We start from the raw sequence: 127,190 nt of genomic DNA, 5'->3' as shown, positions 1-127,190 counted from the left end.
TGGCCAGAGTATTCTGCACACAATATGCTCTTGAGGAATGTTAACTAATGGATTAAAAGCAATAGCTAGGAACTCCCACCAGCCAAATCTGGGATAAATCGAGCAAAAAATATTTAAGGACAGTAATGAGTTACAAACCATTGAACAAAAAACAGGAATCCATAAGTCCACACCAATACTAAGTAGATGAATAAAGAAATAAATGAGATAAAAAGGAGGACTTTTGCTTAAAGTAGAATACCTTGGGCTGACTGGTGAATGTGGAGAGTGTGCTGGTGTTGGAAAATGATTATTTTGAAGACTGGTTCAGGCAAGCATTATCAATAGATGCTAAATCTAGGGGTGAATTTTGATAAGGAGTAGGATATTTGCATGGACTTATAGTTTCTCCCCACAGAAACTGTTTATTAATAGCAAGCAGGGGAAAAATAGTAATTATATACTGGAGAAATAGAGCAACAACTTGACCCAAAATAAGAACATTCTATTTTTCAAATGGGACTTCAAAAATATCAATCTCATAAAACACAAAGGCTAGTCCAGGTTAAAGAAGACTAAAGAGACAGGATGCAATATGTGATACAAAACTGGATCCTATACTGCAAGATAAAAATGCTCTAACAGTTATTATTCAATAGATTAAAATACTGTAACAATGTTAGGTTTCCTGAAGTAGATAACTGTTTGTGGTTGTGTAAGAGAATATCCTTATTGTTAGGAAATACAGGGTGTAATATTAGGGGGTGGCAAATGGGAGAAAATGTTAACAATTGTTGAATCTGGGTCAAGAGCATATCGGTATATTTTGTACTGTTCTTGTAACTTGTAACAGAATTTCAAAATTAAAACTTTGAAAAGCACAATAGCTCCCTACATTGGTAAAGATCAATCTAGTTACCTCTTGATCACTTTTTGTTATGTATCCAGCACTTTACTAGGCCTTCTATAAATGGGGATGTTCCTACCCTTAGGAAGCTTAACATCTCTTGAAAAGGAAAGTCCCTCCAATAAGCAGCAGAGGTTATAAATGTCCAAGTAGGAAATTTGAAAATGGAGACGAGATCAGGATAGGTGAATGGCATCAGGAAAGGCTGCTAGGAGAAAGTAGGACCTGAGCCTTGAAGGCAGGATTTAAATCGATAGGGGATATTTCAAAGTGAACAAATATTTGGGTGACTCAGGTAGCTGACTGTGCAGAGATCAAGCAGACTGGAACACAGAATGGGGATTAGGAAGTATTGGAAAATATGGTTGAGTAGATAAGACGAGGCCTGTCTGTAAGTTCCTCAAGTGCAGGGTCTAACTAGATGTCATGCAAAAGTATCCCCCATAGCATAGGGCACTGGGCCAAACCCAAGGAGGGGCTCACTACTCCCTTATCACTTTGATTAAGGAGGGCCCCAAACCAAGATAAGGAGTTTGTCCCCAATCCTCTATGTAATAGAGAGTTGCTAATATTTTCTACATCCATTGAGCCCTGAGCAGAGACTTTCTAAAGCCCAATGCATCAAGCTAAGAGGTAGTACTGGACTTGGATCAACACCAGTCGAAGGTCCAGGTGGTATCTCTTTCAACAGGTGCATGCATTTTCAAAGATGGCCTCGAAAGAAATCTGTCCTCTTAGCAAAAGGATGACTGTCCCTTAGAGGGGGCATTGCAGACACTGTCACATTTGGCAGGGGCTTTTGTTTGGGACTGGAGGTTTTATCCAGGACCTTTCAAAATATACCATGTAGGGAAGGTCTAATAATAATACTTACCTCATAGGATTGTTACAAAGATTAAATGAGTTAATCAAACAAGTCCCTTGTTCACCTGATAAACTCCTAGCCATCCTTCCAGATTCAGCTTCAATGTTGCCTCCCCCGTGAAGCCTCCTTGACACCTTCTTCCCTATTCTCACTAAAACCAGAAGTGATGGCTCCCTCCTCTGTGCTACCACTGTGCCTTGCACATGCCTCATTCATTCATTCACTCATTTATTCATTCTTCATTCCACAGTCACTGGGTGGCTACTATGTATCATCCCTACATCAGGAATATGACAAACATCACAGAAACCCTGCTCTTAAAAAGCAGTCGACTAAACCTGCTTATAATTGTGCCTAAGAGTCTCCCCCTGAGTGCCTCTTTGTTGCTCAGATGTGGCCCTCTCTCTCTAATATGCTACCTTGGCAGGTGAAATCACTGCCCTCCCCCCTACGTGGGACCTGACTCCCAGGGATGTAAATCTCCCTGGCAACATAGGATATGACTCCCGGGGATGAATCTGGACCTGGCATCGTGGGATTGAGAACATCTTCCTGACCAAAAGAGGGATGCAAAATGAGACAAAATAGTTTCAGTGGCTGAGAGATTTCAAATGGAGTTGAGAGGTCACTCTGGTGGACATTCTTATGCACTATATAGATAACACTTTTTAGGTTTAATTTATTGGAATGGCTAGAGATAAATACCTGAAACTACCAAACTCCAACCCAGTAGCCTTGACTCTTGAAGATGATTGTAAAACAATGTAGCTTACAAGGTGTAACAGTACAATTGTGAAAACCTTGTGGATCACACACCCTTTATCCAGTGTATGGATGGATAAGTAGAAAAATGGGGACAAAAACTAAATGAAATATAGGGTGGGATGGGGGGATGATTGGGAGTTCTTTTTTATTTTTATTTTTTATTCTGATTCTGATTCTTTCTGGTATAGTGAAAATGTTCAAAAATAGATTGGGGTGATGAATGCATAACTATATGATGGTACTGTGAACAGTTGATTGTACACTATGGATGATTGTATGGTATGTGAACATATCTCAATAAAACTGAATTTTAAAAAAAAACCATAATGTAAAAAAAAAAAAGCAGTCGAGAAGGAAGCAGATATAGAAGCCAAACAGCATAGTAAAGTTAAAGACTTTGACAGAAATATGTCCTGGGAACTATAGTGGGGCCACAAGGAAGGGAATGCAGTTCTTCCTAAAAAAGGCAAGAAAACCTGATCACTCTATGTTAATAATGTTTCCTTGCCTTTCTCCCCATTTGACTATGAGATCCTTGGAGGCAAGGCCAACGAATCCAGTAGGCACAGCATGCACAATTCCTAGGGCTCATGGTACTTCTAGGGGATGATGAAAATGTTCTCATTTTTATTTATTTTAAAATCCAAAGAAAATATGACTATAATAACAACAATATATAATAATGAATTCAGCTGGGATTATATCTGTCTTTATAACCAGACTGTCATAAAATATAATTTTAAATATATATCTTTTATCTAATGGTGGAATGGCCCAAAGAAGTCAAAGTGCCTAAGGCCCATGGAAGTTAGAGTGCCGCCCTACTTAGAGAGCCAAGATCATATTTTACTTGTCTTGGAATCCCCCATGACTTGAACAGTAAGTGATGGATGGATGGATGGACGGATGGATGGGTGGTGTGCCAATTTGGATATATTATGTCCCCCAAGAAAAGGCCATGATCTTTTAATCCAATCTCATGGGATATTTGGATTAGGTTGTTTCCATGGAGATATGACTCACCCAACTGCAGGTGATAATTTTGATTAGATTATTTCCATGGAGGTGTGGCCCCACCCATTCAGTGTGGGTCTTGATTAGTTTACTGGAGTACTTTAAAAAGAGCCACATAGGCCCAGACGCTTGCTGGCTTGGCTCAGAGATGCTTGGAGTTGCAGACCCCTGATGTTGGCTGACACTTAGACATTTTGGAGAACGCCATTTTGAAACGCAACTTGGGAGGCAAGCAGACGCCAGCCACGTGACTTCCCAGCTAACAGAGTTTTTCCAGATGCCAATCACCTTTCTCCAGTGAAGGTATACTCATGTTTACGCCTTGGTTTGGACACTTTTATGGCTGTAGAACTGTAAATTTGTAACCTAATAAATCTCCTTTATAAAAGCCAGTCCATTTCTAGTATTTTGCATAACGGCAGCATTAGCAAACTGGAACAGGTAGAGAAGGTTTGTATTCTGAAGGTTCCGCTTTTATGTGCTTAATTGATGCCCAGCATTTCAGCCAGACAGGAGAGGATACTGCTTCACCTTAGTGTTTACACTGAAGTCCAGGTTGCTTGGGCTTTTTAGAAGCCTGGTTCTCTACCTAGGAGCAGTTGGAATTCTCACCAGCTCACAACCTTCGATGCTTTAGCAAACTGTGTGCAAATGTTAATAAACCCAAACCCATTTTCCCCACTTCTTGCACTAAGACGTCATTCATGTCTGATTTCTTTCGAGAAGTCAGTAGCTTCTAAAACCTTTAGGCTTAACAATGCGTAAACAAGCACTGGGAAGCATTAGAAGTTGGGTTGGCAAACTACGGCCACAGGCCAAATCTGGTCCAATCACCTGTATTTGTACATCCCCCGTGCTTAGAATGTTTTTACATTTTTTAACAGTTGAAAAAAAATCAAAAGAAGTATATTTCAGGACATGTGAAAACGATATGAAATTCAAATTTCAGTGACCAGAAATGAAGTTTTATGAAAACACAGCTATGCTCATCCTTTCACACATTATCTACGGCTGCTTTTGCACCCCAACAGCAGTTACAGAGACCGTGTGGCTGGCAAAGCCTGAAATATTTACCAGATGGCACTTTACAGAAAAAATTTGCTGACCCCTGGTCTAGAGCAATGGTTCTCAACATGGGGCAATTTCTTCCTCCAGGGGACATTTGGCAGTATCTGGAGTCATTTCGGACTGTCACAACAGGGAGTGGGAGTGGGGGGGGTGCCACTGACACTTAGTGGGTCGGGGCCATGGATGCTGCTAAAACATTCTACGAGGCACAGGACAGCACTTCACCACAAATAATTATCTTGTCCTAAACATCAATAGTGCCTTAGAGGTGACTATTTCTGGTAAAGGGAAACCCCATCCTTAATAAGGGCTACCATTTAATGAACGCCCAGGTCTCTAAATTACATCAGCTCGTGTAGCCTTCACAATGACCCTACAAGGAAGTTACTGATATTCTCTTACAGAGACGTTTTAACATAACAGGTCCCACTGCACACAGCTAGCTAGTCTTTCTGGCTTCAGAGCATGTATTTTCCCACAACTCCCCAGTGCCCATTTCTGTTCAGTGATGTAACAGGCAATTATTTTCTTGCTCTGCTGACCCCTAGTGTGCAAGCTGTGCAAAGGCAGGCCAATGTCTCCTCTGGTACTCTTTCAGAAGTCCTCTTACGTAGATGTGGACCACTGGTCCATTCCTCAGCATCTGGCCAACAGGGAAACAAAGCTGAGGAAAGGAAACCTCACCTCGACCACAAACAGAATTATGAAAACCAACCACTCTCCCCATAGCCAGCTGATGTTTTCAAGGTGGCTGCTGGGGACAGAGCCAAATAGGCTGTCCCTCCCGTAGAGCGCCCTGAGAGGTGGAACTTGAAGGATATTCTGGGAAAGCGAGTAGGGGGAAGGGGGCTGTGGCTAAAAACAAAGTGGATATTCAGCCTAGGCCAACTCCGCCCTCTCGAGTAGACTATTCGGGTGACAGGAGAGATCAGGAAGGAACTGGAGTGGGGGGCCACTAGAGAATTTTCAAGAATCGACACAGTCTTCTCTTCCATCTGGGAAACGTCATTTCCCAGCTCACGCAGTCACCATTTGGTGAGAAGTGGAATGTGCAAAGAAATAGGGAAAAGGCCCTCACCACTATACACACACACACCAAAACTAACCACTCTCCCTCTTGTCCACCCTAATGCTTAGGGGGGCAGGGGGCTTCCCTCCCCGGTGGGCCCAGTACACAAAATAGTACTTGCTACCTGTAGAATGCTTTTTGGGTCATCAAGAATGGTCATATCCATGGCTTCTCAGGATGTTCAAAGTACAGGTTTAAGAGAAAAGACAGCACCGAGCTAGTCCTTCTCCTTCTGGAATTAAAACTCACCTGAATCCCATTCTGCAGGACCTGGCACTCCACTGCCTCCTAGATGACAGCCAGCTCATCTGATCAGTTATATACATGCCGATGGAAGGAAAAGTAGGGGACTTCCTGCCCACCCTCACCCCACCGCTGTAGGGAATTTCAGGCCCTGCTGGAAGAATGGGTGGGGCCGCAGCAACCCACCCAGAAAGATTTCGTGAGCTGATGTATCCTCCCTGAGCCCGTGGAATCACCCACTTGGGAGGCAGCCACACACCCCTCCTAAGACAAACCGGGGTGGGCCGCATCGCATTTAGGATCAGATCACACAGCCATTTAGCATTTCTTTGAATTTTATTGAAAATTGGACATGGACATTAGAAAGGCATCAAGCTAAACAGTGCTGGTTCTAGGATGTTTCTCCTGTCGAATGAAGGCCCCAGAGGGGCAGTGACTGGTCACACCTTTGAGCAAAAAGAACAAAGGAGAAGAAAGGAAAAAAACAAACACAGATTCTGGAAAACATGCAAAGAGGCTCTCTCAAGAGACACTGGACAGCGGGAATGGTGACAATGGTAGGGATACATGGGGATGAACACTCTCACATGGTATTTTGATGCAAGTTCAACCAACGAATTCAAGGCAGATGTGTCAACATCAAAGCTCTCCCTCCCTGGTTGAGTGGAGACCTCTCTCAAATTCCCCACTGGCCTTGGGAGGGTGAATGAAGTAATTTTGTTCTTACTAAGCTTAAGCCCTTCTTGTCTCTCCCTTCTCCACCTGAGTGTTAGATAGTGGATCCATCTTTCCCCCTTGCTGGGGTCTGCAGCTCTGTGAATGCTGAAGATACAAATGTCACTTGGTTTTCTCTTCCACATTGAGGAATGTTTAATAGTGCCTGTCGACAGCAAACCCCTTGTACCAGAGAATTGTTGTTGCAAAAGAAAAACATAAAACTCAAACAAAAATTTGTGAACAGCACTTCCACACCCACAGCTGGGGTCTCCTGCCCCAGTCACTTACACTTGGGTGAGGTGCCCTGTAGTTGTCTCTCTGAGGTTACATTTAGTCTGTTCTCCAGCTCTGATGGTCCTTTTCCTGCCTTGTTAGGTTAGGACAAGACACTTCCATTTAAAATACCATGTAAGTCAGAAGAGAGCTTCTTGCTTGGACACAGGGACATATGAACACTTGTTGACTCTGTGTGTTTTTGTGTGTGTATATATATGTGTGTGTGCAATCTGAGGGGAGAGGGAATTGGTTGATTTCTGGTTTGAGGCAATATGGAACCCTAACTCTTCTATAATGGCAGTCTTCTCCTTTAGACTTAGTGCAGCTGCTGAAGACAAGATTAAAAAAAGCTGGAGAGGAAGAGAGAAAGAGAAAGAAAACATGAAATTAGCCAAAGAGAAAGGACATTCAAAGTAAGATGGGGAAGGGGAGGGGGCAGTGTGAGGTAGCACAGATTATACTTCAAGACGACAGGTTAGAAATGGGGGCACTGATGGACCGTCACCACTGGAAAATCCACGGAGGTTTTAAGAACACCACACACCGGTTTAAAGCTTCTTGTTTTAATTAAAAACAAGCACATATTAACAGCCACATGTAAATGCCAAATGATTAAAACAAAACAAAACAACCAACCAAAAAAAAAAAAAAAAATGATCTGCACTGCAGCTAGGGGCAAGCAAACTTTTTGGCTTAAGAGAAATGAGGAGTCTATGTGTGTGTAGGGTAGGGGTCTTTTCAGGAAAATCATTCCATTCCAGACTGGAAAAATAAAAGCCCAGACCATTTCTAATGACTGGTTTTGTTTCATCAGAAGTAATCAGAGTACTTAGGGTATTTTTTTTAAAGTAACAATCATACTAATTAAAAAGTCTTTTCACTGTTAGGGGGAAAAAAACTTTCTCTCTACAGTGAGAAAAGCAATAAAATAAGCATTTTAATTCTTTTAATAGCCTGGATTGACTTTCTAAAGGCCTGATCTTCACTCACGAGTTAGTTTTGTGTATCAAACTTCCCTGATTACAAGGATTCCCCAAGGCACCTGTTAAATCTACACGCCCCAGCTAACAGATGCCCCCCTGACTCCTATCATCAGCAGCAGCACTCAGTTAGGGACCTAGCCTTGAATCTTCTGCTTGGCTCCCAACCCCACCTACCCCATCCTCTGATGTTTTTCTGTGGAGGGAAAAAAGAAAACCTGAAGGGCCCGCTAATACTGACTATTTGGTGTCTCCAAACATCAAACGACCTTGTCTCCAGGAACATATATGAACAGACTGAATTCCTTTGTGAAATGGGTTGGGAGTCAGAAGACATTGAATTTAGCCTGGCTTCTGCCACGGAATAGCAGTGGGACCTCAAGCAAGTCTCTTAACTTCCCCAGGCCTCAATTTCCTCTTACAGAAAAAAGCGAATCATATCTGTCCTACCTACAAAAACTTCTCCCTTAATATAAAACTCCTGCTTTAGCTTAAGTCTCTGAAGGTCTCTCAAAGATTGTGTGGCTCTAACACTTCTAAAGTACTCAGAGCTCCTCCAACAATTAATCTTAAACAAATGCTAACGTAGGGGGAAGGTCTACTATTTGCAATACAAATATCCCTGGGGATAGAGATCACTTGGTTTGTTTAAGTCGGAGATCCTTTGGAAGTAGCTCCGGTTTGGATGTGAAAACAGCAAAGCTGCAAATAAGATGCCTTTCCCAAGGAGATCTCACAGCCCTAACTCAGCATCTCTCTGAGCTTCTTCCCTCCAAGCATAGAATCTCATCGTGCTCCACTGTGACTCGGATTTTCCCCAGACGCTAGTTTATGCTCTGGCAGCATCACCTTCATACCTGCTGCTGGCCACTAACCAATCAATGAATCAAGATGAGAGTATCTTTCCTAACACCAAAAAATACATATGTCAACACTGCACTCTGGCTTTGCCAACAAGAGAAGACAAAGTGTGTGCAAACATTTGCTTTTCACTTTATCTACCTTTTGCTTATTTTTTGCTTCCTATTATTGAAGAGAGAACTCACACACACCTCCGCTCCAAATCCTCAACACTTCAAAAAGGCCTGAAAATTTGGCATTGCCTTGTTTGACTTTGTGTTTTAAAGAAGTGGTCCAAAAAAAAAAAAAAAACCCTGAAAAATTTTTAAAAAAGAGGAAGGTGATCATTGTCAGTGCCCGTGGGCCTGGGAGGCAGGAACAAGGTGTGGAACTCAGAAAGAAGAGATGGGGGCTTGAAGTGATAGCACATGGTGGAGGTGGGGGGCCCGGCTGCCTGGCACCCCAAGGAAAGCTGTCAGTTAAAATAGGAACCTTGGCTTAAAAGGCTAAATGGAGTCCAGTCCAGCTGTAGCAGGGAATACTATTCAGTACACAGCCATGGGTTACTGTAAAGGAAGGGTAGAGAGACGGCATGTTAGCCACAGATCATTGCCAGATCACCTCCAGCTCTTATTTCGTCACTGGCCAAACAACCCAACACCAAAGTGACAATGGAAGGCTCCTTACTTCAAAGGGGTTCCCAAAGCCACTATTGGACAGGACCCATTACAAAAAATAGGGCTGGAATACTTTTAAAATAGCAAATGCTTAGACTGGAGATAAAGTTTAGGACCTTCCAAAGCGCAATGCCTCTTTTCTTCTCTCAAGCTGTTAAGTGCAGAATGCATATTAAAAATCATCACTGCGCTTGCCAAAGAAACAGAGAGATTGGAAGACTCATCAGAGCAAACTCAAAAATATTGATTTTTTTGACCCCTCAGTTTGCCTGTTTATGAAATGGGGTTATTATACCTGCTGTTAGCCCCATCTTATTGGGATGGTATGGAGACCTGTGGGAAATGACAGCGGAGATGCCAATACACCTCAAATGTATTTGGTAAGTCTGTAATTCAAGACACTAGGCTAGTGATAATATTCAAGTTTATTCTCCCTTCTGCATCTGCGGGGTATCCAGAGTTACAGAGAGGAGAAATGTATGCTATTTTCTCCAGCAATTGTGTTTTAGGGGAAGGGCTTTGTGTAAATAAATTCATCCTCGGTTTTTAATAAAACCTGAGGGCAATCTGAGTGAATCAAAACTGGAAAGGGCTGGGCAAAGAGGCCAGAAGACAAAGGTATCATAGGATCTCCTTTTGAAGCCCTCTGAGAGAGGGCTGTGGCTCCTGGGGTGGGGGGAAAACCAGTGTCTAGGATGCAGGAGACAAGGGGGAAAGCCATGCTGACTAGTGCTTACCCAGCCAAGGTGGATGCAAATACCTCAGGGAAACAAGCAGCAATCAGGGTTCCAAGAGGGAAGCCAGTGGTGAATAGAAGCAGATGGGACCCCTCAACCTGTTACAGACCAGTAAAGATGTGGGGGTGGGGATGACAGCTAGGGGCACTGGGAGAGGGACTGGGATGCAGGTTGCATCTCCAAGCCACGTTACTGCTGGCTTCTTGACCAGAGGCCAGGCAGCATCCTCAGACTCTCAGGCTTCTATAAACTTTGGCAGAAAGAGAGGGGAGGGCACGGATTGTATGCCCCCCCCCCCCCGCCGCCTCCAGACGCATTAAGGGCAAATTAGAGAAGGGGAGGCCCAGCTCTGTTGTGCAGGGGAAGGGCGGCTACAGGAAGCCCAAACTGAAAATGAAAAGAGAAGTTGGGTTAATAAATGGATGGATTAATGAACAAAAAATAAAATAACATAAAATAAAAAAGTCAGAAGGGAACTGTTTAAGTCATGATGACTAATGGATAAACCAGAATGTAGCTATGTTAGATGGTCTTAAGGTTTTAAGGCATTGGCTCCTGGGAACATGCGTTCTCTCACATACACCCACACATACCCCTGAGTGGCAGTAGTAGTGGCATTAGCTAGCAAAATATTTATCAACAACCACAGAAATACTTTTTCTCTCATCTTAATTACTAGGTTCTGATTAATCTAACTCCTCCCCACCCAGACCCCTTTTGCAGGGATACCTTTAGCAAATCTCCAGATCACCTAAGGCCACTGAATCTAGTGCCAGGCTCTCAGCCACTGCATTTCCTTGTCCCATAGGGAAAGCAAAAGAGGTTGAGATTTCACCTCAGGAAGCCTCTGCAGCAGTCAGCTCCAACCTCCTAGTCTGCTAACTTCCTAGTCAGCTAACTGTACCCCGGGGGAAAGACCTGTTCAAGAAGTGTCTGGGGATAATGGCTGGGCTCGGGCCTAGGGTCCAGAACACAACTACCTGAAAATCTGAGCTATGGAAACACATTATGGTTTGTGTTCACATAGCACTTTGGGTTTTATCCCATTTAAACTTTATCTTTCTGACATAAACAGGGCAAGTAGTATCGATTCCCACTTGACATATGAGGAAACTGAGAAATACAGAGGTTGACTGACTTGCCCACGGACGCAAAGAAAGTTGGAGTCCCAGCTGGGGTCAGAGCCTAAATCCCTTGGTCGTTTAATTAATACTCTTTGCAACACACCACGTGTCCCTGAGAACTCCATGGCTGTGTATCTATGCCCCTGTTTATTAGCTGAAGAATATGTTTATCCCATTAAATAAAGACTATTAGATACTGGAGGGAATAGTTAAAAGTACATACACTTCCCCTAAGTGCATACACCCACACCCCCCCCACACACACAATATTATCAGGTGAATGGCAATTTATATCAGGAATTAGGAATCTTGTGTTATTGTTCCAGTTCTGCCACTAAATCACTGTATGATCCTTGGTGGGTCCCTTAATTTCTCTGATCCTCCATTCACCCATCGTGTAAAGTGAAGATGATTCCTTCCTTCTCTACCTCACAGGACTGTTGTAAGGGTAAAATGAGATATCATTTGGAAAACCACTCTGAGAAGCATTAAAATACTATACAATGCTCACCTTGTGTTTTATTCTTTATCTATTTCCTTGGGGGAAGAGTAGCCTAAAAAACACTGCAATGTTTGGATGGATTGTATGTTGTGTGTATAAAACTGTTAAACACACACACACACACACACACACACACACACACAAAACACTGCAATGGCCTATATTCTGGGCTTCATGGGAAGTCTGACATTATTTTGTTGTGTGTATCCTATGCACCCCCTATGGTCCAATACCCACTGAGCTAGAATATCTGCAACTATGCATGGGTCTCAACGGAACTTCTCTTAATTGCAGACAGCTACAAGTAGTCCCTCAAGCAATTTCAAAATCAATGAGGAACAGTAAGCTTCACTCAGCCTACATTCTAGGTGGCTTTTGTGTTTCATGCTTAGAATTAGGGCTTTGGGTACAGGGTGGATTGCCTTGGCTGCTTTCAGATCCCAGGGAGCCAAAGCCTCCTTCTCCTAGTTGGTCTGCAACTGCTTTTGTAGCCTACCGTGGAGAAGCCTGCTAGGAAAAACCAACCTACTCGGGTTTGGAGTTGGCAGTACCAGCTATTTACCAACTGCCTCCCACTTGCAAAGTATGGCTTTAATTATAGTTTTGCCAGAATTCATTTTAGTAATGGCCATGAACAATGATTTACTCAGGGAAACCTGAATGGAAATGTATCAGACCACGTGTAATGAAACCCAAATTAACTGAACTCCAACTTACAGGATATATCTTTCCAGCTCTCCTCAATGAAAATGGGGGAAGAAAGAAAATAAGCATGAACCGAGCTCCTACTGTGTGTCAGACATTTTGCCAGCCACTGGCCTACAGCAGTGAACAAGACACACTAAGAATGTATAGTCTTCCTTTAAGCCAGACAGTAAATCCTTTGATTGTTCTTTCAGTATTGTTTCAGTTGGCTCAGTTTCATGGGCCTTATGTTCCAGAAGCCTCTATGGACTTCTTCTTTGGGATCTGCTTTAGAGTAAGATGCTTTGCCGCCTGCCCGAAGTCTCCAGTGCAATAGCTGGGGCAATCAGTTTGGTGACTAACAGCAGGCTCTCTCTCCATTTAAGTCATAAACTACATTGGTGAGAGAAGTCTTCCCAATATTTTATTTTTCCCAATCCAAACAAACTAAAAAGACACTGATGAGACAACTGGGGAATTCTGAACTTGAGACTAGAAATTTTTGTTATTTGTGATATTCGTGGCGTTGTGGTTTTTTTTAAGAGATACAAAGTAAAGTAAAATGAAATGCTATCTGTTTTGCTTTACAATTAATTCAGCAGGTTGGGGTAGTAGATGAAAAAGGACTGGCCATATGTTAACAGCCGTTTGGGGGCTGGGTTGTAGGTACACGGTACTTCACTGTACTATCCTGTCTTCTTTTGTGCATATTTGAAAGTTTCCATGGAAAAATTAAAAAAAATAGTAATAAGCCTAATTATGTTAAATTAAAAACTATTTACACCTGCCCCCCATCCACTACCTGAGTCTTTGTAGAGTAATAGAAGGTTCTTCATCGTTGCTTTCAGTCTCCCTGAAAGCTACATGATGCAGGGACTGTTCTATTCACTGCTATAGGAACAACACCTAGCCCTCAGGAATCCTTCTTCCCAAGGGTTACCTGCTTACCTCTTTACCAAAGGTTTTAATGTACTTGGTACTTGCAGAACTGAAGATAAGGAATTCTCTATAACACCTGAAATCGCTTCAATTTCTTCTGCTTTCACTCTGTTTTGTGTTGTTTTGTTTTTTTTTTGGGGGGGGGGGCTAGTCAAAGGAAATTTGAGAACTTGAACCCCTCAGATAAGAAACAGCCACCAGAGGGAAACAGAAGCAAGTTTTCATTGCCTCTGAACATTCCCAAACTTGAGGTCAATGACTGTGTCATTGTAAGGCAGGGCTTGTGAGCTCAACAGCTTAGATCATTTTAGAAGTAATAATTAAGGATTGGGGGGCTCTTTAAGAAAAAATTGCCAAAATTGAAACCTCAAATCTGATCACAGGTTCCACCTATGCCACCCAGTTGTTCTAGCAGCAAGTCTGAAAATTTCCCCATTTTAATCAGGCAGGCAAGCATTCCACATGTACACTTCAAACCACACGAGCCTACTTCTCAATGTTGTAAGTAGCAAGAGGAAACCAGCTGGACCAATTAAGCAGCTTGTTTTAAGATTAGATATGTGTGTGGGGTGGGGGTGGGGTTTGGGAAGATGTGTTCTAGAAGCCACTGCCAGTTCCATTTAGAGTTAATAAAGCTTACCAGGACCCTGGGTCTCATGCAGCATGCAGCAAACAGCAGAGTTAACTGTAAAACAGTAAGAGCTGATGAAGATGGAGTGAGCATGAGGAGAAATCAAATTATCATGAGTTGACACAAACCATGAGGAGTCAGAGGTCAAAGGAGAAGATCAGGAGGAGTGGGGAGAGGAAACACTGCTACTCTTTCTTAGTCTCTTTGCCTTCTTTAAGGGCAACCAAAGGAAATTCTGAACTTGTGACTCTATTATATACAACCACTATCTCTCAGGAAGAAACGCTACTACCATCACTTCTACCCCACCCCCTCCAAACCCACCACCATTACCATTAGTACCGGAGCAGAGTGGCACAAGCCTAATGAAGGGCCTTCCAGAAGTTAATCAGCTGGTTTGTGGAATTATATAAGAAGCCAGAGCTAGGGCCATTTATACATCTGGAAGTAAGGGAGAGGATTCTATTTTGTTAGGCCCTTGTTGCTAATATGAGGTGTCACATGCCAGCAAGGTTTTCAGCCATCTCAAAGAGTTGAAAAGGGCACTGTCATCAACTCCAAATATTCCGTGAGACTGGAGAGAGGTGTCTCCCTACATAGGGTCTTCTGCCTGGGTGTCAGTCAATTTGAAGCTAGGGGAAAGCCTGGAGGTCTGTAAGGAACTTTCACCAAACATCTGAATAGGGAATATTTATACTTTAGTGTCATAGAAGTCAGAACAAACTAATCTCCTAATTCCTGCAAGCAGGCTGGGAAAATGCCCCAGGAATTGAGTTCACAAATACCATAGGGCTATAAAGACAGCAGGTTAGAGCTGGAAGACAAATTTAGACTTTTCTGATCTTAAAAATAGGAATCCATTCCTGCTGGTATAATAACTAATACACCATGACAAATAATTTAATATATGGTGTGTCCTAAGAGATTTTTTTTGGGCTTGTTGAACTTTATCCACTAGATAATACCAAAAACATTAGTCAATGAATTTGACATACAGTGTTATGATTCAGTACAAAAATCTCTGGAAAAATTGGTGAAAATGTTCAAATTATGCCTTTGAATAAAGAGTAATTGGACTGTAAAACCGAGTGCCTTCAAATATAAGTTACTTTCTGTTGTACCAAAGTCACTGTTGTATTCCCAAGTGATAAGCCAGGCACAAAGGAAGGGAAGATGTTTCTTCCTTCTGCCAAATATTAGATAGCTCAATCCAGGAACAAGTGGCTGAAAACAGAAAGCAATGACCATGGACATCTTTCAGATCCTCAGGCCCCTTTAGTAAGGACATTGCTAAACACTCCATCTGGGGACTTCTCAAGTCACATTGCATAAACAACTAAAGAGCACAAGGGGACTGCAGGATATTTTCTTGGTGCTGTATACGTCCATTGGAATTGCCTTTCTCTTCTCTGGTTCTGGGTTGAGGAAAGGGTAATTCCAGCAAGTAAAGACTGGGGTCGGGTCAGGATTATTGACCCTCATGGTAACCAGGAGCCCATGCTCTCCTGCCTTACCAAATGCCAGGGGATGTGGGTTGATTTTAAAATCATTTCCCAAATTGAGGATGGGGTGTATGGAATATACTGGCTTCTGAGCCTCCCCACCAAGTTCTCAGTAAGCAGCCAGGAGGAAGGAATGGCAAAGGGGTAGGAAATCAGGGCTGGACTATGGCCATCAACAGCCACAGTTTATGTTTCTTGGCTGCAGCTATGGAGAACCAAAGCAGGGTGAGGGTCGGACTACAGGCATGGAGAGATGAACAACCTCAGATACAGAATGATCAAGCAGGTCTGTTAAGCCAGATCAGCTCCAACCTCTCCAGGACAGAGAGACAGTGCCCAGAGGCTTATACTAAAAGCTCTCTCTTTCTTCCACTTTCCTCTATCTGCCCTTCTTTTTTGTTCCTCTCTCTTATAACTTTGCAGCTTTCATTGTCTCCACCCTTTTTCTACTCTCTCATTCCATTTGCTTTTCCTCTCCATTCCCCTATCTACTTCCTACCTTGAGTTTGCAGGGCTTTCCCAAGAGGGCCCTAACAGAGGGTTGGGCCTCTGGGGCCACACCCCTCCCCCACCCTCAGCTCCGAAACATGGGGAATCCCAAGGGCTCCCGGGTACACTAAGACCAGTTATAGGTTCCTAAACTAGCCTAACAGTCTATAGCTCACCTCCTGTCCCTAGCCCCCAGCCTCCTCAGCCTCCTGTCTTGAGGGGACAAGCAGGAGGAGAAAGAAGCCATTACCCAGACCAGCCTACCACTTACTTTTTCTTCTCTTTGTCTCTTTTCAGAGTCTGTGATCCTCCAGCCTGGGACCCCTGGGACTGGAGCAGCTCGGCAGCCGTCTTTCTCTGTTTGAAAGCATTCACTTCATCATCCAGGGATTTCTTCTTGTCCTCCAGCTTCTTCTTCTCATTCTGGTGTAGCTTCTTCAGACGGTCAAACTTCTCATGCACCTGGCAGGGAAGCACAGAGAGTTTGGGGAGAATTCCCCCCATGAGCAGCTCACAGCCCAGCCAAGCCCAGGATGGGTGGGGAATAGCAGGTTGAAGACATTTCTGCCCAGGACTACCAAGAAGGCACCAAAGGTCACCATGCCCTGGATAGCTCTCTCCTCCTCCATTTTACCTCAGAGTCTCTGCTATTGAATATAGTCAGGGAACCCACAATTTGCTTAATTAAACATTTTGTTTAAAAGGAGTCCTCATGGCTAGCACACGATTATATCAATTATAATAATCTAACATTGACTGAAGGCTTATCAAAGGCCAGGTACTGACTTTTATAAGCACTTTATAGGCATTAACTCATTTAATTATCACAAAAATCCTATGAAGTATGTTCTGTTACTATCTCCATTTTATGAGGAAACCGAGGGTAAGAGGGGTTAAGGAATTTCCCCAAGTTCAAACAGCTAGGAAGTGGCAAACCCAATCATTTATAGAGGATTGCATAATGGGACCTCCCAATATAAAAGGGCCCCCTTGCCTTTTCTTATCCCCTGCAATTGGGATCACCATGGCTCAAAGGGAAAACTCCAACAACGTCAAAGTCAGTCAAAGCATGGGACACAATTCTCAGGAATGAGCCAAATGCCTACTTGACAAAAAAGGGGAAAAGAAAGGTAACAAAATAAGGTTACAGGGGCTAAGAGATCTCAAATAGAGAGTCAAGAGGCTATCCTGGAGGTTACTCTTATGCAAGCTCCAGGTAGATTTCCCAAATGGCCACAGTATGCCAAACTCTAACCAAGAGCAGTCCCGAAAATACTAAAGAATACCTAGGTCCCTATGTGAGACTCTATAAAAGTTTCACCCACTACATTTATTTCTCAGAAAGTTAAATCCTCCAGAGTGTTCCAGAGGCAAAAGCCTCTTCAAGAACATTCACCAGATGCATCCCTCTTCCCCATAAATGTGACAACATGGATGAACCTTGAGGACACCATGTTGAATGAAACAACTCAGACATAGAAAGACACATACTATATGTTAGCACTAAAATAAACTCCCTGAATAATGTAAAATCAGCATCTTAAAATGTAGAATATAGGGGACCTAGAGATAGACAGAACCTAGAGAAGGGGTAATGATTACCTAATATATATATAGATCTGTTAAAAAGGTTGAACTTAAAGGTATGGGAATGGATAGGGGTCATGATGGTTTGTTAATGGGATTAAAAGTATCAGTGCCACATTGAAGGTGAACATGACTGAAAATGGTTATTTAAAGGCATGTATCCCACAGACTAGCACTACAAATATAAGTAAGTGCTTGCATGATATTCTAAGGTATGACACTGGTACAGAGTTAACAACAGAGTGGTATTTGGAAAAACTACCTACTGCATACTAGGGACTATACTTAACAGGAATACCTTACTTGTATCACACAAATACTAGGGACAAATAATTAGGGGCTGATAAGAGTTTTGGGGTGTTTTATATTATGATAATTGTTTAAAATTGAGAGTGGTGATGAATGTACAACTAAGTAAAGGTAATGTGAGAACCATTTATCTTGGGACAGACTATATATTAAGTGAAGTCAGGAACCCACTACTTAATAAATCAAGCCCTCAATTTGAGGCTTGCTCTTGTGAAACTTACGGCTGTAAATGGGAGGCTAAGCCTTCCTATAATTATGCCTAAGAGGCACCTCCACAGAACCTCTTTTGTTGCTCAGATGCGGCCTTTCTCTCTCTAAGCCCAACTCGGCAAATAATTTCATTAACCTCCCTCCTGGCGGGACATGACTCCCAGGGGAGTGAGTCTCCCTGGTGACATGGGATGTAACTCCCAGGAATGAGCCTGGTACTGGCATCAAGAGATTGAAAATGTCTTCTTGGCCAAAAGGGGGAAAAGAAAGTAACAAAATAAGGTTACGGTGGCTAAGAGATTTCAAATAAGAGTTGAGAGGCTATCCTGGAGGTTTCTCTTAAGCAAGCTCCTGCTAGATATCCCAAATGGCCATAGTATCCCAAGCCCTAACCAACAGTAGTTCTGAAAATACTAAAGAATACCTAGATCCCTATCTGAGACTCTGTAAAAGTTTCACTCACTGTTTATCTCTCAGAAACTTAAACCCACCAGCATGTTCCTATGCAGACAAGTCCTAAAACCCAGAGGCAACAGCCTCTTTAAGAACAACAATCAGACGCAGCCACCTTCCCCATAATGTCAGCCCCTCACAATATGAACAAGTTAGGGTAGTCACTGCCTAGGAATCCAGCTGTTGCCCCACGTGGAGATTTAACCTAACATGGAACCCAACCGCCATTTCAGTACAAGCCAAGATTGGAAATGGAGTTACCCAGAAAGGATTTGTGGGAAGTCCTATTGTCTGATGGCTTTGACACCTGTGTGCTTCATGCAAAGCCAACAGAATTTTTGCAAGATCTTTATAGATGGAGCCACTGCCAATCTGGACTGGAGGAGACAGACAAGGGAAAAAGTGAAGGAAAAGGTTCTTCAAAAACAGAGCCATGGAGGTTGAGGTCTGGAGTCAAGAGGTCTTGGGCTGGGAGAGCAGAGTAGCCCACATGCATGGAAAGGGTGAGTTTGCCCTGGAGGTCGAGAGTGGGTCTTCCACCTCAGTGTTCAGGAAAAGTGTTGCCACTTCAGGCCTCAGAGAGAGTGGAGCACATTCCCAGGGGACTGGTGAGAGCCTGGCCGCCACCCCACTGTTCTGAAGGGGTTGAGCGTGTGCCCCAGACATGGAAGGGAATCTGGGTGCTGCCCCAATGTTTGAGGAGGGTGGGGCCAAAAAGGTGGTCTCCCCAATGTATGGATATGTTGGAGCACTCAACCCAGCTTTTGGAGACAAAAGGGCTGCCGCAAAGACCCTTAGGAAGGGCTAGACTCCCGCTCTCTCAAGCCCCAAGGATGAAAGCTCTCTCAAGCCCCAAGGGTGAAACATCGTTCTGTTAATGACTCTCAGACTTTGAAATCTAATGCAATTTGCCCTGTGGGTTTTAGGAACTGTTTTGGTCCTTTGAACCCTGTTTTCCTTTCAGTTTCTCCTAATGGCAATGGGAATGTTTATCCTATGAATGCCCCTCCTTTGTATATTGGAAACACACAACTTCTTTTAAGTTTTACAGGTCAACAGTCAGAGGGGGAATTTTGCTTTTGGACAGACCACACCTGTAACTGATTTAATGGGATCTTGTACTTACCCCTAGTTACTGAAATGATTTAAGTTTTTGCGATATTGTGATGGGATGAATGTATTTTATATATGGAAAAATCATGTCATTTTGGGATCTGGGAGTGGAATGTGCCAATTTGAATGTATTATGTCCCCCAAAACACCATTATCTTTGATGTAATCTTGTGTGGGCAGATGTATTAGGGTTTAGATTGTAATTCTTTGACTGAGTGTTTCCATGGAGATGCGACCCACCCAACTGTGATGATAACTCTAATTGGATAATTTCCATGGAGGTGTGGCCCAACCCATTCAGCATGGGCCTTGATTAGTTCACTAGAGCACTATATAAGCTCAGACAGACGGAGCAAGCTTGCTACAGCCAAGAAGGACACTTTGAAGAAAGCACAGGAGTTGAGAGTGGAACTGCAGTTTACAGAGACATTTTGGAGACGGTCTTTGAAAGCAGACTTTTGCTCCGGAGAAGCTAAGAGGGGATAAACACCCCAAGAGCAACTGAGAGTGACATTTTGGAGAGAAGCTGAAGCCTAGAGAGGAATGTCCTGGGAGAAAGCCATTTTGAAACCAGAACTTTGAGCAGATGTCAGTCAGGTGCCTTCCCAGCTAACAGAGGTTTTCCAGATGCCATTGGCCATCCTCCAGTGAAGGTACCCGATTGTTGATGTGACCCTGGACACTTTATGGCCTTAAGACTGTAACTGTGTAACCAAATAAACCTCCTTTATAAAAGCTAATCAATTTCTGGTATTTCGCATTTTGGCAGCATTAGCAAACTAGAACCACCCCTTGAAGATTGAGAAAGTAATTAAAGGAGAGGAAGGGGTAGCAACAGACAAGATAGGATTTAACAAAGGATCACTAGTACTGAAACTTTATATAAATATATATATATATACATATATATATTTAGATGCTAGGGTATTAGAATAGCTAGAAGGAAATAACTGAAATGGTGGATCTGTAACCTCTAATGTTCTTTGAAATTTGCTCTACAGCTATTTGTTGAATTGTGCTTTGAAAGTTTTCACCTTTCTGTATATACCCTGTATTTCACAATAAGGAAAGAATGGAAACTGTGGAACTGTAACCCATAACATTTTTTGAAATTACCTAATAACTGCTTGTTGAGCTGTACTTTGAATGTTAACACTTTTCTATATGTATGCTATATTTTACAACAATGGAAATAACTGAAATTGTGGAATTGTAACCCATAACTTTCTTTGAAATTTGCTAAGTACTTGTTAAATCGTACTTTGAAAGTCTTCATGGTTATGTATAGATGTTAAAGTTCACAATAAAAAATGCATTAAAAAAAAGTCGGTCAAAGAAAACACTTGGCCTGGACATGGAAGCAGATAAAAGGATCTTATATAGAAACAGTAAGCTTCATGTCAATGTTAAATTTCTTGAACTTGATAACTGTACTTAAGGTGGTTACATAAGTGAATTCCTTGTTTGTAGGAAATGTACCTGGCAGTATTATGTGTTCAAGGAGCACTATGTATATAAACTATGCTCAAATGTTTAGAAGATAGAGAGATGACAGATATATAGACAGACAGAATGATAGGGCAAATGTGACCAAATGTTAAAATTGATGGAGCTGGGTATCTACAGAGGGGGTATGCTGAGGTTCTCTGTATGGGGTTTGTATTAATTTTGCAATTGTCCTATAAATTTGAAATTATTTCAAAATAAAAAGTTAAAACTATAGGATTTTTGTAAAACAGAATGATAGCGGAGGCCTCAGCCTTTACCAAGCAGAGGCTTAACTAGCCCTGAATAGAACCAGGGACCCAAAGAAGAACACCAAGAATATCCTGGCAGGCAATTGTGGATCGGAGAGCAAGAGGTACAGGCAGTAAGAAACAAGAATGCAATCAACTCCCTGATTGCATTCAACTCCACTTTCTTTTGAGGATTCAGGAGAGAATTTAGGATTCTCTAGCACTTTCAGCATACCACAAAGAAGGTCAGTTCTGAAAGTTCTGGGACTGTCACTTAGTAAGTGTGGTGGATGACAGCATTTGTTATATAAACCAGCTTTTACCAGTCACTTGGGGTGGAGAGGTGGAAGTGCTACTCATCAGTTGCTTTAACCTGGCTTTTGTTCATTTGACTTTTATTCATTTATCTTTGAGTTCCTCTCCTCTCCTCCTAAAAGTGCTGGGTGACATTTTTCGTTTTAAAAGTGAAACTGAAAGAGCATCAATACTCTTGCCACAGGCTACAGTGACAACCCTTGAGAGTCACAGCACCTTAAAGGGAGAAGTGACTCCAGAAGTAATCAAGCGCTTCCCTTCTTTACGGTTGAGGGTTTTGAGGTCCAGAGAGGTGACACAATTGCTGACATGACTAACCTTAGGCCAACTGATCTGGCAGCTGTGGGGGATTTGGTAAAGGAGGCCTTGGAGGCAAGGCAACCAGTTAGAGGACTAGCTGTACCAATTCAGCATGGCTTAAGTAGTGAAAACCCCAGTAAGACCATAGTTCAAAAACTCACTAGATCCTATATTTTATGCTTGATTGTTTTGTAAACACACAACTTCTCTAATTAAAAAAAAAAAAAAACCTCTCTAGAGCTGCGGAGGTGCTTTGTTTTTTTTTATTTTTTACAAAACAATCACACATAAAATACAGGATTCCCATACATTGCACCATGCCCAAAACCTTACACTGGTGTGGAACATTTGTTACAGTGATGACAGCACTTTTTCATAATTGTACTATTTTTTTAACAGTAGCTACCTTTGTTACAGTTGATGAAAGATTATTAAAATCGTACTATTATCTATCATTCATAATTTATATTAGGTGTAGTTTTTCCCATGTACTACCTTATAATTAACACCTTGTATTAGTATTGTACATTTGTCATAATCCATGAAAGAACATTCTAATACTTGTACTGTTAACTATAGTCCACTGTCTACAATAGGATTTGCTGTGTTGTACAGCAGAAGTGTTTCTTTAACTCCAAAATGAAATGGAATCAAGCAGCCAAATGAACATGGAAATGCCCCAGCTGTCACTGTTTCAGGTTTCAGTAAGGTACCCAGGACTTCCCAGGACCTCTTTCTCCATAGCTATTGGAACCCACACCAGAGAAGGTAGGATGAGGCCGACAGCCAAGAAAGTGATCAACTTTCACTACAGAGCTCAGAACTCCCAGGAAGAGGGAAAAGAGCCAGCCTACATCTGACCTCAAACAGGGGTGTCAGGACTTGACTCTTTAGCAGTGCTGTCCAATAGAACTTTCTACAATGATGGAAACCTTCTCTATCTGTGCTGTCCAATACAGTAGCCACTAGTTGCATGAAGATCGAGCATTTGAAATGTGGCTAATGCAACTGAGGAACCAAATTTAAAATTCTACTTAATTCAATTAATTTAAATAGCCACATGTGGCTAGTGGCTACCATACAGGACAGTGCATCTCTAGAGAATTAAATAACACAGATGAGAAAACATCCCAGCCTTGGGGGAATGAGGGGGTGAGACACAAATCTCAGAGCCCACTCTGCCAGCCAAAGCAGGACTACAAATTCTGCGCCCCTTCCTGCCCAGCAGCTGCAAATTGAGCCTCCTTTCCCTTCTTCCTGGCACCTAGCCGCACATTTACCTCTTTCTCTGCCTCTTTGAGCTCCACTTCTTTCTCTTTCACTCTCTGGACGAACATCTGCCTAATCTCCTCATCTTCTCTTCTTTTTTCTGGAGCTCCCCTAGGAACTCATTCCTTTTGGCTTCATACGTCTCCTGTAAACTGCGAACCTGATCAGGTTAATTCTTCTGCCTTCAGAATGGCTCCTATTTGGTGAAAACTGCCCCCACTGTTCTTCCATGGATTCTTCCATCCTCCCCACCCCAATGCTGGGAGAGGTGAGAAAACAGAACCACAAAATTGTGAACAGCTAGATTGGCATGTGATGTCATGATCACAGGGCTGCTAGGGTTGGTGAGCATTTGGAGACACATTTGGAACAGGGAGTGACTTAGAACATGGGGTTCTAGACCCTTGTTTTACAGATGAGAAAACTGAGATGAGGTGACTTGCTCAAGATCACACAGCTAGTGACAGGCAGAGCTGGGACCAGAAGCTAGGTCTCCTGTCTCTTCATCTAGGTCGTTCCATTCTGAAGGACCTAGATGATGCCAGGTCCCAGCTCTGAAACTGACTACATTAATTATTTCAACAAACAGTTGCTGAGACTCCACCATGTGCTAGACAGTGAGAATTGACACCATGTTGGTGACAGAGTATGTAGAGCCAACGAATACAGTGCCAGTCATCAAGGAGCTCATAGTTCAGTGGGAGATGACTGGGCCAAGAGCCCCACCCCTGGCCGGGACTTCTTTTTCAAGAAATAGGGGTTAGCTTAGTAAAGAAGAAGAGGAACTGTACTCCAAAGAGGGCAATGTGTGTAAAGGCATGTGTGGAGAGAGAATGGCACAGCTGGGGGGCCATAAAATACAGCTAGAGAGAATTGTGTGAGCTGTGGACAGGTGGGAGATGAGGTTACTGAGTCCCACAGGAGAGAACAGACTTTGGATGCCATATGAAAGAACTGGACATTCATCCACTGCAGGGTTTTAAGTAGGGGGACTGATTTAATCCGGTTTGCAAATTAGAAAGATCACTCTGGCTGTCATGTGTAGGACAGACTTTCCAAGAGTCCAAGTAAGAAATGACAGGATCTTAATGCTAAGAGCTGGTACAGAATGGAGAACAAGGGTTAAAGAAATTTGAGGAGCAGTAAGGGAAGCAGAGATCCTAGGTCTTGGGAGGAGTCCAAGATGATTCCTGGGATTTTGGCTTGGGTAACAAGGTGGATGATGGGACCATGAACTGCAACAGGGGAACAATGGAGAAGGAATACGTTTAACAGGGAAGAAGATGGATTACATTTTTGACAGGTTGAGTTCCAGGTACCTATGGGACATCTGAGTGGAAATGTCCAGTATGCACTTCGATCACTGGGATTAGGGTTCAAAAGCAAGAGTTTAGCTTGGAAATCATCTCCTCCTAGGTGATAATTAGGGCTGTGAGAGGAGAAAGACCCAGCCACAAAGAGAACAGAAAGTGAAAGGGAGCAGAGGCCCTAGGAAAGAATTCTGAGGAGTACCAACAAGTAAAGGAGTAAGCTGAAGAAAATGAGCCTGCAAAAAGAAGCTGAGAAGGAGTAGTTTGAGAGAGAGAGAGGGATAAAAACAGCCAGGCCAATACCATAAAATTCAAAGACAGAGAGTATTTCAAGAAGGTGGCAGTGGGGAATAGAATCAAATGTGTTGAGCTCCAATAAGATGGGACGCAAAGGGCACAATGAATTTGGCTAAGAGTCTGTGCCTGCTGACACTGGAGTGAGGTATTTGGGTGGGAAGTGATGGGGGCAGAAGCTAGACTGCACTGGGTTGAGGAGTGAATGAGAGATGAGGAAGCAGAGAGAGGAAATACAGAACAACTCTCTCCTTCTGGTCAGACCCAAAGGTCCTGATAGTGCAGAGGTTGGAGAGGAAGAGCAGGGTTAAGGGAGAGTTTCTTCAGGATGAGGAGGTTTATCCGCAACATGGAAAGGAGCCATCAGAGAAGGAGGGAAGAGTGAAGACATGGGAAAGAGAGAGGTATTCAGGATGGAGGAAAGGAGGAGGGAGGGGGCTAAATGAAAGGTAAAGGGATTAGTCTTGAACAGGATGAGGCACACAGCTTCCTCCACAGATGAAGATAAAGCTGTTGGAGAGGAAGGAGAGAACAAGCTAAGGGAGCTCCCACCAGATAGAGACAGGCACACCTTCTTTGACTCTCCAAAACTCCTGTGGCCCTGATCCCTGCCTATCCGTTCAGGGGAGTGAGTCTGTCCCTTCTGATCCCTAGGCATCCCCAAAGGACTGGCTATGTTTGCCCCCAGGCCAGATTTCCACTGTGAATGGTACTGCTGGGTTTTCAGAGGTCATTTGAAAGCCTTCCGACCCCCTCAAACATCTTTCTCACTTACCTATCGATGCCTGGCATTTCCTGAATGGAGACCAATCCTTTCCTTCCATGACAAAGGGCACCACATGGTAATTTAAAATGTGGGGCTTATGTCACACACCTGACATGCAGATCAAACACTTACACTTGGTATATTTCTCCCAAACTGCAAGTGTAATGAACCGCTTTTGAAAACCTGCCTTTTCTCAGGAAGCATCTTAGATTCTGATTTGAGAGTTATACCCATGATTATTAACATGTTGTGGTCAAAACAAAACCTACTCTTGAATGTAAATATTAAGGGCAGTGAACAAAGAGCCTGTAGTTCATCAATGAGTGTGCAATGACCTCTACCTAATGCTATCTGGTTTTGATAATGGCAAAGAGGGACAAAAAAAAAAAAAAAAAAGGCAGGGTGGAATTCTGACAGAGCAGCAGGGACCTGATGAAGAAAGTGGGGCAGAGGACAGTTTCAAACTGCCAGCCACATGTACACTTGTGGCAGTAAGACTGTCGGCCTGGCTGCTTCTCTGTGCCTCCACCCTTTCTTTGCTTTCTCTCAGAAGCATGGCAGCCATTGCTTACAGAGTCTGCCCAGTCACTGCTCTCTCTGGCAGGCAGGCAGAGCAGATCAGGAATGCACAAGTGGAACTCACCAGGGAGTTAGCCCTGCTCTTCTAGGCTTCATCACCCAGGTCTTGCCTCCCCTGCGAATTCTCCAGGGCCAGGCTTCCATGCCACCTGGTTGGGCTGGGCTGTGCTGGTTCGGGCTGGCGGGAGAGGTACCTGAAGGGCTTGCTGTCAGGGTCGGTGTCCTTGAAGCCCATCTCCTCCAGCTTACAGCGGCGGTACAGCTCATAGTGCCAGGTGTAGGTCTGCTCCCGCAGATCCTCCATGTTGACCCGAATCAGGATCTCCCGCAGCTTCACAAAGTCGCAGTGAACCTCGTTTTCAACTGCACAGCAGGGGTTGGGTTATTGAAAGTACATTGAAAGGAAGGCCGGCAGAAGCAGGAATGGACAGAGTGAGAGGTGCAATGTCTAACTGTGACACTGCCTTTCAATCTGTATAACAGAGCTGGTGTATTTACTTCCTAATGTGCTTCTCTACTGAAAATGCAAAGGAAAAGTTACACAACAGACAGTAATGGAAACTGTAAATTGCACATAAATATCTAAGAAGACATTCAGTAGCACCTCGACCCAAATCCACCAATCAGAGCCCTCACAGAAATGTGTGCTTGGCAGAATATTTGTTGAATCTCTGTTCCCAGTATTTACAAGGCATTGGGAATTCAGAAATGAAGTCATGGACTCTTGCCCTCAGGCATTTACAATTTAGTGGAAGAAGAGATGCAAATAGACAAATACAATACAATGCAAAAATTACAAAAATGGACGTAGAGCCAAAGTGCAATGAAAGTCCAGAAAGGGGTGCAGGGGACTCAGATCTCCTGAGAGAGTGAAGTCTTCACTGAAGAAACAACCCCTAAGATGACTCTTGAAGAAAGAATAGGAATGTATCACGCAGATAAGGGACTTGCCCTTGCAAGGTTTCAAAGAGGCTTAGGCAAGGTTCCATAGCTAGTGAGTTGCAGAGCTGGGATTCAAAACCAGGCAATCTAGACTGTAGGGACTAGGGGAGAGACAACGGCTATGACCAGGTGCCAAAGTCTCCAAAGAATAAGGGAGAGAACTGGGATATTGATAGATGACAGTGACAAGGAGGGATGGGGACCACAGGTATGGCCCATCTGGATGGTAGGAGCTTCAAAGGAGGAGCTTTTTTAGAGGGTGAGTGATGACCTGGCAGTATCAATGGTGACCAGGACAAATGGACCCCACTTTCCAGCCTGAGTGAACCCCTCTTCAAGATAGTATGACAAAAGTCTGGATAGTGTGACAAAGGTCTGGATCCGGGGCAGTGCCCAAGAATGACAGAGATGTGGACCGAATCACAGCAAAGTTGATTTCTTGATGGAACATAAAGTCATGAGCTGTTAAGGTGTCCACAGGCATGACTTTGCCATGTTGGAAGTGTGGTGTTGGACCTGACCAGGTAAGGGACAGTGGTGTCTGAGATGCTGAACAGGCATGGTCACTCCAGATTCTGTCTTGCAGTGTCTGGGACAGGGTAGTGGGGGCTGGGATGACAGGGTTTGGGTATAGTTGCAATGAACTTAACTTTTCCAAGTCCAAATTAGCTCACACAACCCCTCTGTTTAAAACCCATTGCCTGTGAGATAAAGGTCGCAGGAACGTAAGCTAGTATTGAAACTTGGATCAGTAAAGCAACTTCTCAGAACCATCCTCTATCTTCTCCTCCATTTCTAGACACTGATTCCTAGTGGACAGTAAGAATGAGTAAATCCAAGCCCCCTGCAGCCTGCTCAGTCAATACACAACTCCTTCCTCTTTCAAACAGAAAAATGAATCCAGTCTTCACAAGAAAAACTTTCCAAGACACTGTTTTTGCTTAAGTGTGGGGTAGTCCAAGTTGAAGGAAGTTGTTGGAGCCATGTCTGCTGGCATCCCCTCACTTTACCTCAGGTTCCTATCAGTCAGGCCACATAGTCATTCCTATGGTAGGACTATTGTTCCAGAAACCATTTGTGAATGTTCCTGGGAGGGCATCTCCAGTCCCCAACAGGAGAGAAGACCAAAACCTAGCACCGCTCTGGTAACTAGTCTTGCCCTATACCTGCAAAATCCAGTTATTACCAGCAGGGTCTCTGATATGAGCTAAAATATGCCAGCCTTTGTATGTGATATGGACAACTCACCATCCACTCTCAGTTGTTGGCCCAGCAGGAGGGATGAGTTAACGCTGAACCAGCCACACTCTCACGCATGGTGCCCCTCATAATCAGTGGTCCAGCTTATAGCTGTAGACTCAAAAGACCAGAGACTTCTTCCACCCATGGCAGTCTCTTAGGCCTTATTTTATCCACTGAATTGACTAGCCCTGAGGGCCACTAAATACATGTCAGGGAGATCACAAAAAGAACTTTCCTGGGCATACATATACTATGCCTGATTGTTTTTAAATTGTGATGTATTCACACATGAGAGTGCATGAAATGTGTACATTCAATTTAAAGAATTAATAAATAACACCTATGTAGCCCCAACCCAGATTAAGATATAGAACATTACCAGTACCATAGAAACCCCCCGTTTGTACCTTCTCAATCTCATGCTCCTCCCTCCCCCCAAAGAGATGTAACCACTATCCTGACTTTTAGGTTTATCATTCCCTTGCTTTTCTTTTTTAGTTTACCACTTAGGTATGAATTCCTAAAAATATACATCTTGTTTAGTTTTCCAGCTTTGGGAAATCATATCAATGGACTCATACACTATGGGTTCTGCTGTAATTTCTTTAGCTCAACATTATGTTTCTGAGACTCACTCATGTAGCTACAACTGAGGCTCATTCATTTTCACTGCTGTATAATATTCTACTATATGAACACATCACATTTATCCCATCTATTCTTTTTTTTTTTAGTTTTTAATTTTTATTGAGCTTGGTGACATACCATTCAATTATCCAAAGATCCAAAGTGGACAATCATTTGCCCCTGGTACCCTCATACAGCTGTGCATCCATCACCACATCTAATTTTTGTTCAATTTTTAGAAACTTTTCATTACTCCAGACAAGAAATAGAGTGAAAGAAGAAAAAAAAAAAAGAAGGAAACTCGAATCTTCCTATATCCCTAACCAACCCCCCTCCATTGTTGACTCATAGTATTGTTACTGTTTATGAATGAACGTTGAAATACGACTAACTGTAGTATACAGTTTGCAATAGGTATATATTGTTTCCCTATATGCCTCTCTATTATTAACTTCTAGTTATAGTGTCATACATTTGTTCTGGTTCATGAAAGAGATTTCTAATATTGTACAGTTAATCATGGACATTGCCCACCACAGAATTCAGTTTTATACATTCCCGTCTTTTGACCTCCAACTTTCCTTCTGGTGACACATGTTACTCTGAGCTTACCCTTTCCACCACCTTCACACACCTTTCAGCACTGTTAATTATTCTCACATCTTGCTACCAACACCTCTGTTCATTTCCAAACATTTAAGTTCATCCTAGTTGAACATTCTGCTCACACTAAGCAATCGCTCCTCATTCTTTAGCATCATTCTATATCTTGGTACCTTATATTTCATGTCTATGAGTTTACATATTATAATTAGTTCCTATCATTGAGACCCTGCAATATTTGTCCTTATGTGTCTGGCTTATTTCATTCAGTATATTGCCCTCAAGGTTTCATCATCAACCCTATTTTCTTTTAAGACGGTTTTGTTCACACACCATACACTCCAACCTAAGTAAACATATCCCATCTATTCTTAATGTGTATTTGGATTGTTTCTATTTATTTGCTTTTAGGAACAAAGCTGCTGTGCAATTCTTGCACAAGTTTCCTACTGCACCTGGACAAGCATACATGTTTTCATGAACATTCCTTCCTACCTTGCTCCCAATACATTTGTTTTTGTTTTAAGAATGCTTTCTTGCAGGGGTGCAAACAGATACTTGCATACCTGTATCTGTATTGGCATTATCCATGATTCCAATAGATGGAAACAGCCCAAGTGTCCATCATCTGATTAACAGACAAACAAACTATGGTATATACATACAACGGAATATTATGCATTTGTAAGAAGGAATGAAGTCCTGATGCATGGAACAATGTGGATGAATCTTCAGAACATTATGTTAAGCAAAATAAGCCAAGACACAAAATGACAAATATTGTATGGTCTCACTAATACGACTAATCATAACGTGCAAACTCTGGGAGTTAAAATCTAGAGTATAGGTTATCAGGAGATAGAAAGAGGGTAGAAAATGGGCAGATTATGCTTAAGGTGTATAGAATATTTAATCAGGTTGACTGTAAATGTTTGGAAATAAATAGAGGTGATGGTAGTATAATACTCTAAGTGTAATTAATAATGCTCAGTGTGAATATAGTCGAAAGGGGAAGTCTAGGGTCGTGTATGTCACCAGAAGGAAAGCTAGAGGATAAAACATGGGACTGTATAACAATATGGATGATGACTGTGGTTAACTGTACTAGTAAGAAAGTTCTTACATGAACTAGAACAAATGTACATCATTATTACAAGGTGTTAATAATAGGGTGGTATATGGGAAAAACACAGTTAATGCAAACTAAGGACTATAGTTAACAGTAACATTGTAATATCCTTTCATCAACTGTGAAAAAGGTACTATACCAAAGCTAAGCATCAATAATAGGGGGCTAGCAACAAAAGAGAAAATAGATAAATGGGAACTCCTCAAGCTTAGAAGATTTTGCACCTCAAAGGAATTTCTCAAAAAGGTAAAGAGGCAGCCAACTCAATGGGAAAAAATTTTTGGAAACCATGTGTCTGACAAAAGACTGATATCTTGCATATATAAAGAAATCCTACAACTCAATGACAATAGTACAGACGGCCCAATTATAAAATGGGCAAAAGATATGAAAGACAGTTCTCTGAAGAGGAAATACAAATGGCCAAGAAACACATGAAAAAATGTTCAGCTTCACTAGCTATTAGAGAGATGCAAATTAAGACCACAATGAGATACCATCTAACACCGGTTAGAATGGCTGCCATTAAACAAACAGGAAAGTACAAATGCTGGAGGGGATGTGGAGAAATTGGAACTCTTATTCATTGTTGGTGGGACTGTATAATGGTTCAGCCACTCTGGAAGTCAGTCTGGCAGTTCCTTAGAAAACTAGATAGAGAGTTACCATTCGATCCAGCGATTGCACTTCTCGGTATATACCCGGAAGATCGGAAAGCAGTGACACGAACAGATATCTGCACGCCAATGTTCATAGCAGCATTAGTCACAATTGCCAAGAGATGGAAACAACCCAAATGTCCTTCAACAGATGAGTGGATAAATAAAATGTGGTATATACACACTATGGAATACTACGCGGCAGTAAGAAGGAACGATCTCGTGAAACATATGACAACATGGATGAACCTTGAAGACATAATGCTGAGCGAAATAAGCCAAGCACAAAAAGAGAAATATTATATGCTACCACTAATGTGAACTTTGAAAAATGTAAAACAAATGGTTTATAATGTAGATTGAAGGGGAACTAGCAATAGAGAGCAATTAAGGGGGAACAATAATCCAAGAAGAACAGATAAGCTATTGATGCCCAGGAATGACTATAGTCTGTTAATTTCTGATGGATATAGTAGGAGCAAGTTCACAGAAATGTTGCTATATTAGGTAACTTTCTTGGGGTAAAGTAGGAACATGTTGGAAGTTAAGCAGTTATCTTAGGTTAGTTGTCTTTTTCTTACTCCCTTGTTATGGTCTCTTTGAAATGTTCTTTTATTGTATGTTTGTTTTCTTTTTAACTTTTTTTTTATACAGTTGATTTAAAAAGAAGGGAAAGTAAAAAAAAAAAAAAAAGAAAAACAAGGAAAAAAAAAGATGTAGTGCCCCCTTGAGGAGCCTGTGGAGAATGCAGGGGTATTCGCCTACCCCACCTCCATGGTTGCTAAGATGACCACAGACATAGGGGACTGGTGGTTTGATGGGTTGAGCCCTCTACCATAAGTTTTATCCTTGGGAAGACGGTTGCTGCAAAGGAGAGGCTAGGCCTCCCTATAATTGTGCCTAAGAGCCTCCTCCCAAACGCCTCTTGCTCAGATGTGGCCCTCTCTCTCTGGCTAAGCCAACTTGAAAGGTGAAATCACTGCCCTCCCCCCTACGTGGGACCAGACACCCAGGGGAGTGAATCTCCCTGGCAACGTGGAATATGACTCCCGGAGAGGAATGTAGACCCGGCATTGTGGGATGGAGAACATCTTCTTGACCAAAAGGGGGATGTGAAAGGAAATGAAATAAGCTTCAGTGGCAGAGAGATTCCAAAACGAGCTGAGAGATCACTCTGGTGGGCACTCTTACGCACACTTTAGACAACCCTTTTTAGCTTCTAAAGAATTGGGGTAGCTGGTGGTGGATACCTGAAACTATCAAACTACAACCCAGAGCCCATGAATCTCGAAGACAGTTGTATAAAAATGTAGCTTATGAGGGGTGACAATGGGATTGGGAAAGCCATAAGGACCACACTCCACTTTGTCTAGTTTATGGATGGATGAGTAGAAAAATAGGGGAAGGAAACAAACAGACAAAGGTACCCAGTGTTCTTTTTTACTTCAATTGCTCTTTTTCACTCTAATTATTATTCTTGTTATTTTTGTGTGTGTGCTAAGGAAGGTGTCAAGGATTGATTTAGATGATGAATGTACAACTATGTAATGGTACTGTAAATAATCGAAAGTACGATTTGTTTTGTATGACTGCGTGGTATGTGAATATATCTCAATAAAATGAAGATTAAAAAAAAAGTATTATATCCAGTTATAGAAAATTTGGAAAATGGAGAAAACTATCGATGATATCATTCTCCTTTCATAACTTTTTATATATCTTCTTCTTTTTTTCAACTTTTTAAACAACTATGTTATTACCACTTCATTTTTTCAAACAAAATTTGTCTCTTATAGTTTGGTCAGCCTTCAGGCTTCTTAAGCCCTTGTCCTTGCAGTCTAACAGTGACAGAGCACCTGATACTGAGGCCCAGCAAGGAGCTGGAAGTCCAACTAGTTTTTGTATGTATGTGTGTTGTTTATTTATGTCCAGCTTCAGGTCCAAGAATGAGATTTGAGTTGGCCGTAAACTGCTGAAGATAGTTTCTCTATATTTATAAATTTCATGTGTCTGTACATCTACATGTCTATTACTGTACATATTTTTAAATTAAAAAAATTATCTGTTAACTATAAAAAAAATAATAGGGGGCTATAAGGTGTATGGGTTTTTTTTTTCAGAGCAATGAGAATGTTCTCAAATTGATTGTGGTGGTGAATGTATAACTATGTGATTATACCAACAGCACATGTTAGATGGACTGTGTGGTATATGAATAAAACTGTTAAAAAATATATAAAGAAAGAATGTTTTCACCATTACAGCCATGGGAGCTTGCACATGTCAGAGAATCCATGTATGGAGCCAGAGTGTGTCTGCTAGTGACCCCAAAGAGACAGACAGAAGGGGCTGCCTGAGCGCAGCCTCTCTCCCAGAGATTCACTCACCCTGCACTGTGCCCCAAGGATACTGCCGCACCTTCATCATCTTATTGCCTATCTTCAGTTCTTCCGTGCTGCCAATGACAGCAAATGGCAGATGGGCCTGAAACAGAAGACAAAGAGAAGCTCAGAGCTTGAGAGGAAAAGCCCTGAGCTCTCCACAATATAACTGCTGCTCGTCTCAGGGGCCCCAGGCCCTCAGACTGCAATGTCCTTCACTGTCATCATCATCAAGAGGCGTTTATTAAGCTCACGAGCTATGTGGAGAAAAGAGGCCCCGTCCAGGCTTCTGCAGTTCAGAAATTCACAATAGAAGACAACAGTGACATGGCTGAATGTATAAGGAACAAAGAGAGGAAATAAGCAGAATAATAAGCTGATACACAGAAAGATTGCTAGCTATTCACTATTCATTGTTGCTGAGGGGAAGAGCTTTTGGAAGGGAGGGTGAGTAGAAAAGGGGGGGTGGTTATACATGGATAGAGGGGATAAAGGAGAACTGAGGAGGCAGAGGACACTGGCCCTCCTGCCTCCCTTGGAGGCTGAGAGCCCCAAATAGCTACATATGGAAAGCACTGTTGGCTGACCTGCACTGTCCTTGTTCTTGTCCTCCCCTGGAGCAAGAGCTCACACTGAACTCTTTGGTACCTTATATTTCATGACTATGAGTTTACATATTATAGTTAGTTCTTATCAGTGAGACCCTGCAATATTTGTCCTTATGTGTCTGGCTTATTTCACTCAGTATATTGCCCTTGAGGTTTTGTCATCTACCCTTTATTTTTTTTAAGACAGTTTTGTTCACACACCATACATTCCATCCTAAGTAAACAATCGATGGTTCTCTGTATGGTCACATATTTATGTGTTCACCACCCTCACCACTACCTATATAAGAGCATCTACATTTCTTCCACAAGACAGGAGGGAGAGTCAAAGAAGGTAGAGAGGCAAAAGAAAGAGGAAAAAAAATGACAGCTAGGAAGTAGCAAAAGGAAATGTAACCTTAAATCAAAGTAGAGTAAAGACTCAGACAACACCACCAATGTCAAGTGTCTAACATGCCTCCCCTATCTCCCCTCTTATCTGCATTTACCATGGTATATCACCTTTGTTACATTAAAGGAAGCATAATACAATGATTCTGTTAGTTACAGTCTCTAGTTTATGTTGATTGCATCTCTCCCCCAATGCCTCCCCATTTTTAACACTTGCAAGTTGACATTTGCTTGTTCTCCCTCATAAAATAATATATTTGTACATTTTATCACAATTGTTGAACACTCGAGATTTCACCAAGTTACACAATCCCATTCTTTATCTTTCCTCCTTTCTTCTGGTGTCTCACATGCTCCCAACCTTCCTCTCTCAACTGTATTCATAGTTATCTTTGTTCAGTGTACTTACATTGTTGTGCTACCATCTCCCAAAATTGTGTTCCAAACCACGCACTCCTGTCTTCTATCACTCTGCAGTGCTCCCTTTAGTATTTCCCGTAGGGCAGGTGTCTTGTTCACAAAGTCTCTCACTGTCTGTTTGTCAGAAAATATTTTGAGCTCTCCCTCATATTTGAAGGACAACTTTGCTGGATATAGGATTCTTGGTTGGTGGTTTTTCTCTTTCAGTATCTTAAATTTATCATACCACTTCCTTCTTGCCTCCATGGTTTCTGCTGAGACATCCACACATAGTCTTATCAAGCTTCCTTTGTATGTGATGGATTGCTTTTCTCTTGCTGCTTTCAGGATTCTCTCTGTCTTTGACATTTGATGATCTGATTATTAAGTGTCTTGGCATAGACCTATTCAGATCTATTCTATTTGGTGTACTTTGCACTTCTTGGATCTGTAATTTTATGTCTTTCATAAGGGATGGGAAATTTTCATTGATTATTACCTCTATTATTGTCTCTGCCCCTTTTCCCTTCTCTTCTCCTTGTGGGACACCAATGATACGTACATTATTGTACTTTGTTTCATCCTTAAGTTCCTAGAGATGCTGCTCGTATTTTTTCATTCTTTTCTCCATCTGCTCCTTTGTGTGTAGGCTTTCAGGTGTTTTGTTCTCCATTTACTGAGTGTTTTCTTCTGCCTCTTGAGATCTGCTGTTGTATGTTTCCATTGTGTCTTTCATCTCCTGTGTTGTGCCTTTCATTCCATAGATTCTACTAGTTGTTTTTTTGAACTTTCAATTTCTGCCTTATGTATGCCCAGTGTTTCCTTTACAGCCTCTCTTTTGTGAAATCTTCTTAAACTTTTTGAATTGATTTAGCATTAGTTGTTTAAATTCCTGTATTGCAGTTGAAGTGTAAGTTTGTTCCTTTGACTGGGCCACAGCTTCATTTTTCTTAGTTTAGGCTGTGGTTTTCTGTTGTCTAGGCATCTGACCTGCTAGGCCACCCCAATCAGGTTTTCCCAGACCAGAACAGGCTCAGGTCACAGAAGGAGGAAATATTCAGTATCTGGTTTCCCTGATGGTTTTTCTTAGAGGACTGATACACCTGTGCTTTTCTGCCCAGAAGGTGCACCTGTCAGCCTGTCACTGGCTGGTGTAAGAGGGTGTGGCCTGTGGCTCTCCTTCCCCAGGCTTTGGGGTCTGGTTCCGGAAAGGCAGGCAGTAGAGCTGGGCCCCTCCCTTTCCTCTTGGGAATCTATGCCCCCTCCAGAGAGGTCACTGCATATCAGTAAGTTCTTTGTTTCTCTGACTCTGCTGATCAAAGTGTTTTGATTTTAAAATGGCTGAGGCTGTCCTGACTGCAAAGTGCTGTGGGCTGAGGTTTTCTCCACAGAGAGAAAGGGACAGAAAAGCTCCCAGGTTGCCCCACCAGCCAGAGATAGCACCTGATCCTCTGGGCTCCCCGTCCTGAGACAAATATGTCCCCCGACTCTCCCAAGATCAGTTGTCAAAAGCCTCTGTCTGCTTGTTGAGGATTCGCTGTCTGTATTGAGCAGTTAACATTAAAACCCCAGTTGCAGGTGGGCTGAGAGAGTACTGTTCTCTAGCACCATGCGGCTTCCATGAGGGGAGGGGCTCTTGGCTCTTGGCTCTCAGAGCAGGTCCGCAGTTTTACTTACAGATTTTATGCTGCAATCTCAGGCACTCCTCCCAATTCAGGTTGGTGGATGATGAGGGGACAGTCATGTTTGTCTCCCCGCAGTTATTCTAGGTTACTTACTAGTTTTTTGGTCATTTATGAATTGTTCCAGGTGGGGACTAACAGTCTTCCACTCCTCTCTATGCTGCCATCTTAGCTCCTCTCACACTGAACTCTTGAGCCTAGAAGTTGAGTCAACAATATTTACCCATAATCCCATTCCTGTGCTGGGTTCTGTTTTAGGGGCCATAAGAAGACAAAAGAATTAGAAGACACATTCCCTCGCCCTCTCAGAGCTTTCAATCTTGTTGGGGTAGCTGGTATTTCACACCCAAAATCATGTAAGACAGTACGTGATCAAGGGCTCAAATGCATGGTCTGGTACTCCGCACATAGTCGGTACTTAATAAATATTCCTTAAATGGCAGTGGCAGGGCCAAGGGAAGGGTAGAGAGGAAAGTACAAGTAAAAGGTATGAACTTGATGCCTGCAAGGGAAACTGAGGAACTAGGCCCGGCTGACACCAAGGCTGTCTGTGTCAGAGGAGAGGAAGTTGCCCCAACTGGTTAGTGTGGGGCCTGGGAAACGCTCAACAGAGCTTTGTTCCACAGGGAGCTGGCCAGGTTATAAATACTGAGTCACTACTGGCCACATGGAACCACTGAATGAATATTGTTTACTAACCAGGTGATACTGGCTCGGCTTTACCCAAAAGGGCTTTAAGCAGACAGGTGAAAAAGCCACCAGAACAAACTTAGCCTGCTTGGAGAAACGGCCCCAGACTCAGATATTTTGGCACATTTACTCATCCGTCATCCATTCTACAATATTTAATGAGCTCCTACTATGTGCTAGACATTAAGAACACAAAATTGAAAAATCACAGAGCCTGCCCCTGGAGAGCGCAGTTTGGTGGGGGGAGAAAGACAAGTCAACAGTGATAATACAGTAAGATAGAGATTATAGAGGCTCAAGGGCTAAAGGAACACAGAGCAGGGAGCAACCAACTTTGTGGAAAATCAAAGAAGGCTTCACGGAGAAGGTGGTAGCAAAGGTGGTAACAGTATTAGTAGCTATAGAACTAGCATTAGCAGCAGCAACCCTTTAGTAAACTCCTACTGTGTACTGGTGCCTTACATCGCAATAGCTCACTGAATCTTGACAACAATGCTGCAAGGCTGATGAGGAAATTGAGGCCTAGAAGGGCTGACTTGCCAGCAGGTACCCAGTAGTAAGTGGCAGAGCTGGGTGTGGAACCCAGGCCTGACTGACGTCAAGCCCACACCTTGCTGGGTTGCTACTCCCATTTAGGGGTTTGAGCCAGCAGACATATTTACAACCCACTATACCCTGGGGTGAACTGGTTGTGCAAAGCCAGATTATAAAATACAGTTCAATTCTGGGAAACCCGCAGCAAATCAGGCATTTATTTTATTTGGTTTATTTAACCTACATGCTGATCTCACAGCCAATCCTTGGTCTCCATTTTCTCCTGGTCCTGCCCCCTAAGAATGTTCTTCAGAGCGGAAAACACAGGACTTAATCAGGAGCTCAACTCCAGACATCCACTAATTCCCCAAGGCATTTGGCTATCCAGCTGAAACTGTTCTTCCTTCACCCTCTCTCAGCTGCTCTCAAATTATTGTCTCAGGCACACCTTCCCCCACCTCCTCCCACTCTCCCTACTGTCCCTGAAATAGGGACACAGGAAAGAGGGAAAGAGGGGATTATGGATATGGAAGTTGGGCATGTGGGGGGTGGGGGTGGAAAATGTTTCATCAGTCCTAGTTGGAGAATGATCAAGAGGGTAATTGGACATGTAATACATAGAGTGTTAAGGTAACACTGAATTCCAGAGAGCCTGAGCATCTCTGACCTTTGTCAGACAGTTTTGTTGGTGCGGGAGGTCACCTGGGCATGGTTCACTCCCATTCAGGGATCTAAGATGTATAGGGAGCCTCAAATCCCAACCCCAACACTTTCTAGGAAAATGTCTCCCCTCCTGCAGAGGCCCCAAAGCTGTGGCCACATGAAACCAAATAGCCAGGGCGGGGAGCAATGATTGCAGTGGGCCAGACTAAGAGGAGGTGAGAAAGAGAAACCATGTGGTATCATCCTCTCTCATCCTTGGCTCTCAGCTGAAAACAATGGAGGAGGAAGGAGAGTGAAGTGGGAGATACCTCTCTGGGCTCAAGAAGAAAGGAGGGGAGGCGGGGCAAGATGGCGGACTGGTGAGCTGTATGTTTTAGTTACTCCTCCAGGAAAGGAGGTAGAAAGCCAGGAACTGCGTGGACTGGACACCACAGAGCAATCTGACTTTGGGCATACTTCATACAACACTCATGAAAACGTGGAACTGCTGACATCAGCGAAATCTGTAAGTTTTTGCAGCCAGGGGACCCACGCCCCTCCCTGCCAGGCTCAGTCCCATGGGAGGAGGGGCTGTCAGCTCCGGGAAGGAGAAGGGAGAACTGCAGTGGCAGCCCTTATTGGAAACTCATTCTACTGATCCAAACTCCAACCATAGATAGACGGAGACCAGACACCAGAGAATCTGAGAGCAGCCAGCCCAGCAGAGAGGAGACAGGCATAGAGAAAAAAAAACAACACGAAAAACTCCAAAATAAAAGCGGAGGATTTTTGGAGTTCTGGTGAACATAGAAAGGGGAAGGGCCCTGAGGCACATATGCAAATCCCGAAGAAAAGCTGATCTCTCTGCCCTGTGGACCTTTCCTTAATGGCCCTGGTTGCTTTGTCTCTTAGCATTTCAATAACCCATTAGATCTCTGAGGAGGGCCCCCTTTTTTTTTTTAATCCTTTTCTTTTTCTAAAACAATTACTCTAAGAAGCCGAATACAGAAAGCTTCAAAGACTTGCAATTTGGGCAGGTCAAGTCAAGAGCAGAACTAAGAGAGCTCTGAGACAAAACACAATAATCCAGTGGCTGAGAAAATTCACTAAACACCACAACTTCCCAAGAAAATGGGGGTGTCTGCTCACAGCCATCATCCTGGTGGACAGGAAACACTCTTGCCCGTCGTCAGCCCCATACCCCAGAGCTGCCCCACACAACCCAGTGTGACGGAAGTGCTTCAAGTAACAGGCACACTCCACAAAACTGGGCGTGGACATTAGCCTTCCCTGCAACCTCAGCTGATTGTCCCAGAGCTGGGAACGTGGAGCACTGTGAATTAACAAAGCCCCATTCAGCCATCATTTCAGCAGACTCGGAGCCTCCCTACACAGCCGAGCAGCGCAGAACCGCCCTGGGAGGTCGGCACTCACCTGTGACATACCAGAGTCATCCCTCAACAGAGGACCAGGGGGTGCACAGCCTGGAAGAGGGACTCACTTGCAAGTCTCAGGAGCCATACACCAATACCAAGGACTTGTGGGTCACAGGCAGAGACAAACTGTGGCAGGACTGACCTGAAGGATCAGACTATTGCAGCAGCTTTAAAACTCCAGGATCACCAGGGAGATTTGATTGTTAGAACCACCTCCCATCCCTGACTGCCCAGAAACCCGCCCCATATACAGGGCGGGCAACACCAACTACACACGCAAGCTTGGTACACCAACTGGACCCCACAAGACTCACTCCCCCACTCACCACAAAGGCAAAGCAGGGGAGAACTGGCTTGTGGAGAACAGGTGGCTTGTGGACGCCACCTGCTGGTTACTTAGAGAAAGTGTACTCCACAAAGCTGTAGATCCGATAAATTAGAGATAAGAACTTCAATTGGTTTACACATCCTAAAAGAACCCTATCAACTTCAGAAATGCCAAGAGGCCAAAAACAACAGAAAATTATAAAGCATATGAGAAAACCAGACGATATCGATAACCCAAGCCCAAGCACCCAAATCAAAAGATCAGAAGAGACACAGCACCTAGAGCAGCTACTCAAAGAACTAAAGATGAACAATGAGACCATAGTACAGGATACAAAGGATATCAAGAAGACCCTAGAAGAGCATAAAGAAGACATTGCAAGACTAAATAAAAAAATGGATGATCTTATGGAAATTAAAGAAACTGTTGACCAAATTAAAAAGATTCTGGACACTCATAGTACAAGACTAGAGGAAGTTCTACAACGAATCAGTGACCTGGAAGATGACACAATGGAAAATGAAAGCATAAAAGAAAGAATGGAGAAAAAAATTGAAAAAATCGAAACGGACCTCAAGGATATGATAGATAATATGAAACGTCCGAATATAAGACTCACTGGTGTTCCAGAAGGGGAAGAAAAGGGTAAAGGTCTAGGAAGAGTATTCAAAGAAATTGTTGGGGAAAACTTCCCAAATCTTCTAAACCACATAAATACACAAATCATAAATGCTCAGCGAACTCCAAATAGAATTAATACAAATAAACCCACTTCGAGACATATTCTGATCACACTGTCAAACACAGAAGAGAAGGAGCAAGTTCTGAAAGCAGCAAGAGAAAAGCAATTCACCACATACAAAGGAAACAGCATAAGACTAAGTAGTGACTACTCAGCAGCCACCATGGAGGCGAGAAGGCAGTGGCACGATATATTTAAAATTCTAAGTGAGAAAAATTTCCAGCCAAGAATACTTTATCCAGCAAAGCTCTCCTTCAAATTTGAGGGAGAGCTTAAATTTTTCACAGACAAACAAATGCTGAGAGAATGTGCTAACAAGAGACCTGCCCTACTGGAGATACTAAAGGGAGCCCTACGGACAGAGAAACAAAGAAAGGACAGAGAGACTTGGAGAAAGGTTCAGTACTAAAGAGATTTGGTATGGGTACAATAAAGGATATTAATAGAGAGAGGGGAAAAATATGACAAACATAAACCAAAGGATTAGATGGCTGGTTCAAGAAATGCCTTCACGGTTATAACGTTGAATGTAAATGGATTAAACTCCCCAATTAAAAGATATAGATTCGCAGATTGGATCAAAAAAAAATGAACCATCAATATGTTGCATACAAGAGACTCATCTTACACACAGGGACACAAAGAAACTGAAAGTGAAAGGATGGAAAAAAATATTTCATGCAAGCTACAGCCAAAAGAAAGCAGGTGTAGCAATATTAATCTCAGATAAAATAGACTTCAAATGCAGGGATGTTTTGAGAGACAAAGAAGGCCACTACATACTAATAAAAGGGGCAATTCAACAAGAAGAAATACCAATCGTAAATGTCTATGCACCCAATCAAGGTGCCACAAAATACATGAGAGAAACACTGGCAAAACTAAAGGAAGCAATTGATGTTTCCACAATAACTGTGGGAGACTTCAACACATCGCTCTCTCCTATAGACAGATCAACCAGACAGAAGACCAATAAGGAAATTGAAAATCTAAACAATCTGATAAATGAATTAGATTTAACAGACATATACAGGACATTACATCCCAAATCACCAAGATACACATACTTTTCTAGTGCTCATGGAACTTTCTCCAAAATAGATCATATGCTGGGACATAAAACAAGCCTCAAAAAATTTAAAAAGATTGAAATTATTCAAAGCACATTCTCTGACCACAATGGAATACAATTAGAAGTCAATAACCATCAGAGACTTAGAAAATTCACAAATACCTGGGGGTTAAACAACACACTCCTAAACAATCAGTGGGTTAACGAAGAAATAGCAAGAGAAATTGCTAAATATATAGAGATGAATGAAAATGAGAACACAACATACCAAAACCTATGGAATGCAGCAAAAGCAGTGCTAAGGGGGAAATTTATAGCACTAAACGCATATATTAAAAAGGAAGAAAGAGCCAAAATCAAAGAACTAATGGATCAACTGAAGAAGCTAGAAAATGAACAGCAAACCAATCCTAAACCAAGTAGAAGAAAAGAAATAAGAAGGATTAAAGCAGAAATAAATGACATAGAGAACAAAAAAGCAATAGAGAGGATAAATATCACCAAAAGTTGGTTCTTTGAGAAGATCAACAAGACTGATAAGTCCCTAGCTACACTGACAAAATCAAAAAGAGAGAAGACCCATATAAACAAAATAATGAATGAAAAAGGTGACATAACTGCAGATCCTGAAGAAATTAAAAAAATTACAAGAGGATACTATGAACAACTGTATGGCAACAAATTGGATAATGTAGAGGAAATGGACAATTTCCTGGAAACATATGAACATCCTAGACTGACCAGAGAAGAAACAGAAGACCTCAACCAACCCATCACAAGCAAAGAGATCCAATCAGTCATCAAAAATCTTCCCACAAATAAATGCCCAGGGCCAGATGGCTTCACAGGGGAATTCTACCAAACTTTCCAGAAAGAACTGACACCAATCTTACTCAAACTCTTTCAAACATTGAAGAAAATGGAACATTACCTAACTCATTTTATGAAGCTAACATCAATCTAATACCAAAACCAGGCAAAGATGTTACAAAAAAGGAAAACTACCGGCCAATCTCCCTAATGAATATAGATGCAAAAATCCTCAACAAAATACTTGCAAATTGAATCCAAAGACACATTAAAATAATCATACACCATGACCAAGTGGGGTTCATTCCAGGCATGCAAGGATGGTTCAACATAAGAAAATCAATCAATGTATTACAACACATTAACAAGTCAAAAGGGAAAAATCAATTGATCATCTCAATAGATGCTGAAAAAGCATTTGACAAAATCCAACATCCCTTTTTGATAAAAACACTTCAAAAGGTAGGAATTGAAGGAAACTTCCTCAACATGATAAAGAGCATATATGAAAAACCCACAGCCAGCATAGTACTCAATGGTGAGAGACTGAAAGCCTTCCCTCTAAGATCAGGAACAAGACAAGGATGCCCGCTGTCACCACTGTTATTCAACATTGTGCTGGAAGTGCTAGCCAGGGCAATCCAGCAAGACAAAGAAATAAAAGGCATCCAAATTGGAAAAGAAGAAGTAAAACTGTCATTGTTTTCAGATGATATGATCTTATATCTAGAAAACCCTAAGAAACTGACAATACAGCTACTAGAGCTAATAAACAAATTTAGCAAAGTAGCGGGATACAAGGTTAATGCACATAAGTCAGTAATGTTTTTATATGCTAGAAATGAACAAACTGAAGAGACACTCAAGGAAAAGATACCATTTTCAATACCAACTAAAAAAATCAAGTACCTAGGAATAAACTTAACCAAAGATGTAAAAGACCTATACAAAGAAAACTACATAACTCTACTAAAAGAAATAGAAGGGGACCTTAAAAGATGGAAAAATATTCCATGTTCATGGATAGGAAGACCAAATGTCATTAAGATGTCAATTCTACCCAAACTCATCTACAGATTCAATGCAATCCCAATCAAATTTCCAACAACCTACTTTGCAGACTTGGAAAAGCTAGTTATCAAATTTATTTGGAAAGGGAAGATGCCTCGAATTGCTAAAGACACTCTAAAAAAGAAAAACGAACTGGGAGGACTTACACTCCCTGACTTTGAAGCTTATTATAAAGCCACAGTTGCCAAAACAGCATGGTACTGGCACAAAGATAGACATATAGATCAATGGAATCAAACTGAGAATTCAGAGATAGACCCTCAGATCTATGGCCGACTGATCTTTGATAAGGCCCCCAAAGTCACTGAACTGAGTCATAATGGTCTATTCAACAAATGGGGCTGGGAGAGTTGGATATCCATATCCAAAAGAATGAAAGAGGACCCCTACCTCACCCCCTACACAAAAATTAACTCAAAATGGACCAAAGATCTCAATATAAAAGAAAGTACCATAAAACTTCTAGAAGCTAATGTAGGAAAACATCTTCAAGACCTTGTATTAGGCGGCCACTTCCTAGACTTTACACCCAAAGCACAAGCAACAAAAGAGAAAATAGAGAAATGGGAACTCCTCAAGCTTAGAAGTTTCTGCACCTCAAAGGAATTTCTCAAAAAGGTAAAGAGGCAGCCAACTCAATGGGAAAACATTTTTGGAAACCATGTATCTGACAAAAGACTGATATCTTGCATATATAAAGAAATCCTACAACTCAATGACAATAGTACAGACAGCCCAATTATAAAATGGGCAAAAGATATGAAAAGACAGTTCTCTGAAGAGGAAATACAAATGGCCAAGAAACACATGAAAAAATGTTCAGCTTCACTAGCTATTAGAGAGATGCAAATTAAGACCACAATGAGATACCATCTAACACCGATTAGAATGGCTGCCATTAAACAAACAGGAAACTACAAATGCTGGAAGGGATGTGGAGAAATTGGAACTCTTATTCATTGTTGGTGGGACTGTATAATGGTTCAGCCACTCTGGCAGTCAGTCTGGCAGTTCCTTAGAAAACTAGAAATAGAATTACCATTCAATCCAGCGATTGCACTTCTCGGTATATACCCAGAAGATCAGAAAGCAGTGACACGAACAGATATCTGCACGCCAATGTTCATAGCAGCATTATTCACAATTGCCAAGAGATGGAAACAACCCAAATGTCCTTCAACAGATGAGTGGATAAATAAAATGTGGTATATACACACAATGGAATACTACACGGCAGTAAGAAGGAACGACCTCATGAAACATATGACAACATGGATGAACCTTGAAGACATAATGCTGAGTGAAATAAGCCAGGCACAGAAAGAGAAATATTATATGCTACCACTAATGTGAACTTTGAAAAATGTAAAACGAATGGTTTATAATGTCGAATGTAGGGGAACTAGCAATAGAGAGCAATTGAGGAAGGGGGAACAGTAATCCAAGAAGAACAGATATGCTATTTAACGTTCTGGGGATGCCCAGGAATGACTATGGTCTGTTAATTTCTGATGGATATAGTAGAAGCAAGTTCACAGAAATGTTGCTATATTAGGTAACTTTCTTGGGGTAAAGTAGGAACAGGTTGGAAGTAAAGCAGTTATCTTAGGTTAGTTGTCTTTTTCTTACTCCCTTGCTACGGTCTCTTTGAAATGTTCTTTTATTGTATGTTTTTTTTTAATTTTTTTTTCCATACAGTTGATTTAAAAAGGAAAAAAAGGTTAAAAAAAAAAAGAACGAAAAAAACAAGGAAAAAAATATGTAGTGCCCCCTTGAGGAGCCTGTGGAGAATGCAGGGGTATTGGCCTACCCCACCTCGATGGTTGCTAATGTGCTCACAGACATAGTGGATGGTGGTTTGATGGGTTGAGCCCCCACCACAGGACTTGCCCTTGGGAAGATGGTTGCTGCAAAGGAGAGGCTAGGCCTCCCTATAATTGTGCCTAAGAGCCTTCTCCTGAATGCCTCTTTGTTGCTCAGATGTGGCCCTCTCTCTCTCGCTAAGCCAACTTGAAAGGTGAAATCACTGCCCTCCCCCCTATGTGGGATCAGACACCCAGGGGAGTGAATTCCTGGCAACGTGGAATATGCCTCCCTGGGAGGAATGTAGACCTGGCATCATGGGATGGAGAACATCTTCTTGACCAAAATGGGGGAAATGAAAGGAAATGAAATAAGCTTTAGTGGCAGAGAGATTCCAAAAGGGGCCGAGAGGTCACTCTGGTGGGCACTCTTATGCACAATATAGACAACCCTTTTTAGGTTCTAAAGAATTGGGGTAGCTGGTGGATACCTGAAACTATCAAACTACAACCCAGAACCCATGAATCTCGAAGACAATTGTATAAAAATGTAGCTTATGAGGGGTGACAATGGGATTGGGAAAACCATAAGGACCACACTCCCCTTTGTCTAGTTTATGGATGGATGAGTAGAAAAATAGGGGAAGGGAACAAACAAACAAACAGACAAAGGTACCCAATGTTCTTTTTTAGTTCAATTGCTCTTTTTCCCTTTAATTATTATTCTTATTATTTTTGTGTGTGTGCTAATGAAGGTGTCAGGGATTGATTTAGGTGATGAATGTGCAACTATGTAATTGTACTGTGAACAATCAAATGTACGATTTGTTTTGTATGACTGTGTGGTATGTGAATATATCTCAATAAAATGAAGATTAAAAAAAAAAGAAGGAGGAAAAAAAAGTCCCAAGAAGAGAAGTGCATGAAATTGTCATTTTTCCCATAGACCCATTATTTTTATCTCCAAGAGATACTGTCAGTTAGGAAGATAGGGTCACTTGCTTCCCCTCCTCTGCAAACTGCTGTCATTTTATTCCCATATCTCCCTCTGTGTTCTAAAACACAGCCCCCACCAAACTGGCTTCCCAGGGTTCCCAAGACCTCCCATAGCACACTCCTTTGCAACTGGTATTGAAGTCTGTTCTGATAAATATATGTAAGAATATCAGTTCTGAGTGCTCGTTGCCAGACTTCATTTCATTTTCACAACAACCTTATAGGGTAGTCATTATAAATCCCATTCGTAAAATGGGGAAATTGGGGTATAGAGAGAATAAATGAATTCCCAGGTCCCTAACTTCCATGCCCAGATTTTCCCAGGGGGCAATGAGGACACTGTGACTGCACGCTGCCTCCTGGCTAAAGGGCATCTGCAGGAAGTCAGCTCACCATGAAGGGCAGGAAATCACGGGGACCTGGCTCTGGCCCTCTTTCACTCTGCTCATGAGAGACAGATGGCTGTGATAATCAGAATGGAATCGAGCAGAGCAGGCAGAGGATAAACCCCTCAACCACACTCCTGGGTTCTACCCACAGGACCCAAATCTGAGGCCAGGAATTCCATTTCTTTTTCAGGACCCTGCAGGAAACTTTGGATGTGTGGGCCTAGAGAAGAGACTGACAGATGTAAGGCAGTGTTGCTGCTGAAACACAGACAGGCTCCTAAGGGGGAGTCTGGGCAACTCTCACCCAGGAGACCTCTGATGTGGTGTCCCCAGATGTCAGATTCTCCAAGTCTCAGAAAACCCCAAGACATCATCTAAAGCCTCCCCTTGGGAGTCTGTTTCCTGATTCACTAACTTTACTGTCTTGCATCTATCACAAATTCCTCTTGGTACACTTTAAAGTTTCTGATGATCCAACTGGCATAAGTGGTTTTGTTCTGGTTCTACCACATATGGTATACTTTTTTAAAAAAAATACTGTTTTATTGAGGTATATCCACACACCCTACAATCATCCACAGTGTACAATAAATTATTCACAGTACCATCATATAGTTGTGCATTCATTACCAGAATCAATTTTTGAACATTTCCTTATTTCAAAAGAAATAAAAATAAAAGTAAAAAAGAACACCTAAAACATTCCATCCCCCTATCCCACCCTAATTTTCATTTAGTTTTTGTCCCCATTTTCTTACTCACCTATCCATACACTGGATACAGGGAGTGTGAGCCACAACATTTTCAAAATCACATGGTCACACCATATAAGATATATGATTATGCAATCATCTTCAAGGATCAAGGCTACTGGGCTGCACTTCGACAGTTTCAGGTACTTCCTTCTAGCTATTCCAATACACTAAAAACTAAAGAGGGATATCTATATATTTCATAAGAATAACCTCCAGAATGATCTCTGACAGTATTTGAAATCTCTCAGCCACTGAAACTTTATTGTTTCATTTCTTTTCCCCCTTTTGGTCAAGAAGGTTTTCTCAAGCCCATGATGCTGGGTCTAGGCTCATCCCCAAGAGTCATGTCCCGTGTTGCCAGGGAGATTTACACGCCCAGGAGTCATATCCCACATAGTGGGGAGGGCAGTGAGTTCACCTGCCAAGTGGGCTTAGAGAGAGAAGCCACATGTGACTAACAAAAGAGACACTCTGGGGTGACTCTTAGGCACAGTTATAAGTAGGATTAGCCTCTCCTTTTCATGCAGTATACTTCTGAGGTGAGAAGATGCTCGTTCTCCTCAGCCTGGTAAAATAGAGACTGTCAGGACCACTGACTCCTCATCCAATGATGCTATCTAGATTGGGCTTGGTTTCCTCCCAGGGTGAATAGTATTTCTCAGTTAGGCTGCCTGTTCTGCCTGCTCCTCTTTTCAGGCAATTGAGCAAGAGCATCACCTGCTCGTCTCTCAAGTCAACCCCTGGTGGTTTCCATCAAAGTAAATGCAAAGTATTAAAGTGCCACTGGTAACTCAGGAGAAGGGTTGGGCTTGTGTCTGTAGGTCTCCCTGTGACTCCATTGGTTACCCATTGTGCTCTCGCTGGGCCTAAATGCCAAATGAACTGGCCTTTGTGGGAACCAAACCCTAGATCTCAGAGGTGGCTAACCAACCAATCTGAGTAACTGGGCCCTGTTCCATGGTCCTTGACCATAGTTTGAGCCACTCAAAGGACAACATTAAATTTAAACAACATAAAAACTTTAGGTATTAAAGCCTACCACCTTGAGAAAAGAGAAGAACCTGAGTTGAAAGTAGCATGCAACAAGACCTCTCACTTTCTTCTCTTGCCCAATCAATCTGAACTAAAACTTTTTTCAGAGCCACATGTAAGTCAAGGGCGAGGCTGAGACTCTCATTTCCTGCCATGAGAATCTCTAGTGCTGAGTGGTGGGGTGGCTGTACAGTCTTCTCCACTTGGGCAAGAGGCTTCTTCCACTTCTTCCAATCTAATCCCCATGACAATTGGCTGGGGTGGCTGAAGCTGTGGGGCTGGAGTCAAATACAGAATTGAAAGGCCAGCACCCATTCCTCCTACCACCCAAGCCCAAGTCTGTGATGATGCACCTTCATACACCAAGGCTCATCTGAAGGCTCTGAGGACTTTCGACACACTTGTTCCAGAGTCAGGCGGGCTAAGCAATCATATTTGCATACTTTGTGGCAGCAACTCCCCACCCCTTCTCCCATCGCAACACATGTAACACACAGCATTCCCATGCATGACCCACTCCCATGAGCATACCCAATCCTAGGCATATGAACTATAAGGCCACCCCTCTCTTTGCCACTCATGAAAGCATGGCAGAATGCAAGGGAGTGAATAGTGAGTGATATTGTTATAGGGTTAACCCCAAATCCACTCAGATTTATTTTTTCAAAGGGAAATACTGGCAAACTGTGGACTATTATGGGTCAACAAGATCCATAACCCCTCAGTGCCTATCAGGATGCACAAGAGCACCCAAACAACATAGTTTGAGAACTGCTGCTTCACAGCAAGGGAGGTCTGCAACCTTCAGGTTGAGCCCGCCTTAGGCTCAAGCAGGAGGCCAGAGCTGAACTGAGAGCAAAGTGCAGGATTATTGTCCCTCTGAATCCCAAATATAGTGAGATGTAGCTTTGAGTGATCCATTGAGATTGTTAAGAACTCTCTTGGTCCCTATTTATTCTTAGAAAAGCAAACCACAAGCCTGAAAGCCACTCAGTGACTTAGGGACTCAGAGTTTAGAAGTTATCTATGAGGGCTGATGTTCTGAGTTAACCAGGCACTTTCAAACATCAGTGCCAGGGACACCCGGACAACACTTTTCTCTAGGCTTCCAATTTTGTGTAAGCTAGGCACTCTTTCAGGTTTTCTCATTATAACAAAGCTTAGTTTCCAACACCCCAACTGCTTAAGAAGGTACGCACTAATTTTTTTTTATATACCCATGACTGGTCAAAGTGGGTATAACTCCACCTACCACAATACAAATAAACTTACCCTTGAGTTAGATTTGACAAAGATGATGATGGATTTCTAATAACAAACATATCTTGGGTGTACTGATGGGCAGGAGGTCAGGCGGAACAATGATTTACTGCCCTGCTATGCTAATTTGTTGGCCAATTCATAGGAGGTGGCAGCTGATGCTATAATGATAATTTAGAGGGCAGCAGGAAAGTTTTCTAAAAATGGCTTTCATTACAAGGCTTTCCTGCGTTTGGCTATACCCAAGCATTATGTCATTAGGAAAAACTGATGCCTCTCAAAAGAGAAAAAGAAATCTGTTCCCAAAGCAAAGGCTCTCTGAAAGCCATTAGCTGTCTCCTTGAAATCACAACATTGAAGATTTCACAGCAACAGCATCAAAACATTGTAAAGAAGCATGAGGAGATGTCTGACTCTCTGCCTTCTTCATTACTCATTCCTCTAGTAGGGGGGAGTAGGGGAGGAAAGGAAAGATGGCAAATTGCTTTGTTTTTTAAAAAATTCATTCACACTTTATAAAGCAAAGTATAACCCTGAAATTTAAAAACAGCATCCCTCTAGTCACCAGCTAATTTGGAAGCTATTTATCATTCCTCCTCCCAGGGGTAGAGAGCTTGATTATCTGAGTACAGATTATCCCTGAGTTCCTGAAGCCAGCCAACTTTTTCAGCCTTTCATTCTTCTGCTGCATCAATTTTGGTCACAAAGTCCACTGGCCTTTCCAGCAGTCCCATGGGGGTTGCCTGGTCTACACTAGAGCAGCGTCAAAGAGGTGAGTGGAAGGAGAGGTCTGAATTTCTTGCTCTACACTGTTCCCTGAGTCAGCCTTTCCCTTTCTTTCCATCTCTTGCTATTAATCTGCATTGCGAAGGCTTGGACACAGCTACTAGGAGAGAGGAGCAGATTTGGTTCTGGATTCTCTCTCACAAATACCTGAGACTCAGATAATCAAGAGTTGACAACATCTAAGATGAATGGTGAAGATGTTTTCCTGCTATTTTGTAAATAATAATAATAATAATAGTGACCAAACTATCAGAAACTTGAACCCCTGTATGCCCACTTACGTTCATGGTTCCATTGATTTCTGCCACTGTTTCGTCATCTGTAGGGAATTGGTAGATCTGGACCCCATTGTTGACAGCTCACTGGCGATTTTGATTTTGAACTTTGTCAGCTCACTCTTCGAAATGGATCTGATTTGGCAATGATGGGGATGATGTTCACCTAGGGAAAGGAAGAGCAAAATAAGATCATTGTTGGTAACCTGCAGCTGATAACGGCATGACCTAGGACTTCCACCAGCATCCAGAGGGCATAGCTCAACCCAATTATCTAGGACTGGACCACCTCCATGGCCAAATAACAGTACAATAAACAAAACTGAGTGCTTACTATGAGCTGGGTGCTGAACTAAGTGCTTCACATGGATTAACAGAATTAATCCTGACAATAACCTTCCCAGGAAGTATTATTTCCACTATTTTAACAAGGAGAAATTAAGGCATAGAGAGGTTTAGTTACTCTGTAGCAAGGCTACAGAGCAGGTAAGTAGCAGAACTGGAATTCAAATCCAAGTTTAGCCTTATTCCTAAACCCATCACCTTAACCACGATGCTCTCTACCAGCTCAGATTCTAATGGGTGCTTGGGTGATATGAAACAGAAAGATGATAGCTGAGAACCTGCAGTTGACCCAGGGAGAGGTGGCTGCTCCTTGCTGTCAACTGTCCCAATTCATCCAGTCCTAGCTGGCCTTAGCCAGTTGTTATATGGACCCACGTGGGAGATGGCAGGGAGGGGAAGCAGTGGCAGAGCTCAGGGAGGGTACACGCCTGGCTCTCCTTCTGGCACCAGACACTGATGAACCAGCTTGACTGGGTAAAGAAGACCCTCTCAGTTACCAATCTGATCTGAGACTATACAAAAAGAGTGACACTGACTGGGTCTTAGTTTATTTCTGGGTAAAGAAAGCAGATATAAACGCCCAATTTCAGAAAGCAGGAGAAAGGCCTAGTGCTGCCCCAAAGTTCCACCCACTTGAACCCTGATCCTTGAAATCTCTCCAAGAGGGAACAAGGCTTTTACTGCCAGAAGGTAAAGAAGTATACAATGCACACATCTTTGTGCAACAGAGAACACCCAAACTCAGGTTCATATGGCAAGCACAGTAGTTCTGCAGCAAATTCTGCCTCCTTCATACTTTGGCTTAGGAGTTCTTCTATAGGATGATGTCACACTGGGCTTCAGGTGCCAGGTCAAGAAAAGACTGGACCTTAGAAGCATCTCTCCTGAAATCTTCCCTGGGGTGGGCATTAGGGGGCCAAAGCCATTGCCAAGGTGGAACAGCCAGCAGAGCCAATTCTCCTAGTCACTTTTCACCACGTCCCCCTGCATGCCATAAACATATGTTAAAGACAGTTTACTAAACCCAGCCTGTCCACCAGGCCACCATTTCAGGAGAAGACTATCACACATGGGCAGTGAGCTCATGGCTGTGAAAAAATGAAAAACTGCTTCTATTTTCATTACTGCTGAAAAGCAGCTTTTATAGTGGCTGTGCCACTAAATACTGGTATGTAATAAATTCAATTTTTTGGTAAATTACAATATGTTAGAGTAGAGAGACTAAGGCCCAACTACAAGTTGTCTGACTTTGAGAAGCTATTTGATCTCTGTGCCTCAGTTTCCCCATATGCAAAATGAGAATAATAATAAGGAATTATATATATATATTTATATATATATTTATATATATATTTATATATATTTATATATATTTATATATAATATATATTATATATATTTATATATATAATATATTTATATATATATCACACTGGATTGGTGGGAAGATGAAATGATGCAAATAAAGTATTCATCACTGTACCTGGCACATACTAAATGTTAGGAAAAAATGTTTGCATACTTACAATTTGGCTTTTTAAAGAATCCAATTCTTTTGTACAGCAAACAATCCTTCTTTAACATGAACAATCATTATCTAATTTATACATGGAGCAGGATTTGCATTTTTCTGTTTCTTTAAAACAGGACATGCCTGAGCCCATAGCCATCTTTCTTGGGCACAGGGGCAACATAATGTGGTACAATGGATCTCGGTTTGAATCTGGGCTCTGCAGTAGCACACACTGTATGACTGTAGGCAAGTCACTTAACTTTCTCAGAGCCTCAGTTTTCTCTTCTGTAAAATGGGGATAATGATAGTGCTTACCTCACAGGGCTGTTGTGAGGATTCAATGAAGTTCCATGAGGTACTTAGCACAGTGGGGATGTATATTAAGGCTTTAACAAATGTTAGCTGCCATTATTAAAAATCATTATTGCAAATAAGAATAATAAGTTTCAAAGTCAAATCTGCATGTTTGATTCCAGCACAAGCCAGTTAATGTCTGGAAAAAGAAAAATAAACACCTTGCTCTTGCCACAGCCTGTATCCCTGGACCTGGATAGCAATCTTGGTTGCATACACCATTATTCCCAACCGGGATCAGAGCAGAAAGCAGCTCAGGGCAAACCCATCCCCAGGGATGGCCAAACAGATGACAAGACATATGCTGCAGGTGCTGGATCAATAGCATCACCTCTATGGAGGTCAGGGAATGAAGTAGAGGATGTGGATGCCACCTAACCTCTCCTGGAGCTTGGCATCTACTTTGCAGAGGATCAGTATGAGTTAAGTCCAGCTTGTCCAGCCTCCCACCCATCCCCACTCCAGCCTCCGTACCTTACTGTCCAGCTTCTTCATCGTTACCAGGTCCAGAGACTTCAGGGAGTGACCTGTGGGGGCAATGAAGTATAAGCAGGTGTGGATGCAAGAGTCGTGGTAGGTGTGCAGCACTCGGCGGATCTTCAGCTCCTCCTGCAGGTAGGCCTCGAACTGGGCGTCGATGAACTCCATGATGGGCTTGTAGCTAAAAGGGAGAGCAAAGAAATGGCCAGACCACTTCAAAAACCTGCTTTTTGACACTGACTTTTTTTAGAAGTTTAAAATGCTCTCTGTAATCTGGCTCTCCCCCGTGCAGCTGTTTCTCCATCTCTCCTCAGCAGACCTCCAGTCCTGCCAGGCTGGCCACAAGTTTGGTCCCCCTTGCAAGCCAAACTTATGCCCGCCTGTGTGTCTTTACTCTGGAATGCCAATTTCTCTCTCCTCATCCCAATCCTGCCCTCCCAAATTTCGGGTTTCAGTTTAATGCCCCTCCTCCATATAGCCTTCCCCAGTTATTCCAGAAACCCTTTCTATGATGTAGGAGCATAAAGAAATATGATATTGGATTGCTTACTGTTGCTTCACGAGGATTAGTGTTCCCTCAAAACATACCGTATCCTTCCTTAAGGTAGGGACTGTGAAGGGCACGTCCCTACCTCCACGGTGCTTCCAACGCAGGGCAGAGCTCACTGGTGGTATCTGTGGATGCTCTGATTTTCCTGTCTCCTTGTTGAATGATAAACTCCTTCAGGCTGGGCCCATATCTTTGCTTCCCGTCTCTCCTACACAGTGGCTAGCATAGGAGCTGGGGATACAGTGATGGGCAAGACCTCTCTTTGACTCCCTACTGCAGAATCTGGGTTTTGCTCATGCTCATCTTGCTGGATTTAGGAGAGCATCCCAGACAGCTTTTAATATTTTCCAATCCTCGTTTCCTCCAAGGTTGTGACTTTAAAATCGTGGCCTCCAGGGCTGGCTGTTTATTTATTTATTTGCGAGGAAAGCTTTTTATTATTGAATACATTAATTAATAACAAAAAAAACCTCTCAAAAACAAATACCACACGGAACAAGCTTTTGAAGCTTTGACATTTCATGTTCTCTTTAAATTGTAAGGGTGTTAGTAAAACAGTAAAGAAATATGACTTTTTGACACTCAACAAGTATTTGCAGTATTTTTAAGCTATATCAATCAAATTTCCCTGTCCCCACATATTTTATTTTAGCTGCTTTATGTTAGCTATAAGACTTTATAATATATTGGAAATGCCTGATAATGGCAGTCGGGAGAGAAGATAAAGAAATACTTACCATTGAACATTTGAATGTATTTATATAATTTCCTAAATTCTGGGTCATCTTGGCAAAAAAAGTGTCCTGAGCTATCACTACACTTATTTAAGGTGTAATGAAGGCAGTGGTATCTAGCAATTATTATTGCTAAAATAGCTACAATTCTTATTAATTTACCAATCTGAGTTACTTTCTAGGAAAAGACTTTTAACTCTTTTCTTGGAAAATTTTATGACTCAAAAGTTGACTTTTTAAAATGTTTTTTAACTTATTATTTTCAAATAATTTCAAACTTACAGTTGCAAAAATACTTTTAAGAAAACTCCATACAGAGAACTCCAACATCCTCCCATCCCACCAGATACTCTGATCCACCAATTTTAACATTTTGCCGCTTTTGCTGTATTATTGTATCTATCCCCACTTCCATCTATCTATCCATCCATCCATCCATTTTCTGAACATTTGAGCATAGGTTGTATACATCATGCTCCTTGAACACTTAATATGTCATGTCCATTTTCTAAGAACAAAAATATTCACTTACATAACAACATTAAGTACAGTTATCAAGTTCAATAAATTTAACATTGATAGAAAGCTTTCAGTCTATATTCTAAATTTTTCGTATGTCCCAATAATGTCCTTTTGAGCCTTTTTTCCTCCCTTACTAAATCCTGTCCAGGATCACATAATCACATACTTCATTTGACTGTTATTGTCTCTTTAGTTGCTTTCTTTTTTAACAGTGAGGACATATAAACTGCATAAACTTTCCCATCTCAACCACTCTCAAGCATACCACTCAAATCACATTCACAAATGGTACGTTACCTTTACCACCGTCCATTACTAGAATTTTCCTATCTCCCTACAGAAACCCTACACCCATTATTCATTAAACTCTCCACCTGCCCCTCCCCCGGCCACATGACTCTGACAACCTGTACTCTGCTTTCTGTCTCTATGAGCTTGCAAATTCTCTGCTATTTTCTTTTCAGTTACCATGGGGCTTAAATTTAACATACTAGGGCTTCTTAAACAATAGCGAGCCCTCTGCTCTTCCCTGTTCTGAGCTCCTCTGGAAGGCTCCCCTCTCTCCCTGCTCCCCTTCCCTTCCTAAGCCATTCCTGATGCCCCTACAGTGTCTTTCTGCTCTAACTAGGTCAGTTTAGCTCAGCTCTGCCTCTGTTCTCATCTCCCTGTCTACCCTCTGCCTCTTGATCTGAGGGGCTTCTGTCCTTTGGGCTAGAGGTTTGTTATCCAGACCTTGGGCAGTGAGTTTTCAGATATTGCTGCCAGAAGGGAATTTGATCAAAGCAGCAGCTGGCCCAGCCAATGTCTCCCACTTGCAGCAGCCCCCAACCTGAGCCTTTTTGAAAGATCCCCCTAGGAGAGAAGGGGGAAATGGCACTTAAAAAATGAATCACAGAATCCTAGATTCTGAGAGCTGCATACAGAGGAGAGATCCAGGTGCAATGTATGGCTGGAGCCCCATAAACTTTATAAATCTAAAATTATAGTCCTTTCTTTCTTCCTTTCATCCCTCTAAGCAAAACATTGTTCTGAAGGGTAATAGCATCAAAGAATATTTTGGTTACAAAAAGCCTTAGAAGGTTCCTGAAGAATTGGGGTGGGGTGGGGGGGGGGTCACATCCCTTAGGCCTATCTAATTAATATTTGGATGATTGGCTGACTTGGATTTTTCCAGTCATGGCACTGATTAATTTCTTTCTCCATTTAATAAATTTTTTGCTTCATTTTCTTGCTCTCCAAAGAGGATCAAAGGAGAAAGAAAGGAGTGTGCATTTAGCTTTTTTCTTTCTGAATCTCTAGTGATGCCCTACCCTTATTTTGCCACCACTTTGGCTCTCATCTCAGGGTCACTGAAGAGAGGCATGAATCAGACCAGCCAATCCAGCCAAGCAACACATGGGATTTGGTTTAGACTAATTCTTAATGGGTACCTTTGTCTTGTTTGTCTTTGTGTTCTTGGTGTCTAGCATGGTGGCTGAAATACAATAAGGGTTCCATCTACCATCTGTGCTTCTCCCCTGCCCTCGATGGGTCATCTTCCCACAGTGGCCATCTCTTCTGCCCCGTGCTGTTGCACACATTAGAAACCCTACTCCATGCTAAACAAAATCCCTCATTTCCACTGGCAACCTCCTCACAAAGATGCTGCTTTCCCTATATCCTTCTCAACTGGAAACTTCTTTATTGTCCATGCCCAAGTTCCATGGAAGAATGGAGAGGGCAGTTTTCTTCCAGCTCATTATACCCCTGGCTCACTGTTATCTCCAACATCTCCTACAAAATCCAACATACTCTATCCCTCCTCAGCATTTCTGTTAGTCTTTTACCTTTCAGGCCAGGAATTCTTAACCTGGGGTCCAAGGACCTCCGAGGGGTCTATGAACAGGATTCAGAGGATCCATGAACTTGGATGGGAAAAAATTACATCTTTATTCATCTTTAACTGAAGTTTAGCAGTATCTTCAATTACAAATGGAGGCAACAGTCTACAGTAATATCAGCAGTACCTGGGGTTTTGTAACCATTAAAAGTTACCGATATTTTCATTTCCTATTATGGTTGTGTAAATATCTCAAAATAGCATATATACTTATCACAACTTCTAAATTATAATTATTGGACTTGCATATAGATCTTGTCACTTCAGGAATTAATAAAGAAGCATATGGATTACTAAATCACCATGTTTAATATTTTGATAACTGTATTTTAGTATAGTTGGCATACTTTAGGCATTTAAAAATGTTATTTTGAGAATGAGCTGATAGGCATTTAGATTGCTAAAGGGGCAAATGGCACAAAACAAGGTTAAGAACCACTGGTCTTGGCACCACTTCTTATTAATTTGTATGTGCTATGAAGACAATAAAATTGGATAGTGGCATAAAAAGGGACTGGGGATTCAGCTACTTTACATACAGTGATTAGGGAAGGCTTCTCTGAGGACACAATAACTGAGAGGTTAGGATGAGAATGGGAGAGATATGGAGAGATCTGGAAGAAGAGCATTCCAGACAGAAGGAATAACAAATGTAATGGTCCTGAGGCAGAAATGAGCATGACAAGTTTGCGCCACAGAAAGAAGGTCAGGGAGTTAGGACTTAGTGAATGAAGGAAGAATAATAAGAGATGGAGTGAGCAAGGTGGCAGGGTCAGATCATGTAGGTTCTTGTGGGAAGGGTATGGTAAGGAGTTTCTACTGTGAATGGGATCTTCTGTACCAGTTTTTTCTAACATGCTATTGTTGATTGATAAAAAGCCTACGGCTTTCTTTGTGTTCATTTTGAAAATGGCCACCTTAGGGAACTATTATTCATTAGAATTGCTTTTCTCCTGAGTACCTTGAGTTTCCTAAATAGCTATATTACAGAAAAATAATCAATTGCCATCTTTCTTGATAATGCTGGCCAGTATCTTGAAACACCACTCTGGCTTCAACGATACCACTATCTCCTACCTGACTGTTTTTTCTCACTCTCCACAGCTACTTTCCTGTCCTGTCCCTTAGGGTCCATCCTGGACCATCTTCTGTTGTCATTCTACACATTACATACACATCGTCCCTGGGTGGTCTCACCCACTCCCATGGCCCCATTCATCAGCCGTTTTCCTATCATACTTCCTAGACATCTGGAAGTCATCCTGGTCTCCTTCCTTTCCCTCATACCAGTCCTCTGTGCAAACCCAGCCATCAGAGTCTCCCCTGCTGGAAAACCACAAGGCCTGGTCATGGAGAATGTACTAGAACACAACCCTCTCAGGCACCAAAATCCAGTCACCATAAGGTCAGGTCTACTAGAGCAATGCCAAAAGTAACAACAGAGTGACAACAGCTAATTTACTCTATCATCGCCCTTCCAGTTATCTCTTCTTTCCTCTACACACATTCCTCCACAGACTCATCCTCTTATCACTCTCCTCCCCCCAAAACACTTCCACTGTGCCCTCTGAAACCCCAGTGCCATGATAAAAAGACTGCCTAAATATTTGCCACTCAAAGTGCTGTCCATGGAGCAGCAACATCAGCATTACCTGAGAGCTTGTTAGAAATGCAGAATCTCCAGTCCCCACCCCAGACCTACAGGATCCTCATTATTACAAGAGCCTCAATGACTTGTATGCACATTAAAGTTTGAGCAGTGCTGGCCTGCATTATCTGCCTCTTCACAAAATGTACCTACTATCACCTCTTTGCCTTAACCAAAACCTAATTCTCTTCTGAGGACACCACTACCCTGAGGAGACCAGCCCTCTTCAATATAGACTTCTCATTCTACCACCTGAGGACCTTGGGGGTCAGGTGAGGTGGACATTCGCCTAGTTCCTCTATGCCACTTCTCAACCATTACTCCTCCATCTCTGTGTAATACCCTTCTGCATTTGACACCTCTTCTTCCATCCTCTCCTGGTGGCACGTGGCTCACAGCCTTTCTCCCCATTCCGGATGACAACAATGTGCTTGTGGACAGCCTATCAACATTCAGTTTCTTGATTTCCTTGACTGTGTCAACATCAGCAACCTTCAGCTCCATCCACTTCAGCTGCCAAAACACCTTATCATTAGCCAGACCAGCTCCACCCAAAAAATCCTAACACCCCACTATCTGGCCATGGCCTTACATCATTCCAGCTCTGTTATGTCTTCAATCCTCCCAAACCTTATCTTTCACTTCATGGAGACCACTGGTGCCTCAAACCCTCCATTATCTCCACAGGATTATCAGCCACCTCCTGGCCTCATCTCCTTCTCTGCCCACGTTAAACCTCATGATTCATCATTGGAACCACTCTTTTATGAACACCCTCATCTCCAGTTGTGCTGGTTTAAAGCTGTTAGGTACTCCAGAAAAGGCCATGTTCTTTTAATCCATTTTTGTGTGTGCAGACCTATTGTGGGTGGGACTTTTTGATTAGGTTGTTTCAATTGAGATGTGACCCACCCAATTCAAGGTGGGTCTTAATTCATTCTATGGGAGTCCTTTTTGAGAGGATAAAGGACAGAGAGAGAAACACCCAGATTGCTTAGAGGAAAAGCCCCCAGAGGAGCTGAGAGAGAAAGCCACTGAAACCAGGAGCTGAAAGCAATGAATCCCGGGAGCGAAGGACCAGCAGATACCAGTCACGTGCCTTCCTATGTGACAGAGAAACCCCAAATGCCAGCACCCTTTCCTCAGAGAATGTATCTACCTCTTGATACCTTAATTTGGACATTTTCATGGACTTCGAGCTGTACATTTGCAAACTAATGAATCTCCATTGTAAAAGCCAACCCATTTCTGGTATATTGCATTCTGGCAGCTTTAACAAACCAAAACACCAATTTAGCAAACCAATCCTTCTACCCTTCTACCCTTCTTGCCCAGTAAAATCCCTCTCTGGGTAAATTTCAGGATCTGCTTTCTCTGTTCCTACATTGCTACTACTGAAGGTGGCTAGAAGCAATCACAAAACTATGGGTCTTAACACCACTACAAATTCACAGCCTCAAACTTCCATAGAGGCCTTTGGATGAACCCTTTATTTGGTCTTAATGGGCTCCCTTTCCACTGCCCTCAATGACCATTCCAAACTCTCACCACTTCCCTCAAGCCTCACGAAAACTTATTCATGACCTCCTCACTCCTGTAAGATGGTCTTACCTCCTACTTTACCAACAAAACTGAGGCCACCTGGTTCATACCACCTCAACATCCTGCTTCACTTCCTGCCTTCTAAAGAACTAACCTGTACCTGTTTCCCACTATTCTCTGAAGATGAGAAGTTCCTCATCCTGTTCAAGGTCCATAGCCCCTTTTGCACTTGATCCCACCATTCCCATGTTCTTTGGAGACCTTGTTTCACCTATCATCTCCTCACCTCCTACTCTTTCCTCTCAACCTATAAGCATGCTTATCTTCCCCTGTCTCAAAAAACAGATCTCTCCTTAACCCAATCCTCCTCAGCCACACATTTCTCCCCAGATACTGCCCTATATTTTCCCTTTTCTTAGCAGTCAGGTTTCTCCTCTGCACCTAGCACAGGGCCTGGCATATAATAGGTACTCAATAAGTAGTTAACGGGTAGATGGAAATTTCTTGAAAGAATAATCCACTCAGGTATTTTTAAATTTCTCATTAGCTCCTCACCCATTGTAGGCTGCTTGCTACCCACACCAGCATCCTAGTTAACACATACAATGAATACTCTTTGTTTTGAATGGTGAAAACTTAGAGGTATTCTATTTTATTTTTCCCACCAATGTACATTTCATTCATTCATTCCACATGTCCTGGTTTGCTAATGCTGCAGAATGCAAAACACCAGAGATGGATAGGCTTTTATAAAAAGGGGGGTTATTTGGCTATACAGTTACAGTCTTAAGGCCATAAAGTGTCCAAGGTAACACATCAGTAATCAGGTACCTTCACTGGAGGATGGCAAATGGCGTCCGGAAAACCTCTGTTAGCTGGGAAGGCACGTGGCTGGCATCTGCTCCAAAGTTCTGGTTTCAAAATGGCTTTCTCCCAGGACATTCCTCTCTAGCAAGCTTGCTCCTCTTCAAAACGTCACTCACAGCTGCACTCCGTCCAGTCTCTTTGAGTCAGCATGTTTTATATGGCTCCACTGATCAAGGCCCACCCTGAATGGGTGGGGCCACACCTCCATGGGAGTATCCCACCAAAGTCACCACCCACAGCTGAGTGGGGCACATTCCAAGCAAATCTAACCAGCACCAAAACGTCTGTCCCACAAGACCACAAAGATAATGGCATTTGGGGGACACAATACATTCAAACCGGCACACCACACATTAGTATCGAATACCCATTATATACCAGTTGGCTAACTTGTACTCATCCGTCAAAACTTCAAGACTTAGCTCAGCCTTTCCTGATCACCTGCTCTCCTCTCTCAGCAACCTCCACACTATACTTCCACGACCAGGCTTGGCCAGTTGCTACCCTTCCTGTTCCCACCATCCCCCACCACATATCTCTCCTACTGCATTTACCACATTAAGCAGAATTTGTATTCTTATTTGTCCCCTCCACTGAGCTGTGAGCTCCTTAAGTAGAGACTGTGCCTTATTTCTTAGTATCTCTGGCACACCCAGTATACCTGGTACACAGTAGACATTTAATATTTTATAAACGGAACTAAATCCCCTAAATCAATTTGATTACTAAATTTTGTGGACTCTCTCTCTCACATCTACCCCTTCCTCTTTATCTTTGCAGCTTCTGCTCCTGTTCAAGCCCTCATCATCAAGCCCATCCTCAGAAAGGCTGTGCCTGACCCTGTTGTCTCCCTCTAGACACTGTCTTTTCTTTTTCCCAGCTCAAACAAGCTTCTTAAAAGAGCAGTTTATGCCCACTTTATCTGCTTCCTTTTTCAAAACTTCCTTCTTTTTACTTTACTTTTAATTATACAAGCAATACATGTACATATTCTCCTCTCCTCAGAGGCAGCCGTTATTTTCAGTGTGTTGACTATCCTTCCAGAATTTTACTATGTGTTGATATACATAAATAGAGAGACAAAAACGTTTGTTGTTTTATCGGGAGTGTGGATTTACACAAATGGCATCATGATCTATGTATCATTCTGCAACTTCCTTTTTCCACCTAACAACATGTCCTGGAGATCTATTCATAAGAGTACATACAGATCTACCTCATTCTTTTTAACTGCCAAATACAATTTCATGGTATGACTGTACCACAGTTAATTTAATTCTTCCATTGAGAGAAATTTAGATTGTTAAAAATGTTTTATCTGATAATCAATAGTGCAGTGAACATCTTTTCTGTATGCTTCTTCATTAATACATGCACTTATTGCTCTAGACTATATACCTAAAAGTGGAACTGCTGAGTCGTAAGACATTCACATTTAAAACAGATACTGTCAAATTTGCCCTAAAAAAATTGGTATCAATTTATATCCCTGCCAACATGAATGAAATTACCTAATATACCATCTTTTATTTTTGGCAACTATGATTAAAAATGTTTTATTGTTTAATTTTGCATTTCCCAAATTACTGGTGAAGTTGAATGTGCATCATTTCATATGCTGACTGGCCATGTAAATTTCCCCTTCTGTCAATTACCTGCTTATTTCTCATTGAATGGTAGAAGCTCCTTTTACTTTTTAGAAAAATCTTTTATCTGTTATCTAGGTTGCAAATACTTTTTTCCCCATCTGCAACTTGTTTTTGTTTTGTTCATGGTATCTTTCAATAAGCAAAGTTGTCATTTTATTTTAATGAATTTAAATTTTTTCTTGTATGATTTTTGGATTTCATGTCATAATAAGAAAAGCCTCTTCTACCACCAAGGTTATAAAAATAGTCTCCTATATTTTCTCTTTATATTTTTATAGTTTGTTTTTAATCCAACTGGAACTTATTTTTGTGAATGCTGTTTGTGTGAGAGGGTCTCCTTATTTTTTTTCCCAAATGGATGGCCAATTTTCCCAGCATTATTTCTTCAGGAATCCATTCTTTCTCTGCTGATTTACATATGCTAAGTTTCCATATAAACATGAATCTGATCCTGGATTCACTTTTCTGTTCTTTTGCACTTTTTGCTATTCTGATGCCTTTAATTACTTACCTCCTATCTCCTTAACTCAGCCATGTTAGCAATCTAGCTTCTACCTACTATTCCCATGAAATTACTATAACATTATGCCTAATGTCCAACCTAATACTGCCAAACACAATAGATTATATTTTGGTTCTTATCTTTCTGGTCACCATTTATTGTTCCCTCCTTTATGCTACATGATACAACTCTCTCTTGATTCTTCTACCAATAAAATAATGATCATAATATCTTCTATTTGGAAGTTAGTCTGTGCCAGGCATCACTCTAAGCATTTCAGATACCATACATGTCAAAGTATGCCTCACAACAACCCTCTAAGATGGGTTTTATTTTTATCATCATTCCCTATTTACAGGTGAGAGAACTAAGGCCCAGAGAACTTAAGAAACTTACCCAAGGCCCCTGGGCTAATAAGTGGAGAGATGGGATTTGAACCCAGGTCTGTCTGAGACCAAAGCCTAAATTCCTAAGCACTCCTCCTCACCAGCCTATCCTTCTCAGGCTCCATCTTAGGTGTCTTCTTTTCCAGCATCCTTTATGCAGTGGATTTCGCCAGGATGTGGCCTTAGTCACTGTTTTTTATGGTTTACACAAGCAGCCTGGGTAAAGCAGGACACTCTGATGTCCTGTTTCAATGTGGATGTATTGGCACACCAATGTCAAAATGGCCCTGTGAGCATGTGAAAAACACTGCTTTTTATTAGAGACCTCTGGAGCTTACTCCACCTGTGCTCCCCGGCCCAGTTTTCAGGAAGACTTTTCATTTCTACTTATTTGAGTTTGTACTAGTTTTTTTTTTATGAGTATGCAACACATTTATAATTAGGAAAATCAATGAGGATATTTTAAAAATATAGTACAATTAGATTAGCCTCTAAGGAGCACTATCATTTCAGTCTTCCCAACCATATCATCATCAAAAGGTTTTCCAGTGTTAGATATGTTGAAAGTATGCTACTGAAAGAACTGCGAGAAATTTGATTCAGGATTTCCTGAGCAATATGCAGCTGAGAATAAGCACTCATAATAGTGGCCCAAACTTCCTCGCTCCCCAGAGTTTAATTTATTCTAAACCAAACAAGGTTAACACAATAAGTAAGCCTACAAAAAGCAGAGGGGTTCTTCTTCTAGAACCCAAACAGAAAACAGAATTCATTCAGTTCAATTATTTAAAAACTAATTACATTTATTCATTACAAGGAACTGAGTATGCATGTTGTAACGTTGGGGGTGAAACAGGAGAACTTGAGATACAGATAATCTAAGAAGTGAGAGAATCCTTAAAGGACGAGCAAATACTTTGCTCAGAATGATGACTATCCCTTGTGACACGAGCAAGTGTGATAACCATATGACTGACTCCTGGTTAAATGTGGTGTGACTGCCTGATGGTGCTTGACCCCCACCCTATCCCTGAGCCTCTAACCCTTATCACATCTTCATCTCCGAGTCACTTTGCACCACATTCTCAAACCCGAACAGTCTCTCTTGGTTCTCCTTCTCCTCTCAGTTTATTCCTATTCACTCTCTAGCTCACTCTTTTCAGGATGTCTTTTCTTCCATCTGTTTACTTAGCATCCCAAGGCTTTTTGTATTTAGCCCAGAGTTCTTTTCACCCTACTCTGATCCACGGGCGACCTTACATGCTTCCATGGTTGAAACCTATCACCTATACTCTGATAATTCAAATCTCTATTTCTAGCCTAGACTTCTTCTGACCCCCCAGCTCTGTATATTCAACTGCCTACCACTGAAGGTCATCATTTATATAGAATGTTCCACAGACAGCTCAAACTCAACATGTCCCAATGCTCATCACTGAAAACCTGCTACTCTTATATTACCTCTCACTGAATGCCACCACCATTTGTCTACTCTGTGAAACCAGAAATTTAGGCTTCATTCTAGATTCTTCTTTTGTCTTCATGCCCCACACCAAGTCTCTACCAAGTCCTGTTGATTCTATCTACTCAATATTTATCAAATCTATTTCCTCTTCCCTATCTCAGTACCAATTTTACAGCTTGCCTCGATCTAATTGGTCCAATAGTCCCCTAACTGGTCTACCTGCTTTTCTAGTCTATTTCCATATTATTCCAAAATACCTTTCTCAAAGGCAATCAGATCACATCATCCTATTTCTTAAAACCTTCCAACTGCTTCATATTAGCACCTTATATAAATCCTTCCATGATCTGGCTCCTGCTTACCTTTACAGGCTCTTCTCCCCCTATTTTCCCCCTAGCTCACTCCAAGTTCTAGCCCAGGGGCAGATCAAAGTTTTGTGAGGCATTGGGTTTATACAATTTGAAGCGTCCTCCAAGAAGAATAATATATTATGACTAAAAATTAGTTACAGGGCCTTGGAAAGAGGCCTGTGCAAGTAAGGGCCCTGAAGCGTAAGGCTTCATTAGCTTCACAGTAACTCCTCCGCTAGCCTCACCAAAAAGAGCAAGCTGCAGTTCTTTAGAACATATGATAATCTTTCAAAACTCTTTGCTTTTGTACAACCAGCCATGTCTGCTTGGAATGCCTTTCCCTCCATCACCTTGTCTGTCTGGCAAAATAGTTCATCCTTTAAGAGCTAGCTCAGGGGTCACCTCCTCTGGAAAGGCTTCCCTGACCTCTCCACATGAATTGACTGTTCTCTCCTTTGTGTTCTCACTGTAACTTGTTCTTTACACAATATATCACAATGTAAGGAATTATCTGCTTAAAACCAGTCTTCCCCGTGAGTGCCTCAAGGTCAGAGAGTAAGTCATTCATTTCTAGATTGTCAGAGCATGGCAGCATCTGACACAAGGTAGGAGCTCAATTAATGTTTGCTGAATTGAAATTGAAAGGCCACCCATGTATACGTGAAAGACACCCTTCTTTTGGCCAAGTGTGTAGAGTAGAATGTTGCTGTTGACAGGGACCCTGGGTGGGGGCAGTGCTTGTGAGGTAACTGCTGCCTGTCCATGCCATTTTGAGAAGAGGTACAGGCTGGATCCTGACATCAGTGGTCTTTTCAAGATCCCCATTGTGAGCCTCTCCCTGTGGCCCACCACTAGCCCTCCCACCCCACTGCCTTCCTTACCTGTCCTCCTTGTTGATCTGACCCCCAAAGCCCACAGTGCTAACAATTGTGAGCTTTAGACCCACATTGCTCTCTTGGAGGTCATAGGCATTGGACTGGAGCTGGACACCTGGTTGTGTGTGGGTAGCTGGCTCCCCCTCGAACTTGGTGTTGAACAGAGTGTCCATGAGGGTTGACTGGCCCAAACCTGTCTCTCCTGTAAAGCAAAAGGATAAATTATGGTCCATTCATACAATGACTATGCAGCCATTACAAATCATGTTCTGGGTGCATATTTTTTGACATAGAAAAATGTGCAAGATAAAACACTAAATGGAAATCATATAGAATGATATGTATTGCATGATCTCAGTTAAGTGAAAAAGGCTGAAAGGAACTGCACCAGCATATTAACAGTAGTTATGTCAGGAAAGTGGAATTGTGGTCATCTTCCTAGCATTCTTCATATACTTGTGTGTTATTTGAAAATTTTACCATGAGTATGCATTGCTTTCATAGTCAGAAAAAAAATGTTACAGGCAGTGATGGAGACTTATAGTTATGCCTAGAAAAAGACTTGAAGAAAATACAATACACTACAATCAATGGTCATCTCTGGGTGTGGGATTATGTTAAGACTTTCATTTCTTTCTTTATGCTTTTCTGTATTTTCTGAATTTTCTATAAGGAACATGCATACTTTTCATAGTCAAACTCAAAAGGCTATTGGCGGCTTCATCCCCGCCCCAGGCGGCACTTCCGGGACCGGCTGCGGGGTCGAGTTCGCGGGGCGCCCCGCGCTGCAAGTCCTCGCCTACCCCGCGGCCCCGCTGGAGCCCTTGCGATGCCGGCCCACAGCTCCGCCCAGGTTTCCCGCAGCATAGAGCAAAAAAAGCAGCGACTGTCGGAGGCCGAGAGGAGTCAGAGACCGCCAGGCACAGCCGGACGCCGCCAGCCACCCACCCTCATCCCCGCCCCCGCCAAGGAGCCCCACGCGGAGCTGCCGGCGACCCCGGGCCCCCAGCGCAGCGTCTACTTTTCAGGGCCACAGACGCCCCTTGCCCGCCTGGGGCTGGAGTTTTTCGACCAGCCAGCGGTCCCCCTGGCTCAGGCGCTCCCGGGACAGGTGCTGGCCCGGTGGCTCGCTGACGGCAGGGAGATCCGCGGCCGCATCGTGGAGACCGAGGCACAGCTGGGCCCGCAGGACGACGCGGCCCACTCGAGGGGTGGCCGGCAGACCCTGCGCGACCGCGGCATGTTCATGAAGCCGGGGACGCTGTACGTGTACGTCATCTACGGCATGTACTTCTGCATGAACATCTCTAGTCGGTGGGGACGGGGCGTGTGTTCTCCTACGCGCACTGGAGCTCTTGGGGGGTCTGGAGGCCATGCGTCAGCTCCGGGGTGCCCTCCGGGGAGGCGCGGCCGGCCAAGCCCTCAAGGACCGTGAGCTCTGCAGCGGCCCCTCCAAGCTGTGCCAGGCTCTGGCCATCGACAAGAGCTTCGACCAGTGGGACCTGGCCCAGGACCAGGCCGTGTGGCTGGAGCGGAGCCCCCTGGGGTCCGGCGGGCAGGCCGTAGTGACCCCCGCCCGGGTGGGCATCGGCCCTGCTGGGGAGTGGGCCCGGAAGCCCCTGCGCTTCTATTTCCAGTGCAGCCCCTGGGTCAGCCGGCGTGCTGGACAAGACAGCCGAGCACGACGCGAGAGCCTGAGTGACGCTTTTAATTGTTTAAAAAGCAAATAAACATTTTATTTCTAGAAAGTGTCAAAAAAAAAAAAAAAAAAGGCTATTGGCAGGGCTTGGCTATTAATTAGCCCTGGGAAATGAGTCTCTAGATTAAAAATACTTTTTGCACCACCCCCCAAATCAAAAGGCTATTTTAAATTTAAAAACAAAAGGACAGTGGTCCTTTGTCAAACAAATATCCGTCCTTCCCTGACAGACCCAGAGAGCTCTGCAAATGCCCTGGATGTGTTTCCCACTGGGGAGGCTGTGTAGACCCTTCGCTCCTCCTCCCTGTCCCGTTGAGCTTTCAGTGAGACCATTTTTCACTCTGGGGAGAGAACTTAATGCATCACAAGCTATTCTTCACCTTGAATTTCAAATAAACCAGCCATTTGTTTGTTTAACTAACAGACTCCTGGATACTAATAAATTAAACCATTGGAATTTCAAAAGTCTCAAATTGCACACTAGGGAGTTGAGTGGGGAAAGGGCTGTGGATTGCCGGTGAAGGATTTGTTGGGGGTGGGGGGGGGGTAATATTCCTGGGATCCTGAAGGATAACTAGCCACTTTCAGAAGCCAGTAATCTTCAGAGAAGAGAGACATCACAAGAAGTCACAAGTTCAATTTAGGCGAGAATCTGAAATAAGGCCATGAGTTGGGTTGGGCACTAGAAGCGCTTGCAATCTCCATGTATCCAGATGGCATTTGGCCCCCTACCCCACCCCAACTGATTCAGGAATACCAGATTTAGTAGTTAATTAACCCTGGACTGTCCTTTGAATACATAGGCTACTTACCACTCTGCTATAATAGCCCCTCTTGTCTCCTTCCCCTCTCCCCAGCCTGTGAGGTATGAGTGTTGGCCTGTCTTCACAGTAGGAGTGGGTTTGTGTTGGGCAGACCCTGGCAAATCCTGGCCTGGCAAATTCCCCCTTATGACTGACAGCGTACATTTGCAAGGTGGCCCCGGGCTAGCACTGGAGTTGCACAATGTGTAAACCCAAATAATCCCTCTCCCCTCCACCTTCTGCCCTGGGTGTGTCTAGCTTTGCACCCCCCACCACTCTTTTATACCAAATCATGAGCTATGAATGCAGGAGTTGCTTTTTAAAATATCTGTCCATGATGAGAGCTTTCTGCAGGTAGAGAGAGGTGAAGGAGGGAGAGAGGGAACAAGGAGAATATTCAATTCTGACTGGCTACCCAGCCCCCAGTCCAATTTCAAAGCCAAGTCTGACTAATGTGGTCAACTGCCAGAATGAAGAGAAATGGCTTCTCTCACAGATCAGGTTTCCAGCCAGGGTCTGCTATACCCATTAGCAGCAAAGACTCTCCAAGAAGAGGCCCTGTTTTCCTCCTTGAAGGAGCAGGAAGTATCTGGACCCCAAGGAAAATTTGGTGAGGTGGGCCCTTTACAAGGGGGAAGTGGCAGACTTGGTCAAGCAGCAGAATCTATCATCCTCTTATCTGCCCCCTCTTCACCCCCACTCTCCACTTCCCCCTGTCCCACCTGAAGTGGGTGTGTGTGCAGCTCTGCTGCTAAGTAGTCTAAGCTACTCTGAGGTGGGAACACAGGGTAGCTCCCTCTTCCTAACTCACCTCCCCTCAGGGTGCTGAGGTTCCAGCTACATTTTTTAGCCCATTTTTGTATGTGCCTAAAGAATTTTCCATGTGCATCCCTTCCCTCCCCCCCCCCATCTGTTCTTTGAGCTCCTCTGGTGAATGCCCACAGCAACAGGGGAGGGTGGGCCCTGTCTCCCCAGCACCTAGAACTGATTCCCTGGTTCCTTGATCCCAGGAGCTCCCAGAAAGGAGAGGAAGCAGGGGGTGGGGCATCTTTCTCTACTTCCAAGAGGGCCTAGCCCGAGGTTCACACAGACAACCTCAGAAGCCCTACTACTGAGTGAGGGACCCACCCTGTTTGCACAGCGGAAGAAATGGACACCCAGGGCCAGGCAGGGCTGGGTTGAGCAGGGCAGGGAGAAGCAGCAGGGAAAATGACCACGCAAATGCCTATCAGCACAAAGGTGCTGTGGAAATTAGGGGCCCAATGATTAATGCCTAGAAGAAAAGAACCTGCGGGTGTCTAGGGAATCTGATGAATGCAAGGTTAGAGGAGGGCAGAAAATAGAGGGAGCACATCCTGTGGCTATGGAGTGCTCCCGTTGCAGTTTTCCATCAGCGTGAAGGCCTGAGGGAAAGAGGGGCAGGGAGGGCTTACTCTCAATGGCCGGCACAGACCCAGCCTCCGTCGAGGATGCTGTCCCCCTCCCATGGCCATCCTAGTATTGGGGGGGGGGGAGCGGAGGACCCACATATGGTCCATACCCACAGCCTGAGATCAGATTAGCAGATTCCAAACCCCTGCAGGAAGGTGGGGATGTAGCAATTAGATTCACAGGAAACCTGAGGAGTCTCAAAGGGCCAATTTCTCTTCCACCCCAGCTCTCCTAGAGCTCCTTATGGTGAGCAATGGAGTTTCTTAACCCTTTTTAACTTGTGCTCCACCAGCCAAGAGGATTTCCTCTCACGTTGCTTTATGGAGATAGCATTCTGAAAACAATAGGCTTTTCAATAATTTAAATGTAAAGCATGTAATATGAAATATGCTTTCTCAAACTGGACTTCCCAGGGTAGTCAGATGTCAACCGCCCCATCCTGAGGTAACAAACACTGTACTTAAGAAAAGCTCAGCTCTTTTCCTCGTTTGCTGTCTCTATCTGCATCCCCTGGCACCTCATACAATTAAGTCCTTGCAAGTAATGAAATGAAGAGTCCTAGCCAGGTTATCACTAAATTACTGTCTGACCTGAGCCAAGGTCTATCCCCTCTCAGAGTCCCAGTCTGTTCCCATAAAACAAGAGGGAAGGAGTAATAACAATAGCTGTTGTTTATGGAGCACTTACTATCTGCCAGACATTGCTGTGAATACTTTACAGGCATTTTCTTCTTTATTCCCCTCAACAAGCCTGTAAGGCAGATACTACTTACTATTTTTCCTCAATTTACAGATAGGTTATCCAAGCCACTTACTAGCTGTGAGAACTTGAACCGGACGCTCAGCCTCTCTACACCTTACCTTCCTCATCTATCAAATGAGGAGGAAGTAACTGGTGTATGGCCACAAACTATTAAGTGGCAGAGCCAGCATTTGGATCCAGGCAATCTGACCCCGGAGCCCATGCTTTTACCAATGTTCTAGTGCTCTCCATAGGGATGATACAGCTGTTCATTCAGTCATTCAACAAATAAGTTACAAAGCCTCTAATGGGAGCCAGACACTGTTACAGATGACAAGGATACAGTAATGAACCAGACAGTCAAAATCCCTGTTCTCATGGAGTTCATGGTCACATGGAGTTCAAACCTCTTCCAGCTCTGAATGTTGGAATAACCAAGAGAAGTGACTCTAAGTTCAACAGGAAAATGTCCAAAAGGAAACATGCCTGGAACTCCAGTTGGCCAAGGGAGCCTATGGACAGGGACAAGGTCATGCCTGGCTCTGTGACTTTACCCTCTTCTCCTTCCTGATCTTGCTGGCAGCCGATGGTACACTGAAGCTGGCTCATACTGGTTCATGCATCTCTTCAAAGTTCACATTCAGCGACTTCGTGTCTGCGGTCGCGGTTACTGCTTCTGAGGGGGAGGGGCGGCCGGTAGCGGAGCCCTCAGCTCTCGGGGCTGCTTAAAGGGTACCGGCGGCGGGGGCTCTTTCCCGGAGGCGAGGGCGAGGCGGAGGACTTGGCCAGGTCCTCGGCGGGAGGCGTGCAAGGTGTGGAGGGCGGCGATAAGGACAAGACACTCTTCATCCAGTAGGAGTATGCGCCAAAGAGGCTTTATTCAGGGGTGATCACAGGTTAAATAGGCTGGTAAGAAGGGCAGGGCTGGAAAGGAGGTGAAGTAGCCTTAAATGGCAATACTGAAGGGAAAGGGGCTAGGATTGGTTCTGAGAGGACGCAGGAGCCGTTGCAGCGGGCGGGAGTTGTTCTGGCCACGGTGCATGCGCGCTGGCAGTGGCAGGAGTTGCCTTGGCACAGGGGAGTGTACGGGCAAGATAAGGAAGTGGGGAAAGGGCGGTTGGGAGAAAGGCAAGCCTCCCCTGCCAGTGGCATTTTGGGTGAGGAAAAGGGAGCTGCCTTGACCTCGCTCCCCAGGCTCGGGGGGGCTGCAGAGGGCACTAAACGCCCGTACCCACTACCCTCCCCAGGGGGTGATATCAGGTCCCCTGGCCCAGGCCTGGTAAGTCGAGGTACAAGCTCAGTCACCCGCAGTGTCAGTAGCTTAAAATCAGCTAGGGTGAGAGGAATTACGCCACAGAAACCGGCCAATGAAACAAACCATGGCTATATTTTTCTCCTGAGAGCCAACTGTTAACCACTGACAGCATACCACTGCTGGCAGCCTGTCTCCCCAAAACAAGGGGATGAAACCATTGCTCTCTGACGTTGATAGAATTCTAGCTGTCCTTTCCCCTCCTCCTATAGTGAGCCTTAATCCTGCTTCTCTTGTGTGTGTTTTTTCCCCAAGTTCACCAAAGCCCAGTTGAGCCTGGAATCTTGAGCAGCTTCAAAGTAAATATTATCATTATGACCCTCTGTGCTCCTCACAGGCATTACTGTTGCTGGCATATCTGGAAGGATGAGTCTTTTTTGGGCTTTTTTCCAGGAGTGGAAAGCAACAGGCCCTAGACCATTTGCCCTGCTAGCTCCAGTGGTTCCTCTGAGGCCTCCTGGAGTAGATCCAGGATCATGGGATCCTTGCAATTTCCAAAGCTAAAGGATTAGTGTACTCATTTTATGGTGGGGGAACCTCACCCTACTCAGTAATTACTGTCAAATCTAGATTATCTGTTGGAGAGGAGTCACAATATGCTCATGCCCATATACCTAGCCCTCTAAATAATAGTAGTAATAATTATAAGATATGTACAATTTATTGGTACCCTTACATATTGTGCTGGCTTGAATCTGTTATGTACCCCAGAAAAGCCATGCTCTTTTAATCTAGTCTTTTGGGGGTAGACCTACTGTTGATGGGACCTTTTGAATAGGTTGTTTCCACGGAGATGTGTCCCCACCTACTCAAAGTGGGTCTTAATCCTTTACTGGAGTCCTTTAAGAGAGCTCACAGAGAGATCGAGCTCAGAGAAGCTAAGATACGTAATCCAGAGTTTGCCCCTGGGAGAAGCTAAGAGAGAAGCTAAGACAGAAGCCCAGAAACTAAACCTGGGAGAAGACCAGCAGACTCCAGCCATGTGCCTTTCATGTGACAGAGGAACACCAGATGCCATTAGCCTTTCTTCAGAGAAGGTATTGTCCTGTTGATTCCTTAATTGGGACATTTTCATGGCCCAATTAATTTGTGAATTAATAAAACCTCATTTTAAAAGTCAATCAATTTCTGGTATATTGCATTTCGACAGCTTTAGCAAACTGGAACACATATAAAGCTGGCTCTGGATTTATCAATATTCTCCCTCTCTCTCAATCTCAGCATGCATACTTACACACAGGATTCTCACTCTGCTGGGCTTGGGCTTACAAATACTGGCCTAGCACCAAGGTAAACAATAATGTGACAAAAATATCCTAGGTCTCCATTAAAAGTCAAAGCTAATTCTCCCATAATTTTACACTCAAAGTGCCCTATCAGGAAATACCTTTGGGGAACATATCCTGTGCTTAAACAGAACCTTTTTATATCACTCATTAAGAGAATAACTCTGATAGTAATGTACAGGCAGTAGGTATGAAAGTATGGGTGCTGAAAATTCTGCAAGATAAATGATCATCTTCAGCAGCCAAGCTATGAACCCGTCGCCAAATCAGTGCCAGGATCCAGCTTCATAGCTGGGCTGAGATTGCAGCCTGAGAGCCACCCCAGGCAGCCCATGACCTTGGCCCAAATTGTGGGTTTTCCGAGCAATGACAGGTTTGCGAGTACAACAAGAGACCAGGATGCCTGATTTTTAGGCTTTTTGGTTCAGGGATGAGGAATGAAATTAACTCCATCCAAGCTGGTCTACCCAATGGCTACACCTGTAGGTCTAAGAGAGAAGCTACTAGAGAAGCCATTTCCTAAAATGTGACAACTGGGGAAAGAAAAAGAGGGTGCGACTCCTTGGGAGTGAGAGGGCCTCCTTTCTACCCTTCCCCACTTGGATTGCTGTCCTGGGCAGTTTGGCTGTTCCACCCTAACAGCTGTACTCTGAAGCAGCTGTAGCTGTATAATGTCTAGATGGGAACTAGAGGACAGAGGTTTGCTATTTCCCCACCCATTTTCCCTTGAGCATGGCTGTTCCTTCCTCCAAGCCCCCAGGGAAGCCTGTGATTCACCTGTCAAATTACCCTACACTTACTTCCACCCTCAGAGAGCCACTCTGATTTAGGCAGGCTCCCTCCAAAAGCTTTACTAGCTCACCCAATTGCGCTTGGGTGAAATGTTGTTTAGGTTGGGTCTGTTATTTCACTTCTCATCTCCTCAACTTCAGTACAGGTCATACGGAGCTCTGGGAAGAATGCCAAGGGAATCCAACACGTTTGTGCTGGAATTTTGTGGCAATTAAATATTATGTGAAAAGGGTTGGCTGTCAGCTGAAGATTGGAAGTCTTGTTAGTTAAACAGATATTTGGCAGTGTTAATATTGGTTGATCTTGATATTGATTACCATACCCTATATTTATTTTGTATCCCTATCCTAAAAGCAACTAATTATAACCACGAGCAGACTTGGAAGAGTTAAGAGCCTAGGTCTGGATTCTAAAGTACATGATGTGTGATTCTGTACATATTTTAATCTCACCGATTCCAATGCTGGTGAGTGGGAGTGAGTAATTTACTAGTGAGTAAGCCTAGCTGACTGCCTGCCATCCATATTTAGAAGTGGCTTTGTTGTTTTCTACTTGGCTTTAGTGTGCAGTGATTCTCCTACAGAAAATGACCTGGAAAAGAGTGCTGGGGATGGATGAGTTCAAGAAAATGAATGACCTTAGTGAGAAAACAGAATTTTACGTTAAAGAGCAAAATACTAACATCAGTAGTGGTTCATATCTACATCATGAATGAGTCTCTTGTGCGTTCCATACAGAAATAAGAAAAGGCAATTAGCCAAAGTGTTTAAGTGCTCCAACTAGTGTGAAAACTGACTTTATTATGGTAGTTATGCAATTATTAAAGTTCAGAAGGGGGTCACTGAGAGTTTACAGGTATGCATTATTGCACTGTAGGGTGAAAATCATACACCGTAATTGTGTTTGCAAATTTGGGATTCTGAAGGTCTGAGGAGAGATTCTTGAAGAACATCAAGGAACTATTGTCCCTCATGTTTGTTTGGTTGGTGCTTGCTGGTTTCCAAAGCGCTTTCGTGGTCTCAAGAGATATTACTGGTGGCATTTAGAGAAGCAATGGGAGGGCTAAGGGGTCAGCCAGACCTGGGCCCCCATCATGGATCTGCCACTTATTCTGTGTTGCCTCAGGTTGCCTCCCTTACCCTCCCCAAGTCTCTGGGTCTCGATCTGTTCCATGAAGATACAAATGATGCTTGCACTGCTCACTTCACAGAGTCGTAGTAGGGTCCAAAAGAGCTTATATGGGAAAGCATTTGAGAAGTACAATGAGGGGTTAATGCCTTCAATCATTTCACACAAACTTGATTGAACTCTTTTTGTGCTATGATTAGCACTGGGGACACAGAGGTGATGAAGATGTAGTTCCCAAACTTGAGACTAAATGTCTGGGCAGAGATATATTTAAGAGAAATAAAAGAACTTTGCATACAGTTGTGTGGTCCTCACACTTGAATTAAAACTGTACCAAAAATAGCAGGGCTGCAGAGGAAACAGACAGACCCAACCTACTGCCCACAGCTGGTGGGCAGGCATCTTCTCTTGGCCATAACCTCCCTCCCAATTTTGCCTTGGCTCCCGTTTTCTGCAGTCAAAATGAACTTGATGACAGTAGCTGAGCCAGCCAGCTCCCTCTCAAAATTTCCACTGGGTGTCATAGAACTCAGTTTCCCTCAAGGTATAACCACTCATTCTGATCTGGTCAGGGAAAAATATTAACCACAGTTGGCCATTTACAAAAACTAAGCTGAAGGACAAAAAAAGAAGTGCATGTGGGGGTTGGGGGGGCACTCTTGCAAATAAATCAGAATGACACACTATTTAACCAATTACCTGCAAAGCCACATCCAGCCATTAAGGATCCATATTCTGTAATAGAATTTCCTGCTATGGAAATACTCACCCACGCACAGGATGTTGAAGCAGAAGCCTTGGCTGACCGATTTATTCACCAGCTGGTCGGGCAAGCTGTCAAATCCCACGTGTCCAGCCAGGGGGACAGTTCGGCAACCTTCACCCTAATTTGGAAGAGGAGGGAGGGGAGAACATAAAAATGTGCTTAAAAGCAATCTGGGTCTCGCTTCTCCATCCAGATGCTCTCCATCCTAGGAAGTAACATCCACCCCAGCCTAGTGTGTCATCTCTTCCTTCAGCTACTTCCCACTCCAAAGCAAATTAGCACATCACCTTGGAGATCATAGCATCATGGGTACAGGTATCATCAAGACTTAATAATGATTGTCACCATAGTTCCAGACAGAGCAAACTACACAGGGGGCACTTAAGGGCAGGAAGGGTAGACTCAGGGGATGAGAGGCTGGCAGCAGAGACTTGCAGACTTGGCTTAAATCTTGACACAATCACAAGCAGGGCAACCTCTCTGAGAGTTAGCATCCCTCCACATCTATCATACGAGATAACATTACTACCTTTCTTAGGGGTGATTGGAAGACTCAAATGTGCTAAAATATGTAACAAGCATAGCACAGTGCCTGGTACTTGCATAGGTGTTCAGTAGCTATTACAAAAAGACCTTAGAAAGCAATTAATCCTCTCTCTAGGACATTTTGGGGATCTACAAAGGTGGCACAGTGTAAAGGATAAGAACATAAGCTTGGAAATCAAGCAGGTCTGAGTTAGAGTCCCACCTTCGCCACCTTCTGGCTGTGTGACCTTGGACAAGTTACTTTAATTCTCAAAGCTTCCCTGTCTGGAAAATTGGGAAATCACTGTTACTACTTCTTAGGACTGGTGTGAGGATTATATGGGATAATGCTCCTCAAGCACTTAGCATGGTGCCTAGTATATAGTAAACATTCAGTCCACAGGACCTGCTGTTATTATTGCACTGTGAAGTTATCCTCCCACTCAGATCCCGAAATTGACACGTTATGACATGGGATGCTCATGGCTCCCTCTAACTAGAGGGAGTTGCCTCCATACTTCCCTGGGTTCCCTTGATTCCACAGGGGTCAGCCAAGCTACTCCCAGCCCTGGAAAGCACAGCCTTTACTCATTAATGGCTTTACATAACAGGGAGAGCTTCAAACTGGGGCAGGCTTCCACAGAATCAGGGGCAAGGACAAAAGGGGCCTGCATGCACTCAAGAAATGTGCCAACTGTCAACCGCCACAGGGGAGGGGAAAGGAAAGGAGAGGGAAGCTGGAAAGAGGAGGTAGACAAGAGAAGTGGGGTATGTAAGGAGTCAGAGTTTCTGTTGGGTGGGGTGGCACCAAGATTTCCATAACCAGAAAGGTGCCAAGAGTAATCCAAGAAGTGCATGGTTAGTGCCAGGAGGCCTGGACCAACATTCCAGGCTGTGCTAATAGGCAACCCATGCTGGGCTGGACCTGCTTTTAGACTAGGTCCATAGTAAAGGGTACACTGTCACACTGAAAGGTCTGGGAAAGGATGGCAGGGGAGCACCTCAGCAGCCAACATTGTCAGAACTGGTTCCCAGACAGCCCCTTCACCCAGCTTGAGATCCCACACCCACCGTCATCACTGGACCCTCCAAGAGTGACAGGGCTAGGGCCAGTGACTGCCATCTGGCAAGTTCATTACCCTCACACATCTCACCCCATGCACTCCCAGTGGAGCATTCCTGACAGATGGCCAATATGTCATCATTCAGTCAGGGCTGGAGTATTCTGTGCCCCGGAGGGGTACCAGAAGACAGCTGAACTTCATGAGTGGCTCATATCACACAGGGCTTTGTTCTACAGCCACCCCCTCCCCCAACCCCTCCCCCATTTCCCCTTCTTTTTATGAAAGCAAATCAAGTAAGATGTTTGGTTCTTGGTTCTCAACGCTGCAGAGGAGACAGGAACTTAAAAGCCAATATGCTTTCTCAGTGGAGCTTCCTACGCAGCAGGCATCGGAATATGAGATGGACTCAGAGTTGAGTTTTCCCGAGTCATATTTTATCGCCCCTGGCTGCCTCTTCCTGTCTCCAAATTCAGCACCATGAAACTTCCAGTGCCCCAAAGCCTCTGGTACAAGTGCCAAAAAGGAGAGGAAAGGGGACTTGCCAACTGAAGACAGTGGAGGGCAGCGGAGAGACCACCACATCTTATTCTTACAAGATTTACTTCATGATCGAAAACATACCAAGTAAAGCACCTCCCAAGTGGAAAATAATATTAGCCCTAAAGAGCAAAAGAGAGCATACTCTCTTCCCTAGGCAATTTGGTTTGAGGGATTTGGGGTGCTTAGAGCAGGGAGGGCCATAATACAGTGTTTTAAAAAAATACCAGCTATAGGGTACTTGACCAATTGGAGGAAGGAGAGACTAGGGGCAAGGAGACATATTGGGAGATGGCTCCCATAATCTTGAACTAGCAGAATGATATCCAGTCACTGTGACAAATAAATGCTGGTTGAAGTGAACTGATCTGACATGATCTGGCTCTCCTAAAGGGAGGAACAGATTGGCAAGACATCCTAAAAAAGAAATGGGACCCAGTGAGTCATTGGGTAGAGGGCATAAGGGAACAATCCAAGCTGACTACAAGGTTCTGAGCCTGGGAGCTTGGATGGATGGCACCATGGCCCAAAAGAGGAAAGACAGGAAATGGAGCTTTTAAGTTTACCAGGGAAGTCGAGGAGATTGGTTCACTTTTAGTAACAGCCTAACAGCTATTACTAAAAAATTTACATTTATTAGATTTTTTTTATTTATAAAAGGAATCAATGTTACTGTAAAAATTTTGGAACGTATGAAAAACTATAAAGGAGAAAATAAAAATCACTCATAATATCACTCTCCAGAAATAATTACTGTTAATATTTATATCATTTCTCTCCAGTTTGCATACTTTTTTACAAAATAAGGATAATCCTGTATATGCCTTTTCATAACCTGAATTTACACTTTGTAGAGTGTGAATGTTTTCTTGACTAATTAAGTATACTTCTAAAATGTTATTTTTCATTGTTCAACTGTATACGTGTATCATGTAGGTATAAATGAGTTACCTATTCATGTCTTTGCCCATTTTTAAAAACAGGTGTTTGTCTTTTTCTTCTGGATTTGCAAAAGCATTTTGTATATTGAGGAAAATAGAGTAGTTTCTAATTTACAGTGAGATATCCAGGAGAAGAAGCAATCCAATAAGTAGTTAGAAATATGGGGTTGTAGTGCAGGGAGAATTCAAAACTGAGATGAAAATTTAGGGGTGAAAGGAATGAAACTGGATGCAGTCTCCAAGAGACAGTGTAGGGAGAGAAGAATCAAAGACTTGGTAAAGGAAATGTCCATAAGTAACGAATGGGAAGATGAAGGAGATTCTGCCAAGAGAGGAAAATGATCAAAAAAGTAGAAGACTAGCTAAGCCAACTTAGCAGGTGATCTCACTGCCCTCCCCACTACGTGGGACCTGACACCCAGGGGTGTAAATCTCCCTGGCAATGCAGGATATAACTCCCAGGGATGAATCTGGACCTGGCATCGTGGGATTGAGAACATCTTCTTGACCAAAAGGGGGATGCAAAATGAAACGAAATAAAGCTTCAGTGGCTGAGAGATTTCAAATGGAGTAGAGAGATCACTCTGGTGGACATTCTTATGCACTATATAGATAACCCTCTTTAGGTTTCAATGTATTGGAATAGCTAGAAGTAAATACCCGAAACTATCAAACTCCAACCCAGTAGCCTTGATTCTTGAAGATGATTGTATAACAACGTAGCTTACAAGGGGTGACAGTGTGATTGTGAAAACCTTGTGGCTCGCACTCCCTTTATCCAGTGTATGGATGGATGAGTAAAAAAATGGGGACAAAAACTAAATGAAAAATAGGGTGGGATGGGGGGGGAAGATTTGGGTGTTGTTTTTTACTTTTTTTTCTTATTTTTATTCCTTCTGTGTAAGAAAAATGCTCAAAAACAGACTGGGGTGATGAATGCACAACTATAAGATGGTACTGCGAACAGGTGATTGTACACCATGGATGATTCTATGGTATGTGAATATATCTCAGTAAAACTGACTTCAATTAAAAAAAAAGTAGAAGACACAATAGTTTTCAATCACTGAAGGTCAAGGGAGCAATGAAGAATTACAAAGAAACGGCCACTGACTTGGATTTAGTGAAGGTCATTAGTGTTTTTTAGAATCCTTATTTCCTCAGTATCTTTTATCCAGTGTCCAAGGCACTTAAATTCACTGAAGTGTTTGGGGACTAGGAGACATGGGTTCTGGTTAATTTGTTTTTCTTGCTAACCAAGATTTAAGCAGCAAACTTGTCTCAATCCTGGCTGCTGAGACAGCTTCAAAAATGTCTTTGTATAGTTCCTGCTTTAGGAAATCCTGTCTAATGAGGCACTAATCACTCTTGCTTTGATGAATCTTATAACATGTCAAGGTCATCACTATGAATTCCAACCCTCATTGTTCAGAGCTAAAGATGTAGAAGTAACAAGGACGGGACATTGGACTAAACGTACACTAAGCCCAGGACAGCCCACGGAAGTTTCTTTCCTCCTTCCTCACTCTCATATCTTATCTTCTAGTTTCTCCTTAAAGTGGCCTGATTAATTGAAGCCCTGATTACTTTGATTGCAGTTAATTGGATGCTCCCTGGGCTACAATGGGCACAAGAGGAAATGGAACTGATAACCTGGGCTTAGCATGTCTAACACTAAAACTTCAAGTTGCCATCTTAAGTGACAAGTGGTGTTCAAGTCTTGAACTGAGATGCTAGAAGGGCTACACTCACCAAAAAGTTAAATCGCACATCTGTAACCCTGAATCCTTCTCTAGGAAACTATTCTACAGAAACTTGTATTCCTGTACAAAGAACTATATACAAGGAAATTCATTACTGCATTGTTTACAATCCTGAAAAACTAGGAACAACCTAAATATCCAACAACAGGAAAATATTAAAATTACGGTACATGCATTTTCTGGAATATTCAGCAGCAATTAAGAAAAGAATGCAGTAGGTTTATAGATACTGACATGAATATCTCCAACACATATTATATTGTGGGAAAAAAGAAGTTATAGATTTGTATACACACTATGAGCCCACATATCAAAAAAGCCCTATATATGTGTATTTGCATATAAATGTATATGGGAGCATTTTTAGAAAGGGGACTTGAAAGACACCCTCAAACCAAGAATTGTGGCTGCATCAGGGTAGGAGAATGAAAATAGAGGCTTAGTCAGTCAGAGAGTAGTCAGTATGCTTCTGTATTGTTTGATTCTTTTATAGCATGAACGTATTCACATATTGCCTGTGTAATCTGATAACATTTTTAATATAAGAAAAGAGAGTTCTCAGTCAGCTTTGCAGCAGGGGTAATTAGGATGCAGAGAGTCTGAGAAGAGCTAAAAGGCAGGCAAAATGAAAGAGTGCTCCTGAGAATTGGGAGAGCCACCACTCCCCTCCCCAATTACATTTCCTGTTTTCTCCTCATCTGCAGTCACCTGCAGTTTTCAAATACGTTATACCACATTTCATATCACAGGCAGAAACACTGCGCTCTTTCTCTTCCATATCCTCCCCTGAGGACACACCAATTTCATTTTTTAATTGAATATTCGTGAGGTTCATGTTATGAATAATGCATTATGGCCGTTCCAGCTGTGAATCTTTCTCCCACTGCTGTTATTCCAAAAGTAAAGAGCCCCATATGCACCCAAGTAAGCAACCCCTGCTTCTCCATTCTCCCCACCTCCCACCCCTCTTCCAGTCGTTGTGATTTAGTAAGCAAGCAGTTTTTGAGGCCTCTGGGAACTGAAGGGGCATTCGTCAATTGAGAATTTCCCGCCTATGTTTAAAAACTAGGGTGGTTAAGTTAGTAGCTGGCATTCTGCAGGACGGGACCAAAACAAAATGTTTGGAACTCACATTTCTCCTCTGGCCTTTTGGAAGTAGGATTCTCCTCAGCGGCCTCATTAGTCACTTACTGGTGGGCCCAAGGTCTCACACCCTTCCTTACTCCATCTCCATCCCCAGCCCTGAAGACTGAGCTCTGGATAGACTCTGCAAACTTTCAGAACTTTCAAAATCAATTAATCAGTTCCATGATATATGATGGAATGATATTAAGCATCTGATCAAAATGCTTTCTAAGAATATGGGAGAGGCGGGGCAAGATGGCAGACTGGTGAGCTGTATGTTTTAGTTACTCCTCCAGGAAAGTAGGTAGAAAGCCAGAACTGCGTGGACTGGACACCACAGAGCAATCTGACTTTGGGCATACTTCATACAACACTTAGGAAAACGTGGAACTGCTGACATCAGCGAAATCTGTAAGTTTTTGCGGCCAGGGGACCCCTGCCCCTCCCTGCCAGGCTCAGTCCCAGGGGAGGAGGGGCTGTCAGCTCCGGGAAGGAGAAGGGAGAACTGCAGTGGCAGCTCTTATCGGAAACTCATTCTACTGATTCAAACTCCAACCATAGATAGACTGAGACCAGACACCAGAGAATCTGAGAGCAGCCAGCCCAGCAGAGAGGAGACAGGCATAGAAAAAAAACAACACAAAAAAACTCCAAAATAAAAGCGGAGGATTTTTGGAGTTCTGGTGAACATAGAAAGGGGAAGGGCCCTGAGGCGCATATGCAAATCCCGAAGAAAAGCTGATCTCTCTGCCCTGTGGACCTTTCCTTAATGGCCGTGGTTGCTTTGTCTCTTAGCATTTCAATAACCCATTAGATCTCTGAGGAGGGCCCGTTTTTATTTTGTTTGTTTGTTTATTTGTTTGTTTAATCCTTTTTTCTTTTTCTAAAACAATTACTCCAAGAAGCCCAATACAGAAAGCTTCAAAGACTTGCTATTTGGGCAGGTCAAGTCAAGAGCAGAACTAGGAGAGCTCTGAGACAAAACGCAATAATCCAGTGGCTGAGAATATTCACTAAACACCACAACTTCCCAAGGAAAGGGGGGTGTCTGGTCACAGCCATCATCCTGGTGGACAGGAAACACTCCTGCCCATCGCCAGCCCCATAGCCCAGAACTGCCCCAGACAACCCAGTGTGACGGAAGTGCTTCAAATAACAGGCACACACCACAAAACTGGGCGTGGATATTAGCCTTCCCTGCAACCTCAGCTGATTGTCCCAGAGTTGGGAAGGTAGAGCAGTGTGAATTAACAAAGCCCCATTCAGCCATCATTTCAGCAGACTGGGAGCCTCCCTACACAGCCCAGCAGCCCAGAACTGCCCTGGGGGGACGGCACTCACCTGTGACATAGCACAGTCATTCCTCAACAGAGGACCCGGGGTGCACAGCCTGGAAGAGGGGCCCACTTGCAAGTCTCAGGAGCCATACACCAATACCAAGGACTTGTGGGTCAGTGGCAGAGACAAACTGTGGCGGGACTGAACTGAAGGATTCGACTATTGCAGCAGCTTTAAAACTCTAGGATCACCAGGGAGATTTGATTGTTAGAGCCACCCCCCGCTCCACGACTGCCCAGAAACATGCCCCATATACAGGGCAGGCAACACCAACTACACACGCAAGCTTGGTACATCAATTGGACCCCACAAGACTCACTCCCCCACTTACCAAAAAGGCTAAGCAGGGGAGAACTGGCTTGTGGAGAACAGGTGGCTCGTGGACGCCACCTGCTGGTTAGTTAGAGAAAGTGTACTCCACGAAGCTGTAGATCTGATAAATTAGGGATAAGGACTTCAATTGGTCTACAAATCCTAAAAGAACCCTATCAAGTTCAGCAAATGCCACGAGGCCAAAAACAACAGAAAATTATAAAGCATATGAAAAAACCAGACGATATGGATAACCCAAGCCCAAACACCCAAATCAAAAGACCAGAAGAGACACAGCACCTAGAGCAGCTACTCAAAGAACTAAAGATGAACAGTGACACCATAGTACGGGAGATAAAGGAAATCAAGAAGACCCTAGAAGAGCATAAAGAAGACATTGCAAGACTAAATAAAAAAATGGATGATCTTATGGAAATTAAAGAAACTGTTGACCAAATTAAAAAGATTCTGGACACTCATAGTACAAGACTAGAGGAAGTTGAACAACGAATCAGTGACCTTGAAGATGACAGAATGGAAAATGAAAGCATAAAAGAAAGAATGGGGAAAAAAATTGAAAAAATTGAAATGGACCTCAGGGATATGATAGATAATATGAAACGTCCAAATATAAGACTCATCGGTGTCCCAGAAGGGGAAGAAAAGGGTAAAGGTCTAGGAAGAGTATTCAAAGAAATTGTTGGGGAAAACTTCCCAAATCTTCTAAACAACATAAATACACAAATCATAAATGCTCAGCAATCTCCAAATAGAATAAATCCAAATAAACCCACTCCGAGACATATACTGATCACACTATCAAACACAGAAGAGAAGGAGCAAGTTCTAAAAGCAGCAAGAGAAAAGCAATTCACCACATACAAAGGAACCAGCATAAGACTAAGTAGTGACTACTCAGCAGCCACCATGGAGGCAAGAAGGCAGTGGCATGATATATTTAAAATTCTGAGTGAGAAAAATTTCCAGCCAAGAATACTTTATCCAGCAAAGCTCTCCTTCAAATTTGAGGGAGAGCTTAAATTTTTCACAGACAAACAAACACAGAGAATTTGCTAACAAGAGACCTGCCCTACTGGAGATACTCAAGGGAGCCCTACAAACAGAGAAACAAAGAAAGGACAGAGAGACTTGGAGAAAGGTTCAGTACTAAAGAGATTCGGTATGGGTACAATAAAGGATATTAATAGACAGAGGGGAAAAATATGACAAACATAAACCAAAGGATAAGATGGCTGATTCAAGAAATGCCTTCACGGTTATAACGTTGAATGTAAATGGATTAAACTCCCCAATTAAAAGATATAGATTCACAGAATGGATCAAAAAAATGAACCATCAATATGTTGCATACAAGAGACTCATCTTAGACACAGGGACACAAAGAAACTGAAAGTGAAAGGATGGTAAAAAATATTTCATGCAAGCTACAGCCAAAAGAAAGCAGGTGTAGCAATATTAATCTCAGATAAAATAGAATTCAAATGCAGGGATGTTTTGAGAGACAAAGAAGGCCACTACGTACTAATACAAGGGGCAATTCAGCAAGAAGAAATAACAATCGTAAATGTCTATGCACCCAATCAAGGTGCCACAAAATACATGAGAGAAACACTGGCAAAACTAAAGGAAGCAATTGATGTTTCCACAATAACTGTGGGAGACTTCAACACATCACTCTCTCCTATAGATAGATCAACCAGACAGAAGACCAATAGGAAATTGAAAACCTAAACAATCTGATAAATGAATTAGATTAACAGACATATACAGGACATTACATCCCAAATCACCAGGATACACATACTTTTCTAGTGCTCATGGAACTTTCTCCAGAATAGATCATATGCTGGGACAGAAAACAAGCCTCAATAAATTTAAAAAGATTGAAATTATTCAAAGCACATTCTCTGACCACAATGGAATACAATTAGAAGTCAATAACCATCAGAGACTTAGAAAATTCACAAATACCTGGAGGTTAAACAACACACTCCTAAACAATCAGTGGGTTAAAGAAGAAATAGCAAGAGAAATTGCTAAATATATAGAGATGAATGAAAATGAGAACACAACATACCAAAACCTATGGATGCAGCAAAAGCAGTGCTAAGGGGGAAATTTATAGCAGTAAATGCATATATTAAAAAGGAAGAAAGAGCCAAAATCAAAGAACTAATGGATCAACTGAAGAAGCTAGAAAATGAACAGCAAACCAATCCTAAACCAAGTACAAGAAAAGAAGTAACAAGGATTAAAGCAGAAATAAATGACATAGAGAACAAAAAAACAATAGAGAGGATAAATATCACCAAAAGTTGGTTCTTTGAGAAGATCAACAAGATTGACAAGCCCCTAGCTAGACTGACAAAATCAAAAAGAGAGAAGACCCATATAAACAAAATAATGAATGAAAAAGGTGACATAACTGCAGATCCTGAAGAAATTAAAGAAAGTATAAGAGGATACTATGAACAACTGTATGGCAACAAACTGGATAATGTAGAGGAAATGGACAATTTCCTGGAAATATATGAACAACCTAGACTGACCAGAGAAGAAATAGAAGACCTCAACCAACCCATCACAAGCAAAAAGATCCAATCAGTCATCAAAAATCTTCCCACAAATAAATGCCCAGGGCCAGATGGCTTCACAGGGGAATTCTACCAAACTTTCCAGAAAGAACTGACACCAATCTTACTCAAACTCTTTCAAAACATTGAAGAAAATGGAATACTACCTAACTCATTTTATGAAACTAACATCAATCTAATACCAAAACCAGGCAAAGATGTTACAAAAAAGGAAAACTACCGGCCAATCTCCCTAATGAATATAGATGCAAAAATCCTCAACAAAATACTTGCAAATCGAATCCAAAGACACATTAAAAAAATCATACACCATGACCAAGTGGGGTTTATTCCAGGCATGCAAGGATGGTTCAACATAAGAAAATCAATCAATGTACTACAACACATTAACAAGTCAAAAGGGAAAAATCAATTGATCATCTCAATAGATGCTGAAAAAGCATTTGACAAAATCCAACATCCCTTTTTGATAAAAACACTTCAAAAGGTAGGAATTGAAGGAAACTTCCTCAACATGATAAAGAGCATATATGAAAAACCCACAGCCAGCATAGTACTCAATGGAGAGAGACTGAAAACCTTCCCTCTAAGATCAGGAACAAGACAAGGATGCCCACTATCACCACTGTTATTCAACATTGTGCTGGAAGTGCTAGTCAGGGCAATCCGGCAAGACAAAGAAATAAAAGGCATCCAAATTGGAAAAGAAGAAGTAAAACTGTCATTGTTTGCAGATGATATGATCTTATATCTAGAAAACCCTGAGAAATCGACAATACAGCTACTAGAGCTAATAAACAAATTTAGCAAAGTAGCGGGATACAAGGTTAATGCACATAAGTCAGTAATGTTTCTATATGTTAGAAATGAACAAACTGAAGAGACACTCAAGAAAAAGATACCATTTTCAATAGCAACTAAAAAAATCAAGTACCTAGGAATAAACTTAACCAAAGATGTAAAAGACCTATACAAAGAAAACTACATAACTCTACTAAAAGAAATAGAAGGGGACCTTAAAAGATGGAAAAATATTCCATGTTCATGGATAGGAAGACTAAATGTCATTAAGATGTCAATTCTACCCAAACTCATCTACAGATTCAATGCAATCCCAATCAAAATTCCAACAACCTACTTTGCAGACTTGGAAAAGCTAGTTATCAAATTTATTTGGAAAGGGAAGATGCCTCGAATTGCTAAAGACACTCTAAAAGAGAAAAACGAACTGGGAGGACTTACACTCCCTGACTTTGAAGCTTATTATAAAGCCACAGTTGCCAAAACAGCATGGTACTGGCACAAAGATAGACATATAGATCAATGGAATCGAATTGAGAATTCAGAGATAGACCCTCAGATCTATGGCCGACAGATCTTTGATAAGGCCCCCAAAGTCACTGAACTGAGTCATAATGGTCTATTCAACAAATGGGGCTGGGAGAGTTGGATATCCTTATCCAAAAGAATGAAAGAGGACCCCTACCTCACACCCTACACAAAAATTAACTCAAAATGGATGAAAGATCTCAATATAAAAGAAAGTACCATAAAACTCCTAGAAGATAATGTAGGAAAACATCTTCAAGACCTTGTATTAGGCGGCCACTTCCTAGACTTTACACCCAAAGCACAAGCAACAAAAGAGAAAATAGATAAATGGGAACTCCTCAAGCTTAGAAGTTTCTGCACCTCAAAGGAATTTCTCAAAAAGGTAAAGAGGCAGCCAACTCAATGGGAAAAAATTTTTGGAAACCATGTATCTGACAAAAGACTGATATCTTGCATATATAAAGAAATCCTACAACTCAATGACAATAGTACAGACAGCCCAATTATAAAATGGGCAAAAGATATGAAAAGACAGTTCTCTGAAGAGGAAATACAAATGGCCAAGAAACACATGAAAAAATGTTCAGCTTCACTAGCTATTAGAGAGATGCAAATTAAGACCACAATGAGATACCATCTAACACCGGTTAGAATGGCTGCCATTAAACAAACAGGAAACTACAAATGCTGGAGGGGATGTGGAGAAATTGGAACTCTTATTCACTGTTGGTGGGACTGTATAATGCTTCAGCCACTCTGGCAGTCAGTCTGGCAGTTCCTTAGAAAACTAGATATAGAGTTACCATTCGACCCAGCGATTGCACTTCTCGGTATATACCCGGAAGATCGGAAAGCAGTGACACGAACAGATATCTGCACGCCAATGTTCATAGCAGCATTATTCACAATTGCCAAGAGATGGAAACAACCCAAATGTCCTTCAACAGATGAGTGGATAAATAAAATGTGGTATATACACACGATGGAATACTACGCGGCAGTAAGAAGGAACGATCTCGTGAAACATATGACAACATGGATGAACCTTGAAGACATAATGCTAAGCGAAATAAGCCAGGCACAAAAAGAGAAATATTATATGCTACCACTAATGTGAACTTTGAAAAATGTAAAACAAATGGCTTATAATGTAGAATGTAGGGCAACTAGCAATAGAGAGCAATTAAGGAAGGGGGAACAATAATCCAAGAAGAACAGATAAACCATTTAACGTTCTGGGGATGCCCAGGAATGACTATGGTCTGTTAATTTCTGATGGATATAGTAGGAGCAAGTTCACAGAAATGTTGCTATATTAGGTGACTTTCTTGGGGTAAAGTAGGAACATGTTGGAAGTTAAGCAGTTATCTTAGGTTAGTTGTCTTTTTCTTATTCCCTTGTTATGGTCTCTTTAAAATGTTCTTTTATTGTATGTTTGTTTTCTTTTTAACTTTTTTTTCATACAGTTGATTTAAAAAAGAAGGGAAAGTTAAAAAAAAAAAAAACAAGGAAAAAAAAAGATGCAGTGCCCCCTTGAGGGGCCTGTGGAGAATGCAGGGGTATTCGCCTACCCCACCTCCATGGTTGCTAACATGACCACAGACATAGGGGACTGGTGGTTTGATGGGCTGAGCCCTCTACCACAGGTTTTACCCTTGGGAAGACGGTTGCTGCAAAGGAGAGGCTAGGCCTCCCTATGGTTGTGCCTAAGAGCCTCCTCCCGAATGCCTCTTTGTTGCTCAGATGTGGCCCTGTCTCTCTAGCTAAGCCAACTTGAAAGGTGAAATCACTGCCCTCCCCCCTACGTGGGATCAGACACCCAGGGAAGTGAATCTCCCTGGCAACGTGGAATATGACTCCCGGGGAGGAATGTAGACCTGGCATCGTGGGACAGAGAACATCTTCTTGACCAAAAGGGGGATGTGAAAGGAAATGAAATAAGCTTCAGTGGCAGAGAGATTCCAAAAGGAGCTGAGAGGTCACTCTGGTGGGCACTCTTACACACACTTTAGACAACCCTTTTTAGGTTCTAAAGAATTGGGGTAGCTGGTGGTGGATACCTGAAACTATCAAACTACAACCCAGAACCCATGAATCTCGAAGACAGTTGTATAAAAATGTAGCTTATGAGGGGTGACAATGGGATTGGGAAAGCCATAAGGACCACACTCCACTTTGTCTAGTTTATGGATGGATGAGTAGAAAAATAGGGGAAGGAAACAAACAGACAAAGGTACCCAGTATTCTTTTTCACTTCAATTGCTCTTTTTCACTCTAATTATTATCCTTGTTATTTTTGTGTGTGTGGTAATGAAGGTGTCAGGGATTGATTTGGGTGATGAATGTACAACTATGTAATGGTACTGTAAACAATCGAAAGTACGATTTGTTTTGTATGACTGCATGGTATATGAATATATCTCAATAAAATGAAGATTTAAAAAAAAAGAATATGGGAAAACGTTCACTGAATACTGTTAGTCAAGGGAAAACAAACCTCTATATATAGGATCATCCCAATGACGGGGGAAAAGTATCTATGTGTTTTTAAAAGATTGAAAGAATATACACCAAAATGGTGACAGTGGTAACTTTTGGGTGGAGACGTTGTAGGTGATGTTGCTTTTCTGTGATTCTCAAATTTTCTACAATAGGTATATATTACTTTTATAACCAGGAAAAAAATTTTATTTTAATGATCTATTATGATCTTTTCTTAGACAGTAAAGTAACCTCAGCGATTTTGGAAAAATCTTCAACTACCACAAAAAAAAGGTCTTTTACACACAGATAACCAGAACATTCAGTTAATCAGAGCAATCAGCTTTCAGGCATTTGGTTTTATTGTAGAGAAAATATCTACTTTACCAAGAATACAACAAAACCCTATTATAGTATGACAATATTATACAGATTCATATGAACCAAAAGTCAAATCGTATCTCCTAAAACACACAGTAAAAATTCTTAACGAAACAATGAGGTGGATGATAATCTCATCTACTGCCTTCAGTGTTGTAAAGGGAGTGGGTGCTGCTGTATTATCAGCCATAAGAACCACAAAAGCGCTGATAGATTCCCAGAGGTTAAAAAGAAAAATCCTCCAATGAGCCAAACACATCAAATATCAGGATTTCCCTCGTGCTTATTAAGCCAGGCTAAGAAGGAACTGAGACTAGTTGCAGCGTCCTGTACTGAGACAGAAATCATGGGTCCTTTCCAAGGAGAAGTAAGGCCTGTAAAAGCTGGTGGCAACCCCAAGGGGCCTCAGAAATGGGCTTCAGTGGGGGAGCAGCTGAGGGGACCCTGGGAAAGCACAGAGGAGACCATCCTTAACATACAGGGGCAAGGTCCATTTTTGGCAAATCCAACAGATGAAAGTCTGGATTTTGATACACAAGATAAATTCCAGAGGGGCTTTTCATTGTATAAAAGTATTCACAGCAGGATTCCATTGAATAGCCAGCTGTCCTAGTGCATTTAAAAGGGGATTCAATAGACAAAAATTCAGCTGTCAGGTATCTTTACAAGAACACATTGGCTATCTACACCTACATCACATACAATATCTGAAGAGTTGTTTCTATTCCACTTACAGAGACCCTGCTGAGGTAAAAGCATAGACTTGCCTTCTCTACAACTCTCTCCCCACACAGTCTAAACAGGGAAGGGGTGGAGTTAAATTCTGCCACCTCACTCGGAAGCAGAAGCAGGCAAAGACCTAAAAGAAATTAGGCTGGAAAGCAAGGAAACATAAGAAACTTACAATCTTAGAGCTGGAAACGCCCTTAAGGATCACCTAATACAATCCGCTCATTTTACAAAAGGGGAAACAGAGACTCAGAGAGAGGAAGTGACTTGTCCCAAAGCACACAGTGATTTATTGGCAGAGTGGTGCTAAGACCCAGACTCCTGACAAGCAGATTGCCATTCTCCAATGAAAAACCTGACTCAAGTGGCAGATATATTTCTTTATGCTGCTAAAATTCTGGGACATCAGGGTTGTGGCTTGATTTGAGTCAGAGGGAGAAGCGTCAAGGAGGGAGAAATGTCAAGGAATACCACTTGAAAACCTGTGGGCTCGCCAAGGTGGCTCTGGCCCATGGAAGGAAACAGATGTCATGAGGGGTTCCTTCATTCCTTCTCTCCATTCACTCTCTCATTTCCCCCTATTCTGACTCTGCCCCAACATCAGTCTGGCCAGAGGGTCTCACCTCCACTCAAGAGCCCCAGGGCTAACATAAGCCATCCTCACCTAACAAGCCGGATTCTAAGTAAATCATTTCCACCTCAGGCCAGGGATGACCCCTGCTCAGAGTGGGTTAATTTTCCCAGAAAGCCAGATATAGTCCCCACAATCCAGTCTATTTAAGCAGAGTATTCTAGGTGGTCTGGCCATTATTATCTCCAGTCTGTTAAAAAAAAAAAAAAGGAGATTTACCCAGAGGCCTCTGGGTAAATGTACAACTGCCCTCTGGGGAGCCTGAATTTACCTCTGCCTCCATCTGGTCCTGTTTAACGGGGATCTGAAAAAAAAAAAGAAAAAAAAAACAAAACAGTTCCTGCCTCAGGGCCAGTGTTCAGAGCTGGGGGCCTCTGCTGAGGAAGGAAACTGAACACCACCTCACACCTCATCAGGACTGTGAAAGCAAAGTTCTGCTCTTGTTACCCAAGGGCGTTCATTAAGGGTCAGAGAGGGCCCCAGCAGGAGAAACCTGAGCCTGTAGTCCTGGCCCCGAGAAGGCCAGCAAAGCTTTCCCCCAGTCACCTTTAAGTGAGTAGAATAGATGACCCAACTCCAGGGCCAGCTGAGAGCACGCTGCATAATTCAGCAGATGGCTGCCTCTAATGAGAAGACACTGAAGAAAATTATTACATTATTTCTCACCGTCCTGAGCATGTGGACTCCTTCTTCTGTGCAGGCAGCAGAGAAACCCACAGTTTCAAATCCCAACAGCAGAAGCCTCCTCCTGCCAATCTGAGGAGGAAGGGTCTGTGTTTCCAATTTATTCTGCCCACCCCCTCCCGTTGTTACTTAAAATAATCCATCATTACATGGCTGGTGGCTCCAAGATTTTTATTTAAAGCAATACGGGGAAAAAAAAAAAAGAAAACCTACAAAACCCATGACTCTGCTATCCTGTATTTAACTGAGAATCTTTTTAACATCTGAGAATCCCAAAGCACCCAAGTTTCCTTTTCTCTAACCCCTATAAGTGTGCTGGGATGGAGTAGTGCAGAGAGAAGTGGGGAAAGAGAGAGCACGGCAGGATTTTATTTCTTAGAAACATCATGAAAATGTCAAGTTTTTTTTTTTTAATTAATCTGTGTCATCTGTCGTCTGGTAGGTGTTTCATTGTTTCATCCATTGACCAGCAATAACATTTTGGAATAAGTCACTTGGTATCTTGGTCTTACTGCACCCATAAAATGAGGAGCAAAATAATACTTGTCCAGGAAGCTCCTGGGGGAAATGAAATCATACAGTTGGAAGCATTCTGAGATAGTTGAAAGAAACATGTTACATTTATCTATGGTTTCTCTCTCTCTCTGTGGTTTTAATGTACATGCAACTAAAAGCCCTTCTCAGTTGTTCATGCTAATATTAAACCATGGCTCTCAGAATCTGGAAACCCAGGCAAGTCCAGAAATCAGTCCTATTTAGTTTTGGAATACCTCTTTACAGGGGACTTATCTTGCTAATTAGTTTTGCTCAGGCTAATGCAAGGGGTCTGCTCCATGACACCATGCAAAGGGAGGGGCCATACTGGGTAACAAAGCCAGCAATTAACAGAAAATGTACAGCAGAGGCTCCACAAAGTAAATACGATGCACATGACTGCAGATCAAAATCTCATTATACTACACAGACAAAACCGTTCTTCTGTAATGCAGATTCTGTAATAAGAACACTGCTAGGAATCATATTTCCAGGATTTAGGCTGGGAAGAGGAAACAGGGCTCATTCCTGCCTCTCATCTGGAAGCTCTGGGAGGACAGAGTTCCTGTATGCCTTGGCCACCACTATATCCCCAACACCTGGCACAGGGCCTGGCAGAGTCAGTGCCCAATAAGTATATGCTGAAGGAATGAATGAAAATAAAAGCAGTGAATTAGCAAATGAAATGTTCCCAACACAGTAGCAGAAATGAGGTCCCAACCATCTTTATTCATATCCCTTTCCTATTTGAAGCCCTCAGAAAGTCTTTCTTGACACCCAACGCTCCCATCCACTGCTGGATTAGGTCCCCTCATAATGAGTTCTCTTAGCAGGCAGTAATTCTTTTGTAGCACTTATCACAATTATAATTACATAGTGATTTGTGTCTGCCTCCACCACCAGACTGCAAACTTCATGTGCATTTGGGAGGCATTGTAATTTCACCGACTTTTTGTTTTGAAAAATGTCTTGTTTTCCCTGCTTTGGAGTGTATTACTTTTAGTGGGAGAGGTGGTAAGGTGCTTCGAGGGGGAATCAAAGGGTAACTGCCATTTAATAGCAAGACCAGAATGCAGCAGCAATCCTCTCCCTGCTGGTAACCATTTACACAGGGGCTGTTGCCCCAGGCCAACCCTGGGCACTACTTGGATACATGCCAGTTGTCTGAGTTCATTAAAAAGAACTCCTAAGCTAGGAACACTTGGGTTTATTCTCTGGTCTTCTCCAACTCTGGATACGTGTTCCTTGGAAGAATCAAGTAGGAAACAGCCATCCAAGGTCTCTTGAGTCAATTCCATCTTTTCCTGGTGAATTACAACCTCTTGCTGACACAAAGGAGAGCAGAGACAAATGGCAGATAAACAAGAGCTTCACAGGCTGAGGGAGGGGGTGCATGGAGAGTGACTTAGTTTTTCCAGAAACCCACTTATCATGATAACAAGGCCTCAAGCGCTTGGGTTGCTCTTTCAGCTTCAAAATCTGGCATACAATTATACTCTTTATCATACAATATGTCAAGTCCAGCCAGACCAACCTGGAACCAAGAAAAGCAAACCATGTGGCCCTAACCTCCACCCCCCCAATATCTGCAGAACAAAGGGGCTCTCCAGATTGTCTGAGTTGTGCCTGAGGTAAAACACAACCTTCTGGAATGTTTCCCTTTGCAACACCTGCCCCACAACCCTACTCCAGGCAAGGGGTCACGGAGAGATTATGGACTGGTCGATGCAAATTCATTAGCTGACAAGAAAAATCATTTGTGTCACTTTTGTCCACTAAGGACGTAGCAAGTGTAATCTTAGAGACTAATTCCTCTACTTAAACTATGCCATCTCTAAAATACAGGTAAGTAGGAGCAGAAAAGCACTCTGGGATCCCTCAAAACACCAAAGCAATAAATACAATAAATATTAGAGTGCCAGCCTTGGAGTGTGTGTGTGTGGCATGGGGATTCTCTCAAATTCCATTATTAAAGAACATTGTCTTGGGAATGTGCGGTCGGGGTTACTGCTTCTAGGGGGAGTGGCGGCCGGTAGCCAAGCCCTCAGCTCTCGGGGCTGCTTAAAGGGTACCGGCGGCGGGGGCTCTTTCCCGGAGGCGAGGGCGAGGCGGAGGACGTGGCCGAGTCCTCGGCGAGAGGCGTGCAAGGTGTGGAGGGCGGCGATAAGGACAAGACACTCTTCATCCAGTAGGAGTATGCGCCAAAGAGGCTTTATTCAGGGGTGATCACAGGTTATATAGGCTGGTAAGAAGGGCAGGGCTGGAAAGGGGGTGAAGTAGCCTAAAATGGCAATATTGAAGGGAGAGGGGCTAGGATTGGTTCTGAGAGGACGCAGGAGCCGTTGCAGCGGGCGGGGGTTGTTCTGGCGACGGTGCATGCGTGCTGGCGGTGGCAGGAGTGGCCTTGGCACAAGGGAGTGTGTGGGCAAGATAGGGAAGTGAGGAAAGGGCGGTTGGGAGAAAGGCGGTTTCCTCCGGCAAGCCTCCCCTGCCAGTGGCATTTTGGGTGAGGAAAAGGGAGCTGCCCCGACCTCGCTCCCCAGGCTCGGGGGGGCTGCAGAGGGCACTCACGCCCGTACCTACTACCCTCCCCAGGGGGTGATATCAGGTCCCCTGGCCCAGGCCTGGCAAGCCGAGGTACAAGCTCAGCTACCCGCAATTCCCCTTTCTTTACTAATTAGAGGAAGAGGCTTTACCGGAGAGGCCCGCTAAGGGTGAGGGGAGGGGGAGGTCAGGGAAGGGAAAAAAAGGGGTTGACGGTGGCTCGGTGAGGCTGGAGCTCAGTGTTGGTGTGGTGCCCGGGCGCTTGACAATGGCTTCGCTGCAGCGGGCTGGGCGAAGGTGAGGGGTTTAAAGTTCAGGGGTTCAGAGAAGCTGGAACTCGAGGCGAGAGCGATGTTCAGGTGATTGAGAAGGGCCTCGCGGTGGGCGGGTTGACCGGTGGCGTTGAGGTCGCGGAGGGTTGGCTGTCATCTTGGAGTGGGGAGCGTCAGAGGTGGCGAGTCGTTGATACTGGATTTGCACGAACGAGGAAAAAATGGCATCCGTTTGTTTTCTTACAAGCTGGACAATTTTGCGGATGAGGCAGGGTCCTAAGATGAGAGCTAGAATAATTATTAATAGGGGGCCAAGAAAAGGAAGGATGTATGGGAGGATGGGAGTGAAAAAACTGGACCAATAATTGGTGGCTTCACGATCTCTTTTACGCTTTTCCAGTCCCTCTCGGACCCTTTTCAGGCTGTCCTCGACGAGACCTGTGGAATTGGCATATACACAGCACTCTTCTCCTAGGGCAGCGCAGAGGCCTCCTTCTTTGAGGAGGAGAAGGTCAAGACCTCGGCGGTTTTGGAGCACGACCTCAGAGAGGGAATTGACAGAATTTTTTAGATGGTAAATAGCGTTTTGTAAGTGACGAATGTCCTCGTCAACAGCCGCCCTGAGGTGAGTTAGGGCGGAGCCTTGACTGGCTAGTGCAGCGATTCCGGTGCCAGTGCCGGCAAGACCTAGGAGGGAGGCAATTGTGAGGACGGTGATGGGCTCTCGCTTTTGTAGAAGGGCAGGAGCTGCAGTTCTTTCCAGACGGAGGAAGAAGTCTTCTTCGCTGTGGTATAAGACCCTAGGGATAAGGACAATTAGGAGGCAAGTTTCTTTATATTCACTGATGATACTCGTGCTGAGACAGGGGGTAAGTCCTGTAGAGGAGCAGAGCCATTGGGAGGAGTTATGAGGAATGAGAAATTTTGCCGAGCTGCTGGGAGATGAGTAGCTGGCACAGGCAGTGAGGTCGGGAGAGTTACTGGAGCGAGGGCGGACGCACTTTCCCGTATAGGAGACTGAATGAAAGGTCAGGGGGACGGCAGAGGTATTCCAATTGCATTCCAAGGGGCTGTCTTCTGTGCTTTCTGAAAAGGAGAGGTTGGAGGCAACGGGCTCGTACAGTGAGGAAGAGGTGGAGAGGCAGAGCCAGCAGGAGGAGGTAAAATTGGGGTTGGAGGAGTTCACTGAGGCAAAGGCGGCTTGGATGAGGCTAAGGAGGGGAGAGGAATAACGAGAAGGGGGCAGAGGAAGCTGGGGTGGTGGGGTTTGAGATGTAGTTGAAGTGCATTTAGTTGGAACTAAGGTGCGGCTGGAGAGCTGTGGAAAAAGGGGGTTAATGACTTTATTGGGACCAATGTTAAAGGGCTTTTTTATAACAGTATTTTTCTTTGGTTGGTTTAAAGCCTCCTTTCTTATGATTATAAGGGTTCCCCGATCGAACCCCGATAGCCAAATTCGGAAGCCCCAAGTTTTACCTAGGAGCCAAGACGTATCGGCAGGGTTTTGTATGGTGAGCATTAATCTTTTAGGACAAAAGTACCTGTTGAAATAGCGATAGCCTGAATTTTGGCAAGTATACGGGATTACTGCGAGGTTTAGAAATTTGTCAGGGACAGAAGGTTTCCAGCCAGTGGCTAATGTTTCACACCCCCAGTACGGGCAGTAATAGTCCTTTGGGGATTTACAATATGATTTTCCAGGATTTGAAGCTGGACACATATAATAATCCTGAACATAATAATCTTGAATTTTTAGGCTGCCTGGATAACCAGGAGGTTTTGGATTAGGAGGGACAAACAGATCAATGGCATAAAAGACGAAGGAGGGAGATCCCACTGTGGTGTTGGAAAAAATTACTGTGGAGTCTTTCCAACGCGCAAGAGTCCACTTCCAAGGTTGGTGGGGATCGCCCTGGGTAGAAGAGGCAAGAACTAACATGACCATTAGAAGGGAGGTTATGCTTGGGTGAGGGTTGAGAGGGTGTATGACATTGGTTTTCGCCTGTTTATAGAGGCGTATAATTTTTCTAATTTCTCGCCGCTGCTGCGCTCTGCTCGGACTGGGGTCCAGGCCCAGGTATACTGTTGTCATCTGGTGCACCAGGCTGCGGAGACGACGGCGTTCCCGTCTCGTTGGACGCGTGGTTGCTGGTGGCGGGCCGGATTGCCCTTCCTGGGATCCATATTGGTTGTGCTGCATCATCTGGAAAAACACAAGCAAACCCGCGCCCCTGGGCGAGAAGTGGGGAGGGACCTTTCCAGGTATTATTCTCCGGGTCCTTCCAGTAAACCATCGGGGCCTGGGTGGGCCTATATGAGGGCCCCCAATGTTTATGTAGGGGCGAAAGCCCTTCCTTATTGAATGTGAGTAGATTAAGGTGAATAAGGGCTGCTATAACAAGGTCCCCTGGAGTCGCCTGGGGGAGCATTGCCCTTTCTTTTTCAATTTGTATTTTTAAGCGGCGATGGATTGCTTCTACAATGGCTTGCCCCTGAGGATTATAAGGGATGCCGAAATGATGGGTGATGTTATATAACTGAAGGAAGGCCGCAAAGGAGGCACTGCGATAGGCAGGCCCATTGTCCGTTTTTAGGTCCCAGGGAATTCCCATGAAGAGAATTCCCTGTCTCAGGGCCTTGATACAGTGTTTGGCCGTTTCCCCGGCAAGGGGGACTGCATAACACATGGCTGAGAAGGTGTCAATCATTACATGTACATACTTGAGGCGCCCAAAGGACGGAACATGAGTTACATCCATTTGCCATCTAGAATTTGGTTTTAAGCCTCGTGGGTTGACTCCTTGAGGTTGTAAGGGGCCCAGTGGCGCAAAGGGCGCACAAGTTGCACAATTGCGGACAAGATGTTTACAGGTATCTAAGGGGAGGCCACATAGATGATGTAACGACGTAGCCGAAAAGTGAAACCTGGAATGCAATAACTTGGCCTGGTTAATAGCATCCCCCGGAGGGGCTGCCGTGTGGGTTAGCATAGCTTGGGTATTTTGAGTTGAGACTGCTTGGTCTACTATACTATTGCCATTAGCCAGGGGCCCCGGAAGGCTTGAGTGACTACGAATGTGGCTAATGAACCAAGGATCCTGTCGATGCTCCAGGATGCTTCTGAGGTTAGAAAGCGCTTTATCAATGGCCGAGTTTCCGGGGAAAAAGGTGGAAAACGCGAGGACTCGGCAGACCTGATACGTGTAGAGGCTGTCTGTGAAAATGTTTACTGGGTGGTTGCAGTGGGCGTTTAGTGCGTATGACACTGCCAGAATTTCCCCCACTTGGACTGAATGAAGGTTGACATAACTGAATAGGCAGGGTTCTGGATGGTCCTGTGAATAAGAGAGGAAGGCGAAACGGGTTTTGGAGGCGTCAGTAAAGACAGTGTTGGCACCCGGGATGGGTGCAGAGGAGGGGAAAGGATGGAAGGGGCTGCGGAAGGGAAGCTTGGCGAGTCCCTGTAACAGCCGATGGCTGGGATAGTGACAGCTGAATTCCCCTTGAAATCCTTCTAAAAGGATTTGCATGTCCGGGTTGTCACGTATAAGCAGGCGGGTTTGGCCTGTGTCTAGGGGCCAAACAATTTTTTCTGGCGGCTCTCCGAATACATGAACGGCCAAGGTAACTAGATCTGAAGCTAGGCTGATCCAGAGCCGCACTGTAGGGCAAATCTTCCTAAGTCGACTTTTAGCGGGATGCGCCCAAAGTAGAGGGCCTTCCTGCCACAGGCAGCCCATAGGTGTGCCGGGCGTAGGGAGGATGAGTGCTATAAGATTGCCCTCCTTGGTGTTGAATCTGTTGAGACAGCAGGCAACGAGTGCCTTGTTAATTGCGGCAATGGCTTCCTTTGCCTCTTGGGTAAGCTTAATGCGCCGGGAGACTGCTAGCGGCGGGGCTTCAGGGACACTCAACAGCGTAAAGAGTGGTTGTAGCTGTGCTGTGGTGATCGGCAACGCAGAGCGGAGCCAATTGATCTGACCGCAGAGCTGTTGAAGCTCAGTGATAGTGACCCGGTCCGGTATGTCCAGCTGAGGAGCGGACGGAGCAATGGTTTTATCAATACTAAATCCTAAGAAGGCTAATGGTGGCACAATTTGAACTTTATCGGGTTGAATCGTAAGGCCGAGGTCAGCTAAATTAGTGGTGAGGTCTTTAAGGAGTAGAGGAAGTGCCTCGGCGTCCTCAGAGGCCACCAAGATGTCATCCATGTAATGGATGAGCATGGCCCGCTTTCGCAGGGGGGCCACTGCGTGATTAACATACATTTGGCAGATGGCCGGACTGTTACGCATCCCTTGAGGGAGGACTTTCCATTGATACCTACTAGCCGCGCCAGCGTGATTGGGGACGGGAACTGTAAAGGCAAAGCGCGGGCGGTCTTGCTCATGTAGCGGGATGGAAAAGAAACAGTCTTTGATGTCAATAGTGGCTACATGATATTGGGCCGGGATGGCCACCGGATGGGGGAGGCCAGGCTGTGGGGAACCCATGGGAAGAATATGCTTATTGATTTCCCGCAGATCATTGAGGAGCCTAAATTTCCCTGTGGCCTTTTTATGAATAACAAACACTGGCGAATTATAAGGACTAGTAGAAGGCTCTATGTGGCCAGCGTCCAATTGTTCTTGTACGAGGGCTTGGAGTACTACCAATTTATGCGTGGGAAGGGGCCACTGCTCCACCCATATAGGTTCCTCAGTATCCCACTGCAGAGGAACGGGCGTTGGAGGTGTTAAACGAGCAGTGGCGCACATTATTGGGGGGGCTGCGCGGTAAGCACTGCCCCAAAAGCGGCAAGGATATCACGGCCCCATAAAATTTGGTCTATGGTGTGCAGAAATAACGGGCGGAAGGTGCCTGAGTGGCCCTCTTCATCTTCCCACTTAATGGGTTTCATGGCTTGAAGAGAAGTAGAGGTACCGGTGGCTCCCACTACCGAGGGACCATCAAGAACCATGCACATGGTGGCATACTGAGCGGGCATGCAAGAGATTTCTGCCCCTGAATCGAGCGTGCCTGTGTACCATTGCCCTTCTATTCTTAACTTACGAGTAGGTTTTTCTGGAGTGATGGGGACTGTCCAGAGAAGCGTTTTATTGTCGGAGCATTGATTAGTTTTATTGGAACCGGCCGGCATGCTGCCTCTTAGGGGCGGGGCTGAGGCTTGCCCCGCTTGGAGTTTAAAGCCTGTTCAGTGCTTTGGTGTTGACTACCGCCAGGGCACCAGGGATAGCAGAATTTTTTTAAATCTTTCTCGTTAAGGTCTCTGTGGCTGTTTTTGCAATCGCGCGCCCAGTGATAACCACGTTGGCAGCGCGGACATGGAGTGGAAGGGGGGCGCCCATTGCGCTGCATGTGAGGCGGGCGTTTGACCTCCGCATTGGGGCACTCCCGGGCAAAATGACCGCTCTGCCCGCACTTAAAGCAACCGGTGGTGGCGGCTAAGGCAGCAGTGACAGCACCAGAGACAGCTTGGGCTAGGGACGCGGCAGCTGGGTCAAAGGCGCTGCAGGCGAGAACCCAGTCATTAAGTGTTTTTTCCCGCAAAGGGAGAATGGCTTGCTTACAGGGGGGGTTAGCCCCTTCTAGAATGAGTTCCCGGGTGAGAGCTAGCTGGGCTTGAGGGTTGGTAACTTTTCTAGCACAGGCTTCTTCAACCCTGGAAACAAAGGTGGCGAAAGGTTCGTTTGGCTCCTGGAGGAGCTTGGTAAAATTGTCAGGTCGACGGGCAGAGCAGTTGGCAAACGCGCGTAAGGCGATGCCTCTGAGGACAGTCCAGAAGGCAGCAGGGGCATTAATATAAGCAGACGCATTTAGAAACGCTCCAGTGCCCAAATAGGCTTCGGGGGGGATGATAGACTCCAAGGGCTGCATCTTGCTCACTTTGCTTAGCTGCTTCTGCCTGGAAGTGAGCACGCCAGTCAACAAACTGACCGGGGTTAAAAATTGAACTGGCAAGCGAGGCCCAGTCTTGGGGGAGGCAATAGTTCATGGCGAGATCCTGCAGTATTTGGGAAGCATATGGGCTACCTAACCCGTCCTCCTTGACGGCCCTGCGAAGCTGACTGATAGTATCTAAGTCAATGGGATACCAGTCATGCGGCCTCTGTGGGGTAGGGGCAAGGTTAAGAGGAAAGCAGTGAAAGGCACGAGAGAAAGGAGGACGCGCTTGTAGAGGGCTTGGCGCGGGAGTGGGGGTAGGGGGAGCGTTGCCCCAAGGGTTGCCTTGAGGTGCAGAAGGCAGCCAGGGGTTGTTAGTTGGCAGGGTGGGAGGAGCGGCGGCAGCTGCCGGTAGCGGCTCCGAGGGGGAGCTCGCCGAAGGGAGAGGCGGAAATGGGAGGCCCCAAGCGTCGCAAGATGGTGGCGCGGTGGGCGTGGCTAAGACACAAGATGGCGGACCAGCCCCGCCCTGTGAAAGGGTGGGGTTCAAGGCACAAGATGGTGGACTAGCTCCGCCCTGTGGAAGGGCGGGTAAAGCATATGCGGTTTCCGGCCCAGCTTAGGGCTGATGTCATCGCCGGAGCATTTCCTCCCCTTGATGGAAGAAGAAGGAGGAAGTTCGCTATCTTGGCGTGGCGCAGTGTTATTTTGCTTTTTGGGAGTCACCTCGAGCGCGTTGTTAATCTGCTCGACTAAGGACTCCGTGTCCGAGTCATGATTTGAATTAGTATCGCTATCTGAATCTGTTGGCTGGGTTGATAGGGCCTCTTTGGATTTAACGGGGCCTCGATCAGGGGGGAGGGAGCCTTGAAGGCAGGAGCGGATGGTTATCAGGGTGGGGAGCAAGCCGGGAGGGAAGCGCTTGCTCTCCTGTTCCATGGCGTTGGTGACTCGATCAATAAGGCGATCATAAGTAACAGGGTCCCAAAGATGGCAAGTGGTGAGCCATGGGTTAAAGGGCAGCAGGAGATCCCAGTATATCTGCAGCTGCCGGACAGACACTTTACAGCGATGCGTGTCTAGGAGACCCGCTAGAGCACGAACTTGAGGTGCCTGACATGTAGATATACGATTACCCATAGCTGAGGGGAGAGGAGGGGGGTTTGTTTACCGAGCAGAGAGAATGAGATAAACTGTGGCCGCAAGGCCGAAGGAGACGGCGAGAGCAGAAAGTAGTGTCCTTTGGCAACAGGAGCAGTCAGGGGGGGCGGTTGTAAAGAGGCACACGGTGCCAAATGAGGAAAGAAAGATACAAAGAACTACAGCAAAGTAATGGAGGGGAAGAGGGAGAGCGTTAGGAGGAACGGGGGTCATAGAAGTGCGCATACAAGAGGACGAAGAGAGCGTGGGGGAAGGGAGGAGTTCCTACTGGATGAAGAGAGCGTGGGGGAAGGGAGGAGCGGCTTCGGAGCAAGGAACCTCCCACGGCTCCGGAAGCGGCGAAGGAGAGGCGGCCCTTACCTTGCAGGCGAGGAAACGGGAAGCTGGAGAGGCGTCCGGGCGAGCGAGCGACCTGCCAAACTGTTGTGTGGAGACGTCCCTCACACGGTGCACCAGTTGCGGTCGGGGTTACTGCTTCTAGGGGGAGTGGCGGCCGGTAGCCGAGCCCTCAGCTCTCGGGGCTGCTTAAAGGGTACCGGCGGCGGGGGCTCTTTCCCGGAGGCGAGGGCGAGGCGGAGGACGTGGCCGGGTCCTCGGCGAGAGGCGTGCAAGGTGTGGAGGGCGGCGATAAGGACAAGACACTCTTCATCCAGTAGGAGTATGCGCCAAAGAGGCTTTATTCAGGGGTGATCACAGGTTATATAGGCTGGTAAGAAGGGCAGGGCTGGAAAGGGGGTGAAGTAGCCTAAAATGGCAATATTGAAGGGAGAGGGGCTAGGATTGGTTCTGAGAGGACGCAGGAGCCGTTGCAGCGGGCGGGGGTTGTTCTGGCCACGGTGCATGCGCGCTGGCGGTGGCAGGAGTGGCCTTGGCACAAGGGAGTGTGTGGGCAAGATAGGGAAGTGAGGAAAGGGCGGTTGGGAGAAAGGCGGTTTCCTCCGGCAAGCCTCCCCTGCCAGTGGCATTTTGGGTGAGGAAAAGGGAGCTGCCCCGACCTCGCTCCCCAGGCTCGGGGGGGCTGCAGAGGGCACTCACGCCCGTACCTACTACCCTCCCCAGGGGGTGATATCAGGTCCCCTGGCCCAGGCCTGGCAAGCCGAGGTACAAGCTCAGCTACCCGCAGGAATGTTTAGCACAGTGAATCTTGTGGTGGGACAATGTTTGTAGGTAACTGTGCAAATATAAAAAGTTCTTTCCTGAGCTTGAACAAATGTACGACACTATTGCAGGGAGTTAATAACAGAGGAGTATATGAGAAAAAATGTGCCTGTTGCAAACTATGGACTATAGTTCAGAGAAATATTTTAACATTCTTTCAATGACAGAAACAAAGGTACAACACCAATACTATGGGTCAATAATGGGGGGGGGGAGATATGGGGAATGGGAGGCTTTGGGTTTGCTTTTATATTTTAATTTCTTTTTTGGAGTAATGAAAATGTTATAAAATTAATCATGGGGATGTATGAACAAGTATATGATAATACTGTGAGAAAGTGATCGTATCCTTCGGATGGTTTGTATGGTATATGAATACACTGCAGTAAAATTGCATTAAAAAAGAGCATTCTCTACAATCTACTCCTGGACCTTCCACATCAGGACTGCATAAAGTGCTCTGAACTGAGGGCTCCCTGGGGTGGGGAGGTTCTGAATCAATAATCCTGCCCTTCTAGGCAAGAAGGTGGAATAAATTCATACATATCCCATAAAGAAAACAGTCCCAGATTTTGAAAACAAATCAATTTCAATGACCCCAAATACCTAGAGGCTATGGAAAAAATATATAAATATACGTATTGCACCGGAATTGAATTAGATAGACTATTTACCTAAATAAACCAGCCACAAGATTTAATTATCTCTATCTCACTCTCCTCCCTCACCTCAGGGTGCTGATAATTGTGCACATCTTAAAATCCCAGCAACCGTGGATGAATTGAAAGACTGTTCCCCCAAATGCATTCATCCTTTCCCTTTGCAACCGAACTTCTGGTCTAAAAAAACAAACATGGAACCTCAGGTTACTTCAATATGACTTCTCTGCACATCCCGGGTTGGAAAACTTCAGTTCTTTAAAAGAAGATTTATGTTTCCCAGAGTTGATTGCCAACAAAAACAGAGACGGAACCGTTTTTGCAAGTCTCGCACTTATTTTCCTGCGTCCCCATAGAAAGAGGCCAGCTGCACAGGTTTTGGTTCACAAGCCCAGTTACACTGAACACGCACCGGAGACAGGCCCCCAGAAGGCCCGCAAAACCCGGGTCAGGTGCACAGAAACATGCCAAAATACACAGTCAGCCACCTACAGGCCAGCGAAATGCACCCCACAGAGATGCACCAACAGGACCCAGGGACACACAGCACCAGCAGAGAGAGAGGCGTCCGACACATGGACACACACAAATGCACACTCAGAGAAACAGGCAGACTCGTCTAGGGTCACAGACAGAACACGGGCGCCGCCGCCCGCCCAGGAAGGCGCGAGAGCGCGCGCATGCACACAGACGCGCACATACACACAGATACAAGCACACAGACGCAGTCACATATGTAATGCATATGAAGAAACCCTACCCCAACCAGTCACCTCCCCGCCCCCCACACCACTTACCGCCTCTCGCCCCAGGCTAACCCCAGCCGGGTGTCCCTCTCCCTGAGAGGTCCGGACGGGCAGCTGTGCGCAGAGAAGTGGCCAGGCGGTCTGAGGAAGCAAGGCCAGGGTGTCAGGGACCTGGAGGGCTTGGCTGCCCGTGAGGCCATTCATTAGGCAACGCCCGAGAAGCGGGGCCGCAGCTGCAGCGAGGGAGGCGGCGGCGCCTAGTGCAGCTACTAAGGGAATACTAGTCCAGCCGCTGGCCCGCCGTCTTTGCCAACTTCCCCCACCCCACTCCCGCCTTCGCCTTCCCCACCCACCTACCACCACCGTTCTCGGGGACAGGCTTGACTGCGCTGCTGACCCTAGGAACAAAAGTCCCGCCGTGTGTCGGCTCCTGGATGCTGCCCACTGCCCTCCACCCGGCGGCGTTGGCGGCAGTCGGGTCTCCTCCGCCTTTCCCAGGCCCCCAGCCCCGGAGCTGCACCCAAGCCCTGCACTCACCACCTGGCGAGCTATGTCGGTCGCTGCCATCGCTCCGGCGTCGCCAGGGCTGCCACGGGCGCCGCAGCAACCGGAGCTACAGCCCAGGAAACAGCGGTGCTCCTCTGACAAAGAGAAAGTGTTACACTTCCGGCGCGACCAAGTCCAGTGGCGGTGGGGGGGGAGGGTGTAAGGGACAGGCCCTCTCGCCGCTGCTCCAACCCCAACCTCCCCTCTATCATCCACTCCCTCTGAAGGAGGGTATGGGGAGCGGGCGGATTTAACACACCTCCTTCCCCTAGGGCGAGCCCAGTCCCAGTTGTCCCTGCAGCCCCAGCCATAGGCCTTTGAGAAGGGGGACGGGGGCCCTCGGTGACCACGTCCCTTGCCCCACCCCTGCCACTGGGCTCCGTGGTACGTCCCGACCTCGGCGGAATTGACCCCTGCTCTCGCCTTACATCCCCAAGTCCCTAGACCTCCCGGGCTAGGAGGGAGCCCCCGCCCCTCCCCCTTCCCGCACTCAGCGCTGCCGCCGAGCTCTGCATCTTCTCGGCTCCCCGCCTCCTCTCGACTCCCGGCGTCCCGTTTGCCTCTCCACCAAGATCTCAAGGTATTTGTCGGCCAGCGCTCACCGCTGGAGTCCCGCTGCTCCCTCCCCCCTCTTCAGGGTTCCAGAGCGCGAATGAGGCCCAAGGGGGTGGGGGCTGCAGCACCTGCCGCTCCACAGCAGAGCTTAGAAAGGGGACTGTTGAGGGAAGCCGCACTGCGGCCGCGCATCTGAGCTGTGACATGGGGAGTCCAAGGCCAGGAGTCCTGAGACACCTCTTCAGCCCTGGGGATTCCATGGGTGCTGTGGGCAGCAATTTCCAGAAACCGAGCTCACTACTGTCGGGTCCTTAATAGTGACAGACCCCACGCCTTCTCTCCCCCACCCAGTCCTAGACGTTCAGCATAGGCGTGGAGGCTCAAGGGACCTACCCCATGTAGTGCCGGGTCGATGGAGGGGTCTCAGAGGAGCGGCATGGGATGAAAGACCCTGCCTGGGCAAGCGAGATTGAGGGGCGGATCGATGGAGGGGGCTGCCGAGTTGCTTTGTCCCGCCTCCTGATTTCCCCTTAACCCTCGGTCAGCCCGGGACCAGTCGGGGAGGGGAGAACCTCCGAAGGCTGGGACGGTGCCGGCCTGTTCTCCATTTCCTCCTGGACAACCGCCGCGTCCTCTCTCTTGCCCTCAATACTTCTCCAGCCCTGGCGCCCAGCCTTCTCTCCCAGGAGTAGCCCCTTTGCTGGATCCCTGTGACTGGCGAACCCTGGCAGATTTGGCGCGCCCGAGGCCCGAGCAGGCGGGCCATTCCACTCCGATCCTCAAAAGGGCAGGGCGGGAAGGAGAGGCAAGCTCCCTGGTCTTAAAGAGGGACCCGGGCCTGCGATGGGGATCCGGTTCTGCGTTGGGGGTGGGGCGGGGGGGGGCAGGAGGTGACCCCGCACGGCCAAAGGCCGGAGCAGGCCGACCCGGAGGCGGGAGGGAGAAGAGAAAAGCGGAAACCAGGAAGAGAAAAGAAGGGAGCCCAGAGGCCCCGGCCTAGCAGGAGGAAGGCAAGGATATAGGGTGGCGATATGAAAAGCTTCCCTGGCACTTGATGTCACCTGCCAGGGCTGTGCTTCTCACACTCTCTTAGGGAGTTCTTCTTATACAGTGTCTCCCTGGAGAACAAGGACTCTGCAAAACGCATCCCCGTACCTGGCTCTGGGCCTGGCATCCAGGAGGTGCCCAATAATGAGTGTTTCCTGAATGGAATTGAAGAGGAGGGAAGAGGATTCAGATGTGGGGGTGGCTAGAAGGAGGACAAAAGAGAAAAGAGACCGAAAGGGAAGCAGCAGTGGGGACAGTCATGCAGAGCCAAGTATTCAAGAGGTGCCCACTGTGCATCCATCGTCGTGCTGGAAACCCAGCAGGGGCCCAAACAGAAGAGCCTGGAGCAATCAGAGACTAGTACAGAGGAGTACGGTGTGACAGACGGTGCAGGGAAGAGGGACGGCTGGAAATTGTGAGCCCCCCCCCTCCCCGGGGCACTGGGACCGGGCCTGGGGGATGCGCGGTCTCTTGAATGGAGTGGCAGTGACACATGGGACCAGAGCTGTGTTTGAGGAACTGCTGTAATGCTTGCGTTCCGACCGGATGGGGGCGGGGAGTAAAGGGTGACTGGCAGCTTGCAGGCTGGGTGTCTGGGAGAGAAATGGGTCTTCCCCGGCAAAGGCTGGGACTTGGTGTACCGGAAAGGGCCTGAGGCCACAAGCTCTACCTGGACACCGGGTTTTGGGTGGTGGCGGGAAGAGAGGCGCGTCTTTGGAAGGCAGAGCTGAGAGCTGCAACCCCAAGCTGGGGGAGGGCCGAGGCCGAACCCGGAGGGAAGCACTTCCCCTCCCGCCTTAGCGCTACCCACTGACCCAAGCTCCTTCATTCGGGCCCCACGACCGGGACACCTCAGCATGGAATCCTTGGTGCCCGACCAGTGTGCCCCCACTAGGCCAGTCAGCCCCCAGGACCCCCCAAGACCTCGGGGGGAGGCCTCTTCCGCCAGAACGCTGGTGGATGAAGTGTGTAATTCAAGTCTTCTGCAACCCGTAGGTCCCTCCAAGACCTACCACCTGTGGCTGCAAGCTCTCCTGGATCCTGGGCTACCCGGTTTCCATGGAGTGATGGTCCGTGTGTGCATCAGAGTTGAATGAGTGCCTATGCATTGGAACGTGTTAGTATGTACATTGATGTGTGTTTATTGCTATGTGTTTTTATTTGTCATTGTGTGTGTGTGTTGGTGTATGTAGAGTGTGTGCCAGTCATGTGTTTCTCACTGTGTATCTCAGTGTGTGTCTGTTTGTACGTGTCAATGTGTGTGTCTGTATATTTTTGGTGTATGTTGGTACTGTATGTTTATTGGTATATATGTAAAGGTGTGTGTGCCAAGTTTTATGTGCTGATGGGTGCACCAGTGTGTATATGTCAGCATGTGCCAATATGTGTGCCAGTGTGTGTGTTTCATATATGTGTGCGTGTTTCAGTGCATAGGTAGACTTTAGCTCAATGGGCTCCAGGCTTTCCATACTTTAACTCACTCAAAGCAATGGGCCAATAACTGAGAGGTGTGAATTATCATGTTCATTTCAAGGCAGGAAAGAGGATTGGAAATTCACTAGCTCTGAGACTCCCAGTTGTTGGTCCTTGTCCACCTGCCCCAAACACTGCTGGGTTGGCCCAAAGCACAGGGGAGAAGGGAGGGCTGAGGAGGTGAGAGGACTTGTGAGTGGTCATTGGGTTTTCTTCTTTGAGGGTCTGCCCCACTGATGAGTGGGGCCAAAAGATTGCCTTCATGAAGAGGCATTGTGGGCTCATGGGCACTGCCATAAACACATATGTTTGCTGTCTCCCCCGTGGGGTTCTCTGGGCACAACACAGGGTCTGGCAGATGTCAATCAATGTTTGTTGAGTGAATGAATGAACGGAAGCTTGTACATATGGCATTTCCACTGTCCTTAAGGAAGCTGGAGCAAGCAGCAACTTTCCAGGGCCAGCAGGTGACTGTCATTTGCATGCTTATATGTGTTTGTGGAACCAGACTCCACTGGGAGGGGAAATGGCTAACTCTGCTAGATAGGAATGAACCCTAATTGGAGCCAGGCTTTAATAAGGTCAATCTGACTGCTGTGGGGGCGGAGGGGGAGAGGAGGAGGAGGAAGACAGGAGGGAGGGGGCAGAGAGGGGGTGGGGCAAGGAGGGGAAATGGGCTAACAGCTCAGGAAATGGCTTTGTCCAGAAATGGTGGCTTTATGAAAGGAGAAAGAGAAGGACAGTAGAGTTGGTCTAAAGTGGAGAACAGTATGAAAAGTAAGACCAGAAGAATGTTGGAGGAGGAGGATGAAGTGAAGTAGAGGGAAAATGATCTGGGATGAATGTAATCCAGACAGTGCCAACAGCATCAGAGGCTCAGTCAAGGGGCTGAGTCATGATGAACTAGTTGATTCCTTTATGCATTATCACCTGCTGCTCCTGCTTTTACATTAGTTTATTCCAGTGGTTCTCAATATGTGGTCTTTTGTCCAGCAGCATCACCTGGGAAGTTATTAGCAATGCAAATACTCAGGCCCCAGCCCAGACCTGCCTAATCAAATCTCTAGGAGTGGACCCAGCAAGCTGTTTTAATAAACTACCAGGGAATTCTGTTGCAGGCTGAAGTTTGAGAAACACTAGTTCATCTGAAAATCTAGATCTGGTGGCATAGGAGACAGGACTGATAAAGTTCAGTAGGATACGGAGGGAGAAGTTTGAAATCTGGGCTACTGCCAATAATGGCAAATCCTGGTGAATTTCTACGGTGGGCAGCATAAGGATATGGAGTGCCTGCAGTTGGGGAAGGGGTACCAAAAAAGGAGTAGAGAGGACTCCAGTAGGGAGCTTGAAGGGTCCTAAACATAAGCTTAGCCTCCTTTGCAATTTCACTCATTCATTCCTCTGCTGCACATCAGCTTCTGTGCTAAGTTCCAGAGGAGTCAAGAAAAAATGGGTTAACATTCTTTGAAATTTTCTCTCTAACTATTTGTTAAATGGTACTTTGAAAGTTATCACTGTTATGTATCTATGTCAAATTTCACAATAAAAAATGTATTTAAAAAAATGGGTAACAAGAACTACAACTACAACTGCAGGGAGCTCCCAAGCCACCAGCCAGATAGCTCCATAACCAGTAATGTGGGAAGTGATACAATCAGTGAGGAACACAACCCTGGTGAGGTAGAAAACCAGAGGGGTGGGGAAGGTGCCTCAAAGAAGGGTCTTTTGAATTTGGTCTTGAAGAATGAGTAGTAGTTGATCTGTAAATCGGTGGTTGGGGGTGGGAGCAGCAGCAAGAACAGCATGTGTAAAACCACAGAGGCAATTCCAAGTCCTCAGCATGATTGGAGTGATGGGGGGAGCAAACAGTGGCTGCAAATGAGCCTGGGAGATAAGATGGGGCCAGATCTGGAAGGGTCGCCTTGGCCATGCCACGGAACTTAGACTTTTGCCCTAAAGTAGGAGATCTCAATCTGTTTTCTCCAGGGACAATGCCTACTTAGTGCCTGGGACTGTGCCCTGCAGGTAACGGGATGTTCACAGTACCTGTCCTCACAGAGCATCCAACCTGGTGATGTCCCTTGAGCTGGGCAGATGAGTTCTGCTTCTAAAATGGAAAAACCACAGTATTTTTCCATTAAAAAAATCAGTTAATATGTAGAAATTTCTGTTTTAAGTTTTTAAATCATAAGTATTTCCTAAACCTTTGACAGATGCCCCTGCTTCTCTGCTAGCAAGCAAAACAAATAAACAAGTAGCAATTGAGTATCAAATAGACAATCCCAGGACTGATCATGTTTAATTCAACAGTTTATTTTTTCCATGGGCTTGTGGTTATGATTTTATATGGTACACCCCCAATGTAGCCATATTTCCTGCTAGCAAAAGTGTTCTTATTTTGTTTCATATAACGTGGTTTAATATATCAATTACTTCATGGCATTCTGGAAACAGTACCATGACATCTAGCTGCTGTGCCACCTGAACTGGTTGGAGAAACTGTCCCTCCAATTGAGAAGAGCTGCTGAAGGGTTTTGAGCTAGGGGAGTAACATCAACATATTTGCAATTTAGAAAGGTCACCCTGGCTCCAGCTTTGAGAAAGGACTGGAACAGAGGAAGATTAAAGCAATTAGGACTTTAAAGAATTAGGACACTGTTGTAACAATTCAGGCAAAAAATAATGGTGAGAGTGACATGGGAGTGGAGTGGCATGGAGGGGATAGATTCAACATTAAAAAGGAGCCACACCATTAAAGGCCTCGTGTGCCATGCTACGGATGCTGAAGTTCCAACCTGTAGGGAATAAAGAACCTTTCAAACCATATTTCTTAATAGGTGGCACCTGAACCAGCTGCATCAGAATCCCTCTATTGCTTCTTACAGATGCAGAGGCCTAGACCCCATCTCTGACCTGCTGAATCAGAATCTCTGTATGGGAAAAGAAATAGGAGTGTGTAACATACTCTTCAGGTGATTCTGAGGCACACGAAGAACTGATTAAATGTGAGCAAGACTAGAGACAAGACCAGTTTGCCTACAGCAGTAGTCCTAGGCTGGCTTTATACATTGGGAAAGAGCCAGAATTCAAGGCAAGGCTGAGCTTACCATCTGCATCATAATATACTAGTTATTCTTATACCCTGGTTTATACACACTGATTTAGACAAATAATACAATTTTGTATTTCCTTTAACAATTCTTGTTTGCCAAAATTAGTATTCAGCCGTACCCTCCCTGCACTCCACCCTGTGGTCACAGAGTTCATCTAAAATGTGCATTACTACAAAATGTATTGTGCTCTTATTAGGTGCACTGCACTAGGCACTGTGAGAGGTGTAAAGAAATATAAGATATGGTTTCTGTTCTCAAGTAACATACTGTCTGGGGAGACTAGATGTATATACACTAAAAGTCAAATAGCAAATAACAAATATGTCATAAGGCAGTATCCAACATGTGGTTTCGACAACAAATGCCAATGTTCTATTTCTGCTGGTGATTACATGAGTATTTGCCTTATAAATGTTGATTTTACTGTATGTGTAAAATCTTCACACATACTCTTCTGTATGTGTGTTATTTTTCACAAGAAAAAATGGTTTAAAAAGGCAGTAAATTCTGTGGGTTGAGCGACATTCAACAGCCCATAGACATGGTATAGAATCTAGAAAAATAAGATCTCTACCTAGTGGTCTTGAAGTCCTCCACAGACAAATCAAAAAGACTGTGAGAAGACTGAAATAAGAAGACACAGAGCTGAAAAACAATGGTAATGACACCTTAGTGAGATACTGGCTTCACCATCACCACCATTAGTCATTGGTTGATTAAGATGAGGTCTCTGTTTTGAATCAATCTCTCAACAGTTTGCATTTATGTATTGATTTATCTTTGTGCACACATGAACACACACACACACACACACACATTCATACAAATCCATCTCATTCCAAAACAGATTTTATGGGTTAATAAGCTAGGAATAGAACATCAAGATCAAAGAAAAAGAGAGAATTCAAATATGCTATTTCCATTGGGTTCATCTAGTTGATGCGATTAAGCTTTAAATATGATTCTCAGCTTTCTGGAAGCCAAGACAAAAGGAGAAGTACTAGCTGACATAGTTTTATGTATTTCCTATATATAAAGTTTACTAAGTATGCTGGTTTGGAGCTGTTATGTACCCAGAAACAGCCGTGTTCTTTTTTTTTTTTTTTTTTTTTTTTTTTTTTTTTTTTTTTTTTTTTAAGTGGCAGAGCTGGAATTTGTATCCAGGCAAAGATTTCATGCGTTTCCTTTCTTCTTTTTTTTCCAATTCAGTTTTATTGAGATATATCCACATACCCTACAATCACCCACAGTGTATAATCAATTGCTCACAATACCATCATATAGTTGTGCATTCATCACCAAAATCAATTTTTGAGCATTTTCCTTATTCCAAAAGAAATAAAAATGAAAGTAAAAAGGAACACCCAAAACATTCCATTCCTCTATTCCCCCTTATTATTCATTTAATTTTTGTTCCCATTTTTTTACCCATCTCTCCATACACTGGATAAAGGGAGTGTGAGCCACAAGGTTTTCACAATCACACCATCACACCATGTAAGCTACATAGTTACACAATCATCTTCAAAACTCAAGGCTACTGGGTTGCATTTCAACAGTTTCAGGTATTTCCTTCTAGCTATTCCAATACACTAAAAACTAAAAAGAGATATCTATATAACACATAAGAATAACCTCCAGAATGACCTCTCAACTCCGTGTGTAATCTCTCAGCCACCAAAACTTTATTTTGTTTAATTTCTCTTCCCCCCTTTGGTGAAGAAGACTTTCTCAATCCCACAATGCCAGGTCCAGGATCATCCCTGTTAGTCATGTCTCACATTGCCAGGGAGATGTACACCCCTGGGAATCATGTCCCACGTAGTGGGGAGAGCAGTGAGTTTACCTGCCTTGTGGGCTTAGAGAGAGAGGCCACATCTGAGCAACAACAGATTCTCTGGGGGAGACTCTTAGGCAAAATTATAAGTAGGCTTAGCCTCTCCTATGCAGTAACAAACTTCATAAGGGCAAACCCCAAGATCAACGGCTCAGCCTTCTAAATTAGTAATTCCCAATGCTTGTGAGAATATCAGTAATTCCCCAGGTGGGGAAGTTTAATATTTCCACATTTTTCCCCAGTCCCTCAGTGGGTCTTTGCAAATAATTTTATTCTCTGTCCAAATTACTGGCCATGTTCTTTTAATCCATTCTTGGAGGTGCAGACATATTGTGGGTGAGACCATTTGATTAGGTTGTTTCAATTGAGCTGTGACCCAGCCCATTCAGTGTGGGTCTTAATCCTTTCCTGGAGTCCTTTATGAGAGAATGAAAGGCAGAGACAATTGGACAGAGCTTAGGGAGAGAAATGCCCTGAAGATGCTAAGAGAGAACCCACAGATGCTCAGAGAGAAAGTCACTGGAATCAGAAGCAGAAAGCAACAATACTCAGGAGCGAAGGACCAGCAGATGCTGGCCATGTGCCTTGCTATTTGACAGAGGAAGCCCAGATATCAGCAGTCTTTCTTTGGAGAAGATATTCTGTTGTTGATACCTGAATTTGAAGATTTCCACAGCCTTAGAGTTGTAACTGGTAACTTAATAAACACCCATTGTTAAAAGCCAACCCATTTCTGGTATATTGTATTTTAGCAGCTTTAGCAAACCAAAACACGAAGTGATTCATTAATCCAACAAATATTGATTGAGTTCCTACTGTGTGTCAAGCATTGGACTAGGTGGTGAAGATCAATGATGAGCAAAAACAGATTTGGTTCCTGCCTTGAGCATACAGTCTAGTAGGGAAGACAGATAATAATCAAATAATCACACACACAAATGCAAAAATACAACTGTAATAAAAGCAATGATGTGAATTTATCTGGATAAAACTGCTTTAAAAAACAATAATGAGATATTTACAGTACTCTGAAAGCCTACAATGATGGGATAGCAGACTTGACATAGTCTAGCATGTCCATATAGGAGGCTTCATGAAAGAACTGATGTTTCAATTGAGATCTGTAGTTTAAGTAGGAGTCAGCAAAATGAAGAGAGAATGGGCATGGGAAGAGCATTCCAGACAAAGGGAAAAGCATGTGTGAAGTCTTCATTCAAGAAACAGAAAGAAGGCCGGAGTATAAAGGAAACAGAGTGGTATTAAATTAAGCTGCAGAGGCAGTCAAGAGCAAGATCATGCAGGGCCTTAGTCCACTATAGGAGTGTGTTGTTTTATCCTAAGAGCAATGGGAAGCCACTGAGGGTTTTAAGACAGCAGTGTGACATGATTGGATTCATATTTCAGAAAGTTCCCTTGGCTTCGGTGCGAAGAGCAGATTGAAGGGAAGAAAGAGTGGAAGTAGGAAGACCAAATAGGAGGATATTGCAGTGGTTCAGGAGAGAGATCATGGAGGCTTGTACTAGGTTGTTGAAAAGATAGATTATTTTTGAAGCTATTTAGAAGGTAAAGACAACGCAGACTGGGTGATGTGGGGATGAGAAAGACAGAGATGCCAAGATGACTCCTAGGTTTCTGGCTGACATGGCGTTGCATTTTAATGAGGTAGGGAACACTGGAGAACCTCTGGTTGAGAAAGATGGAGAAAACCCTTGGCTCCAGTTTGTGATGCTTTTGAGACATTGAAGGGGAATATGTCAAGTAGGTAATTGGAGCTCAGATGAGAGACCAAGACTGGAAACATAAATCTAGAACTCATTAGTGTATAGATGGTATTTAAACTCATGGGAATGGATGAAACTAACTAGGAAGACAGGAAAGCAAGGGAGAGAAGGGGAGGGGAGGGGAGTGGAGGGGAGGGAAAGTAGGGAATTTTAGGGAGGGAAGAGAAGGTTAGGGAGGGGAAGGGAGGGGACGGGAAGGGAAGGGAAGAGAGGATGATCACTGGAAAGCACCAGCATTTAGAGGTGAAAAATGGGAGGAAGAACCTGAGAAGGGAACTGGAAAGGAACATCAAGAAAGGTTGGAGAAAAAAACAGAATCGTGTCACTGGAACCCAAGTACAAGAGGATTTCAAAAAGAAAGTAATGGCCAACAGAATACTGCCAAGAGGTAAAGGAAGGTAAGGGTAAATCATCCATAGAATTTAGGGCTCGTGGAAGTAACTGAACTTAGCAACAAGCTGTTTCAGGAGAATGTTGGTGGCAGAAAACAACTGAAGTGTACTGAAGAAGGACTGGGAAATAAGTAAATGGATTGGATCCAGTAAGTATTGTCAATTTAAAGAAGTTTGCCTGTGAAGGAAAAGAGACAGAAATGGTATGGTAGCTAGAGACAGATGTAGGGGTTATACATGCAGACATGCTAAAAGAAAGCCCAACCTAGCCATGTGGACAGAGATGCCTGACCAGCTAGCTATTCCAGCTATCCTGACTGAGGTGCCAGACATGTGAATGAAAATGTCTTCTTGGATGTCTAACTCACACAAACCTTTAGAATGACTCTAGCTCCAGGTATCATGCAGCTACATGAGATTCCCTCCACCAATGAGAACTGCCTAGCTGAGTCCAGTCAATCCACAAAACTATAAGATATTACTGTTTTAAACCACTAAGTTTTTGGGTGGTTAGTTATATATTAACAGATGACCAAAAAATATTCTAATCAATACAAACAAAGCAATGCATACTTGGTGTTTAAAAAAAGTGTCAGAGACTTGAGAATGCTAAAATGTAGTTGGAAAGGATCCAGATTAGAAGCAGCTATTGAATATACACAGTGGTGTGCTGCTAAATGTTTAATCAGTATCTCTCCAAGAAAAATACAATAACCCTGATATGCAGCATTTGCTGATTCCTATGGTGTAAATACTTTCACCATGGCTGATTTGAAGCTATCAATGTGAAGTCTCAAACCCTGCAAGCAAGCATACCACCGACAAGATAAACAAGGATTGAGATTTTCATGTTTTTTGTCCAACTGTATTTTTTCTTTTTGAATTTCCTGTACATGTTCTTTGCTAGCTTTTACATTGAAGCACTTCTCTTTTTCTTGTTAATTCATACGAGTTCTTTATGTCTTATGGGTATTAATTCTTTGTCATTAATTTTATTTGTGGTGGATTTTTGTATAAACATTTGTAGTCAAATCTGTCAATATTTCCCATTATGGTTTTTACCCTTGGTGTTCTGTTTTTCATTAAAAATTAATAAATTGGCATTCTTCTTTGATTAATGTGAATCTTGCTCGCATGGACTACCTTCCCTGAGGCTGAAGTGTTTTAAATTGCAAAGGTGAAGAAGAGACTCTGGATCTTAGTAAATTCATCAAAGTATCACCCCTAACCTCATTTTTTCACCTAATTTTTTCAGATTTCATAGTAGGACAGAAAGCATTTGCAAAGACCTTGCCCTCTTCCTCTTAAATTTTTACTCCAATTATTTGAATCTGCTTTTCAATCACCTGGACAAATGTTCTCCCTGCCATGGCAAATAGGCACCCAGGAACCTTCAGTATGCTGGTGACATGGTTTTTCATCATCTGCCAAAAAGAACATCAAAAGATAATCAGTCCTAGTATTTTGCTCCTGCTAGAAGTAAAGATTCTACTTTAATTAAGATAAAAGTGTAACCATTGACTTTGGCACATATTTTCTATAACTTAACTAGTCAATATTAAATAACGTTACAAAATAGGTTTAGTTACCTGGGGGCATATTGACTTGCAGCTTTTTCAACCAAACAGACTCATGGGGAAGTCACATTACTTAAAATCATACATTCCATAGAGTCGATCTCTAGCTGAGGGACCAAGTCAAGGATATAGTCACAGTTTAAAGGGGTAGGTCAAGTCGGTGGAATGAATTCACTTATTCATTTATTCAGTAAAGGTTAACAGAGCACCTTCTATGTTTTGGGCACAGTACATGACATTGGGGATACAGATATGAACAACTACTGTTATGGAATTTACATGCTAGGTGATGGGGAGAGAAAGATACACAGGCTAATATGATAGAATGATAAAAAGAAGAATGTGATGTTCTGGGAGCCTCGAGGATGAGTACCTAATTCAGACTCAAGTAATCTAGTAGGGCTTTCCAGAGGTGACCATAGCTAAACAGAGGCTTGAATGGCAGTAGGAGTTGGCTTGGTGAAATAACTAAAAGAAATTAACAAATGATCAAGTTGAAGTCTAAGAATAAAATACTAGTGACCAGAAATGGGTAGAGAAATACCAGTGGTTGACAAAGGGACAGGGATGGATTCCAAAAGTGTGAGTCCATTTAGCTTATGCTTGGGTCAAAACCTGAAGGTAAGCATGGATGTGTAGTTGGGGATAGGTTTCAGAACCAAGAACCATATTTCCTTCTCCCTGCAGAGACATGGCGCATGGGGACTTGGGAAAGACCTCTAAAGGAAGCAAGGCAGAAATGCCCTAGTATCAAAACCAGATGGGATCTTGCCAAACAGGACAAACACCCTTTATCTAAGCTTGCTTTCATTTGGTATTCCCTACCCCAACTCCTCAAAGGACTCCTATGTAGTTTTGGCTGTGCTGGAATAATATTGAGGATTTTCTATGACCGTGGCAGGCCATGCTCCATATGGTAGAACTTGGGTATTCAGTGGAGCTCTTTTTGACATGTTGACAAAGCTGAAGCTGATTCCTGAAGAAGATCTGGGCTTTACTGCAAGTAGCTTCACGGCTCACCTACAAAAAACTCCTATGACCTTCCATTCAGAGGTCATATTCCTCAACTTTCATAATAAGATTATCTACCAGCCACCTTCTCTGTTGGTTTCCAAAATAAAGGGATTGGTCTTCAATAAACGATGAGGGTAAAATGCTCTCTAAGAATGCCCTCTAAGCCCATGACAGAGTTTATAGCTTTAAATGGTCGGCCATGTAGTTCTGATCACAAATACAGCCAAGAGAACTGAAATTTTAGGAAAGTTTTTTTTAAGGCAGGGTGCCCACATTTTTTCCCATTGTAGGCTATACAATTAAGGATTCATATATGTATAAATTGTATAAATTGATAATAATGTTGAAATATGACTTGTTGGCTATTCAACAAATATGGATTGTGAGGACAGTAACATAAAAACATCCAAAAAATTGAATCAACTTACTCACTAAAACATGCACTATTTACAGACCTATTGTTGACCATTGATCAATTTTGATTGCTTCAATAATAAGAATAGAACACTGGCATATAAAAAATGAACTGGGGAATCAGATGCTGTTCAATCTGGGCCTATCTCATGCTGACTCCAGAGACAGACTTCTGATGTGGGGTTCTGTTTTGGCAGTTTTGAGAAAAAGAACACACTTTCAGCTGCATCAGAAAGACCCTAACCTTATCCAGAGCTTGGCCATCCAGCCCAAGATGTTGGAATAGTGTTCAACCTGCAAAATTCTAGCAATGATGTGCTTCTTGGGATATCCAGGTCACTGAATTGAACATGGACACACTTTGGTAGTGTGTTTGATAATTTAGTACAGAAAGGTATAAATAAATAAACAGCAGCCTATGCTCTGCAATCCCAAGACAATTATAAAAATGTCCTTAAAATGTATTTGTTTGTTTATGAGAATAAAGCACTGTCCATACTCATTAAAACTTACAAACCAGATGAGTTGTGTGGTATGTGAAGTATATCTCAATAACGTTATTACATATATATATATATATATATATATATATACATACATATATACATGTGTGTGTGTGTGTGTGTGTGTGTGTGTGTGTGTGTGTGTGTGTATCCTATAAACCTCTTCTAACCATCCCATCACTGTGCCTTAAACTCAGCTGGGGTCTCTGCACCATACCAAGGCTGCTACACAAAAGGCAGGACAGTCAGCAGTGCCTGGAGCTAGCCAAGAAGGACCCAGGCCCCACTGTTATTGCTCTGGTATTTTTGGCTTGCAGATCCCTGGCTCTGAATGTCCAGCCATAGATGAGAGACTCCCTCTTCCAGTCCTGGGCTGTCAGGAACCTGTGGTTCAAACTCTCCTCTGCACCCCTGCTGTCACATCTATGGAAGGGGACACTAACACAATTTTGATGTGTTTTCCACCAAATATAGTGCAGCATTCTTCAAAATCTATGAATGCATTGAATTCAGGATAGTTCAGTAGCAGAAAAGGAGTGGTTTCCAGTCACCACCTGCCCAATCCACATGTCCAGTTGGAGTCTGCATTTCCTTGAACAAATTGACAGAGCTTTTGTGTGTCCCCTGTAGCTTTGAGTTCAATGTGTTCAGATATCTAGTCACATCCATAGAAAATACAGTCTTGTGAATCACTGGAGGTCTAAAAAATTAGATTTCAGGATTCTTTTATTCCAAAAAGTCCTTGATTAGAGAAGCTCAGTCAATCACCATACTTGGCATCAATTTCTTCGAAATAGCTCATAAACTGGCCATGGTTAAAGGCATGAGCACAGAGAAAATTCATAATCTTCACTGATTTCTTTATCACATCGTGTGGTGAAACTGACATGCAAATTTCATGGCATAGAGTTTCCTGAGGCATTAGGCAATGACAGCCGGACCCACCAAATTTCCCTTGACTTGAACACATTGTTGAAAATTTGTTTGCCTTTCAATGCAGGTGCCCCATGTACAGCAAGTGAACCTTTCCATGTTTAGAACCTTTCAAAGTCCTTACTTTGAGCTGCTTATAACCCGTAATTCATGTAGGTTGATGTAAAAAATCAGGGACTCTGGAGCCAGACCCCCTGGGTTTAAATCTCAGCTATTCCTCTTGCCATCTACGTGATCCTAGGCAAAATACTTAATTTTTGTATCTTGTTTCTTTCCCTGTAAAATTCAGATAAGGATAATAATAGTACCTATGTTATAGGTTTCTTATTAGGATTAAATATATTGGCATTTGTAAAATACTTAGAATAGTACTGGCACATAAGTTCTGCAAATGTTAGCTATTGAGTAATTGAGGTTAGTTATTTTTCCTAAAAATCTCAGGCAGGCACAAACAACCTCTCTCCCTTTCCCAGGTCAAGCAGGCAGCATTGGGTCTACAAGCTTCATGTTATACACCCTGGAGAAAGGGTATCTGGTCTATCCACTCCTGAGGTACCACTGGGAACCTGTATATCTGGCCACCCTTGCAGAATCACCTTCACTGAGTTTTACTTCTAATCCTATGCCTTCCATTTGTTTTCCAAAAGTCACTACAGTGAAAGGCCAATTGAAATGCATTTCTGCATTGGCTGTTCAAAATTGCTGTTGAGAGCAATATCTAATATATTACATATCTGCATGTCCAGCCCAAATCCCTTCTCTGGGATCCAGCCTCATATATCCAACTGTCTATCTGAGATCTCCATGTGATTATTTCAAAAGAAGCTCAAACTCAACATATCTAAGAATAAACTCATGATCTCCTCCCCACTCCAGACCCCATCCTGATTTTCATCCAGTGTTCCATCTCTTACAGAAAGTGAAAAGACATTCAACAGAATGGGGGAAAAATCATATATATTTGATTTGTTGTACAATCATCATCACTCTCAACTTTAAACAATTATCATAATATAATACATCCCAGAGCTCTTATCAGCTGCTAATTATTCATTCCTAGTATTAGTGTAGAGTTAGTAAGATTTTCCTATTAAATATAATCATTAATAAATAATGGGCAGTTTGTCCATACCACTATGTTGTTAGCCCTCTGCACCAGCGTCATACCTTATAAGTATATCATGCTAACACATATTTAGGTTTGTGGTGCTACTCTGTGGGTTACATGCCTTTTTTTTTTTTAAGATAGAAAGATTTCTTTATTAACGACCCCAACCGTATTTCTCTAGATACAGGAGTTTTGAACTCAAATACTTAGGAGAAAACAAGTTAAGATTGCATTATCCTGCAACTCATTACCAGTAACATATTGCAAAGCAAAACAGCTTGGGAAAGAGGGTGGAAGAGAAGGGGAGAGGGAAGATAAAGAAAAAATTAAGTTGATCAAGTGGAATTATTCTTTGTTTTTTGTTTTTTAATTCTTGGGAACTATGAAGTCCTTGCAAGCACAGCTCGTTTCCGCAGATTATTTTACAAATGTGTACAAAATGGAACCAAAACGGAGAATTCCTTAAGAACCTGAAGAGGTGCAACATTAAAAGCTACGATTATCCAGTAGCAAGTGTTCCAGCCTTCAGTTGCCAGCCACTTCCTCCTTCTGTGCCCAAGAGTTAGCGGGACGAAAATGTCTTCCCCATGATTGTTTTCATTTCCTTTTTCTCAGCATCCGGGCGTGCACGGTTCAGCACCTTAAGGAAGTCAGATGTTTTTGCCCGCATACGTGTGTGAATATAGGCCTTAGAGCACTTGATGAGGTAGTGCAGGTAGTCCCAAAATGTGTGGATCAGATTGATGGTGTTGTCTCGGGCATTGGCATTGGTGTGGCGAGGGAATAGCACAAAGGTAATATAGCCAATGTTGTCGCCCACAGCAGCATCTGTGTCTTTGAGCTCCAGAGGCGGTTCCCTGTGGCTGAAGAGGACCTGTGGGGCTGTGTGGCTGGCTCTGCGTCCTTCTTTGAACTCCTGCATAAACACCTTTCCAGTGACCACATCATCGTCATCTTTGAACACTGTGCTGAATACTACTGTGACTCTGTCCATTTTGGATTCAACATACATGGTCTCATCATCCCTATGATGGATAACTGCCCTGTTCTCTCCTTCCTTGCCCTCTTCTTGGAACTGGAAGTATTTCTCAAAGACAGAGGGAAAACAATTTCGTTTCAACATGCCAGCCTGATGCACAATTGAATCCTTGGATGCAGGGAGATTTTCAAGGTCATACAGCAAAGAGACATTATATCCTGATTCTGGATTTACCAAGAAACTCCCGTACACCCTCTTTAATAACTCGTCAGCACCATGTGCTTGAAGATCCTTATAGAATTTCAAAGAAATACTGACCATCACTTTTGTTTTGTCTCCATTAGGATTTGAAATATGATAGCGGACCCCATCAAAATCTGCAAATGTTACTTCTACTGCTTCTGGTTTGTTTCAGGCGGCTGCGTTCTCGAACTTGAGAGCAAGCGTCTCCTCGATGATGCGGTTGTTCACCTCCAGCAGGATCATGGCGGCGGCTTGCCCCCAAAGCCTGAACCCGCCTGCCGAGCTGCCACCGCCGTCTCACCGACCTGGGTTACATGCCTTTTTCGGACATGTTCACCTTCAATGTATCACTGATACTTATAAACCCATTAATGAATCATAGTCACATCTGACCATTCCTATACCATTAAGATCACCCTCATTATCATATCTCTACATATTATATTACCATTCCCCCTTCACTAGCATCTATCTCTAGGTCCCCTATATTCTACATTATAAGACATTCATTTTACATTTTTCACAGAGTTCACATTAGTGATAGCATACGATATCTCTCCTTTTGTGTCTGGCTTATTTCACTCAGCATTATGTCTTCAAGGTTCATTCACATTGTCACAGGTTTCACAACCTCCTTCCTTCTTACTGCTGTGTAGTATTCCATTGTGTGTGTATACCAAGTTTTTTCTTCCATTCATCTGTTGAAGGACATTCAGATTGTTTCCATCTCTTGGCAATTGTGAACAATGCTGCTGTGAACATCAGTGTGAAAATACCTGTTCGTGTCTTGCTTCCAGATCTTCTGGGTATATACCAAGAAATGAAATTCCTGGATTGTCGGTAACTTGATACCTAGTTTTCTGAGGAACCGCCAAACTGTCTTCCAGAGTGGCTGTACCATTATACTGTTCCACCAGCAATGAATAAGAGTTCCAATTTCTCCACATCCTCTCCAGCATTTGTAGTTTCCTGTTTGTTTAATGGCAGCCATTCTTACTGGTGTGAGATGATATCACATTGTGGTCTTGATTTGCATCTCCCCAATAACTAGTGAAGATGAACATTTTTTCATGGGTGTTTTAGTCATTTTTATTTCCTCTTCAGAGAAATGTCTTTTCATATCTTTTGCCCATTTTATAATTGGGCTGTCTGTACTATTGTCATTGAGTTGTAGGATTTCTTTATATATGCAAGGTATCAGTTTTTTGTCAGATCCATGGTTTCCAAAAATTATTTTCATTGTGTTGGCTGCCTCTTCACCTTTTTGACAAATTCCTTTGAGGTACAGAAACTTCTAAGCTTGAGGAGTTCCCATTTATCTATTTTTTCCTTTGTTGCTTATGCTTTGGGTGTAAAGGTCTTGAAGATATTTCCCTACATTATCTTCTAAGAGTTTTATGGTACTTTTATACTGAGATCTTCGATCCACTTTGAGTTAATTTCTGTGTAGGGTGTGAGATAGGGGTCCTCTTTCATTCTTTTGGATATGGATATCCAACTCTCCCAGCCCCATTTGTTGAAAAGACCATTATGACTCAGTTCAGTGGTTTTGGGGGCCTTATCAAAGGTCAGTCAGCCATAGATCTGGGGGTCAATCTCCGAATTATCAATTCAATTCCATTGATCAATATGTCTATCTTTCTGCCAGTACCATGCTGTTTTGACAATTGTGTCTTTATAATAAGCTTCAAAGTCAGAGTGTGTAAGTCCTCCCAATTTGTTTTTCTTCTTTAGAGTGTTTTTAGCAATTCAAGGCATCTTCCCTTTCCAAATAAAGTTGATTACTAGCTTTTCCAAGTCTGCAAAGTAGGTTGTTGGAATTTCAATTGGGATTGCATCAAATCTGTAGATGAGTTTGGGTAGAATTAACATCTTAATGACTTTTAGCCTTCCTATCCATGAACATGGAATATTTTCCATCTTTTAAGGTCCCTTCTATTTCTTTTAGTAGAGTTATGTAGTGTTTTTTTTTGCATAGGTCTTTTACCTCTTTGGTTAAGCTTATTCCTAGGTATTTGATTTTTTCATTGCTATTGAAAATGGTATCTTTTTCTTGAGTGTCTCTTCAATTTGTTCATTTCTAGCATATAGAAACAATGCTGATAAATGTGCATTAATCTTGTATCCTGCTACTTTGCTAAATTTGTTTATTAGCTCTGGTAGCTGTATCATAGATTTCTCAGAGTTTTCCAGATATAAGATCACATCATCTGCAAACAATGACAGTTTTACTGCTCCCTTTCCAACTTGGATGCCTTTTATTTCTTTGTCTTGCCAGATTGCCTGGCTAGCACTTCCAGCACAATGTTGAATAACAGTGGTGACAGTGGGCATCCTTGTCTTGTTCCTGATCTTAGAGGGAAGGCTTTCAGTCTCTCACCATTGAGTACTATGCTGGCTGTAGGTTTTTCATATATGCTCTTTATCATATTCAGGAAGTCCTTCAATTCCTACATTTTGAAGTGTTTTTATGAAAACAAGGATGTTGGATTTTGTCAAAGGCTTTTTCAGCATCTATTGAGATGATCATTTGATTTTTCCCCTTAGATTTTTTAATGTGTTTTATTACATTGATTTTCTTATGTTGAATCACCCTTGCATGCCTGGAATGAACCCCACTTGTTCATGGTGTATGATGTTCTTATTATGTCTTTGGATTTGATTTGCAAGTATTTTGTTGAGAATTTTGCATCTATATTCATTAGGGAGATTGGCCTGTAGTTTTCCTTTCTTCTAGTGTCTTCTGTTGGCTTCTTCCTAAAATGAGTTATGTAGTGTTCCATTTTCCTCAATTTCTTGAAAGAGTTTAAGTAGGATTGTTGTCAGTTATTTTTGGAAGGTTTGGTAGAATTCCGTTTTGAAGTCATCCATCTCTTGGCTTTTATTTGTAGGAAGCTTTTTGACGATGGATTGGATCTCCTTGCTTGTGATTGGTTGGTTGAGGTCTTCTATTTCTTCTCTGATCAGTCTAGGTTGTTCATGTGTTCCCAGGAAATTATCCATTTCCTCTAAATTATCTAGTTTATTGGTGTACAGTTGTTCATAGTATCCTCTTTCTTTGAATTTTTTAAAATTTTTTATTGTGAACTTTAACATATATACATAACAGT

General features: G+C 43.7%; 2 protein-coding genes and 1 pseudogene across 2 annotated transcripts; 1 reads left to right on the top strand and 2 right to left on the bottom strand.

Moving 5' to 3' along the window:
- Positions 1 to 6,227: 6,227 nt before the first annotated feature.
- SEPTIN6 (septin 6) lies at positions 6,228 to 107,255 on the bottom strand. The gene is given in 13 exon segments (XM_037822724.1): positions 6,228 to 9,289; positions 16,280 to 16,470; positions 23,312 to 23,389; positions 23,392 to 23,452; positions 26,444 to 26,612; positions 33,839 to 33,935; positions 51,538 to 51,614; positions 51,617 to 51,664; positions 51,667 to 51,697; positions 54,218 to 54,404; positions 67,199 to 67,394; positions 77,154 to 77,268; positions 107,103 to 107,255. Coding segments are annotated over 13 exon segments (1,305 nt in total). The 5' UTR covers positions 107,133 to 107,255; the 3' UTR covers positions 6,228 to 9,264.
- Positions 68,022 to 68,922, top strand: LOC119523969 (DNA-3-methyladenine glycosylase-like). The gene is given in 2 exon segments (XM_037822678.1): positions 68,022 to 68,507; positions 68,509 to 68,922. Coding segments are annotated over 2 exon segments (900 nt in total).
- Positions 107,256 to 122,992: 15,737 nt separating the features above from the next.
- On the bottom strand, positions 122,993 to 124,323 carry LOC119524291 (annotated as a pseudogene).
- Between the last annotated feature and the right edge of the window lie 2,867 nt (positions 124,324 to 127,190).

The sequence above is a fragment of the Choloepus didactylus genome, chromosome Y (assembly GCF_015220235.1).
Source record: "Choloepus didactylus isolate mChoDid1 chromosome Y, mChoDid1.pri, whole genome shotgun sequence".
Classification (NCBI taxonomy): Eukaryota; Metazoa; Chordata; class Mammalia; order Pilosa; family Megalonychidae; genus Choloepus; species Choloepus didactylus.
This window is presented reverse-complemented; position numbering and strand designations above follow the sequence as displayed.